Source organism: Thunnus maccoyii, chromosome 22, assembly GCF_910596095.1.
Source record: "Thunnus maccoyii chromosome 22, fThuMac1.1, whole genome shotgun sequence".
Classification (NCBI taxonomy): domain Eukaryota; kingdom Metazoa; phylum Chordata; class Actinopteri; order Scombriformes; family Scombridae; genus Thunnus; species Thunnus maccoyii.
In genome coordinates, this window is record NC_056554.1 from 14992568 (window position 1) to 15133526 (window position 140959).

The 140959-nt window shown below is 38.8% G+C and overlaps 15 protein-coding genes across 17 annotated transcripts; 5 read left to right on the forward strand and 10 right to left on the reverse strand.

Annotated features, from left to right (window-relative positions):
- Nucleotides 1–3395: 3395 nt before the first annotated feature.
- On the reverse strand, nt 3396–8747 carry mettl3 (methyltransferase like 3). The gene is made up of 11 exons (XM_042400759.1): nt 8640–8747; nt 7070–7260; nt 6506–6958; nt 6242–6417; nt 5230–5443; nt 4866–5053; nt 4442–4480; nt 4216–4324; nt 4028–4093; nt 3794–3906; nt 3396–3695 (listed from the first exon to the last, which is right to left on the reverse strand). The coding sequence occupies exons 1-11, from the start codon at nt 8740–8742 to the stop codon at nt 3581–3583; spliced, it is 1767 nt and encodes a 588-aa protein (XP_042256693.1). The 5' UTR covers nt 8743–8747; the 3' UTR covers nt 3396–3580.
- A 482-nt stretch (nt 8748–9229) lies between these two features.
- Nucleotides 9230–15213, forward strand: ttc5 (tetratricopeptide repeat domain 5). The gene is made up of 9 exons (XM_042400760.1): nt 9230–9334; nt 10517–10649; nt 10730–10941; nt 11316–11466; nt 11632–11723; nt 11833–12036; nt 13419–13633; nt 13724–13868; nt 13962–15213. The coding sequence occupies exons 1-9, from the start codon at nt 9272–9274 to the stop codon at nt 14079–14081; spliced, it is 1335 nt and encodes a 444-aa protein (XP_042256694.1). The 5' UTR covers nt 9230–9271; the 3' UTR covers nt 14082–15213.
- A 141-nt stretch (nt 15214–15354) lies between these two features.
- Nucleotides 15355–19132, reverse strand: LOC121889075 (E3 ubiquitin-protein ligase CCNB1IP1). The gene is made up of 5 exons (XM_042400761.1): nt 19030–19132; nt 17818–18122; nt 17509–17655; nt 16947–17121; nt 15355–15900 (listed from the first exon to the last, which is right to left on the reverse strand). Exons 2-5 carry the CDS (start codon nt 18112–18114, stop codon nt 15734–15736), a joined length of 786 nt encoding a protein of 261 aa, XP_042256695.1. The 5' UTR covers nt 18115–18122; nt 19030–19132; the 3' UTR covers nt 15355–15733.
- A 1342-nt stretch (nt 19133–20474) lies between these two features.
- si:ch211-212k18.5 (sal-like protein 4) lies at nt 20475–27471 on the forward strand. Its single transcript, XM_042401256.1, has 3 exons — nt 20475–20917; nt 22753–26111; nt 26261–27471. Exons 1-3 carry the CDS (start codon nt 20842–20844, stop codon nt 26495–26497), a joined length of 3672 nt encoding a protein of 1223 aa, XP_042257190.1. The 5' UTR covers nt 20475–20841; the 3' UTR covers nt 26498–27471.
- A 4754-nt stretch (nt 27472–32225) lies between these two features.
- slc7a7 (solute carrier family 7 member 7) lies at nt 32226–44488 on the forward strand. 2 transcript variants are annotated; one of them, XM_042400513.1, is made up of 11 exons: nt 32226–32512; nt 33077–33126; nt 34373–35025; nt 39078–39203; nt 39300–39444; nt 41162–41285; nt 41376–41479; nt 41616–41712; nt 41825–41974; nt 42064–42247; nt 43673–44488. In XM_042400513.1, exons 3-11 carry the CDS (start codon nt 34533–34535, stop codon nt 43744–43746), a joined length of 1497 nt encoding a protein of 498 aa, XP_042256447.1. In that variant the 5' UTR covers nt 32226–32512; nt 33077–33126; nt 34373–34532; the 3' UTR covers nt 43747–44488. The 2 variants fall into 2 exon arrangements, with proteins under 2 accessions (XP_042256447.1, XP_042256448.1); XM_042400514.1 differs by lacking the exon at nt 33077–33126.
- Nucleotides 44489–44599: 111 nt separating this feature from the next.
- oxa1l (OXA1L mitochondrial inner membrane protein) lies at nt 44600–51672 on the reverse strand. Its single transcript, XM_042400515.1, has 10 exons — nt 51522–51672; nt 50255–50389; nt 48676–48958; nt 48370–48513; nt 48178–48263; nt 47692–47856; nt 46784–46888; nt 46483–46645; nt 46280–46360; nt 44600–44879 (listed from the first exon to the last, which is right to left on the reverse strand). Exons 1-10 carry the CDS (start codon nt 51630–51632, stop codon nt 44758–44760), a joined length of 1395 nt encoding a protein of 464 aa, XP_042256449.1. The 5' UTR covers nt 51633–51672; the 3' UTR covers nt 44600–44757.
- A 953-nt stretch (nt 51673–52625) lies between these two features.
- Nucleotides 52626–66471, reverse strand: LOC121888924 (polyubiquitin-like). Its single transcript, XM_042400516.1, has 4 exons — nt 66293–66471; nt 60743–60968; nt 55775–55996; nt 52626–53817 (listed from the first exon to the last, which is right to left on the reverse strand). Exons 2-4 carry the CDS (start codon nt 60885–60887, stop codon nt 53564–53566), a joined length of 621 nt encoding a protein of 206 aa, XP_042256450.1. The 5' UTR covers nt 60888–60968; nt 66293–66471; the 3' UTR covers nt 52626–53563.
- Nucleotides 66472–70714: 4243 nt separating this feature from the next.
- LOC121888925 (polyubiquitin-like) lies at nt 70715–74943 on the reverse strand. Of its 2 annotated transcripts, none has more exons than XM_042400517.1 (3): nt 74720–74943; nt 73183–73316; nt 70715–71170 (listed from the first exon to the last, which is right to left on the reverse strand). In XM_042400517.1, the coding sequence occupies exons 2-3, from the start codon at nt 73295–73297 to the stop codon at nt 70797–70799; spliced, it is 489 nt and encodes a 162-aa protein (XP_042256451.1). In that variant the 5' UTR covers nt 73298–73316; nt 74720–74943; the 3' UTR covers nt 70715–70796. The 2 variants fall into 2 exon arrangements, with proteins under 2 accessions (XP_042256451.1, XP_042256452.1); XM_042400518.1 differs by lacking the exon at nt 74720–74943 and adding an exon at nt 74040–74707.
- A 4332-nt stretch (nt 74944–79275) lies between these two features.
- Nucleotides 79276–80985, reverse strand: LOC121889908 (probable E3 ubiquitin-protein ligase RNF144A-A). The gene is made up of 2 exons (XM_042402140.1): nt 80971–80985; nt 79276–79731 (listed from the first exon to the last, which is right to left on the reverse strand). Exons 1-2 carry the CDS (start codon nt 80983–80985, stop codon nt 79276–79278), a joined length of 471 nt encoding a protein of 156 aa, XP_042258074.1.
- A 156-nt stretch (nt 80986–81141) lies between these two features.
- LOC121889909 (E3 ubiquitin-protein ligase dbl4-like) lies at nt 81142–83174 on the reverse strand. Its single transcript, XM_042402141.1, has 4 exons — nt 83078–83174; nt 82889–82989; nt 82038–82208; nt 81142–81897 (listed from the first exon to the last, which is right to left on the reverse strand). The coding sequence occupies exons 1-4, from the start codon at nt 83172–83174 to the stop codon at nt 81442–81444; spliced, it is 825 nt and encodes a 274-aa protein (XP_042258075.1). The 3' UTR covers nt 81142–81441.
- Nucleotides 83175–85247: 2073 nt separating this feature from the next.
- LOC121889910 (ubiquitin carboxyl-terminal hydrolase 47) lies at nt 85248–90705 on the forward strand. The gene is made up of 12 exons (XM_042402142.1): nt 85248–85305; nt 85399–85495; nt 85671–85786; nt 85951–86021; nt 86981–87106; nt 87189–87284; nt 87380–87508; nt 87594–87722; nt 87842–87882; nt 88451–88485; nt 88753–88940; nt 90652–90705. The coding sequence occupies exons 1-12, from the start codon at nt 85248–85250 to the stop codon at nt 90703–90705; spliced, it is 1140 nt and encodes a 379-aa protein (XP_042258076.1).
- A 1609-nt stretch (nt 90706–92314) lies between these two features.
- On the reverse strand, nt 92315–94458 carry LOC121889506 (probable E3 ubiquitin-protein ligase ARI5). Its single transcript, XM_042401510.1, has 4 exons — nt 94314–94458; nt 93882–93982; nt 93034–93207; nt 92315–92899 (listed from the first exon to the last, which is right to left on the reverse strand). Exons 1-4 carry the CDS (start codon nt 94402–94404, stop codon nt 92444–92446), a joined length of 822 nt encoding a protein of 273 aa, XP_042257444.1. The 5' UTR covers nt 94405–94458; the 3' UTR covers nt 92315–92443.
- Nucleotides 94459–96397: 1939 nt separating this feature from the next.
- On the forward strand, nt 96398–97302 carry zgc:194655 (uncharacterized protein LOC794380 homolog). The gene is made up of 2 exons (XM_042402268.1): nt 96398–96561; nt 97056–97302. Exons 1-2 carry the CDS (start codon nt 96417–96419, stop codon nt 97193–97195), a joined length of 285 nt encoding a protein of 94 aa, XP_042258202.1. The 5' UTR covers nt 96398–96416; the 3' UTR covers nt 97196–97302.
- Nucleotides 97303–109602: 12300 nt separating this feature from the next.
- Nucleotides 109603–111955, reverse strand: LOC121889840 (putative E3 ubiquitin-protein ligase ARI6). The gene is made up of 3 exons (XM_042402053.1): nt 111874–111955; nt 110477–110626; nt 109603–110347 (listed from the first exon to the last, which is right to left on the reverse strand). Exons 1-3 carry the CDS (start codon nt 111937–111939, stop codon nt 109892–109894), a joined length of 672 nt encoding a protein of 223 aa, XP_042257987.1. The 5' UTR covers nt 111940–111955; the 3' UTR covers nt 109603–109891.
- A 4903-nt stretch (nt 111956–116858) lies between these two features.
- On the reverse strand, nt 116859–119324 carry LOC121889911 (uncharacterized protein DDB_G0292642-like). Its single transcript, XM_042402144.1, has 4 exons — nt 119165–119324; nt 118924–119024; nt 117517–117666; nt 116859–117366 (listed from the first exon to the last, which is right to left on the reverse strand). Exons 1-4 carry the CDS (start codon nt 119322–119324, stop codon nt 116908–116910), a joined length of 870 nt encoding a protein of 289 aa, XP_042258078.1. The 3' UTR covers nt 116859–116907.
- Between the last annotated feature and the right edge of the window lie 21635 nt (nt 119325–140959).

Below are 140959 nucleotides of genomic sequence, written 5' to 3' on the forward strand. Positions count from 1 at the left end.
ATGGATTCACTGTGTCTGTAAACGGGATAGGATTTCAGAGCCACACCTGTGTGAAAGAGAGAAGGAAGGTGCATTAAAGAGAAGCTAGAAGAAATGGTTTTTCTGTGTGAATTTATCCCCCCCAAAAAAGAGCCCATGAAATTAGATACAGAGAGTTTTTTTTTTCACTTACAAGTCCTCTCTGTCTTCTGTTTAACGTGCCACAGCAGATCTGCGACTGTGTGTGTGAGCTGTCACGTCTCCACCAAATTGCCTCACTGAGTCAAGCCGCATGAGGAATCAGCAGTAAACAGCGAAAGGGAAAAAAAAAAAAAAAAAAAAAAAGAGGAGAAAGATGTTAGCTGAACACTGAACTACTGTGTGTGTATGTTGCAATCACAGTTTACTATCTGACATCGGATATCCAAATCTTTCCCCTCTGTCATTAATGAACAATGGGGCTCAGTGGATTATCACACACAATTGGGTTTTCCCATCAAACAGAGGTAAGAGGTTCGTTTCAGGCACCGCAGGAAGCATGTTGGAAGTCTGCAAAGATATTTTAAAAAATCAGACTGATTGGCTGAAGGGGGTGCTGTTATGAAAATGCCACTTTTTTTTTAATTGAACTCTGATACATTGGTGTGATTTTGACACAGCTTGGAGGCCTGAAAGTTTGATCATGTCTCCTGCTTAAAAGACCATTAGAAAAGAGGTAAAGATCTCGTTGTGGAAATGCTGAAACGTTGCTGTGTGCTTTGCAGGAAATCATCCTCTGTCGTTTAGTCTCCCAAAGAGCTATTTTAGTTTTTTTAATGATGAAAAGATGCGTGAAATGCTTCAGTGTTTCGCCCTTGTTCACCCGGGAGAAGAAGAACAATAATTCTTTTACTTCTCTGCACAGTTACAATACAGGCTGCCCTCCCCCTCCACCCCTTTCCATTTAACCTGACCTATTTCTTAACCTGATTAGACTAAAATAAATACCTTTTTTTCACTCTAAGCAAACAGGTGGGGTGTGTGGCCCCCTCGGCTTTATCTTATCGTTCAGCGGTGCCACACATAAACTTACAATCCTTCGGAAAATGAGGAATTTGACCGACTTGTTGCTCTGTGAATCTGATCTACTTTCAAGAAGTTGGATCAAAGATCGGGCGTGTGTGCTCAGAACAGATTTAAGTCTCAATCTGCAGTCGGATAGTTCAAGGTTGAGCGGCGTAAAGCACATACTGTTTGTGCAGGTTGAGTGAAACCCTACGATAGCTGGCTGAAAGGGAAAAGTTAAAAAAAAAACTTTTCTTGAAATGGAAACAAAAGCTTGTCGTCGGAGTTAAGATATGCACCTGTGTCTGCCTGTTAATCAGGACCGCCATAGGTTGGATGACCTCTGTGTAATCTGTGTTTGATTGTGTGTGTGTGTCAGAAGAGGGCTTATCAATTAATCTGGCTGCCGTAGCTCATTGACGTCCTTTTCCAAGATTAGACAGCAGGAGGGAGGGTGATGATGATGATGATGGCGCTGGAGTTGCAGGCTAATTGGTTGGCTGCTGGGCCGCCGTGCCATTCAGTGATATTGTCAGATTACATTAGGCTATCATGTCAGTGAGGCGCGGGATCATAATTCCATTAAAGTGTGACCTGAGGAGAAGACAAGGAGCTGTCAGTGAGGCCTGAACACTCAGTTCTGCTGTGATAGAACAGCTTAAATGGGAAGTGAGAGCTTTGTCTCAAATGTAACCTTGAGTATTCATGTTTCTGTTCACTGTCCTCTCTACGCAGACGTTGCTGTCATGGGTGTGAAGATGCTTCAGTGTTTTCCTTTCTACAGACGCTGTAAAGAGCGCTGCAAGGGCCGGCAGTGCCCCCCAGCGGCAGGTGAGCAGCACTTACAGTCTGGCAAAATACCATTTTTTTTATTTCATGTCACACCCAATTAAATCTGACTTCCTGCTCCTATCATTCATCCTTCAGTGCCCATAGAGGAGATGAAGCCGCGCTTGGCCTCCACGACATCCTGGGGCAGTGACAGCGAAGGAGCGGGAAGCCTCAGTCGGGGCTCCCAAATCTATTTCTCCACCAAGGCCAGGCTGTCTTTTAGACACCAGCTGGACAGCAACATCAACGCAGTGGATGCCACCTACTGAAGAGGACGAGAGGCTGCACAGGAGAAAAAAAAAAATTGACTCCAGTATTTGAAGTTTTTTAGTATTCAACCAGCTGCCCATTCATGATAGATGAAATTTGAAGTTAGTTGTGCGCCGCCACAATTAGGATTTTAACATCTTCTTCCACGTTGCCCACGAAGAACTCTTGTGCTCAGACATTCATCAGTTTCAACACGGGAATGAAGCGGATAAAACGGACTAAAACAGACTTTGTTTTCGGTCTCAGTGCATTAATATCTCCTCTGGAGCGAGAATATAAGACTAAATCCTGAACAGAGTGGATCCACTGCCCAAACGCACCTTTTACTGACGAGAGAAGACTTGTTTACAGCATTCACCACCAACAAGTGCATTGTTTTCTTGTTTTTTTTACTGTTTGTTTTTCTTTCTTTCTTTCTTTTTTTTTTTTTAACTACCTATTGTGGAATAAATTTACTGATTAGGTCATGGTCCGTGTGAAATATGGGTGTTTCACAAAGTAGGACGAGTCAGTTAACAGATGGTCAGTATCTTGTGAGAGTTTACTATTATCAGTCATCATCATCATCATGTGTGAATGAATCATATTCCTAAACTTTCTGATCCTGCTCTGTGACAAAAACCCTCTACACTGACAGTGAAGCATTGCATTGTACAAAACAGAAAAACACTTTCCTCTTTTACAAAAAGCACTGACTGTAACTAAGTGCATAAGCGTCATATTGACACATTATGTACATTTACAGATCACATTTCAGCAGCTGTTTTTGCCTCTACCTAGTTCTTTTTTTTTTGGAAAAGTAAACCGAGTTGCACAATATTTTTTCTGTTTATTTCATCAATCATGTTTGACTCATTCTGGTTAATTTCTTCTTTAATATTTTTATAATTAAAAAAAACTCCTGGTTGCATTTCATGTTAAAATGCATTTATTTTTAACCGACAGAAGCAGAAGATTTTTTTTTAGGACGAACAGGGTTCTGTATGTGCATAAAACACAACAGATGTGAATGTAAGCACTGATCCAAAATGAGTGTGAAAAACCTGGTGAAAATGTCAATGTTTGTCCTTTTCATGTAAAACTAACTGTCAGTTATTCAAATCTACAGTGAGTCAAAAGACCAGCGTCTTCATCTTTACTAACAAATAATAACAAAAGTTACACTAAACACTGTCTCCTGTGTTTTTATTGATGCTGAATGTCAAGTTTTGCAGTATTTACTGTATGTTGATTACATGTACATGGAAAAAATCACTACAAAACACCAAATGTAATTCACATTATTTCCACGTGTGGTTTTATTCGCTCACAGTATCTGAACAAAGACACAGACAATGTATCATAACAATATTTATTTAAAAATTAGCTCCTTAGTATAAAAAAAAAATAAACAAAAAAACCTGTCTATAGATGATCACAGCAAACTTCTCCAGACCTGTGTCCACTGATGACGTCGTCACTGCATGTTCTTGGGTTTGGAGATGACGCCGTCTGGGTAGCGCTTCTTGAAGCGAGCCACGACTTCAGGATCCAAGAGGTGAATGCCATCGAGCTGGTTTCCGAGAGTGACCCTGGACAGGAAAGTGAAACATACAGCGCGGGCCGATCAGTACGTGTAAAATATGTAGGACAGTTAGCTGGCCTGTTAAACATGATGATGATGTGTTACCAGTTGGGCTGGACGTTGTGGGGTCGACCGAACAGCTCGATCTTCCTGGTGCCGGGTGAGAGTCTCTCTATCATGCCGTAGATCTCATCTGGTTTGTGACTGGTGGAGCGGACCTGGGAGGGAGTGAGTGGAATTAAATGAAGAGATATACTCTGTTTGATACTACAGAAGCTTTCCTTTCAGGCTGTAGGGATCATATGAGTAACTACAGCACGTCTGACAGCAGTTATTTACCTCGGCTACGATGACATCGCAGTCCAAACCTCTGTTGAATCCCTGAGGGTTTCCTTTCACACCCACCTGAACACGAATCACAAGGCACATTGTCAACATTAGTCAGACACACTTTTACAGAAACATACGACAGATTTAAATACAGTATGCAAGAAGATATACAAGAACACAGAGGCATGTAAACACACCAGGCAGTGCTCCTTCCCGTGGTTCAGCCAATGGCCCGTCCTCCCTGTGCGGATGATTCTCTGAAGCTGGTTGGTTTTTACCCAAATGATTTCATCGACACGCTCGTACCTGAGAGAAGAGGAAAATAAAGCAAGAACAAAAAAAAGGCAGAAAATACATGAATCAAATGGTGTCCTAACAAAATGATAACTTGATGGTGGTAGATGCACAGACAGAGAGACTTACCCCCAAAGACTGAGACACTCTCTGCCCAGCTCCATAGCCCTGTAAAAACCATACACTGCTGATTCAACCCATTAAGACTGATTATAGACTAAATATTGTTAGATATTATAAAGTAAGCAAAAGGAATCATATCATTCTCTAGACCACTTGATTTAATTCACAAAACTTCTGAACCAAAACATTTAGTTGTTAAATAACATAACCTTCTTGTCAAGGTATCACTTCTGAACATGTTACTGGATAAACAAGTGTATTAAAATATATTTAAATTGTGTTCCTGCAGTTTTTATAGTTGTACTAAAAAGCAAGAAGCTGAAGGAATTTTCAGTGCTTAGTTCAAGGACACGCTGACATTGTAGGACAGAGAAACCATTCACATCACTCTCATCTGTGCTGTTGAGACTGTTTGTGTTGCTGCGGTTACCTGCCGGTGACCCAGAGGAAAAGGAAGCCGTCATCCTGCAAGATGGGGATGTTGAGTTTTCTCATCTCGTCGTCAGTCAGCGTGCCATAGGGCAGCTCCATGTGGATGTCCCATGGCGGGTCGGCCATCACCACGGCGAACTTACCCAGGATGGAAACATCCAAGTAGCGGATATCACAGCAGATCCACTGTGAATAAAAACACAACAGACACTTTTATAACCTGCTAAAAAATATATATAAACACAGTTTTCAAGCCCTCTACTTAAATATCCACTTAATCTGATCATTTTTTACTCCTCCATTTAAAATATCTATCCATCTGTCTTCATTTTCTTTCTTCATCCGTTCTCTCTCTTCCTCACCTGTGAAGGGAATAGTTTGCCAACGTTGCTGTCCGCGTCCCCCTCGTGCAGGCCAAGCTCTGTGGTCCCGGCCTGGGGCCCCAGCAGGCTCCCCTCAGCTTCCGGAGGACTGTCGATCTCATAGTGGACGTATTTACAGGTGTCCATGTGGAAACAAGTGTTGAGGAAGGAGCAGTCGCCGAGGCTCTCGTCTGTGTGCTTGTTGATGATGCGACTAAAGAGAAATATATAATAAATCACAAAGTGAAGCAGCTGCATAAACATGTTTGTGTAAAGTAACACACAGAGCCTCCTCTATTTTAACACAAAAGTTATAAGTTAAAATGCAGGGAGGCTAATATAAATATGTTGACTGCACAGAAACACCCACCTTTCTTTGAGCAATGGTTCCCAATCTTTTAAATTTTGGGGATAAAACTATCTAGCACTTCACTAGAAAATTAGCAATGGTTACAGAAAACACAATATAAACACAATTCATTGTAGTAGAAAAAGTTTTTGATTCATTCATATTCTATTATTCATCTTATGAACCCTCAGATTTATCTTGCAACCCATTTAGAAAGTCCCGACCAGAGGTTAGCAACTGCTGCTCTTCTGGATGAGAAAAAGCTCCACAAATTATATATTTTGAGACAAAAAACAAATATGAAAATACACTGTTCTTCTCAATTTGATCAAAATGAAACTGATTTAGCAGTAAGGCCTTTCTGAGTTTAAAATTTGTACTTGTATTTACATGAAACCCAAGTGTTTAGCCAAAACTGTGTCAAAATGTGGTGTTTCTAATATGAATTTGGCATGTTTTTTTAACCTTAATTATAGCACCATGTAAAGGACAAACAGAATATAACTCTGAAGAACAGTGCAAAGATGCCCTATTTATTTAATTTATGTAAAAGTCAGACCTGTGCTGTCAGATTTAGCTGCTGTGAAGATTTCATCATGCCAGGTGACATAAATAAAGACAGAAAAAGTTTGAAAAAACACAAGTATGCTGATGAACACTGACCGGAAGTGTAACTTTGTGCACGGCTGAGGTGTGTCCCCAGAACGCACACACTCCTCTTTGGTCCCGTGATCGCAGAACTCCTGGACCTGAGCGCGGCCGCGAGACCGGAACTTCTCCACGATGGACTGCTCCTTGGCTGTGCTGGTGTTCAGCAGCTCCAGGATCTCTCTGCTCACCTGCACATGAATAACGTCCACATAACCCTGCATTAGTAATCACACTCGAAACTAACCTCTCCTCAACTCTCCTCCTTGACCATCCTACCTTCTTGCTCTGCTGCTCTTTTGTGGACTGCTGGTTCAGGAGGCTCTCAATCTCCATGTCCACGTGAGACGACTGGCTTTTACTGCTCCTGCCCTTCTTCTCTGCTCCGCTCCCTGACGCCGATGGCCCCGCCATCTGCAAGGACAATGCTGGCGTCAGGGAGGTGGTGGTAGAGCGCGGAGGAGAAGCAGAGCTCTGTAACGAGGGTGAGAAGCCTGGAGCTCTTTTGTGCTGTGTTTGGTCTTCAGCTTTCCTCTTGACTCCAGTCCGCTGAGCTCCAGCCCCAGACCCGATCATAGCCCATAGTTTTGTATGATCCACTGCTACGACGACTGTGGCGGAAGAAGTTGTAGAAGAAGAGGCTAAATTAGGCTGCCGGACCTCAATGAGCTCCTGAGCTGAGAATTTCAACAGAAGACTCTGGATGCATCCATGAGTGATGGTTGATTCAGACTGTGAACGAGACATGCGCATTAGAGGAAGAAGAAGAAGAAGAAGGAGTAGAAAATCTTTAATCATATTATTTGCCCCAAGTATTTATGTTTTTTGGATACAGAGACTTACACTGTTTAGCTCATTTGTGATGGCAAGGGAGTCTGTCGGCATTGAAAGACTCAGATCAGACAAATATCCCAGCAGCCTCTTCTCTAGTTCAGGATCTGGTGGTTTTTCAGTCTCCTCCTGAGCGGGTGGTGGAGCTGATGGAGCCGGGCTGTCGCTCCTAGCTGTGGAACCATCTGTGCTGCCTCCACCGTCTGACCGAGAGGAGACAAGAGAGGTTAAGTTAAGAGAAAACTTACCCCACTTAAAAAAAAAAAAAAAAAACAGAAAGAAAGGAGAAAGAATTTAAGAGCTTGGTATTGTTATGGATATTCCATAACTGACCAGGACAACAGAATGTCAAGCTGTACTCCTCTGTTCTCTCAAACAGAAGATAACACATGTTGTTTAATAAACCAGGAGCCTCACAGGCGAACCAAGGCCAGAATGCAGGTCATCATCAGACGCAACAAGACAAACCAAAGATACAGATTTAGGTCATAGGTTTATGATTCGGAACTGACGAACTAGTTTCTATGATTGGCTTAAAGGCTGGTTTTGGACTGTGTGGGGCAGACGAGTTTGGGGACACCGTACGAACAGGAGGTGTCCCTTGAGTCGCTCTCCCTTGCAAGGTTCTTCATTAAAGTTTTCCCAGAATCATCATACGAAGTTTGGTTTGGTCTTCTCTTCTTCAAACTGACAACTGCCAGTGCATCAGCTCCGAAAATCCACAACAGGTATCACCGCATATTTGGCATTTTGCTTAGAAAGTGGCTCAAGCTATGAATTAATTTAGAGCTGCAACAATTAGTCCATTAATCGATTAGTCAATTGACAGAGAATTAATTGCCAACTCTTTTTGATAACTGAATAATCATTTTTTATGAAAAAATGCCAAAATTTTCTGATTCCAGCTTCATAAATGTGAATATTTTCTGTGTTTTTTTGTCCTCTGAGACAGTAAACTGAGTATCTTTAGGTTGTGGACTGTTAGTCTGGACAAAACAAAACATCTGAGCTTGCATCATGGAAACAGTGATCGACATTTTTCACTGGAGCTGCAACAATTAGTCAACCAACAGAAAATTTGTCCCCAACTATTATGATACTCAATTAATAGTTTTGAGTCATTTTTTAAGAAAAAATGTTAAATTCTCTGGTTCCAGTGATCAATATTGTTCACAATTCTTCGACATTTTATAGACCAAACGACCAATAGAGAAAATAATCGACGGATTAATCAATAATGAAGATAATCTTTAGTTGCAGCCCTATTTTTTTAAACACTTTATAGATCAAAACGACTATAAATTGACTAAACAATGATTAATCAAGAAATAATCAACAGACCGACAGGTTCACAGTGCATGCAATTTCATACTTAAACCTGAAGCTGAAAGTTTGACTGAATTGTTGTGATTTTCCACAGTCAGTGGGAAATTTCACGATGGCCTCTTGCAATTGTAAAATGACATGTACTTTTTAGTGTATACACTACGTGGCCAACTAATTAATTGGACGAATACTACATTGAGTACTTGACATTAAAACACTCGTTAGTTTCCACCCCCGCTGTGTTGTCTGCACGTACCCGCCGACAGCTGTGTTGGGTCTTTCCGCCGCCGCTGCAGCCTCTCCCGCAGAGAGTCCAACTGCTTCTTGTGCGCCTGGATGTTGCTCCATGTATCCGACATGACGAGCCGGGCTCAGCGCCGACACAAACACAAACACAAGCCACTCTTTGGACAAAAGTTGTCCCGCCGGCCCTGCGAGGAGCAAAGAATGTATGGTACACAGCGAAAAAGTGTCGGACGAGAATCTTGACTGAAAGGTTCCGGCTAATTGCTGCTACGAGAAAAAAAAGACCCGGTTGTGAAATGATCTATAATCGTATAATTAGCCTAAACTGAAAGCCGTATTTAGGGAACAGAAACACTACACGCCACAGATGATAGTCCCCCAATTAATTTGTTTAGATGTCTTTTCCCGGAAGCATTTTGCGTACGGACAACTCCGACTTCCGGCGCCACTGAAATTAATAACCTGTTTCCTAGGTGCTAAAAGTTATCGCCTTCGTGATATTTTCCTGAAAGAAATGACTTTTTTCTGTCAGCACAGAGACACTAGAGTCTTGGGTTTAATACTCATCTCGTAACTTAGAGCATTTTGCTCCTCTACGGCGGCGTCTCAGCTCAGACTGTTGCTCCTCTAAGCGACGTAAAGATGGCGGAGGAAGAGAAGAGCAGCGAGCCTGTGAAAGACAAAAACGAACTGCACATTATGAAGGTAATTCCTCCCAGCTGATTCACACCACTACTAAAATACAACCTGTTGTGTTTATTTTCTCAGTGTTTGTTTTTCGTTGGCTTCTCATGCGGTCGGTGAGGTGTGTCGCCTCTTTAGTTTGCTCCCTTATCATCTCCTGAGCCACTCGTTACTATAACAACTGCCTGCAACTGCCATGCTTTTAATTTTATTCATTTCTATTAATCCAATTTACTAATGTGTTTGTGGCTCACACCATTTTTGTGAAGAATGGCTTCAGCGCTTTAATTTTTGCCTCATTAAACTGCCTTAAAATGGCCTTAAATGTGCACTCTTTGCTTGCATTCATCCTTCTTGCTGAGTCACCAGATTGTCAGTTAGCTTGAGGACATTTAATGCACCAGAGATGCTCTCATGTCTTTTCTGAAGCCAGTGCATGTTTCCTGCAGGTGTGTAGACGGTTTAAACCTTTCAGAAATGCCTATCATAAAGGTAAATCTGTGCATATTTGTTGCAAGTCAATTGTGATACTTTTTAAGAATCAGAATCAGATTTATAGCCAAGTAGGTTTGCACATACAAGCCTTTGTGTTGTGGTGCATAACAGCCAAAAACATGTATAATGTAAATAAAATATACACAAAATTAAAGCATCGTGAATAATAAAAAAGAAGATGGAAATTTACATGAAAATTAAAATATATTGTAAGTGTGAAGAGCTGCTAAAGGCTTAAATGTTTATTTAGCCTATGTATTGTGTTTTTGTAGTTCATCTTTCTAGTATTTAGCTCTTAGTTTCCCATATGTACTTGGCCAAACATGGAGTCTCCATCTTGATAAATGTAATATGATAAGTCCAGGACTTCATTATTATTTCTCTATTTTATAACATATCGGGATGTTATCAATAAACCAAGCCAAAGCAAACCTAAAACAACCATGACAATTTTACTGTCTCAGATTTGATAGTAGTAATTAAGTGGCTTACTTAAAACATGAATCACAAAAATGTAGATATCATCCAGTCCTAATAGTGTGCTGTTATATTGGACCATCTCTAGCGGCGCATGATGCCCTAGTTTTTCACCAACTCAGAATTGCACATCAGGCAGATTTGCCAGAGAGAAATGTGCCTTTGGTCTATTTTTAACTGCTGTTAAAATTTCAACATCTACCCTCCCTCTCTATGCCCCCTCTGTTACAGGAACTTGTGGATGAGCTGTATAATTACAGAGACTGTTACTTTGAGACTCACAGTGTGGAGGATGCCGGAAGGAAACAGCCCGATGTCGCGGAGGAGATGGAAAAGACGTTGAAGAAGCTGGAGGAGAAAGAAGGTGTCGTAATTAGACAAAGAGCATATTTATATGGCTTATTTGCGGAATATAATTTACACTGTGTTTCTGATTTCCCACAGAGCGCTTTAAACACAAAGCAGAGTTTCTGCTGCAGAAGGGCAGGTGTCTGAACGTAGCTCCTGATTTCAGCGCTGCGGCAGAAGAGTGCCTTTCCCGGGCTGTCAAGCTGGAGCCCGGCCTGGTCGAGGGCTGGAACACGTTGGGGGAGCAGTACTGGAAAAAAGGAGACTTAACTGGTGCCAAGAACTGCTTTACTGGAGCCATGCAACAGGTACATTAAGGACAGAAAGAGGGGGATATGTATTTCACTCGGTCTGTTTCCATTTGGTCCCCTTGGCTTTACACATAATCCGTAATTCAAGCATTGCGTTTCTAGATGTTCAGTTCACTCACAAGGTGTTGTTTTATATTGTGGCTCTATTAAAAAGTTTCTTTTTCACCATTTATTGTCAAGTTTTCATTGTGAAGGATTGAAAATGCAGCCTGAGCTGTTGCAAACAGGCACAATTTGTTTTCATCCTTTCAAATTGATTTTCCATTAAAAACTGTGAAATAACAAATAATCTGGGACTATGCTAATCACTGGGTTTTACTTATTGATTCACCTGTCTGTGCTTCATCTTGCTTTATCTTACTCCTCTTTAGAGCAAGAACAAAGTGTCTCTGCGCAACCTGTCCATGGTGCTGAGGCAGCTGCCAGCAGCGGACAGCGACGCACACGGCAAGCAGGTGCTGGAGAGTGTGGACATGGCCCGACAAGCCGTCCAGCTGGATGTCACGGATGGGACGTCCTGGTGTGAGTAGAGCCTCAGGGTACCTGCTTCTTTGTGGGGGCAGTGGGTAGTGTTGCTCTCTGTAATGAAGGAGCTCTTTGTTATACAGACCTAGAGTTAGATGGGAGTTGTAACGGTGATACTGCAGATTATGTTAAAATGTTTTTTTCATGTTGTTCTTTTCACAGATATTCTGGGAAATGCCTATGTGTCCCTGTTTTTCACCTGTGGACAGAATCCACAGTTGTCTCAACAAGCTCTAAGTGCCTATGCACAGTCTGTGAGTATACGCATGCTGACTTGAGCTGAACATGTTTATAAAAATCCAATAATAAAATCCCTAATTTCATTATTGTACAAATGTTTTCTCTTTCTCTCCCCTTTTGTAGGAGAAAGTCGACAGAACTGCGTCTTGTTACCCGGAGCTGCATTTTAACCGAGCCACGCTGTTCCAGTACGAGGAGATGTTCGGGTCTGCGCTCGGCGGCTACAGCCGAGCGGCCGCGCTTGACCCGAGCTGGGAGGAGCCTCCAGAGAGGGAGAGGCAGCTGCTGGAGTACCTGGGGAAAGTCACAGAACTCATACAGAACAAGGTGGGAGTTCCTTGAAACAAAACACACAACTAATGCCTCCAGTTTCTGGTCAGGATATGCACAGAAAATACAAATTCATTTGTTACCGCACTGATTCATTAAGAAAAATAGATAGAATTCATCAGTGTTTACAGAATTTTGGACAAAATGTGATAAAAAAAATGTTTTTAATAAAATTCATTTAATATAATTTTTTGGTTTTTCCCCATTTTGGGAGTAAATAAATAGAGAAATTGATAAAATCATTAGAGAGCTTCTCTAGTAGGCTAAAACTAAGGATTCTTTTCAATCTTTAGATTATTTTCTCAATTGATTGATTGTTTGGTCTAAAAAATGTCAGCAAATAGAGAAAAATGCCCATCACAAGATCCCAGAGCTCAAGGTGACGTCTTCAAATGTCTTGTTTTGTCAGACAAACAGTCCAAACTCAAAGATCTGTAGTTAACTGTGATAGAAGACAGAGAAAACTAGGAAATATTCACATTTCAGAAGCCAGAACGAGTGAATTTTTGCAGGATTAAACAATTAATCAACTATCTCATCAACTATGTTGCTGATTAATTTTCAGTCGATCAACTAAGACTTTGATTTATCAACTGATTGTTTTAGCTCGAGTAGAATCTTTATCACTTGGCAGAATAACAGCAGAACTCGAATTTAAAAAAATACACATTTCCTGAAAAATTGAAAGCTCTCCACTTTGAAACTTGTCACAACCTGACTCAAAGCTGGACAAATTAGGGGAGACCACACATGAGTTGTAAGTAAAAATAGGTTTGTTGTGCATAACTAAAATAGAAATGAAAGACCAACTAAACACAACAAAACCAAACCAACAGGGTGGAAGTCAGGGGAAAAAAGGGCAAGTGGCTAATCTCCCCGATGACCTAACTCTGCTCTCCAGGCTCCTGCAGCGAGACGCCAAAGAGTCTGTCTGGAGAGGGTCGTCACAAACTTTAAACTAAATTATGGTTACAGAAATAATGTAGTCCTTGCAGTCAAATCTGGAACAAAATTATGGGAAAATTCAATAGAGCAAATTGCATTTCAGGAAAGAGGGAACATGCAATTATATAAAGAAGATAGATTAAATGTTGTCATTATAAAAAATAGATACATTCCTGAACTCGTTTATTAAGACAGAAATATTGTGTTGTAAAAAGTGAATGTTTGTTATACGCTTTTATCATCTCCTTTTGGTTTTTGTCATTATTTTTTATGTCAATATTATAGAATTAATACATTTGTATTCATAAAAATTTAATCTCTTAGCCTTAACAATTGTCAAGGCTATAATATTCTGTTTTTCACCACAAGGTGGCAGCAAAGTCCTGCCATGTTCCTTGTTTTGCCTCTTACATCCAGTCTGTGCATCTCTGCAGGGGAAGGTGAAGGCGCGTCGGTTACGGACGATGCTCTCTAACCTCAACACGTTGGCATTGGGTCCCTGCTCTTCCCCTCAGTTTCGCGCTCCGACAGGGCGCGTGGGCAGCCTGGAGCCTCGAACTCTGTCCTCCCTCACGCACGGCCACAACGCCGGGGTGGCCGCCCTGGGCAAGGTGGTGTTCAGTCTGGCCTCTGAGGGTCGCATGGCCTTGTAAGTGCACTTATCCGCATGCTTCGGTCTTGTTGTGATAACGGAGAGCGATTTCTTGAATTTTAAAATCTTGCACTCGCTTTTCTCCAGTACGTTCGGCATGGTGGACAGCGAGGAGACGTGCATAGTGGTGATGGTTTACAACACGGCAGACAGCTGGGGCGTCCTGATAGGAGACACTGTAGTCATTCCTGAACCTCAGGTCAAACGACACAGTATAACACATAAAGATAAGGTCAGTGTTTGTGAGTCTGTAAAAATTTCATTGTCCTTCTTTAATTAGTTCATAATATAATAATGTTTTTTTTTCTATTTCTTCCTTTTCCAGTCGTTTGACTTCAAAAGTATACGAGTGGACTCTCCTCTGCTCACTATTGTCAATGGCAAGAAACAAAATATCCAAAGTCAGATCGCTGCCTCCGTCAGCTACAAGCCTCAGAGCGAATGAGCCGAGCGAGAAGCAAATAGGACCAAGTCAGATGCTGGACATGGATGAAGAGTTTGGATAATTATGGGAGTGTGAAGATTCCAAAGTTTGTGCCTGTTTTATGTTGTTTTGTACATAGTGGTCTCCCTGTTACATTGTCTTTAGAGAGACAGGTTGTTTATATTTATAAATAATTCCTTTTTTTTTTTTTGTATTCTGTTGTTATGTGAGCAAAATGAGTTCTTTTGTAAATGAATGAACCTGTGATGATGACTGTGTGATGTCAGAATAATTTAAACTTCAGTTTACCCTGGAAAAAACAAATCCTCTTATACCTCAAATGGTGCAGCGTCATAAAAGAGCAATTCTCAAAGTGAGGTTGGAGAAAAAATGTTGTTTAAATTTACTGTTTTGGTGTTAAATTCATTCAACAATAAGCAAAATGGAAGAAATGTTTAAAGACTATTTTTATCAAATATCTCTTTTCCTTAACTGATGTGAAAGATCTTGTCAGATGTTTGTAGCCTCAGATGTCAAAGCTACAACTGTTATGCTATGTTTTTAAAAACATTGTACAGTATTTATGATTTCCTGTCAGTACGCCTGTCTTAACGCAACAATTCCTGATCAGGTCCAGAGACATGAATGACTTTATAGGCCTTTTACACAGCAGACATGTTGACGTGTCATATTAGGAAAAGTGCAGGTGTTACTAATAACATTAACAACGTCTTGTTGTATTAAAGTATCTGAATGAACAATGCCAAGTAAATGGAATTCAGCCATTGTTCATTTTACTATTTACACCTGTGCTTTTCCTACTGTGGCATGTTAAAATGTCCTCTGTGAAAAAGGCCTAATGACATTGTCTGTCTGATGTTACTCTAGTTAAAAAAAAATATCTGTACAAAAGACACAATTCACATTACACAAGATATCCAATCCAGACTCCACTGGTTCTCCAATCAACAACCCAGATTGCTGCAATTCATACAAATTAACTTGTTTTCTGCTCTGTGCAACACTGCAAATCAAATTACAACCTACCCTTAGTCATCCAGTAACATTTATGTACTGTATAAGGTAAAGGAAAATGTGATTTTTTTTTATGCCGATCTGATGTGGCAATAACACCACTGACCTTTTGATGTTACACTGTATTCTCCCTCAGTTTTCTTCACTCCAGTTAGGGTTAGACTATCCATGACTAGCAAAACTTTTTTGTACATTTCAGATGTTAATCACACATGAAATTACTGACGGGAAAAACTAAGGGCTGAATTCTACAGCGATGTCTTCTCAAATGTTTTATTTCGTAAAATCTGTCTGTTTTTTGACAAGGAGCAGGTGAAGCTTACTCATTTACGGTCAATCTGACACAATTTACATGAACAGGGAAGCCTGTTCTGCGTAAACAAACAGTTTATGTTGTATTTACATTGTCTAATGCTTGAACAGAGAGCAGGACTGAAAATTCATATTGGCTTTCACTGCCAGTTGTAGCCCAGTGTTTGCTTTTTTTGGCCACATTTATGTCTCAAAATGACAAATAACACTATGAAAATGCACCCAAGCAACAACTTCAACTTAAATAATAACAGAACTTTGTTAACATATATGAATAAATGCGGTTAAGCTGATGCCCCACATCCACTGTGAAACCTGTGCCTGTCTCAGTGCTTCTTGATGAAGGCCCGGCCTTTGTCCCTGGCAGGGGAGCTGAACTGGAAGAAGGTCTTTGCTCCGTCAGCCTCCAGGCAGGAGAAGAACCGGCTGTCCCCGTCGTGGCTCACTGAGAGGAACTGAGGGCTCCTCTGGGGAGTCGCCTGCCGGGCCACCCCTGGGTGACACACGGGAGGTTGACGGATGTCCCTCATTGTTACACTGAGTAAAATTCCCTTACATAGACAATCAGCTCATTACTCCCAGTGTTCTTTCTGGATGACCACCTCTTCTTGACAAAACACCTACAGCTGTGTCGCCTTTTGTGCCACTTAACATTATCCTTGCTGTTTCCTTCCTTTACTCGTTAATCACCGTGGGCACAACTCAAATGTGACAACTGATTTTATAAAAGCATCAAATTCTACAGCAAGGGCAGAACAGCTCACATTATTATGTTATTTCATCTCAACTAAATGAAAGTGATACTTAAGCCCATATTAAAGATGACTGTTTTATTGCAACTCACCGTTATTTTCATTATCAATCAATCTGCCAATTATTTTCTCCTATTAGTGAAAATGCCAAATTTCCCAAAGGTGATTTTTTTTTTAAAGTTAATTTTGTCTGACCAGCAGCCAAAAAAACCCCAAAATATTCAATTTACTATCATAGAAGACTTAGAAAACCAGCAAATATTCACATTTGAGAGGGCGGACCCAAGTAAATGTGGACATTTTTGTTTGACTTATCAAAATTGTAGCAATTGATTTTTGCCTAATTAATTGACTAATTGTTTCAGCTATAATATTTTTATCAGAAGCTGCCATTCTAAAGCACAAGCTGGCCTGTGGATCTCCTGTTGTAACCATCAGTTTATTTATTTTCTTAAATTGTTCATACTTAAATAGATATGAAAAAAAATTGTCCTTTGATACCCTGAAAACATTAAGTTTTCTGTGTTAAGTTCTGTGACGAGTCAGTTTTGAAAAGTTTATCCCTATAACAAAATAATATATATAATAAGAAAAAACAATATTTGAAAACGGAAAAATATATTAAAATATTACAGCTCATTTCCTTATTTTACATCTTAAAAAGCTGATTCATAAACTCCTATAAAATTATGTTTTACATGAATTTAAACCTATCCAATCTACCCTTTCATGAGTGCACATTTAAACGTAGAAAGGCATTAATCTGAGATCAAATTATTGTTCTTACCAGTGTTGAAGTCGTGATGTCCTGGATGTGTCAGGGTGTCTCTGTCCCCCACACCCACCACCATATTGCGCAGCCTCAGAGAGTCGTACAGCCCCTGTAGTTTCTGGTACTGCCTGTTCCTCTCCATCAGCCTCTCAGACACCTCGCTGTACTTCCTCTTGTACTCCTCCATCACCTGATGGAAAAAAGATTTCCTTGATTTCTAAATATTTCATCTAACATTACTCTTCTGAATTTGAAGTTTTCTAAATCGAGCCCAAAGATTAAATAATATCCTGTTCCTTATCTCAATGGTCTGATGTGTTTTTAATAGATCACTGGCCAAATTCTAACTTATTTGTGGATCATAAGCAGAGATGAAGATTGAAAACATGAGGTTTACTGCTCCTATTTTTATTTCTTTATCCTCAAAAGTATCCCTTAGCAGGTCAGAGGGCCAGCTGAAGCCATTTTTATCCAAATTACAACTAAAAATTAAATTTGACAATTGATAACAGTCTTAGGGCTTCATTTCAAACATGAGATTATGAATATGCACTTGAGTTCAAGAGTTGCTGTTTACTTTCTTCAGGGAGGCAATTTCCCCTCTCATGGAAGTGAGCTCCAGTTCTCTGCTCTGGTTCTGCTGGGTCAACACCTTCTCCATCTGCTTCAGCTGTGCCTCGGACCGTGACAGACTGTACTCTTGATACAGATGCTCCTGATGGACCTGTATACAAACAAACTGATGAGCTTGGTGTTTTATAGGAAAAGAGAAGACAACCAGACTGACACAGACAAACAGATGTAACACAGATGTCAACACACCTTTATTCTAGGAGTATGTGGTGTATGAGTTTTCTAGGTTTTAACTGAAAGAAAGATATTTGACCTGATAGCTCCAGAAGGCCAGAGCGCGGGCACTGATGTCCAGAACTACATCTGGTCGCAGACCTGCCAACACCATGGCTTTGTAGTCCTCAGAGGGCGACAGTTCTGTCCTCACAATGTCCAGTTTCCCAGACAGAGCGGATGAGCAGGCCGGGCAGATGGCAGGAGAGCGGCTGAACTCACCGGATCCGTGCTGATCACAGAAAACGTGTGAGCAAGCCGTGACCCAGGCGAAGCCGCTCAACTTGGTCCGACACTTTGGGAAGTTACACAGGAGCGTATCATCGCAGAGAGACATGATCCTGACTGCAAAAAGTACAGAAACAGTTGAGTAATGAAGATGAGTGCAATAGGCACATCATAAACTGAAGATGATAAGAGGATTTTACCCATATTACAGTATGATATCGATCATAGGTAGATATCATGAATACTTTAATTTAGACTCCTTATCTTGTCAAGTAGAGAAATAAGGAATAAATACTACTTTAGCCATTCAAATTTAAAGTTGAGTCTTATTTAAATGTAACATGAAGAGCTGCAAAAAGCTGAGAAATGTCAAAGGTGTTTAGTTTTATTTTCACCTAAGGTGTTTGAAGGTTTTATTTTTACTAAAATCTACAACTTCCATGGATAATTAAGGCCCACTGGATCTATTTATCTATGAACATGTTTTCAGGAGGTGTGTTTGCTTGTTTAGCTAGTTGCAACAAACAGTAAAACTCCTGTGTTTGTACTAGCAGCTCTTCAATAATGAATAAATAAAGTGTTGCGACTGCAGAGTGAATCTGGTTGTAATGTGAAATCCTCTAAAACAGCAATTTGATATAACTTTAACTCATTTTCAATGTTTAATTTAATTTTAATCCGTTTCAAAGTATCATTTAAGAAAATACTAGATAATAAATACTTGTTAGGTTCAGTTATATATTCCAAATATCATAACTTTGTTAAATGACGTTGTTAGTTATTAACTGTCAACTGCCATTAACTGCTAACTAGCATTAGCGGGCTACTTACGTTAGCTTACAGTCTACTCATGCTAATTGTACGTTAATATCACCTCTCTTTTCTTCAACTGCTGTTTAAAAAAACGTTTTCAACAACTAAAACTATTTTTTTTCTGTTAAACTCGAAATGGACACTTTAACCATAATGGGAGAGCGAATATATGTCGTTATTAACAGTAAATTTCAGCAGCTACACAACTTACCAGTTGATTCTTCTTTCCGCAGGTGGCAGCAGGTGACGCTTAATCAGCCCTGTAATCTAATTGGCTGTTTGTAACTCCTATATAAATGTTATTATTTTTACTTCAATGATAATAAATAATAATACATTTAATTTGTACTGCACTTTTCATTCTTCAGTAAAAGTTCTGAATAGACTTTATTCAATACTGATAAGAAGATCATCAAGGAGAAATTGGGCGCTTCAAACAGCATTTTGGACTTTGACTCTGGCACCATTTTCCTATTTATTTTCCAGGTGATGCTAATGATCTGGAATGAAGTCAAACATTTCTTGAACAGCCCACATTGTAACCTTTTGTACAAATATAGGAGTCCGTAATTTCCTCCAGATCAAACAATTCCCCTATTTTCTTATACGGTCTCTAAGTGGATATATATGTACCCTATAATGTGAGACACCTACTTAAATATGGCCCCCCCTCCTCCTCCACCTCCTCCTCCACCCACTTTTTTCTCTTTCTCTCTTTTATCCATTTCTCCACGTGGTACAGGAGTAAAGGCGGGGGGTGAAAGAGGGGCATTGTGCTGTGCAGCAGTGGATCCGGGGATTCATAGTGAGAGAGGGGAGATGCTCACTCAACTGTGGCCAGCACGCCATTGTCAAAGATTCCCATCTATTCTCTGCCTTTTAAATAGAGCTCCAGTGTAAGATGCTTTTTTGGGGTGGGGTGGGGTGTGGAGGGGGGGTATTATGCGCTTGGTGATAACACACGAAATACATGCATGCATGTGGAATGGCTGTGTGGCCCCACTTGCACACAACAGCGACTCACGGGCACTGTTGTTGATAATTGGCCCTATGGAAATCAAAGGGTAGAGATATTGCCTGGTGCACCCCTCATCTGGCACAATAACCGCTGGGAAGACGGATTTTTGACTCTTACTGATGCAGACCACCTGCCACTCAATTATTACTGCTATGATTTCATTATCCACCTTGCTTAGACAGTGGTACACCAGGCGGGTCATAAACAGATGTCACCTGATTCATCAGTAACCTGTAAGACTTATTTCAGATCTATTATTGTATCTTAATTTGCCCCATGATGGTTTAATTTATCTTCCAGCAACGGTTGAAACATTTATCTTTAACAAATAGCCAACTCTAACGCCCATTTTCAATGTTTTTTAAGCAACCAACGGCTCTGACACCTCATTGTCATGTTTTATTGAAAGTTTATGGCTGCTGTGTGAGTGTGTAAAGAAAAATAAAGCTGGGGAGAAAGAGAAAGAGAGAACCAGGGAGGCTGTGTGTTACACGCCATTGAAATGCAAATATCATTGAAGAACAAGGAGTGGTTCTGTGTGTCTGTGTGTGTGTGTGTGTGTGTGTGTGTATGGTGTGTGTTTGCATGTGTGTGTGTGTGTGTGTGTTCCCTGTATGTGCATGCAGCGGGGCAGCAGTGGGAGAGGAGGGGCGCAAATTGGACAAGTTTTTTGGGGGAGAAGAGACTTTAGAAAACAGCCACACACACGCACTCACGGCAGCTTCATATGACACGGCGCAGACCTGCGGATTTCCAAAACACCACTGCCCTCCTTTTTTTGACCTTCTTCCACGAAAAAACGTCTCTTTCAACATTTAAAACTGGTTCTACGCTGTTTTGTTATTTTTAAATTCCCCTTTCATCTCAGAGCTTGCGGGATTTGCGCGACTTTTTTTAAATTGTTGATGGTTGGATGGTTTCAGGAGCGCGTCCAAGTGCGCAAAAACGTGCCTGGTGCCATTCAATCGACTGATGCCCCCCTTTCTGTCTGACTCGCCGTGAATCATGTCACGCCGGAAGCAGAAGCGACCCCAGCATCTCGTTAATGCGGATCCGGGGGGCCCAAGGCTGCTATCTCACGGTGAGAAAACATCTTTATGAGTGTGCATGGCATGCGTTTTTGTCTTTGAATTTCTTGAGTCAAAGAGAAAGATAGAGAGAGAGAGAGAGAGAGCATCCACCCTGCAACTCATAGGCAAATGGTGCTCATCATTGCATGTAGAATTTACTTTCAGAGTTTGAAAACTTAAAAAAAACACTTAACAAAAGCAAAAGTTTGGATTTAGAGGGATATGTTTCATGTGTATTGTGTGGTTTCTCTTTGATTTCTGTCATTTATCAGACGTTTATGCATGCATGGCCACATTCCATCAAACACACCTGATTTAACAGACTAAAAAAAGTTTAAGGTCTGAGTTTGTCAACTGTAGAAACCCCTCCTGCTTAGTCATTCACTGTTATGGGCCCCACTAAATGGAGGCCTTAGGCACTTTGGTCGGGGCCAATAAACTTGTCCCTGTGAAGTGAATAGAGAAGGATTAACTAACATACATCTGTGGCCATTTTCATGTGCTGTTCATCCTCTAGGAAACCAACAGGCTGCTCAGTGCTGACTGCTGGAGGTCTTTGATTAGTATAGAGCACTCTCTTATTTGTTAACAATAAGGTGCATGGGTTGGGGGGAAGGGAAAGCAGTGTTTTTGGTAAAGATTAATCTTCCACCCTTCTATTCTCTCCTTCTTTCGCTCTTCATCCATGCTATTCTTCCTTATGCTCCCCTCTTCCCCCATTTTCCACTTTCTCATTACTTCCCTCCCCTTTCTTTCTCCCTCTTTCTCACCCCCCCCCCCCCCCCCCCCCCCCCCCCCCCCCCACACACACACACACACACACACACACACCCCAGCCCTATTGACTGTATACTCCTACACAGTTGGGGGGGTTCAGATGGATGAGAAAAAAAAAAAGATTGAGGGGTGATAGAGAGATTGTTCTCACAGTTGTACTGGGTGATAGCTTCAAGTGCATGCACCTTAGAAACTCTGCAGGTAAACTTCTACATGAAAGTAAGAGTTCAGATTGGGAATTATTTATATTCTCCCTGCAGGTTCGGGTCTGTTTATAAGTCACAGAGAAGGAATTTCACTGAGGTACAGTCTTTCATTCCATCACTATATCTCTCCAGGAGGGAATAGTTAGTTTGTCTCTCCATTGTTGTTACCCTCCCCCCTTCTCTTTCTTTTTACTCTTTCTCACTCTGTGCTCAAGATTCTGAAAGAATTTGACCCCTGAGCGGCAGAGGTCAGATTAGTTGACCAATCAGAGTGTCTGGACAGTGCCCAGAACCCTTAGCATGGCCTGACCCTTGACCTCCACTGTGACGTAAGGGGGGAAGGGTGAATAGGGAGATGAAAGACGTAACTCCTGAAGGGAGGGGGTGGGTTAAGAGGGGTTATGGGTTGTCTTGGTGATGCCCATTGTCCTCTAAAATGTGTTGCCATAGCAGCAAGGTGGTCTGTAAGCTTTTTTGTGTGTGCAAGATGTTTGAGGAGTTTTGCACTGGAGAGCACAGATTGAGGCAAGACATTACAAAGACTCATAGACTGCGGAGTTTCTCCCACTTGTTTATTTGCTTGTTCAAGTCCATTTCCTAGCAGGCATTTCTTTTGAAGTTGTAACAGGATCTTTTGGCATACACACAAATTTGCAAACAAAATTGTAAACAATAACTGGAAGCAATGAAATAAAAACACTTTGTAAGTGAAGCAGAAAGTTTTAATGAATTTACATACCTGGACATTTGGGCTGATATTGGAGATTGTGTATTGCATAATAATAAACACTGCAAAGATACACACTCACTGTGACTGTTCAGTTTTAAAAAACCTCTTTCTTCTGTTTTCTCTCAATTCGCAGATGACCACCTGGGCATGAAGTCACCATCCACATCTCTTGGCTCAGAAGTGACCTCATCAGGGTCCTCCTCCTCATCCCCCACCTCTCTCCAAGACTGCCAGCCGCCTCTGGCCCCTCGCCCATCCCCCGGTGGGCTCCACGCGCCCTCCTTACCCAGCGAGAGCTCGCCTCCTCCCCACTGGCCAAGCCACATTGCCCCCTTCACCACCTCCCTCCCTAACACCCACTCTTCCCTCTCCCCAGACTTTCCTCACCCCTCGCTGTCTTCCCAGACTCACTCACCTCCTCCCCTGGGTCAAACCTCAGGCTCCCACACCCTGTCCCACCAAGGAAACTCTCACTCCACCATGACCTCCCCACCGATGGGCAGTTCGGCCACCACCACTACCTCCTCCTCCTCTTCCATCTCCTCATCTTGTGTGCCACCCCACCGTGACAGCTCCAGCCCAGGTCAGCAGCAGGCCTCCAGCTCTCCAGGGCAGCAGGGACAGATCCAGGTGCCTCCCACCCTGGCAGTACTCTTGGAGGAGCTTAGAGTTTTACAGCAGAGGCAAATCCACCAGATGCAGATAACAGAGGAAATCTGTAGGCATGTTCTAAGGCTTGGAGGGGCTGTCTTTGGCCAAGATAATAACACACAGGCTAGTGGTGCTGACAGCAGCCAGAAAACTGCAGGAGCAGTGTCTTCACCATCACCAACACACCCCTCTACTGCCACTCCAGTAACTACGGCTTCATCGCTTTTGACCGGCCTCCCCTCTTCCCTCTTTCCTCAGCCATCCGTCTCCAAATCAGGTGCTTCACATGTTAATGGCAGCAGGGCTCCATCCTCCTCCTCGTTATCGTCCTCGTCTTCCTCATCTCTTTCATCCACTATCAGCTCCTCTGTTGCCTCCCTACACCCACTGTCTTTGTCATTGGGGTTACCGCCACGCTACCTCCATGAGAAGTCATCTAACACCTCTTCATTTGGTCACAGTAATGGTATCAGTTTCCCCACTCCTCCCCTTCCTACCACCAGCCATTCCCAGGACCTCCAACCCAGCTCCTCCCTCGGCTCTGCCTCCTCATCGGGACGCCCTCAGCATGTCTGCCGTTTTTGCGGCAAGGTGCTTAGCAGTGATTCATCACTCCAGATCCATCTGAGGTCACACACAGGTGAAAGGCCCTACCAGTGTCCGGTCTGCTTGAGCCGTTTTACAACCAGAGGGAACCTCAAAGCCCATTTCCTGCGACACAGAGAGCAGAACCCAGAGCTGTCTCTCTCATTGCTGCCCCCAGCACTGTCAGAGCAGACACAGAGTGGCTCTGCTCCTGGTGCCATCCAGAGAAGGAGAAAAAGGCGAGCTGATGACGATGAGCCATTTAATGGAGTGAAAGGAAGCATTCCCGGGATGACAGAGAACATGGCTTTAGGATTCCTGTCTGGTACGTCCTCTCGCCCCTCGCCTTCCTCTCTACCTCTGCCCCCCTCAGTGGACATGGCGCTGCTGTCCACAGCCCATTCACTTCTACAGCTGAACAGAGCTTCAGCTGCAGCTGCTGCCAGTGTATCCAGCACTGTAATGCCTTCCTCTTCATCCTCATCTTCATCCTCCTCCATGGGCAGTCAGTTCAAAGGAGCAAAGCAGCAGCGATTTGATGAGAATACACCTCCTCACTCAGCCCTCCATGCAACCTCCCCATACTCCCAGCTGGCCCACCTTCCCAAGATTCTCTTCCCTGGAGGTACCTCCCCTCACCACCTTGCACTTCTCCGACCTCCAGGCCACCCATCCACTTCTCACCTCACCTCACCTCATCAGCTACCCTTCCCCTTTCCACCTTTCCCCAAACCATCAACCTCTTCTCCCTCTTCATCATCTCCCAACACCTCTACCCAGACCTCAGACACCTCCAAGTTGCAGCGCCTGGTTCAGAAGCTTGAAAAGCAACCACAGGGAGGTTCTTCTTCTGCCTCCACCTCCTCACTAACCCCTGCTGAAGCCAATGGGGACACACATGGCCATGACCTGACCACCACCTCTAGTGCCTATCGCAGGGAAATGTTGGCTGCTCTCGGCCTGAGCCCAAGTGCCAATGCTGCAGGACTAGTGACCAGCCAGGGAGTCTCAGGTTCTAGTACCACAACCACCACCACCACTACCCCTTCTCTGCCTACTGTTCAGGCTAACCAGTGTGGCGTGTGCCTGCGTGTCCTCAGTTGCCCTAGAGCTCTGCGTTTGCACCAGGCCACACATCTGGGAGAGCGGCCATTCCCTTGTAAGCTGTGCGGTCGTTCCTTCTCCACCAAGGGTAGCCTCAGGGCCCACCAAGCCACTCACCGTGCAAGACCACCCAATGCCCGTGCCTTGAACTCCTGCCCACTGTGCCCACGCAAGTTCACAAATGCCTTGGTTCTTCAGCACCACATCCGCTTGCACCTAGGAGGGCAAATACCACCTGATGAAGACATGCCACCTGAAGATGGCGCAGAAACTGAGAATGCTGTCTTTGATGATGGTGAGAATGACTCCATTGGCTCCCCATCTAAAGCCCAACAACTCCTTCCCCTGGCCTTAACTACAGGCTCCAAGTCTCCGATTGGTGTTCCTGACTCAGGGTCCACTTCTAAGCAACCCACAGCTGCTGATGCATCTTCTGTGAAGACAGAGGAATCCGAGAGCTCAACACCCAGCCCACCCCTGACCCGTAATCCCTCCTCAGCGGGAGCAGAGGACCCCCTGCGTGTGAGAGAGAACACCCTAATTGATAGTAGCCCCATGAACAGCTCCATGTACTCTGAGGAGGAGACCCACGCTGACCTGGGCAAAGCACCCATAGCTACTTTTAATTCAGCTGTAGTGAATGGAGATTCAGAGGCTGATGACACCCCTCTTTCCCTCTGTGTTTCAAAGCCTGGCGCAGAAAATGATATGCCGCATAGAGCGATTAATAATGATGCCACCTCTTCTAAAGAGAATCACGATTGCTCCACAGAAGAGCAAACTACTAGTCCTGATTCTAACCCGAAACCCCCAGGTGCAAACCCATTACCTTCCCTCACCCCTCCTGCCAGCCCCAAAGCCAGGGGAGAAGCAGAAGAGGCCTGTGGCAGTGTACCACAGGAGCCACAGGAGAGAGATGCTGCCCAAAGTAAAGGGAAGGGTGAGACCAGCACACCCAGAGAGCCTTTGCCGGCATTAGATCCAGAGAAGGACACTCCAATTGAGGAGGGTTACAGCGTGCCAGAAGAGCCTTCAGAGGACCCAGAGCCCTCTGTCCCAGCACCAGCACCACATTCCCAGCCTCCTCGCCTGGACAAACCCTACAGTTGCTCCCAGTGTGGAAAGGCATACGCCAGCCGTAGTGGACTTAAGGTAAGAATTTAAGATATTGAGGATTAACACTGCTCTTGAGTTATAGCTTGTAAGATGATGATATGTATGTGGTGATGCAATTTTATGTCAGAATTCACCCTTTTGGACTTGTGACTAAATTATTATTTTGTTGTTTCTCCCAACAACAGGGGCACATGAAAACCCACCCTGGAGTGTTGGCCAATACCCCCTCCAAGGCTCAAACCAATGACAATGACAATGACATTGTGGAGGATCACAGTTCTCATTCAGCCAATAAGAATCCAGGACAACAGGAAGAAAAGCAGGGATTGGCTAAATCCCCTGAGAAAGGTGGCAGCACAGACCCACTACCGATCAGTTTTGGTTCGGATGAGGCGGGCGAGCCTATGGACACTGCTGTGTAGAAAAAGTTAGTATTGTTGAATGGCTGCAGTCAGTTTTTAAAGGGTCCTGACAAGGGAATGTATTTTTTTAATAGAATAAGATTTGTTTTCTAGAGTTATTGATTCTAATTCATGTTTACCTTTCATATTAGGCAGATAGATCTAGTTTGTGATGTAGTAAAATTGCAAGAGATTTGTGAATGTAGAGCATGAGTCATCTTACCTATGTATTTTTGTACTTCAAAGACCACAGTGAGGCCTTATCTTACACACTTCACAGCATTGTCATGATGAGAATTAACTGTTTGCGCCTTTTTTTGCTGACATTTCTCAGCACATACTGTATAAACAACCAGTATAAGCTGATTTGAAATAGAAGACGGTCCAGAAAATGAAACTCACAAGATGAACTCCATACCAAAACAGGCCAAATTAGTAATGGCCAACGTCTGTAAATATGAGCTGCGGTTACATTTTATGCCTTTTTATTGTTACTTTCTTCTTTCCTTTTTTTAATGTGATGCTGCTGAATGCATGTTTCTGATGTGCTGAGTTGCACTATGAGTTGCACTGTGTCCTGTGCTGCTGAAACATCTGCTGAAACAAACACCACATGCTAGCAATGATGATGATGTTGATAATGATGGCGATGAATGTGTTAGATTATCAGTAACTCTGTGAACAGTCCTGTACTTATAGCTGTAAACTTTGCTAGTGGCAAATTACCGTACTCATATTGATGATTGTAAATGGTTTTCCTGATTGTCGAGGCAATCTGCAGTTTCATGTTGGACTCTTGCAGAAACCAACGACAAGGATGAGCCCCGTCCGTTAAAATTCCCCCTCCTTTATCTTTCTTTTCCCCCCCCTCTTCTCCCTACCCTCCTCTCTCAAAGCACTTGAGAGTTTTCTGCTCCTGCAGAAATTGTCTGCACTCACTGCATTCCTGCTTATCCCAGTTTAGTATTTGTATGCTTTTCTTTACCCTTTGTATCCCTTTTTTGTAGCAATGACACAAAATATGTTCCCATGGTTCCCATGTGATGTATAAAAGATAAATAAAACAATGGTGATGTGAAGGGGAGACCTGTTTGTTGCTTGTCTGTGGTTTTTCAGGGCCATGGGATTCGTATTTTTTTGTCTGGGCTCAGTTTAAGCCCGCGTCTCTGTGAATTAATTTATCTGTTTAAGCATTCTGTTTGCATGACTCTGATTCTGTGTGTGCCTGCATGCTGGTCAGTTTTCTCTTGTTTGTTCCAGCTCTCGGTGTGTCTGGATTGGGGGGTCCTTTGTCTGGGGCGCTGGGCTAGCTGTCTCCTAATTCTGCCTTTTTTTGCCCTCAATGTCTTTTAATATGTTTCAGTTCCCCAGTAGTCTCTCTCTCTCTCTCTCTCTGTATGTGTGTCTGCGTATGTGTGTGTGTGAAAAGGATAATCAGAGCCTGTATGAGTGTGATTGAGGGTGCAGCTGTAGAGGCCGCCACCGCCCCCCCCCCCCTCTCCCTCCCCCATTCTGTGTCATACTCTCTTTCATACGTACGCTCTTTCATTTTCTCTTTCATTTCTCTCCCTCACTCTTTCTGCCCCCCCCCCCCCCACACCCCCCCTCCCTCACCGCCTCACCCCCCTCACCCCTATACTCCCCCTCTGCCCCCCTCCTCCCAACCCATGTAATGAGCTGACACACAGGAAGCTCTAATCCTCACACAATGCCACCCCTCTTCCCCCCAGAGTGACTGGGAGCGGGACAGGGGGCAACAGGGACCAACCTGGCCCAGCTGTCCCCAAAATGGCCGCCTTTAATCCCTCCAGTTTTTAGCCTACAGGGGCTCCCGAAACCATGACAACCGGTAACCAAGGAAAAGAATGCCCAGGGGACAAAAGGAGTGAAAGGAGCCATGTGTGAGAAGTTTGTCTACATGCATTCGTGAGCGACAAGGGACGTGTCTCAATCAAAAAAAAAGAAAGAAAGAGAGAAAGAAAGAAAGAAAGAAAGAAAAGAAATTTATTTTAATAGTTATAGCAAAGAAGGAGAGGTGAATACAGAAGTCCACAGGTGTGATGTGGAAGGCAGCAGGCTTTGATCACATAGCCTATAACACATTTATCACTCATCAATACGCATCAATCAACACTCTGTGGACATCAATCATCTTCAGTAGGATGGACAAAAGTTTTTTCTAAGGTGTTAAAGGTCGTCTAATATGCATATTTAGCCTGCAATTAATGAAGAATCAACACCAATTTGGAAGACAAAGAGGTTGTTTACTCCACATTGGGCATCATTCATTTGCTCTTAGTAATTAAACCTGCCACTCAACATGACTCCATTTCCTCACCAGTTATAGACAAAGAGATAGTATGTTAAATACACATTTAAGCACTAATGTATATAAAAGATTTAAATGAATATATCCCAATACTACGTACGCATTTGATATTTGATAACATTTTGTTTCAGGAAGACTCTCTGAACAGTTTTTGTTTTAATTGTTAGCCACAGAAATGTATAAATAGATTCTGTTTGTTGGAGAAACTAGTGAAAAGTATTTATCTACATTCTGTACAAGCAGAATGCAAACTTTAGTTATATTTTGAAAGGAAACTGCACAAATATCTCAACAAAGGGACTTTAAAGTTGTATATATATCATTTTTTCTCAAGTCTTTCTCTGTAAAATAGATCTTGATCTCAACTCACGAATAAACCAAACTTAACCATGCAAACGCTACATGGTGAATCCAGTTTAAACAATTTATATAAATGTTATATGAGCTGAATGCTGAGAAAAGGGCCTGCTCAAGTTGGCATAAACTCCCAATTACGAGACACACTGGAAGGCCTCCAGTGTTTTTGAAAAATCCACAAGAGGGAGCTATGATCCAAAGTTTTTACATCCATCAACCAAGTAAAATCATTTGCCAACACATACATCCATATATACTTTAGAAGGATTTTTATGTTATATATAGACAGATGACATGTTTGCAAATAACACCCTATCATTTTATCTTTCCAGATAGTGATTTAAGACAGATTCATGAATGCAATATTCATCTTTTACTTTAAGTAAAAGTAACAATACTCCAAAAAAATAAAAATACAACATGATAATTAGATAGATAGATAGATAGATAGATAGATAGATAGATAGATAGATAGATAGATAGATAGATAGATAGAAAACTTTATTAATCCCGGAGGGAAATTGCATTGTCACAGCAGCCATGACAGACAACAAAAATACATGAAAACACCAGTAAGACATTAAAACACAATAAACACACAACACATACAGGCACAGAGGCTGTGGTGATTAAAAAAGCAGTTGACTGAGTGAGTGAATAAATAAATAAATATTCGTCAAAAAATTAAAGTCATTAAAGTCAGTAAAAGTCATGCATTGAAAATGTCACTTAAAGGACAGGTTCACAATTTTTCATGTGTGCTTTAAAACAACAGTCAGGTGTCCATATGGACACTGAAAGATGTTTTCCTCGCTGTAATCATCCCTCCTGTTCATACTGGATATTAAAAGATCCCATTCAATTGTGTTTTCAACATAAGTGATGGGGGCCAAAATCCACAGTGTGTCCACACAGTCATTTTGTGCAAAAATGCATTTAAAAGTTTATCTGAAGCTTATATGAAGCCTCATCAACCTGAGATAGTCATATCAAGTGGATATCTGCCACATTTACAGTCTTTTTAGCATCTAATTCCCTCTTTGTGTTTCCTTGGACAGTGTTTCCCTGTTGAGCTGCGGTTGAAGTAATAATTCAACTTTATTGGTCCCTGAGGGGCAGTTGGTTTTGCAGCATAAAATGCAACATCAAATAAATTAGTAAGAGTAACACAGACTCAGCAGCACCGCATCAATTAACAAGCATAATCATCGGAACAGCAATAATAATACTAACAGTGAAGACTATCCTGTCAACCCGCTACATAAAGTATGACCAACATAGCATAACAATCAAAATACATGAACAAATTTGTCCGGTGGCAACATCATTCTACAAGTAGACGTTCATACTCCTGATGTGCAAGTTACCTCCCTTTCTGAGAGTTGAGGAGCGTAACGGCTGTGGGGATGAATGAGTGTTTGTATCTGTTTGTCTTGACTGAGAGGAATCTGAAGCGGGTGCCAGAGGGCAGGGATTGAAAGTCCTGATGAAGAGGGTGAGTGCAGTCAGACAGGATGGAATTTGCCCTCTTCACCACCTGACTGTTATACACAACAGGCAGTCTACTCTGCTGGACACCTGTAATCTTGCTGCTTGCATTCACGAGTGTAGCCAGTGCATTCTTGGATTTGATATGTAGACTGCCATACCAGCAGATGAGGGAAAATGATTAAACTTGGCGAGTTTCTGTGGGCAGAAAAGCCGCTATTGACCTCTACTGCAAACCATTTCAGTGTTACATTCAAAAGTGTTATCAATGATTAAAGAGGGTACAGGTATTCATAGCTCACAAACGATTCCACCTCTTGACCCTCAATGATGGTGTTTTGAGTGGTAGGAGGACAGCATCTGAAGTCTATGCACGGCTTTATCTTTGATACACTGAGTTAGAGGACTTTTTGCACAAGTTTAAAAAATAATCAACCACAGGACCATGACTTGATTCATCATCATGGAAGAGACTGATTATAACTGAGTCATCTGCAAAGTTCAAGATAATATCAGTGTAGTAACAAAAAGAGGGACTTTGGCACTAAAAAGAGTGTAATGCTGAGAGATACCTACTTGATTTGACTCATTTGGACGGCTGAAGCTTCGTATCAGCTTCAGATAACGTTAAATACATTTTTGCACAGTAGGAAGCTTGTGGATTTTGGCCGCCATCCCTTACATTGTAAGTGAATTATGAAGGGATCTTGTATGAGCAGGAGGAATGATTACAGGGAAGAAAACCTCTTTCAGTGCTCATTTGGGCTCCTGACTGTTGTTTTAAGACAGACTTGAAAAATTGTGAACCTGTCCTTTAAATAAAAGTACACAGCCTGTGAGGAAAATGAACTTAATGTATCAAAAATATACTCCTAATTCAGAAAAATTGCCCCTGCAAGAGATATAATATTACCCTATAAAAACATTAGATTATTATTACTGCACGGTGGATTATTTTATTGTACTTGACCGAAGTGAAAGTAATTCTAACCACTTTCCTTTTTTTTTTTTTTTTTTTTTTTACTGTTTTATAGTTAAATCTATAAAAAAATATCATATTTTCATGTAACATTTTAATCCTAAAAGTAGCTAAAGCTGTCATATACATATATATACATACATATACATACTGTATGGAGTAAAATGTACAATATTTCCCTCTAAAATGTAGTAGAGTAGAAGTTTAAAGCTGCAGGAAATGTAAATACTCAACTACATACTTGAGTAAATATATAAAAATAAAAAATAGTTAGATTCAACTACTGTTAAATAGACCCTAATGAAAAATAAATATATAGACTTACAGTGTATATGTGCTTCTTATTTTTATTACAATAAAGTGACTCTAGTTGTATTTGCATGATAATATTCATAATCACATTGCTCTGCTGTTCTTTTCTCTGTAACATTTATCAAGCGCGCTTGATGTGCGCGATAATTAAATTAAACTCACTCAGGAGACACAATGCGAGGCAATTAAGACCCCCCCCCCCCCACACACACCACCCCTCCTCCTCCTCCTCCTCCTCCTCCTCCCCTCGTCTTACCCGTTTCCTTGGTAGTAAAGCTATAGAAACCAGAAGTGCATAAAAGCCACAAGTGCATCAGCTGAGGAGCGCAGAGTCAAAAACGAGAGGAAACAGGACGTACTGTGCTGGGGCTTCATTGCACCGGCAGAAAAACACAGAAAAATGAGACATGAGGCGATTTGGTGAGGAAAGATAACGCATTTGAAGCCGTACATTTTTTGTGATCAGTGAAGTGATCAAGATTTGCTGCTGCTTACTGCTGCTGCTGCTGCTGCGCGTTTTTCGACACCAGGAAGGAGACCCAAAACGGAGCTTGAAACGCGTCTGGAGAAGGTGAGTCCCCCCCCCCAAAAGAATAGCTGCTTGTACTTCACTGTCTTTACTCAACAAGGCTTCTCCAGTGATACAAGATAGTTACAGACTCGTTTAAAACACTGGCTGAGGTCTATTTATCATTTATTAACTTATAGTGCCTTTCCCTGTTGACTTTAAGCACTGTGTGCACAACTGCATCCTTAAGTGTGTTAGATTTAGCTCATTTATCAGTTAAAATAAGGAAAAAGTGATAAATCAGAATAAGTATTTTAAAGGTTTGGTAGAAGATGATATCTTAATGGCATCTTTCAAATCTAATTCAAAGAATTCTTCAAGATAAAAAAAGGTGATTATTGCTTTATTAATCTCTGATAAGGAACTGTATAACCTCACTATACGCCTCCAGTGGAGAGGATTTTCACGGTCCAGGATGTAACCTTGAGTAACTCATGAAGGACTATACTTATCAGCAGCTTTTGGACCTTGCACTCTCTTTCTGTACGAGTCTCGCCTCCTCAGTGTCTCCGGCACGCGTTTGATCTCACGTAGAGACACTCAATCTACTGTCCTTCTCCTTTGCAGTCACTCCTTCCTGAACCCACGTGCTGCTGATCTGCTGCCGCTGCCACAAGGTATCTGAACTTTTTTCAAGTCTCCTCAAAGGCTTCACACTCACATCTTTTGCTTCTAATCTGCATTTTCAATACCTGGTTGATCACACGGTAAAGTAGGTCCTTGCACGTGTTGATTGAGTTATCTCACTTCCTTTCTCAGCCTGTATCACTCATGCAGTGTCCTCTGTCTATTATCTTGGGATCAATTGTTGTTTCGATCTCTGCCAGTCTCCCTGAGGTCTTTTTGTGTTTCTAAGCTACATTTCATCTCAGCATGAGTCACTGTTCTTGGTTGTTTGATCAATCTCTGCTCGTGAAAAAATGCTTAAGCAGCCCAAGAAAGATTTTGGGTGATTTTAAGGTGAAAACATGCCTTTCATAGACGTCTATATGGAGCCGTAACAGCTTTACGATAAAGCTAGAGGGTAGAAAAAGTCGATAAAATGAAATATTTTTTGTATGCTCTTTATGTCTTCTCACCCTTAAATCCCCTAAAAAAAGTTTAAGATGAGAGTCTAAATTTCAATTCAGAAAATCTGCATGTTTTTGTTGAAAATCTTAATATAATGTCACTGCAAAGTTGGCCTTTATTAAGCTCATTCAACACCTCATTAAATGAGTGAGTTTGTTCAGACTGCAGCTAATTGGAGCCCATTAACACAATGACATTTACCTGTTGAAGCCTGTCATGCAGAAAGGTGAATGCTGCCCGACATGTGTCTGACTCATCATCATCTCCATACATGCTGATGATAATGAACTTTGGAAAACATGTGACCAGTCACTGTGCTGACACTCTCAAATTCTGCAAGCTAGTGTGTGTGTGTGTGTGTGTGTGTGTGTGTGTGTGTGTGTGTGTACTAGGTGGAAGGGGTGGGCGGCTAATAATCAAAATGTGTGTGTGTGTCTCAGTCGGTAATTCTTCCTCAGCTAGACGTATGGTTACTAATGAAGAGCCAGTGTTTTCAGGCATGTTTGCTCCTCTCTCTCTCTCTCTGTCAATACACTCAACCTTAAAAGGCCATTTGCTGTGCGGCCTAATGGCTCTCCAATCCGCCAAACTGCCCTCAAATCCAGCAGCGAGCACACCGGTGTGGTATTTTTACATGTTTGTTCCCACTTTAGTGCCTGTGACATATAAATATGTTTTCGTTTGACTAGATTTGGACAAGATGGAAACAACATAGGTATTTATATGTGCTATGACAAATCAGTCTCTATGGTAACAGCATCACTGACATGAGCTTCTGCGTTCCCTCCACAGATGACAGGAGATGATCAAAGATAGCTGAAGGAAAAGTTGAAGTCTTCAGTGTCACGTCAAGGCGAAAAACTATACTTTTGTGACTGAAATCTCATTCAGAAAACAGTTTCTCAGTTTTTAAAAAATTAATATATAGTAAATAGCTACAAAAACACGAACAATGGCGTCCTACAGCTCTGCCCCAACACAAGAGGTATCAAATGGCGGCCCCCCATCTGTGAAGTCTGAAGGCTCTGATGGGTCCATGAAGCTGAAGAAGGAGATCTCCCTCCTGAACGGGGTGTGCCTGATCGTGGGCAACATGATCGGCTCTGGGATCTTCGTCTCACCCAAGGGCGTCCTCATCCACAGCGCCTCCTATGGCCTGTCGCTGGTGGTGTGGACCGTCGGCGGGATCTTCTCCGTGTTCGGGGCCCTTTGCTACGCCGAGCTGGGGACCACCATCACCAAGTCGGGCGCCTCCTACGCCTACATCCTGGAGGCGTTCGGGGGTTTCCTGGCCTTCATCCGCCTGTGGACATCGCTGCTGATCATCGAGCCGACCAGCCAGGCCATCATAGCCATCACGTTCTCCAACTACATGGTGCAGCCCATCTTCCCCACCTGTATCGCTCCATACTTGGCCAACAGGCTGCTGGCAGCTGCTTGTATATGTAAGTAGCCTACAAATCTGGAGTGTGTGCGACTGTGTGTCTATTGCTTGTGTGTGACACAGACAGAATGACAGATGAGTCAGTGTAAGTGGTGAAATATGAGTCAACGAAGTTATAGCAGCATTCAATTTCACATTTGAAATGAAGCATGTGACTTGTGGTTTATAGACAGGAGAACTGAAAAATGGTGACAACACAGCTGCTGTCAGCAGAAGAACACACTCACAGCACATGAAAGAGGAACCAAGTGACCCCAAGGCTTCTGCGCCAATTAGGAAGAGTATGGGGAAAAGCCATTTTACTCAATCTCAGAGCACTGATTTAGAAATCCTGGCGTGGCGTCTTGCACATGAGGAGTCAAGTCACAGGGTTTTTGTTCTGGGAAACGGCAAGAAACTCTTCATAAATGTAGACATAGCCTTTCTGATGGATGCAGCCCAGATTGCTGAGGTAACTAGAACACAATGGCGCACAGAAAGAGTAAAGCCGACAAACTGAATTAATCAAACTAACAAGAAATTCACAAAACTGCTCGCTAAGCAACTGAGAGCAACTCTGGAGGCAATGAAATACCAACACTCTGGCAACCGCACAGTGAGACAAAAAGCCAAAGACGGACAGAGAGCTTATGTAGGCAGTAGTTCACAGATAAGCGCAAATATTAAAGATAAAAACTACACATAATGTGCTGGGGCGCAATAAATATTACTCATTCATCCGCCCACTCACCTGAACATACACTCACATAGCCTACACACTCCCGCCACGCACCGATAAGCAGCGCTCAGAGGAGGGCTTAGAGTGCTGATAGCCGTGAGGTAAAGTCCTTATTGCAGTGAGACTCTGACCTGAGCAGCTTCTGACAGCTCAGCACAGGAGTCAAGCTTTAAACCAAATTAAACATGCTTCCTGTTAGTGAAAGTCTCATTGACAAACTTTTACTCTTTGAGACTGAGAAATGGTGCGGAAATGATGCGATCAGACAGGTCGGGGCATAGAGGTTGTAGTTCCCCTATGCCCCAATTTAGTCTTATCCTGTTTCTGTTGAGATTAAGGTTTAGGTCATACCATTAATTTAACAGGTTAATTCTTATATCCTACTTCTTAATTAGTTCAAGGCAGATCTTCAGACTATTACATGCTAGCTTTAACAGAAGTTGTTCCAAATATATGGAAGCTCATTTATGCCAAGTAAAAAAAAAAAAAAAAACAGTTAGTGATTAAAAACAAAAACTAAAAAAAAAAAACAAAGTTAAAAATATAAGATAGTTTTAATTTACTAAGTTAATATTACAACTTACTGAGTTTTAGAGAATTAGATACTGAATCGAAATTTTGAATTCCTGAGTAAAATGAGTAAAAAGTTTTTTTTTTAAATTTACTTACTATCTCATAATTTTGACTCAGTAAGTCAAAAACTCAACTTAGCATCTCAGACTTTTGAATACTGGGTAGAAATTAGAATCTCATAATTATTGACTTTGTAAGTAAAACAACTATTAAAAATTTAAGAAATACTTTACATTTTTATCAGGCCAATATTTTTATGGATTTTTTTTTTCTTTTATTGGCGGAAATGAGGAAAATGTACTACGTGGAAATTTCACATGAATGCCTTTGTGGTTTAAGATGACACCTTTAATGTCACATTAGTTACACCTTTAACCACAAATTTGGAAACTTTCACTGACTTTCCCATTTCCAAAATGACAGAAAATCTAAATTTGTATCCATTAGACGTAAGAAAACATCTTTGCTTCAGAGAAAAAAAAACATAATTAACCATTTCAATTAAGAAGGAGCCAAATCTACATCAACATTTCAAAGAGCTCCGCAGTTGTCAATAACTTATTTTCCAATAAAATAACATGGAAATTTAATGCATTTTAGCTGCTTACATCCAGAGTCTGGATGTTCCACCAGCACATGAGTTCACAGTTTGCGAACAAATGAATGAGTTTTTCAAGATCTCCATTTCATCTCACATCTGGACCACATTTGACCTCCACTACCAGTCAAGCCATCCTCCTACACCCGATCTCACACCTCCCACCCTTCTAACCTTCCACTGTCAATACACCACGCCTCTACTTCTGTGTGGCAAAGTCTCCCTCGCCTCTGTCTAAAGCGTTGTGTTTTGTTGTGTTTGACTGGGCCTCGTGCTGATAATGGACTTGTTATGATCCTCTACCTGTCAATGTGGTGGAAGATGATAGTGTTATGATTCATCACTGAAGCCTCCTCTTACTGCGGCCTGAGTGGGAGGCCTTTCGATGGTCAGCGTGGAGGAGAAGGACAGTGATGTAATCCTGTTTTGGTGTCTTCTTTAAACGTCTGGCTGATGTGGAGGTTAGCGAGAGGTGATAAGAACTTGACGCAACGGTAGATAAAATATGTGCACTCAGCTGGTTTGCAGCTGAACTTGTTAAATCAGTGCTTACAAGACTTGTAGAGTCTGGAGAAATATTTAAATAACGACTATGAAACAAGAATCTCTTAAAATACCATTAATTGCTCCTTAATTTACCCCTGAAAACATACCAAACCCCTTTAATTGTTCAGTATGACTGTCAGAGATCCTTTTGAATTGAAAAGGCAAACCCAAACCCCTCTAAACACCTTAATTTGAGAAGCCCTTAAAGGTGCAATACACGACATTCAGCCCCACTAGATGTAAGCAAACAACTATTTGCTATGTAAAGATATAGTGAAGTAATGGCGTACTGAGCAGAGAAAGAAGTCACACTCCCTCTGTGTGTGTTGTAATCTGAGCCTCTCTGTTCTTTGTCTAGGTAGCTGGTCCGGCTTGTGTACATATTAGTGCATGTGGGTCCCTCTGTGTCCTCCCCACGTCCATTTCCAACATGGCAGCCATGTCACAAAGTTTCTCATATCACAGCTAAACAGTACAGTAAAATATGAAAACATTGAGGTGAGAAATAGGTTGATCTGAGTTTTGTGAGCTGCACATTTGTTTTGGTCTGAGATGCTGGTGTTCTAGTATGACATCTAGTGGGGTTGAATGTCATATATTTCACCTTTAATTTACAAATTAGGTATTATTCAAGGGCTACATAATCCCTTATTTATTAATTTGAGGAGTAATTAAGGGGTTCTTAAAGCAAAAACTAAACTCCTTAAAACACTCTAATTTGAAAACTCCCTTGATTTACACATACATTTTCTGTATACTTAATTTTCACCGTAATTTGAAAATCCGGGCGCTTTAAGGTATAACTTAGGGGTGGTTTACATGGTTTTTGGTCAATTTTAAGTTTTTAAAAATTCCATTTCCTGTTAAAAATACCTTTTAATTTTAATCCAGTAATTATCCCCTCAAAATCCAATTAAAAACACATTTGTGAACAAAAGAATAGTGCAATAAAAAAACACTTTTTAGAGCAGGAAATTAGAGTAATTTTGAGTTGTTGTTGCTTCTTAGGCAATTGACCACTGCTGGGACACAGGAGGATTCAAAATGAGCAGACATCCTGCACTTTACTATCTTAATGTTTAGAAACTGGAGGAATCATGTGCTGATAAGAGCCCAGAGAGAGATAAGTCTCAGAAAGAAAGAAGCATGAAAACATGTTTTCCAAAAACATCGATACTGCTTCAAGTGAAACTAGGGCAGTAAAGGAAAAATGAAGCAGCTGAGAAGAGTAAATGCTGAAAAATCAGAGAAAAGATCTAATTTCACAAAAGCTTTTATATTTTCTCTCATCTCTATGGCTGTACCTGTGGGCCCTTGTGTTTGTGTGTGTGTGTGTGTGTGTGTGTGTGTGTGTGTGTGTGTGTGTGCGTGTGTGAGTTTGTATGTGCTGCACTCAGCTGTTTCCTCGTCTGAAAAACAACACGGCAGTCTGCTTGAGTCAGCAGCACCGTTTCCTTAAACCTGGCAAACTCACACGGAAACAAGCGCTGAGTTTACAGAGCAAATGTCACCATTGAGACCGTTGAAGGATTTCAAGAAATCCGTTTGGATGTGTGTATCAGTAATACGTGCATGTTTATAGAGTGTTTATGAACTTACTGTGGTTATTTCCCCTCAGGTTTGCTGACCTTTGTGAACTGTGCCTATGTGAAGTATGGCACCAGGGTCCAGGACTTCTTCACCTACGCCAAAGTCATTGCTCTCATTGCGGTCATCATCACTGGGCTGGTGAAGCTCGGACAAGGTCTTTTATCTTACATTCAGAATATTAACCCAAATACTGTAACAATCATGAAATTATATTCCATTACTTACCATTTCCCTTTGTGTTGTGTTTCAGGTTACACACAGAACTTCGAGGGCATGTTCGAAGGCTCATCCCAGGACCCCGGAGGCATCGCTCTGGCTCTGTACTCGGCTCTGTTCTCCTACTCTGGATGGGACACCCTCAACTTTGTCACAGAGGAGATCAAGAACCCAGAGAGGTGAGGAGGGCGGGCAGGAGGGTGATAAAGATGATACACTTGTCGGATGATGGCATTTGATTGTGACCAGTTCAGCATTTTCTACTTCCAATCAGGTTTTGAAATACATTTCAGCGATAATTCACTTTGGTAGAACATTTATTATTATTTACCATCACTTAATACAAGCAAAATATGTTCATCCTTATTGTGGATGTACATGTTTTTGTCAACATTGAGAGCTGGAAGAGACTCCTGAAAAATGGTAAAAAAAAACCAAAACATTAAGCAACTTTGTTTTTATTTAATTCTTTTACTATTTTTTACTATGTTTCAATATACTTGTTTCCTAAATCCATGGTGCATTTACATCTATCACAGTGTTTCAGGGCAGAATCTTAAATAAGAGCTCCTCCTCTCTTCATCTACCTCTCCTAGACAGACACATAGATTAATTAATTATGTCATGATTTTAAATGAAACTTATTGCTAACACTGTGTTACCATTTTGAACATTATCTGATGCCACTAATGAATTGAAGATTGTGTATTTCGTACACTTACATTTTGTCCACACATTTATGAATTTGTTCTCATTTTCAAAGAAAAAAAATCTATCATCAGTCTAAAGGTGGAGACACAAATATCATCCAGATTTGTCTTGGACACAAACTAAAGTTAGGAGAGTGTTTGGTAACGCTTTATTTTACACGTCCCTGAATTTTATACTAATTTCCCAGAAATTTGCAGGTATTTAACGATCCATTTTTCGGACATTTTGCAAAAATTATTAGAAAATTTGAAAAAAAAGTGCCCACTCATTATACAGTATTTGTATGTAATTGTTAATTTGCAAAACCCGTTAAAAAAATTAGACTCTTATCAATTCTTCATCAGACAGAAAAAAAGTATTTTTCAGTGTGTAGTTTTGTCTTTGCGTATTAGATTGTTTCTTAAAAACACTTCTAGCAACAATTAAGATAACACTTCACAGATTTCTTACTTTTTCACTTATTTCCAAGACGTATTTTCAAAACTTCCTAAAAGTAGCTGCTGTTTAACTGATAAATGACATTTCTTTGAAAGAGTTATGTAATTTTGTAGAATATGAGAAAAGTATTAGATAAACAATTATTCAGAAAATTTCCAGGTAATTAGTATAAAAAGAACCTGTAAAATAAAGTGTTACTGAGTTTTTATTCGCATATTTTTACTATATCTAACAGAGGTTAATCAATGACCTCAAATTTACCAGAATAATTAGATTATTGTTGAACCAAAGAAAATTCTTTCTGTCCTGAGTTAAAAAAGAAGGTAAATTAGCTTTTTTTCTTTCTGAAATAAATGTCAGCCAGTAAGGAGCAAATTGCTGAGTAGTGAACAATATGTGACAGACAAAATAAAGAGTGGGTGAAACAATAGGTGTGAAAGAGTTTGTGATGATGTTTTTAAAGGAAACCGCATTGAAACCACAAATGTGTGCTTGAAATTTATTGCTGTGATTCACACTTCCAAACGCTGATCAAATGAAGCAAGGCTACACATGTGATCGGATCTCAAGCCTCTCCCCGAGTTCCCAGGCAGATTAAGTGATAAACACCCCAACCTTATCCCAATCCTCATCCTTCCCTCACCCATAGGGTCGATTGGCTCTTGTCCCGCCGACTCATGAGGAACCCTGAATCTACGTCTCATCTCTCTTTTGCTTCCCTCTGCTGTTTATTTGTGTTAATTACAGGAATCTGCCACTGGCCATCGCTATTTCCATGCCCATAGTGACAGTAATCTACATTTTGACCAACGTGGCGTACTACACCATCCTTCCCATGAATGCAATCTTAGACAGTGATGCTGTAGCAGTGGTAAGTGTCTATAATCCACAATAAATCATCTTATTTAAGCTTTGTATTCGTCATCCTTTTGTTAAAGACTCTTCTGTCTTCTCTCTCCAGACGTTTGCAGACCAGGTGTTCGGAGTGATGAACTGGACTATTCCCTTAGCTGTGGCTCTGTCCTGTTTCGGAGGGCTAAACGCCTCCATCCTGGCGTCCTCCAGGTGAGTGATTCTGCACTTTTAGGAAACGTTTTGCGCCGTCATTTCATCCGTGTGTTATCAGAACCCCACTCATTGTCACTTGTGTCCGTCGGCGTCACTCATCACCACTCTGATCCACATTTTTGTGTCTCAAAAGGCTGTTCTTCGTGGGCTCCAGAGAGGGCCACCTGCCCGACTACCTGTGCATGATCCATGTCACCCGCTACACCCCCGTCCCCGCTCTGCTCTTCAACGTCAGTCTGCCTTCATCGTCTGTTTTATCTGTTTTATTTAAAGTGTTGTATCTTTGCAAAAAAAACCCTACATCCTCACATTTCTCAATCTGACTTGCTTTATACTCTGCAGGGGCTCATGGCTCTCATTTACCTGTGCGTAGAGGACGTCTTCAGGCTGATCAACTACTACAGCTTCAGCTACTGGTTCTTTGTGGGTCTGTCCATTTTGGGACAACTGTATCTGCGCTGGAAGCAGCCGGACAGGAAGAGACCACTGAAGGTAGCTCACTCATCTAAAGTACAGCGCTTTATTTCATCAACAATTCAAGGCCACAATGTCTAATCTTTCCCTCTCTCGTCCTCCCTCAGCTCAGTCTGTTCTACCCCATCGTTTTCTGTTTGCTCACTGTCTTCCTGGTGGTGGTGCCGCTCTACAGTGACACCATCAACTCCCTCATTGGCATTGGTATCGCCCTGTCAGGAGTGCCCGTTTACTTCCTTTGCTGCTACACTCCGGCCCATAAGAGGCCGCTGCTGCTACGGAAGATGATTGGTAAGAAAGCCGCAGGATTCTCTCATTGTTTTCATATTTGAAAAATTGTCCGTTTGTTTTTAAAGCAGGGGTCTCAAAGTCAAATTACCTGGTGGTAAATGACTGGGTTGCTCTCGTTGTTCTAGGGACGTCCTTAGACACTTTTTTTAACAATAATAATAACAACAACATGCACCACAAAGCTGAGTTTCTCACCTCTCCCTCATACCGAACGTAATGCTCCACATGTTTAATAGAGTAATGCTGCTTGAGATCGTATAGAGTTGGAGTTTGCAGATGTTTGAGGTGCATCGTGGCAAATCAGACTGCTGTTGGTCATAGTTAAAGTGTTTATGTCGACAAGTAACGCATGTCGGTGCACATTCTTAAATCTTAAATGTGAAATAATGATGAAATACATTTTTATGCTCCAGTTTTGCAGCTTTGCTAGTAAATGAAATCTTTACTGTAAAAAAAAAAAGACAAGAAATGAAAAGAAATAAAAATAACAATGGGAGTTAAAAAAACAGGGGTTCAAGTAGTTTGAATCCATTTGTATCATTCAGCATTAACTGCATTTACTTAAATGCAGGCTGGATGAAATACAAGAAATTGTATTTATTTTAACCTTTCAAAGGAAACTTTTTTTTTTTTTTTTAATTTTATTTCTTAGTTTCTTTGGGCAAAAATAATAACAAAAACGTTTTTTTTGTTTTTTTTTAACTGAATGCTTTTTTTTTAAATATGAGCCTCAACCAAATGGTAGAGACGTCCACTTACATTAAAAGTAAACTCAATCTGCATGATTTAATGTACTTTTAGTATCTTTTATTTCACTTTAAGGGAGAAAAAATGTCATTCATGTAAATACTAATACTACTAATACTAATTTAGTTGAAATACCATTAGATTTTGTAGATTTTGTGTTCCAGGCAATATGACGTTTTTAATTAAAAAATTAAAATGTTAGCAATAAATTACCTTAACATAAATGGACATTTCTACCAACTGGTGTAGCATGATTTGAAGAATTATTACAAAGTTATCAGACTTTTTGGATATTAATTTACAATATACTGTTAGCTGTTTAAAGCTAAACTGATTAAATAATTAGAGAAGGCTCATTCAGGTTAAGTACAATAGAAAGAAGAAAGTCCGCACACTGTAGCTCCCTTTTTCACAAAGTGTGGATGTCCCATTAAATTGCATTTGAAGAAAAAGGGAGCTACAGTGTGCAGACTTTCTTCTTTCTTTGGACCAGCACCTGTTGTGGTTGAAGTTTTTTGGATGTGCGTGTCTACCATACACTCTTCACTCATGTTAAGTAAAACTAAATTTTAAAACCAGATATCACGGCTCAAAAGTTGCCCATTAAAGTTTTAAAAATTCAAATTGGACCCAGGACTGAACTGTTGATTTATCTTCTCCTGTTTCTTCCTCTTTCAGCTAAATCTGGCATACTCATTCAGAAGGTGTGCTTCTCCGTTCTGACTGAAATGGACATTGACAAGGAAGAGTAGAGACATTTTGGTTTTAATACCTTGCCAGAGACTGACGACGCACAAACACACACAGAGGCTCAACCTGAACTCATCCTGGCCAGTCAACTACTACTGTTAGGCCTTGATGGACTAACATTGGGCTTGAGCTGGACGCAGCTCTCTGACCTGTCAATCATCACCCCGGCGATAATGTTAACGAATGCATGCATGATGGCGCCCGGGTGCTTGTTGGCAAGATTTCATTCAAGCTGACTGCGACTTCAGAGAGACCATTTTTAATGCACTCCTGAAAAAAATCAACTACACCTGTTTTGTTTTGTTTTTTTTAGCACAGAACTGAAAGTTTTAGTAGAAAATTATTTAATTGATATGTCATGTATGACATCATATAACCCGAGAGATATCTTTTTGATTTTACTGGAAGGTTACAGATTATTATTATTATGGTTAAATTAAGTGGACAGGAGAACATTTTGAAACTAAAAGCACTGCAGACCATAGAAACAGCCTTGGTGATATTATTATTTGCACAAAGTAAAACAAACAATAAAAGATTTAAATATGTAAATCCACATTCATTCATGTGGAGAAAAAGTTCATAAAAGTTTTGTACTTTCAGGTGCAAAGTCTAGTGAAACAAAGGGCTATTTTTACTCAAATTAACTCATTTTGTCTTCAGTGTCTCTCACACACAGGCTGTTAAATGTAGAAGAGTATGAGACAGTTGAACTGCAAACATGTATTTATAATAAAATTACTTGTTGACAACATAAATGTCTTATTTCTTTCATTTTGCTACAAGGACATTACTGGTTGAGTGTATTAATATGTTGTGTAGTGAAATATAATGACAATACATGCACCAAAGTGGTTGTTTTGAGGCAGATTTTACATTTTAATTAGAATAACACATACACAATGACAACTCTTACCCACCCTGTCATCTTTTCCCTCCTTCTCCTGCATCTATAAATATGTACATAATTCATGATACTCTCAAACACTCAGCCACTCTGATTTATCTCTGATTTATCCAATAGTGTCCTTCCATGGCCTCGCTTTGCCAACGGCTGTCTTGTCTTTAGCTGATGCGGCGCCTATGGGAGGCGTCTGCTGGAGAGGATTGTGGGTAAAAGTCTGCCTCAGTGGACCTGCAGAGAGAGAAGGACTTTTAGAAATGAAAGAAACTTGCTGCAGTATTCGTTGTAAACGGTCTCAGGCGTCGAACGCTTGGCAGCAGCCAGACAATCGTGCTGACGGCTCCATCTAGTTGTCAGGATGTGGAAGTACATTTGACAAAACACTTGATTAGTGTGGCTTCAAACCTGAAGAGTGAGCTTTTGTGGCTCTTTGGTGATAACATTGGCCTGTTTTGTGAAAATGTTAAAGGGTATTAAAGTGGCACACAACAGGCAAAAAATAAATAAAAAAATTGTGACCTCATAAATTGCTTTTGTTACAGCAACAGCATCTGTAAACCTAAAATGTCCTCAATAAATGTCTGTTTTCAGATGTAAACACACGGAAAATGACACAAAAAGTGTGATTGATGTGGGGCTGCAACTAACAAATATTTTGATTTCTTGACCAATTATGTTCTTTCTTAATCATTTGGTCTATAAAAAGGCAGCAAACACAACAAAATACATATTATTGTTCCTACAGCTGATGTTTACTTTATACCAAGAAAATTAAAAAAAATATAAGAAGCTGGAACAAGTATATTTTTGCCAAACAAACAATGATCAAAATAGTTGCCAATTAACATTCTGTTGATTAATTTATCGATGTATTGACTAACTGTTTAAATACTAGTACAATAAACACAAAAAACACTCGTTAAGATGCTGTAAATTCAGCAAAAATTCACTCTGGAAAGTCTGTAAGGTTTCAGACTTGGTAAAAGTTTACATGCAAAACTCGAAATACTCATATGAGAGCCGTTTATCACCTGCTGATTTTGCTGTGAAACAAACTTTATGGCCTTGTTGATTCAACTGCGGCACAACTTGAAGTCTGCAAATCTGCAGGGCTGAATACATATAGTAGCTGTACCAGAATTTTAAGTGTGTACCTGTTCCCTAAACTGCAGTCAGTAACATTTTATTATTAGGTGGGTCGTCTGGTTGTTAGTTGAAAAACTTGTATTTTCATACAGAAGGTAATAAATGACGGTGATAATTTTTTACACTATTTTCTAGCTCTCAGTCTTGTGTAAAAGTTTCGACAGTAAAGGCAAGAAAACATCCGCAATCCCCATTAATACTCTTCTCTTTTTGCTACAATTATCTTTTTATTATTCAAGTGTCATTGCTGCTATATCTGACTATGGCCACAAGGGGGAGCACCTCCTCTATTTGTATACTAGTACAAATAATGTACAAAATTAGGACATTGTATTGGAGAGATATTTTATTTTCCTATATATTTTTACCCATCCTATATTCTCATTTAGAAACAACTCCAGCCAGCTCTTTGTTCTGATGTCACAAATTGTAAAATCAAGCCAAACCAAGATATGGAGAGAGGATCTGCGTATGTTGGGACTGACCTTTGGCAGCGAGGTCCAGATGGTTCTTGATCCTTCGTTCCCTCTCTTCCAGCTGCTGGGCCAGCTGAGCATTCTTCCAGCCTGGAAACACAACCAGAGAAATAATCAGTGCTGCAATTTTTCTGATTTATTTTTCAGTGAATCAAACAATGAATAGATGAAATGTCTTAATCTATCAGATTTAAGTAGTTTAAAACACCAACCCTTCTTCATGCTTTCAATTAAGCCTTCATTTGGAGGCAGCGCGGACTCCGGGTGTTTGATCCTATCTGGGATCCTCAGTTTCTGTCTGATGAAGGGGTGTCTGAGCAGAGCGACTTGACCCAAGGAGAAGCAGTTGGAGGTCAACCAGTATGTAAAAACAGCCTGAGGTTTGTTTGAGGAGAAACAGACTTTAGACACTGAATGCGGCAAAGAGTTTAAAATGTTTAAACTGTATTTCCTGGTACTACCTGCTTATATGTAAGATGAGGGAGAAAAGAGTAGAGTGAGAGGCAGACTCACTGTGGGGAAGTTAATGGTGAGAGGGAGGATGATGAAGGGCATGATCCTGAACACAGTCTTCATGGCTTTCAGATTGGGGTTGTCAACACCAGACTCTGCACCCAGCTGGAGGCAACAAATGTGAAGATTATTAAGGTGACAGTCAGTCCAATGATAGTCCTAATATTCTAATAATTAAGTGCTTGTGCTGATTGGTTATTCTGTCTGGCTTGATAATAACAGGAAGGAGACTGTTTTTGGCATAAGAGCACTGAAAAAACTACACATCAACAGGGTTCATATTAACATATTGGCCCGAATATAAGACGACCCCCTGTTCTCTCCTTTTCCAACGCCTGTTTTTGGGAAAAAGATTTTTTTCAGATATAACACACAGCTTGTCTATCAGTAACACTCTTGGAAGCGGTCAAGTTAGCATATTTCAGATTGTCTGTTTGACCTCTTCATCATCTGTGACAGCAGTAATTCTTGGCAGCTTTAAAGGACAGTTCGGACCCTGGTACGTTTCTGCAGTCAAGACGTTGGAAGACGCTTTTGACTTGTTTTCACTTGCCATGAATTTATTTCCTCTGTGGCAGAAAAAACACATCAAACGAGCCTTCAGAAACACCTGTTAGTTAAACTGAGCTAATGAAACACTTTTAGCGCCGACAGATGCACCACAAATGGACTTGAATATGCTCGTTAGCCTAGCGACATTAAAACTCCAAATCACCTATAATGCAGCACTCTCTGTAGGAGCTGCTGTTACACCAGTACGCTCTCTTGTGAACATGTAATATAAGAAGAACCTCACTTTTTCAAATGTAATTTCCAGAATACATCATCCTATATTCAGGCCAATGCGGTATTTTACAGTTACAATGTCCCGTTTATCTGTCTGACAAGTTGAGTAAAAGCTGGCTCACCTCCAGGATAAAGAACATAGTTCCAGTGACGGCAAAAGGCAGGATGTATAAAGGATCTGCTATCGTCAGATCTGGAAACCAGAGCACGCCACCTGTCTGCATGCTGGGCACCGGCAGGTAGGCCATCTTCCTCAGTGCGATGAAGAAGGAGATGAAGATTGGTGCCTGAGGGGAGACGGACAGATGAGCGAGTCGTCTTCATCATTAACAGATACAATGGCCAAACAGAAAAAAAACCCTACAAATCTTCAACATAGTGTCACAAACTGGCATTAAGTATGAGGTTGGTATGCAAACTTACTTAATAAATCAGATCCTGATCAGTTTTTACCTCCTTATATTGTCTCCATTATTATGATTATTTTATTTCATTCAGGTTTGTCACCACAAAAGGGCAACATATAGAAACAGACATGAAAATGAATCCCGCTTTAATCGGTTAGATGCATACTATGTTTTAAATTTGATTGGAAGAGATAAACTGACCTGCACCAAAGGAACCAGGAAGCCACGGAGAGGATTCACATCATGCTTCTTCTGGAACAAGTTCAGGTCGGAGTAGGCTTTGGCAACTGCAACATGAAAAACAGCAGCTCATTTCTGAAATTGCACACACACACACATCTGTATTGTGACTGAAAAGAGAAACGCAGTGAAGAGACAGAGGAGAAAGTTTACATTCAAATTTGTTTCCACTCTGTTTGGCCTCAGTCATCCTGGTGGTGAGTTTGGTCATCTCGGGCATGACGTTGTTTAGCTTGGCCGCCTCCCTCTGGCCCTTCACTATGACTGGAAACACAGCCATACGAGCGATCACTGTTCCTATACGATGGAGGGAAAGATTTACAGAAACAAAGAGGAACAGAAGAAGAAGATTAGAAGTGAGACAGGAAGTACATCCTTGGATACAGATATAACCTGCCTTCACTACTTTCCCAGAATGCCCGAATGTTGCTTTCTAAGTTTTTCTTGATCTGTGCTTACCGACAACGATGGCTCCCCACCAGGGTAAACCTAGATCCACATGCATGAACTCTAACAAGTTCTGGATCAGTCCCACTGGTGTGTGGGCGGCGAGTCCCAGCTCTGCTAAAGTGGGATCTGTAGCCGCAGCCTGCAGGACCTCCACCGCAGTCGGTGCAGCGTCGGCCGCCTGCTCAATGATTGGCTGCGTTATGACTGGGGTGGGGTCAGCGGGCCCCAAAACTGGAGGAGCAGCAGAGCTGTCCGATACTGGTGCTGCCACGGAAACAGTTTCGACTGGGATCTGAAAATATGAATCCAAATGGAGAAACATGATTCAGGTGAGAATGTCAGCCACCAGTTCAGTGATTGGATGTGCGATGATGGGGGTGGGGTCTGCCGGCAGGGAGACAGGTACCGACTCAATAACTGGAGGTTCATAAGAAGCTGCTATGGATCCAGCCTCAGGTGGGATCTGGCAATATCAGTATCGATTTAGCAGTTATTTGATATGAATTTGACTCTTAGCAGTGATTTAGCGCACCACAAAATCTCCAATTGTGGCCACAATTTGATTCAGTTTACTTTGAACCATTTCAATTCTTCCAAAAAGCAAAATACTTATTTTCAAGACAAAATTTAAGCAATCGTCTTAAGGGTAATATGAAGATATATACTGTGTGTTTGTGTGTGAGGATATAATCCCTTTCATATCTGTGGTTATATTAGTTCATTGTGGGTAATGTTGCAAATCAAAGCTTTATTACATTTTTACATTGTTTTTGCCTTGATTTGTCAGGTATATTTCTCTTCTGGATAATACTAAAACAGGCATTTCCATCCATCTAGTTATTTTATCTGTTTTATATTCTCAATATATTTGACAATACATATTAATATTGAAATATAAAATTACTGTGATAAAGATTTTACTTCATACTAAATGTATTTTTGAGAAAAAATTAAAGTAGGGTTCCCACACCTTCTGAAACATCAAATTCAAGTACTTTCCAGGCCCAATCCCCTCAAATTCAAGGACCCAACACAGAACAGTTTGAGACATGGATCAAAGTTAATAACTGTTACAACACAGAATACCTGGTAGGATTTACAGAAGCTCACAGACTATGTGGTCTCTTTCCTTCTTTAACGCAGCAAAACAATGTTCTATTCTTGAACAAAATATATAAATTCAAGCACTTTCATTGACCCAAGTCTATTTACGTCTACTTTCAAAAACTTTCAAGGCCTTGACTGTTTTTTCAAAATGTCAAACACAGCATTGGAACACGTTGTTACTCCAAAAACTTAAGTTACCAGTAATTTATGATCATATTAGAGATTTATTTACATTAATAATGATTGAAAAAAGGCAGTGAAACAGGCTTATATTTCCAATTCTGGTCATTTTAAAACAAAAAATGCTTTTTGTTTACCTGTAACTCAAATTCTTACAATGTATATTTGAATATAGCGTCATGTACATGATGAAAAAACACAGACAGAGCTTTAATCTAAGCAGCCATAACAGGATAATCTCACTCCTCCGCCAGTCACTGATGCTACTCAGACAACAGTTATCACTTGTGTGCCAACTCACCTGTGAGCTGTTGTGTCTGACTGCCACGGCGTTCACCCACAGCAACTTTCCATGTTGTCTCCGGCCCAGCAGAGTCCTTGTGGTCGGACTGCTGCACTCAAACACTGTGTGCAGGTGGGACCTCTGCAGCAACCGCTGTTTGTAAACCAGAGGGAACGAGCGTCAGGCAGGTGCTCACTTCACACAATAAAATACAACCTGATGACACATGTTGGTGCTGTTGCAGCCATGAAGGAAATCAGAAATACCACTGGAACAATATACAATGCACGTTTTATCATTCATAGCCTACATGCATTGAAATATTTTAGAGCTGAAACAATTAACTGATTAATTGGCTATCAGGAAATTGATCTGCAACTATTTTGATAATCAATCGTTTAAGTCACTGTTTTTTTTTCCAGAAAGGAAAAAAACTAATATTTAAAAGAGTGAAAGCAACAGTAATAAACAAGACTATAAACAACATGAATAGTCTAAAAAATATATGAGTGTATGTATGTAAAGTGCAGTATACATGTCCTACCTATGATATATGAATAAATATCTATATGTGTATAGTATATGTGTATGTGCAAATATATGTGCTTATGTCTGTGTGTGTACCATCAGGTTGGTGTATAGTGCATGTACGCATAAGTGCAATATGAAGGGATCTTCTAATGGCCAGTATGAACCGGAGGAATAATTACAGAAAGATAAACCTATGATGTCAATGTTAATTTGGGCTCCTGACTGTTTTATAACAGGCTTGAAAACAGTGACGTTACTCACATGTATACAGTGACCTCTAGGGGCATTTAGGTGATTTCTACAGGACTCTGTGTTAAACCTGAGGTTAGTTACTTAAGATTTAGACCTGTATAAACATCAGTTAAACAAAGGGCAGAGCAACAGCTGTAATATCTGCACTTTAGGAGAGATTTCTGCGGTAGATGTTGACAAGGCTGGCAGGAGCCCCAGAGATGAAGGGTAAACCTCAATAATGCCATAAAAACACTCCTAATGATCAGCAGCAAGCATTTCGTTACTTTTAACTAAATTATCTATGTTGTCGCTTATGAACCGTGGTGATTAAAACTTAAACAGTGAAATGTGTGTCTCCTGTAGAGGCTGCTGCTGTCAAAGTCACACAGAAGACATGCACATTACTACGCTGTGAGGATGCTAATCGGCTAGCGAGTTAGCCGAGAGAAAGCCGCTGTTTGTGTCTTTGTTTAAAAAGCAGCGGGAAAGTAACAGGCGGTAAATTGTAAGTGAGACCTACGTGGTTCCATGTGTCTGAAAGAGGATGGCTGCCTCGGCTCGGTTTTCCAGTTTGTCTCAGAAAACACCTCGCTAAGCAGCCCGGAGTCACCCCACTCCTGATGGCAGCCATGTTGGCAGGGAATACAACCTGCTACGGAAAGCGCGAAGAGTCAATTCACTCGGCTGTTCTCAGCATGCTTAGCCCGACGTGACGTGTTGTTTGTTTTTGTTTATTGATAGGGCGGTGTAGTGTCATTCTGTTGAAATATAATGGGATTTCTCTCTGCCCCTTCTCCACATTTCTGCCAAAACTCAAACGATTATAAATACTTGTCCACAGTAGCCTATATAATATTGTTAGGCGCCCAAATGAACATTGAAACAGGTTTTTCTTGCCATAATCACCCTTCCTATTCATACTGACCATTAGAAGATCCCTTCATAATGCACTTAAAATGTAAGTCAATCACTTTTATTTATATAGTACATCTTAAAACAACAGGAGTTCTAACATCTGCCTCAATACAGGCAGATGTGATGGGGGTCAAAATACACAGTCCTCCTCCTGTGCAAAAATGTATTCAAAACTTTATCTGAAGTTAATAATAATAGAAGTTTCAGTTGTCCAAATGAGTCAAATCAAGTAGATATCTTTCAACATTACAGTCTTTTTTAGTACCAAAATCCCTTTTTTTGTTACTATACTTCCTCCACAGCTCAACGGGGAAACACAAAGAGGGAATTTGATGCTAAAAAGACTGTAAATGTGGCAAATATCTACTTGATATGACTAACTCAGACTGCTGAAGCCTCATATAAGCTTCAAATAAACTTTTAAATGCATTTTAGCATAAAATGACTGTGTGGACAAACTGTGGAATTTGTCCCCCATCACTTATATTGAAAGCTCATTTGAAGAGGATCTTTTAACAGCCAGTATGAACAGGAGGAATGATTACAGCGAGGAAAACCTCTTTCAATGTTCATATGGACACCTGACTGTTGCTTTAAGACAGACATGTTATCCATCCAGCCCTTCTGTGTAAAGTTTATGCAGAAATGTGGCCTATAGACAAAGAATACACATCAACCACCCCCCATTTATTAATAATATGTACTTTTATTTCATCCATGTATTTATTTCAATCTCAAAAACATAATAATCTTGCATAAAACATTGGTCCAAGGCTATAATTTTATTTAATTTTTTTAGCATCAATCAAAAAATCTTATGACATAAAATAAGTTTAATGACACAACAATGTTGAATAACAAGAAAAGCCAAGAGAATAAAATGCTGAATATTAGATGTTTTCTCCATATATGTATGTGACTGAACTTCCTGCATGTTGACAGTGAAATTGTAACATTTATTCACATGCAATATAAATTTCAAAATATTAAACATTTATTTTACATGTAGCGTAGTGGAAAGGTGCTCAATTCTGCTCACGTAGGTAAAGAAGTGTAAAAATGTGCAGACCTGAAGGCCATAAGCTTTCATACTGAGTAACTTAATATAGAGTAAACTTTGCAGAGGCCCAGAAGATCTGTAGCACCATCTATAGGTCAATCCTCTAATAACACTGAACAATTATGACACTGATGACAAAAAATGGTGTAATCTCCAACAAAGTTAGAAATTTTTTTCAAAAATGGCATATTTCTAAATTTTTCTTTACATTTTAGGATAAAAACAACAGACAATGAGCTCACATAAATGCTTCAGTTTCATACTAAGGTCTGGAAAGTCAAAGCAAACAAAGCAAAGAGAATTAACAGAAGAACTGGTGCAGATTCAACTGCTTTCATCTTTTCTTCTTTTAAACATCAAATACAGGGTTATATTTTCCGTGACTAGTACCAAGTGGCTATAAATTAACCAAACAAATCTCTGTGCTTCTGTTCCAAGTAACAATGGTTAAAACACAGTGTCCCAGTCTGTCCATAGATGAGGACTTGGTGTGAACAGGTTCTCTTACACACACCTGAGCAGAACTTGAGCTACAAGCAGGGTCACTTCCGCCACTAATGGTGTGACGGTGGAATGAAAATGAGACATTAAAGTATGGCACAGTTAGATCCTGAAGGGGTTTTAAAATTTGAGAAGTTTTCCGTACTTTGATTTCTGCCCTCCTTGTCACCCATTGCACCATCCACAGTATCTGGGATGACACATCCTTTGCCCTCCTCTGGTGGAAGCCATCCCCCTCGAAGCTTGAGCGTTAAATCAATGGTATCCATGTGTTGGATTCCATAGTCAGACAGTCTGCCATGCTGCAATTTCTTTCCTCCGTAGATCAGTCTCTGCTGATCTACCATAATTACAAACACACACACACACACACAGTAAGAAAAGGCTCATTCACTATCTGCCAAGGATGAAAAAAATTAATTCCAAAGATATAATTTATGATTCTTAAAAGGTCAATTCAATTTGTCCTTCTTGGACCTGCAACCAGTGTATTAGAAGTAAACATCTTGCTGTGCAATACATTTAAAATATATTTATTCAGCTTTGAAGGTGACAAATCACAGGGGGCAGCAAAAAAATATATAGTTAAAAAGACTATTGTCTATTAAAATATTGTAAAAAAAAAAAAAACAACAGTCTGAGACAATAATAATGAGTCTGGTGATTTGCAGTTGAAAAGGCTTCAAGGTCCAGACTGAGAGAACATTTTTAGACGTCTATTTAGATCTTTGCCCAACAGCATTCAGCGACTTTATTTCAACAAATGTACATTTAAATACAGAAACTGAAATGCTGTTAAAGCACATTCAAAGTATACGCAGCCTGTTTAAAGGACTCACTTTCAAACTACATTGAGTTTGCATCTGAAATATGACATGAAACCTATGATTGTTCCATCAGTGCGACCAATCACATCATGAGTTATAGAGATAATTATCAGGCTGACTTATTCATTGATCTTGTGTGTTTAAAGCTTCATACAGACTTTTTAATTTAAACTGACATAATGTGCAACAAACATTTAAGTGCAGGAACTATTGTAATAACCTGACAGCTGCCTGATCGATGTGCACAGAGTCACAGTGTTATAACAGAAGGACATAAAGAGGTTTTATTCTGAGCTGAGGGTGAATTCACACTGTGTGATATTTGAATGTGAGGACTAAAACCGATGTTCAAATAAATGACTGACTACTGTCTAGACGCGGTAACGTTGTTAAAGATAGTCCTTGAGTAACAAACTGATCTCCAACCAGGATTTTGACTGTGACTCAGGACGAAGGGGTTTAATTGACCAAACGGGATGTTCTCACTCACTCCAGCATCATTTTGAGGAGACGGTAACTACTCATGATGCACCTTAACTGTCAAATAGAAGTCAGCTATCAATATGTTGAAATTATTAAGTAATAGTTCAAACACTTAAATTTAACCTTAAAATTCATGAATAACTAATTAACACTTTAAACTGTTACTTAATAATAGCTGGAAGGAAAACAGCTGATAAGTACTCCAATTGTTATCATTTGACTATAGATCTATAGCAGCGTCTGTCTGTCATAAGACACAATAGACAATTTAAATCAGTTAATTAATGAAAGAACATAAATGATGAAAAAGAGCAATAAAAACAGCTGCCAGCCTGCAGAATATGTTTAAATAAAATATTGCTTATTTAGTTTGTGAACGTCTGACGTCAGGCTTAAGATGATTTTATAGGAGACGCAGCTGTGCAGCGTCATATTTTCCTGAAGGACCCTAATTGTACTTGATACAGAAAAGAAGAAAGGAGAAGCCTTTTGGCTGATGAGGAAAAATAATAAAGCTACAAGAGTGTTTTTTTTATGATTGATTCACGATTCATCTGCTGTATTACAACAACAGCCCGACTGTTTACTGTCCTGTCAGATCAGCTGACCAATTAATAACCAATCAATAAACACACTCGATCAAAGGGGTGTTGCTGTCCAGTGAAACACTTCCGCAGAGGATAAACCTGCTGGTCCCTTATTCTAGAGGACTGAATGAATGAGGAAATGAAACAGTGAGTCTGGCTCATTATATATAAGTATTTTATATATATATATATATATATATATATATATATATATCTTTATATACAGTCTATGGTCTTGCTGTGTAAGAAGGAGGAGAGAAACTCAGGGTTTGCTGAAGAAAACCTGTCATCGATTACTGGATGGATGACCCTGATGAAGGCCACATGCTGAAACACGTTGATCTAACAATAAAGTTGTACAGCTGCATGTTCAAGTCATGTTTTTCTTTCAGTGAGTTACCTGTGGGGGTGCCTTCCTTATATTGCATCTTTGCCCTCAGATTGTCCACTGTCATCCCCTCATCGTAGTTGATCTTAATCATCTTCCCATTTGAATTTTTCACCAGGACCGTGCGCTCAAGCTGAAGGTCGGACATGTGTTGGATTCCACATTCAGACAGCAGGGTGGAGTCTCTCACATTCTCTCTAAGGTGCAGTCCTACGGTGAGCCTACCAAATTCATCTGCACAAAGAGAAATACACAAATCACACATACACACAGGCAGGAGTGTACTGGGAAAGAAATTCAGCCCTGAACTTATCTGCTGGGATGGTTTTGTAGCACACACTTTGTGCTACAAGCTGAAAACTGTTTACTGAAAACAGTCTTGTTATCTTCAGTTCACTGCAGGATGAATGAATAATGAAAGAATAGTAAATCGGGAGGGAGATGGTTTTATGAGGGATTTCGATTCACTTAGTTTCGTTTCGCAAGTTTCGCTAAACGAAGTTCAAGTCCCCTCTTAGGCTACATTAAACAATTCAAGGTGTGACACAAACAAAATCTCTTTGCTGACATATCTGGATCCTATTTGTCACTAGTGGCAACAGGGGAGAGACTGAGGGGGAGTCATATTATGTAAGTTTTTACACCTAGCAAAATCTGACTCCCCTCTTATATTAAAATCGCAAGATGTGACGCACGCCAAAAATCACACTGCTGACATATGTAGTGGACTGTGTACATCAACTGGTTTCCTGCATGCTGATTGGCTAATGAATAGCTGACCAATCTTTTGACCTTACACTACACTACTAACAGGGTAAACAACCCAGACCCAAGTTTTTATAAGCTGCCAAACTGAAAAACTGAGGAGAAAAGGATAACGTTACAGGGCTGTGTGCTGAGTGGTGGAAGAGACTTGACCTGAAGTGCACGGACAGCGTGCAGCTGAAAAACCTCCGTAAAAATGACACATACCTGAGCATACACATACCTCTGCCAGTCACAGAGAACACACATGAAAGTAAAAACAGAGCAGCTGTTTAATTGAAAGGTACGTAGTGTTTAGATGTTTAAATCACAGAATAACCTGCATTCAGCTGAAATGCTAACTGTAAAAAGAGCCTGAATGGGAAATTATTTCATGTCTGTGTGTGTAATTTTTAATATAATTCCATCTATGTTTACAAACTGTACTCCCATATCAGCTGTGAAAAGTGTCATGCCATCCTGTTATGTAGTTGAGTTTGCTATATAGTTGTGCTATCGCTACTGTAGACGTGATGTCAGCCCTTGCATGTAGTTAGCATATACAATGCAATGGGTTTCAGCATATAAAGCTATAAACTACCTTTTATTCTCTGGTAGACATACATGACATGATTAAACCTAATGTTTTAAGCTAGCTACAGGCATGATCTCTGTCTCTCCAGTGATTGGCCAGTAAGCCCAGCCAGCGGCGTAATGAGTCTCTGCCTGGCTCCAATGGAAGATGGTCAAGCGGGCCTGCCCATCACAATCAGACGTGACATAATGGAGTTCAGTGCAACTGTGGGATTAGAAATATTCAAAATAAAAACTCTCCAGCCGGGTTTCGATACCAGAGGCCTGTACTATGAAACAAGTTCAACATATCCTGGATATCTTTTCGTTATCTGGCTTCAGTGAACCTAACATTGGCTGTCCAGATAACCAGTACTACGAAACTAGTTATCAACCAGCTCAGTCAACCCAGGGTTTTCCTATCCAGCTACGAGTGCATTCATGTGAAAGAGGCGGGGTTGTTAATTACGAGCGACATCATCAGACCCATGAATGAAGTACTTCATGATATGAGATGAAACATTGATACCAAGTACCTGTGGAGAACTTCTGTTTAAGAGACAGCAAAAAGTCATATTCAACAAAGTGAAATGTAAATGACAGCCTGTAATCATACAACAGAATAAGAAGATGTAGAAACACTAACAACAATTTCGCCATATTAAAAGTAGGCTATGGCTTAAAATACATGTAGGAATTATTATATATTTTTATTATTATTTTTCATTTCATTTAATTTCATTTAGCAGACGCTTTTATCCAAAGAAACGTACATCTAAAACTGATACAACACAAGCAGGGATCTAGTCAGGAGACAACAACACGAGTAAGTGCCATAAAGCTGAAGATAGAGTCCGATAGGACGTAGATGCCCACAGGCAGTGCACCAAGTCAATGCATAGAGTGCATAGATTGCATAGAAGCAGGGTTTTTTCTTCTTTTTTTCTCTTTACCTCCAGTCCATCAATTGCAGAGGTGTTCGCGAAAGAGCTGAGTCTTTAGTCTTCAGTCTTAGTCTCAGATTGAGAGGGACTCTGCAGATTGAACAGAGTTAGATAACTCGCTCCACCACCAGGGAACTACAGAGGAGAAGAGTCTAGCTAGCGACTTAGGGCCCTGTTGTGGTGGTGGTACCAGGCACCTTTCGTTGGCAGAGCGTGGTGAGCAGGAGGGAGTGTACACTTGAACAATGGAGTTCAGGTAAGCAGGAGCTGTTTTAGTTGCTGTTTTGTAAGCAAGCGTCAGGGTTTTGAATTTGATGCAGGCAGCAACTGGGAGCCAGTGGAGGAATATGAATAGCAGGGTGACGACCACACGTGCCGCCACGTCCTGAATCATCTGCAGAGGTTTGTATGTGCATGTGGGGAGGCCTACCAGTAAGGAGTTGCAGTAGTCAATGCATGATATTACGAGAGCCTGTACCAGGAGTTGTGCTGCATGCTCAGACAGGTAGGATCTGATCTTCCTGAAGTTGTACAGGGCAAACCGACACGACCGAGCGATTGAGGCCACGTGAACCTTAAAGGTTAGCTGGTCATCGATCATGACACCCAAGTTCTGGGCAGACTTTGTGGGCATGAGTTGGGTTGATTTGAGCTGGATGCTGATGTTTTGTTGTATGGAGGGACTGGCTGGAATGACAAGGAGCTCAGTCTTAGAGAGGTTGAGTTGAAGGTGGTGTTCTTTCATCCATGCTGATATATCGGCAAGGCATGACAGGATCCTAGCTGAGACTGTGTGGTCTTCCGGCGGGAATGACAGGAAGAGCTGGGTGTCATCAGCATAGCAATGGTATGAGAAACCATGGGAGTGGATGATTGCACCAAGTAAGGTGATGTATAATGAGAAAAGAAGTGAACCAAACATTGACCCTTGAGGAACCCCTGTGGATAGGTTGTGCAGTTTGGACACTTCTCCACTCCAAGAAATATCTCCCTGACAGGTAGGACATGAACCAGCAGAGGGTGGATCCTGAGATACCAAGCTCAGTGAGTGTGGAGAGGAGGAGTTGGTGGTTAACTGTATCAAAGGCAGCTGACAGATCCAGTAGAAAAAGGGCTGAGGACTGACCAGCAGCTCTAACTGAGCGTAGTGATTCCATAACCAACAAGAGTGCAGCCTCGGTAGAGTAACCCTCCTTAAAGCCTGACTGATTTGGGTCATACAGATTGTTCTCAGAAAGGAATTCCGCTGTAAGTGAGGAGTTGATGGTGTGTGTGACTGCTGGGTTAAGTGTGGGGGAAATTTTCTGTAGCAAACTGGATGGTATTGGGTCCAGTGGACAGGTAGTGGGATGAGAGTCTAGCAGAATATTGGAGACTTCCTCCTCGGTCATTGGGGAGAATAAGGAGTGGCCTTGTTAGTTGGCAGCTGTAGACTAATTTGGTCAGGTTCAGAGAACTGGTTACTGATGGCAGCGACCTTATCGGTAAAAAATGAGGCAAACGTGTCTGCAGTGAGCAGAGTGGAGGACGGAGGAGGAGGCAGATTGAGGAGTGAGTTAAAAATATATAAAAAATATATGACTTAAGTACAGAGAGAGTATTTTTTGCCATTTAGTTGGATGATGAAGAAACCATTCTGAATATGTCACATAAAAAAACAAACTTAAAAGTAATGCCAGACTGTTTCTGCTACCGAAGCAAAGAGTGTAAAAGTATTTAATGACTGATGAGGTCTGTCTGACCCAAATGTTGCATTTATAATCATGGAGCCAATTAACAGTGTGGATTATTTTTCTGATAAAAGACAACATTTTGTTTTTATTTCTAGTTATCGTCACACAGTTGTCTCATGTTATTCTGAGCTGCAGTGATGGAATCAGAGTGTAAAATCATCCACACTGTAACTTGTCACTCCGGGGATAAATAAACTTTATACTAGTTGCGTAAACGATCTCTCCATTTATTAGAAGCTCTGTTTTAAAACCAAAGTGGAAATAGAAAGAATGATTGTGTAAATTTGTTAAGAAACTTATTCGTAATTAGTTTATATACTTATTTTACCACTCAGTGCACTCTCTGTGCCTCCCAAATCCAGAGCTCTTAAACTTTAAACTTGATGCAGCAGGTTTAAACATTATACTCAAGAAGTGAATTTAGGGTTTGACTCTGTCCCATAACGAAAGATAAGTGGAAATCATTGATAGATTGAATATTATCTGTGATAAATACCAATAGACTAATCAATTTTATTTTTTTGTTCAAAGTATTTTTTCATTAGTTTTTATTTATTTATTTGAAATACAGTTTGATATATTGTAACAAAATCCCATCCCACAAGTAACCCTAACCTATTGCACCATTACAAATTTACAATATGACATATCAAATCAATGGTAAGTATGATAAAAGGCTAATCAGTTTTCTAATTGGTGTTCTAATAGCTGCAGTACCAGCAGTGTTAAACGAACTTGGCAGAAAAATCAGGTGGTTAGCGAAAGGGCGGCGCTTATATCGCCAATTTAAGCCGAAACTCGGAACATAACCTGATCCGGTCCAACCGGATTTGTCCCGGTATGCCTGATGGCCAGTACACCACATACACAGGGAATTTATTATAGCTCAAACATACCCAACAGTATTTAAATGAAATGGTTTAAACTTCACCAGCTTCATTAAACAGTTGAATGTTCAAATCATGTTTTTCTTGTAATTCCTTTACCTGCGTACTCGGGAAAACTCTCTGCTATCTTCTCCTTCAGCTGCAGCACAGTCATTGTCTGCAGCTGCTCCTCTGAGTCGCACAGGTCGATCTCCTTCTTCTGCCCCATCAAACCATGAACCACAACCTGGTAGATTTTACTCATTTTGCGCTGTTTTTGTGTGCGAGCTGCTGCGCTGCTTTCAGGCTCTGCCACTTCAAGGTGTTGTTTGTTAATCTACGGGATCTGACGTCAGGGGGGAGCAAAGGGACACATTCACTTTCGCCTTAAAAAAATGTGATAATAATTACAATAATAATGATAATAAAAAATGCTTGTTTTATTCTCCTCAGCGTATAACTTACACTTATATTGAAAACTTAATAACAGCCTTGAGTCTTGTCATGAAAAAAAAGTCTCATCACTGACATATTTTTTTGGACACTGACTGTGTGTCAGTTACCGAGATAACTTATCTGTGAACCAATAACGCTCGCTGTCAGGTGTGTCTCCTCTCTCCTGCAGAGCCATTTCATCATTCATTCAGTCATTTGCAGAGGTTTATATCAGAATCAATCCTGTCCAGATATTAATTTGTTACACAAAGTTACATCAGTATCAGTCATTTCTTTGAACAGACATTTTTGCTCTCAAAAGTAACTCAAAATGATAAAGTACAGTAAATTATATATTTTTGACATGTTATACATCCAGTCCTACTGAGTCAAGTTTAAAGATTATGCTGAACTATAGTCCATAGACAAAGAATACACATCAGCTCTCCCATTTATATACATAACATTTATGTCATTCACCTATTTATTATATTCTATTCAACCATCATAACATGATCTTCCAAAAAACTTTTTAAGTTTCCATCAAAACATTGCTATGATATATATTAGATGAGCTAAATGACACTTTGTAACATGTAACATAGGTCAATTTCGCTCACGCAGGTATAGAAGTGTAAACATTTGCAGACTTGTAGGTTATAACCTTTAATACTGAAAAAAAAATCATGTTTTATCTTTTAGTTCCTTTACCTGCACACTCGGGAAGCCTCTCTAGTATTTTCTCCTTCAGCTGCTTCACAGTCATTCTCTGCATCTTCTCCTCTGAGTCGCTCAGGTCGATCTCTGTCCTCTCCCTCCTGTCATCAATCACGACTTTGTAGATTTTACTCATTTTGCGCTGTTTTTGTTTGCGAGCCTTTCAAGTTCAGCAACTTCAGTGTTATTTCTGGTTAAAATACGGGAACTGATATCAGGAAAGGGCAAAGGACACATTCACTTTTGTCTTAACTTGTCTTAACTATTTTCTTCTCCTGTTCGTATTGCGTCCACTTATTTAGTAAAAATTTATATCGAGTCTTATAATAAAAAACAACTCTCATTACTAATCAATGCTGAAACTGACTTATTTTTTCACAGCTTTTTGTTGATATTTTCCAGTCCACCTTGAAAGTGGCATTATACACCTGTAGATGATATTCAGCCATTTTCAAGCTAATTTATAAGTTCAGTAAGACAGAAAATGCCACTTTGGATTTTATTAATATTCAGGATTATGATACTCTGTGATGTTCTTTGTCATATTGGATTGTCGGTTTCTCGAGATTGTTTAATACTGAGCAGGTTGGACCACAGCAAATAGACAGAAACAGCAATAAGACTGAAAACCAGTTTACCATGAGTGAGGACGATAAGAAAAAAATGCTATAGTTAAAATGATTAAAAGATAGACATGAAAAATTCACAACCTATCCTTTAAGTACACAAATACACATCAGCCACCTATTAATTCATAACAATATAAACTTTTATTTCATTCTTGCATTTATTTCAATCTCAAAAAACATGATGATCTTCCATAAAACAGTAGTCCAAGGCTATTTTATTTTTTAAGTCTCCATCAAAAAACATTGTTATGACATAAAATAAGTTTAATGACACAATAATATTTAATAATAGGAAAAGACATGAGAATAAAATGTCTATCAGATGTTTTCTCCATACATGTAAGTGACTGAACTTCCTGTTTGTTGTACAGGATAAACATCAGTGAAATTCTAACATTCATTCACATGCAATATAAAATTCAAAGTATTAAACAGATATTTTACATGTAATGTAGCTGACAAGTGTTCAGTTTTGCTCACATAGGTAAAAAAGTGTAAAAATGTGCAGACCTGTAGGCTGTAACCTTTAATACTGAATAATGTGACAAAGAGTAAATTATGACGGTAGAGTGAAAATTAAACATTAAAGTACAGGGCCTGACTGATACTGGATTTTTGGGGCCCGTGCCAATGATGTTAGGGAGTAAAAAAAATCTGATAATCTTATATATACAGAAATATATATATATATATACAGAAATATATATACAGAAATATATATACAGAAATATATATATATATATATACAGAAATATATATATATACCGAAATATATATACCGAAATATATATATATATATACAGAAATATATATACAGAAATATATGTATATATATAAGCATTAGTGTTAGAGCAGCATGTTACTGTTGTAGCTGCTGGAGGTGGAGCTAGTTTCAACTATTTTATATACAGTTACATAATAAATCAGCATAAAACAGCTGTCAGCAGCTGTCCTGACTCCTTGTAACAAACATAAAGGTTGTTTTCCCTTTTCTACTACAGCACAACTAAACTGTTTCAGTAATAGTTTTGGTCAATGAGCCATTGTTGGATGTCTAATTTTTTCAAAATGAAAAACCAAAATGTTATTTTTTTTACCTTTCTTTTTTCCTGCTGTGCCAAAATCATGCTGAACAGTGAACTTGGTGTAGTGTGCTGTACACACCCAACAAGTAACCATAAATTAAAAAAAAACACAGAACAAAAAAGTATATGTACATATATGTTAAACTTTAAGAAAAATGATTAAATATACATAATATGCTGCCAATATATCTTTAAAAAATATATACATATATATCGGCGCATATCGGAAGACATATACCCCCATACCAATATATCTGTGATAGGCCAATATTGGCATATTGGCTGACCGATATATCGGTTGGGCTCTATTGAAGTATCCCAGTTATATCCTTAGTAGGTTTAGAGATCTGAGAGCTTGTCCATACTTCGATTTTTGCCCCCCTTGTCACCCATCCCACCATCTCCAGTCCCTCCAATGCCCCCTCTGGGCCAACCTCCACCCGCTAGACGCTCAACCATTTGAATGATGGATTCCATATTCAGACAGCTCGGTGGAGTCTCCAAACAGCTTCTTGTTTGTGAAATTCAGTCGGTATCTAAATTAGGTGCACACAGAGGAATACATACATTTGTTATAGCTTAAAAATACCCAACAGTATTTAAATTAAGTAGTTTAACTTTCACCAGCTTCAATAAACAACTGCGAGTTCAAATCGTGTTTTTCTTTTAGTTCTTTTACCTTTATACTTAGAAAGCCTGTCTGCTATCTTCTCCTTGACCCGCAGTGCAGTCATTCTCTTCTTCAGCTCCTCTTTGTTGAACAGGTGGATCGCAATCTTCTTCCCCCTCATGCCACAAACGACGACCTTGTAGATTTTACTGTTTCTGTGTGTGACTTCAGGGTGTTGTCTGGGTTAATCAATGGGATCTGACATGAGAGAGGGGTAAAGGACACTTTTACTTTTGTCTAAACAAAATCATAATGTTACTGGCCTCAGGCATGAGTTACCTGTGAACAGATGAGTCCTGTTTTATACATGAAAAGCAGAGACAGGACAAGTTAGTTGTGTTCGTTCTGCAGGCTGTTCTCTGTCTTTATTAAAACAGACTTCATCTTTCTTCTCTCTTTTAAACTTAAACCATAAGTTTATTGTTCACAATAATCTTCACATAACAAAAACCATAATTTATCTATTCTCAATACAACAATGATGAACTGTCACCGGTTACTGCAAGAATAACACAAGGCTGAAGTTGGCATCCGATTCACAGCTTCTGATTGGAATTTCCCAGTCCACCTAAAAAGTGGCATAACGCCTGTAGATGGCGGAGTCATTGAACTGAACTGAAAAACCTAACAAATAGGGGGAAGATGAAATGAGAATGAATAGTAGAATGAAATTGTATTTTTTGTTGTCCTCACTCATAGTAAACTGATTAGACCAGGTCCAGATCAAAAACCACTATACTTAGACCTGTCAAATTTGGACTAGATAACCAATGAGACCCAAGACACTCATTAAAACACAATTTCATATTTGTGAAACCTTTATTCTAATTGTGAAAACTGAAAAAGGGCAAAGAATCTTTAGCCTCTCTTAGATAATTTAGTCCATATTTGACAGGTCTACGTATAGTGGTTTTTGATCCAGACCTGGTTTAATGTGGTCTAGACCCTAAAAATAGAAATAGAATAAAGATTTCATAAATATGAAACTGTGTTTTAATGAGTGTCTGGAGTCTCCATGTTAATCTACTCCAGAAATAACAGGTCTAAGTATAGTGGTTTTTGATCTGGACCTGGTCTAATGTGGTCTCGATGGGGAAAAAAAGCAGTGAGATTGCCCTTTTTTTCAATTTTCACAAATATATAATGAAGGATTCTAGATCAATATGAAAAAATGCTACGGTAAAAATGATTAAAACTCAGGATTATGATACCCTGTGTGATGTCTCCTGTCATACTGGAGAATTAGTGTTAAGACTTTTTAATAGTGAGCAGGTAGCAAATAGGCAGAAATAGCAATAAAAGTGAAAATCAGTTTACCATGAGTGAGGACAATAAGAAAAACATACTACAGTTACAATGATTAAAATTTAGGACAATTTCATTCTACGATTCATTCTCATTTTATCTTCCCCCTATTTGTTATATTTTCAGTTAATGAATTAGCTTCAAAATGATTGAACAACGCCATCAATAAGCATTTTGCTATTTTTTAGCTAGACCAGGAAATACAGATCGGAAGCTGTGGATCGGATGCCAACTTCAGCCTCGTCACGTATGACTTCTATTGTGATCTCTACACACCAATCAGTGGTTACGTTTACCATTAATAGTTATCAAATACTGCTGTAAACTCTTTGTGTACTACAACTCACATTATTTTACTGCTGCTGTAACCAGCTTGCAAGATATACTTTACTAGAATCTTTGACGCTGTTTTCAAGGTTGTTTTGTTTAGCCTTTTCTGATGTACTGTATACACGAGCACCTCTACAAAATACAAACACTGATACATATATAATATATCAACACCCTTGGTCATTTAACATTACGAAAATATCACATTTAACCGTCCTACAACATTAACATAGTGCACTGACTCGAATGAACGACTATTAACATTTAAATAACTATACACTAAACATGAAGCTCACTCCCTTAAAATCTACAGTATTCACTTCGTTAAATTTTACATTAAAACCTTGTATAGGCAGTTGTTTTAATGCAGATGTCCAGGAGTTACAGTACTAACAAATGAAAACACGCAACACGGAAGACTGCGCGTGGTTGCACTCACGAGAGCTACAAAAACTATTTCAAAAACTAATTCAAAAAAGTTCCCAAAACAGTTTTCTACCTTAATTTGGTCCGGACCACATCAGAAAGGCTTTAAAAAGTGGTGTAACGCTCGAAGCAGACTACTCGACACTGGATCGACCCTTCGATGCAAAAGTAAGCTTACTTGTTGCTGGCTGATGTAACACAAGTCATGCGACCGTGCAAAACAAATTTACGTCACACGTGCATATTGGGGGCGTGTTGTGCTCATGTGCGTGTAGTTGACAGGCAGATTGTGCGAGTGTTTGATATAATGAGGAAGCAAGAAAAAAAGGAATTCATATGTGTGGGGGCACTTTGTCTTGATTATTCCTAAAAAGGTCAGGTGTTTGATCTGTGCTCAAGAGCTGATAGTGTAACCAAACCCTTTTAAACAGGCTAAAAGGTGCCTTAATATGCCAGCAACATCGATGATATGTGAACAGGTCTCACTGGAGAGGCAGTGACCAAGAGGACGTGCACATCAAAATCCCCCACAAGTTTTTTTTTCTTTTTTCATTACTTTCCAAGTTGCACAAGCATATCCTTAAACACTGTATTATCATTATAGCACAATCACTTTTATTCCTTTATTTCATGTCACTGCTTAAAGCCAGTTATTATATAAGTTAATGTCCCTAATTAATCAAGGAGTTTATAAAAGTAGAAAGGGATAACTATAAACCTTCTTAAAAATGACTAATTATCTCCATATATATGTGTGTACATCCATGCACTGAGACAGTTTTTGGTAAATAACCTTTATTGAACAAAATATGACAGAAAACATCAAACAGATGACAGCGGTGAGTTTAGTCGTATTTTGCCTGTTTCATGACGTCTTGTCTCGAATCTTTACATATAAAAGCAATGTCAACGTTGCCCAGCAGATGTCGCCATTTTGACTGTATCAAATGCTTCAAAACGGTGAACCATTTTCAGCACAATTGTTTCATATGATTCAGTGCTTCAGAAAGCTTAATTTCTCTCATCACTAATTGCGAGCTGCTGCGCTGCTTTCAAGTTCTGCTACTTCAGGGTGTTGTCTGGTTCATATAACCATAATAATAATGTAACTTGTACTTTTTGTAACAAATACCCAGAGACTGTCTTCATCTCTCCTTTAGAGCCATTTCCTCATTCATTCAGTCATTTGGAGAGGTTTATATCAGAATCAATCCCGGTCGGATTTTAATTTGTCACACAAAGTTACATCAGTATCAGTCATTTCTTTGAACAGACATTTTTGCCCTCAAAGTAACTCAAAACTATACTTAAATACAGTAGATTGTATCTTTGACATGTTATGCATCCAGTCCTACTGAGTCAAATTTAAAGATTATGCTGAACTATAGTCCATAGACAAAGAATACACATCAGCCCTCTCATTAATATACATAACATTTATGTCATTCACCTATTTATTATATTCTATTCAATCATTATAACATGATCTTCCAAACACTTTTTAAGTTTCCATCAAAACATTGCTATGATATATATTATATAGGCTAAATGACACCATGTAACTTGTAACATAGCTGAAATTGGTCAACTGAAGTGCAAACATTTGCAGACTTGTAGGTTATAACCTTCATACTGAACAAAACCTGATAGAGTAAATTTTGCAGAGGCCCAGGAGGAACTGTAGCATCATCTATAGATCAATCTCAAAATAACACTGAACAATAATGACACTTGTGACAAAACATTTTTTAATTTCCAACAAAGTCAGGAACATTTAACAAAAATGACATATTATTCCTTTACATTTTAGGATAAAAACAACTGACCTCTTGACCTACGGATGCACTTTTCTTTTTCCATGAGCATGAAAATGCTTCAGTCTCACACTACAAAGCAAAGAGGATTAACAGAAGAACCGGTACAGACTATGTTCACTGTGAATACTGAAACAAGTCACGTCAAACAAACTATGTTTTCACTCACATTTTTAACACAAACATCTTCAGGAGTTCAGGATTTAAGGATAACTTTTAGAGGTTTTTAAACAGCTTTAGTGTCTCTATAAACAATTCCACAGAGTGTTTGTTATTATTTACAGAAACTGGTAGGTGGAACCACCTGTTTTTAACGAGGTTAGTACAATTAATCTGTGTGTGCTGGTTCATCTGATCTGTTGCTTGGTTTGCAGCCACATCACTTAGTCAAACATCAGTTATTGTAACATAAAGGGGAAAAAAGTCATAAAACGCAATTCAACTTAGAGTCAACACCAGATCATCTTAACACTAGTTTTTATATATAAAAATCACTTATTCTCATTCTGTAGCATTTATAACTCATGTCCAGCTGATAACAGTCTCATGGAAGATTTGAGTCTCCAGACGTACATGGTGGCGCCTCACTTCTGGCATCTTTCCAGGTGATCACTGATTTGTCTGTAATGTGGAGTAGTTTCCATGATATACCCCTGATAACCCATGTTTATAAGGTAAGGAGTGGATTGATATGTCCCATGTGGTGAAACTCAGAGAACAGTGAAATCTTCTTCTTTTTCTGAACCTATTTAGTGTTTTGGTGGCTGAGTGTGTGTGAAAATGTAAGAGTTTCACAGTATGTGGTGTGTTACTGGCATGGCAGTGATTTGCACTGTATGCTATCTGTGTAAACCAGTTGAAAAGCTCACAGAGCAAAACACACCATCTACCTTAACTGTATCACTTTGATTATACTTGAAACAATAGAAACATGTACAAACATAATAATACACGTCTAATTCAATTATCAATCCATAAAAACAGGTTAATAATAGTGTAAAAAGGAGAACTATTGAATGCAGAAAAGTGAGAGAATATTTTGCTTGATATGTGCAGGTTACATATTCAGTTCACTTTTCTGCACTCAACCACTTTTGTCCTTTCTTTTTTGTCACATCAAATGCATGTAAATAATAAGCTGCTGCAAAATAATCACATAAATCTCTGTGCAAGTCAAACTGGTTAGTGTCCCAGTCTGTCCGTAGATGAGGACTTGTTGTGAACAGGTTCTTTTACACACACCTGAGCAGAGCTTGAACTACCTGCAGGGTCACTTAGGCCACTAATGGTGTGACGGTGGAGTGAAAATGAGACATTAAAGTATGTTGGGACGTGGCTACAAGTTTGGCTATCAGCAATAATTAATGATTATCAAAGATAATTGTTAATTATTAAAATCAATAAAATTATTAATAAGAATTAATAATAACGGGGCACCACCCTGGACTCAGGGAAAAACATAGCCAATTCAGTCTCAAAGTGTACTAATCTATGAATTTGGGACTTTGATTAATAATTAATTTAATAACTATAAACAAAATCACCATATCAATAGCTAGTTAAGGTTGAAGGATTTGGAGTTCTTTACAGAGCAGAGGTTGGCAAAACTCATTCTTGTGCAACATTAAAACAGACAACAGGTATATCCAAAAGCATTTATTTAACAAAAGGGTAAAAGCAACACACAATACTAATCTAGCTAAGTGTACCTATATACAAGTGTGAGTGTGTGTGTGTGTGTGTGTATAGGGAAGACAATAGCAAGATGGCTGCAGTCACCTGGTGACTGAGCACATGGCATGCCGACAATTTGGCTGATAAAGGGAACTACAGAGATAAAAGGCCAGACCATGTGGTGTCTTGAACCACATGTGCTGCCTGAACCAAAGTTCGCCAAACTAGGGTTTAACCTCTTAACTGTGGTTCTCTATTCAAGGCCAATTGGTGTATGCTAAAGGTGCCAGCTTAAAATGAGGTTAGTTGCATGCAAGGCCTAGTTACTGGATGTAACATGTGTTAAGCATGCTAAAATTAACCTAGCAGTGTGGCTATGCAGTAACCTGACTATAGGCAACAAGGACATCACAACAACAGTTCAATGTATAACCTTAACCAAATCAATACACATACAGTACGTTGTTTGAGTTAAACAGTCTTGCTTAGCCGTACTATGCTTCACTGTGTTGCTAGGCTATGCCCAGTTGTTACCAGTCCATGAAGGAAGAGGTGCTTTGTGGTGTCCTGCTTTGTAGCCGGTGAATCCGTGGGTGAGTCAGGCTGAGGAGGCTTTGGCTCTGAAGTTGAAAGATGCAGGCATTGCTGGGGAGACAGCACCCCAGTCGTGCAGAGGGCCCAGGTCACTCCTTTGTGTAGAGTTAGTGGCAAGCTGGGCTCCTGTGCTTGTTAAACTGGCCAGCAGACTTGTGTGTTAGCTGCTGGCACAAGGAAACTTAGTTTCTGAGTCTTAGGCAGGCTCTTGCGTCTTCTGCCGTAAAGAAGAAACTGTGTGTCTGCTGTGAGCAGGCCACACAAGAGAGCAGAGAGCTGCTCCAGCAGCTGCTGGAGGTGTGAAAGACCAAGGAGCTGCTCCTTGAGAAAAGCTGCTCGTGGAGAAAAGAGAGAGATAAGAGGGGAATCTCTAGTTTTGATAACCTGGATCCATGGGTGGAGCTTCACACTTTGGGTGCGAACCCCCAGGGCTCAGGTTTCTTGGAGTCTTGAAACATGTGGTAAACTGTGGTCCACATGTAGTCCCAACAAGTATCACTGTATGGCACAGTTAGATAAAGAATTAAAGTTTGTGAGGTTTTCCATACTCATATTTCTGCCCTCCTTGTCACCCATCCCACCATCTTCATCACTATCTTCCTCATCATCAACATCTTCATCATCTTCATCTTCGTCATTATCATCGTCATTATCATCGTCATTATCATCGTCAATATCATCGTCAATATCATCGTCAAAAACATCAGTCCATAAAATCTCCTCTCCTTTGCCCTCCTCCTCTGGAAACAGCCCCCCTCCTCCCCGAAGCCTGAGTATCAGGTGAATTGTATTCATGTGTCCTAATCCATAGTCAGACACACATCTATAATCTTGCAGTTCCTCTCCTCTGTGCACCAGTCTCTGCTGATCTATCACAATAACACACATCATACACAAACACACACACACACACACACACACACACACAGGGAGTAAGAAAAGGCTCATTAACTATCTGCCAAGGCTGAAAAAAATTAATTCCAAAATATATGATTTATAAGTCTTAAAAGGTCGATTCAATTCGTCCTTCTTGGACCTGCAGCCATAGTGTATTAGAAGTACACATTATGCTGTACAATATATTTAAAATACATTTATTCAGCTTTGAAGGGGACACATCACAGGGGGCAGCAACAAAATATATAGTTAAAAGGACAGTTAAAATATTGTAAAATATATATAGATAGATGGTGAGAGATAAAAATATAGGCCTATACATAGATCCAACAGAAATGACATATAACAAGAGAAAGATGATTGTAAACTCACAGTCTGAGACAATAATAATGAGTTTGGTGATTCGCAGTTGAAAAGGCTTCAAGGTCCAGACTAAGAGAACATTTTTAGACGTCTATTTAGATCTTCGCCCAACAGCATTCAGCGACTTTACTTCGACAAATGTACATTTAAATACAGTAACTGAAATGCTGTTAAAGCACATTCAAAGTATAAGTTTAAAGGACTCACTTTCAAACTACATTGAGTTTACATCTGAAATATGACATGAAACCTATGATTGTTCCATCAGTGCGACCAATCACATCATGAGTGATAGAGATCTTTTTTTTTTTTTTTTTTTTTTTAATTTAAACTAACATGATGTGCAACAAACATTTAAATGCAGGAACTACTGTAATAACCTGACAGCTGCCTGATCGATGTGCACAGAGTCACAGTGTTATAACAGAAGGACATAAAGAGGTTTTATTCTGAGCTGAGGGTGAATTCACACTGTGTAATATTTGAATGTGAGGACTAAAACCGATGTTCAAATAAATGACTGACTACTGTCTAGACGCGGTAACGTTGTTAAAGATAGTCCTTGAGTAACAAACTGATCTCCAACCAGGATTTTGACTGTGACTCAGGACGAAGGAGTTTAATTGACCAAACGGGATGTTCTCACTCACTCCAGCATCATTTTGAGGAGACGGTAACTACTCATGATGCACCTTAACTGTCAAATAGAAGTCAGCTGTCAATATGTAGAAATTATTAAGTAATAGTTCAAACACTTAAATTTAAACTAAAAATTCATGTATAACTAATGAACACTTTAAACTGTTACTTAATAATAGCTGGAAGGAAAACAGCTGATAAGTACTCCAATGTTTTATCATTTGACTATAGATCAATAGCAGCGTCTGTCTGTCATAAGACACAATAGACAATTTAAAATCAGTTAATTAATGAAAGAATATAACTGACAAAAAGGTGCAATGAAAACAGCTGCAGCCAGCAGAATATGTTTAAATAAAATATTGCTAATTTAGTTTGTGAACGTCTGACGTCAGGCTGAAACTCAGGGTTTGCTAAAGAAAACCTGCCAGTGATGGATGACCCTGATGAAGGCCACAAGCTGAAACACTTTAATCTAACAATAAAGTTGTTCTATATACTACAAGTGTTGCTGGAGTTTTGACCTCTTTAGACTTCTTTCCCTTCTCCATGCACCTTGGAAGTAGGTGAAATTGTGCCAGAAAACCCTTCTCTGCATCAGCAAGACAGTTTCTGCATTAACTCACCCAGATTTTACCTCTCTTTCTGGAACTAAAAAAAAACCAAACAGAGTTTCCTTCATCTCAGGGTTAAAACACTTTTTTAACACACAGAATTTTCACTAGACCTGCTTTTTGTGGAGAACACCCCTTCCCTGCTGTCTCATTCAAACCGTTCAAAGACACGGACATGAAGAAAAACAAAGATAGGAAGCACTATTTTAATCTGAATCCCACATTATAGCTTTTACGCTGACATGTAGCTTTGGATATCTCCGCCTGAACACTGTGCCGATAAGCATTTGAATCATGGACTTGTGTTGGATTCCATATTCACCGTAACAGCTGCACGTTCAAGTCATGTTTTTCTTTTAGTGAGTTACCTGGGGGGATGGCTTCCTTATCTTCTATCTTTACTTTCACGTTCTCCACTGTATCCGATCGTTCACATTCGATCTCAATTGTCCTCCCAGTTAACATCCTCACCCGGAGCCGCATATCTGGATCCTATTTGTCACTGGTGGCAACAGGGGAGAGAATGAGAGGGAGTCATATTATGTTAGTTTTCACACCTTTTACATTTAGATTTTTACACCACAGTAAAATCTGACTCCCCTCTTATATTAAAATTGCGAGATGTGACACACGCCAAAATCACTCTGCTGACATATGTAGTGGACTGTGTACATCAACTGGTTTCCTGCATGCTGATTGGCTAATGAATAGCTGACCAATCTTTTGACCTTACGTCGCAGTGTCTCACAATAACATTCTGAGATGTCGTCCCCCCTGCTGGTGGTTTTAAGACAAAGATAAAACCTAAAAACTTGCGTGAGGATTTTTTTTAAATCTACAATTTCTTGACATTTTCTCAGTAAATTGCTGTGAAAGTGTACTTGTTGGGACAGAAAACCGTCAGATATAGTTTACTCTAAACAGCTGAACTGAAGTGGACAACAGAGCATATAAAATCACAGTTATGTGAGTAAGTACACATTTCCTCCGAAAGTCTACAATATTCAAAATTGAAACTCTCACAAATATAGGCTAACATTATTTATTGATAGAAATAACAGTAACTGGCTGTGTTAATAAAGACGCAACAAATATAGGTTCTGTTACCCCATTTTCAAAATATATCTAGACAGTCATGAAATTTGCCTTTCACTTCTAGAATACAACATTCTACAGATAAAACTCGCTAAAAAAAATAGTTTTGAGCCTTAATGCTCTTGTTAACCTTTCCTGCTTCAGCGTCCAGACCGTGGTCGGGAAGCACAGGGGAGACTTAGTTTACTGCTCCAGGGCCGAAGTCACCGCTAACTTCGGGGTTAACTCCCTCCACTTTATCAACAGGTAGCAAGCAAGAAACGGGAACTCAGCTTCAATCTTGAGGAGTTGCAGCATTTATTCTCTGTCAGAACAGCTCGAACTGTACATACACTGTACTATTACTGTCACAGCTAACTGCTAACTTAACTCTCTCTCTCTGCTCCGGTCGCCCCTAACACAGTCACACACGCTCGCTCTCTCGCTCTCGCTCGACCACACGCATGCGTCATGCGCACTTCCTATGCACTGGGCTATTTCTTAAAGAGACTACGCCACTCGTATAACACTCTCCATAGTACCTCAGTGGTACGAGCCATGGATGTATTATACGAGCTCCTCTTAAAGTCATGGACAGCACAGCATCTCGGGGGCGAGACTTTCTTCCGCATTTCGACGGGGAAACAGTTCGAAACAACACCGGACCTGATTTGTCCCGGTATGCTTGGTGGCCAGTCCACCACACATACACACAGGGAGTTTGTTATAGCTCAATCATACCAAACAGTATTTAAATTAAGTAGTTTAAACTTCATCAGCTTCATTAAACAGTTGAAAGTTCAAATCATGTTTTTCTTTTAGTTCCTTTACCTGCGTACTCGGGAATCCTCTCTACTGTCTTCTTATTCAGCTGCCTCATAGGAATTCTCTGCACCTGCTCCTCTGAGTCGCACAGGTCGACCTCCGTCTTCTCCTTCCACCACTGTTCAACCACGACTTCGTAGATTTAACTAATTTTGCGCTGCTTTTGTTTGCGGGCCGCTGCTCATTTCAAGATCGGCTACTTCAGGGTGTTGTCTAGTTAAAATACCGGAACTGACGTCAAAGAGGAGCAAAGTACATTTTCACTTTCGTTTAAAATGTGATAATAATTACAATAATTATAAAAATGCTTGTTTTATTCCCCTCAGCGTATAACTTATATTACACTTAGTTAGTTACTTAGTATTATACACTTATATTGAAGACTGGTCGATATGTACCATGTGGTGAAATTCAACGACACAGTGAAATCTTCTTCTTTTTCTGAACCTATTTAGTGTTTTGGTGGCTGAGTGTGTGTGAAAATGTAAGAGTTTCACAGTATGTGGTGTGTTACTGGTATGGCAGGGATTTGCACTGTATGCTATCTGTGTAAACCAGTTGAAAATCTCACAGAGCAAAACACACCATCTACCTTAACTGTATCACTTTGATTATACTTGAAACAATAGAAACATGTACAAACATAATAATACATTTCTAATTCAATTATCAATCCATAAAAAATAATAAAAACAGGTTAGTAATAGTGTAAAAAGGAAGAGAACTCTTGAATGCAGAAAAGTGAGAGAATATTTTGCTTGATATGTGCAGGTTACATATTAAATTCACTTTTCTGCACTCAACCACTTTTGTCCTTTGTTCTTTGAAACATTGCAGGTAAACAGTCTGTGTGACCAAGCTGCTGCAAAATAACCACACAAATCTCTGTGCTTCTGTGCAAGACATGGTTGGTGAAAGCACAGTGTCCCATTCTGCTCATAGATGAGGACTTGGTGTAAACAGGTTCTCTTACACACACCTGAGCAGAGTTTGAGCTACCTGCAGGGACACTTAGACCACTAATGGTGTGACAGTAGAATGAAAATGAGACATTTAAGTGACCCGCCATCCCCCCTTTCTATCCCCTAGTAGCAGAGACAGTGCAGGGGCAGAGGGGTTATTTAGTTGAATATGTTAGTATAGTCTGCCTGACTCATTGATCCTTTATCTGAGGTTTGTGCAAGTTAGAATCTATGGCCTCAACCATGGCTGTGAAATATCAGTAGCCTAAATGTGCTGTGTACTGATAAATCCATGGTACTGTCTGTGGTGCTGAAGTAGCAGACAGCAATATTTGTAACTGCACCTTTTTCTCTCAGTCCCACCCTTTTGTCAGTTTCATCTAAGATCTATAATATTCTCTAAACTATATACTATAAATACTCTATTCTATAATATATTGTAGCCGATATACTCTATAGAGTAGTGTGACGTTCATGATCAAAGTGACAAGTAGCAACATGTAGTCACAGAAGAGCGAGAGGATCATAGACACACTGCTGCCTATAGTATTCCTACAATATTTCTATGATCATTTAATAGCATCTGTGGTGTTGAAAATACAACCCAAGACCAAACCACCTCTGTACCAAAATATTTTAGGGGAGACATGACTACAGAAATAGTTTTTACTATATATATGTAACCTGGGAATGGAGCAGGTAATGTGACTGAGGAAATTAACTTGCACTGACCTCACTGCGCTCAACTGCTACAGTTACATAATTTGAAGTAAAGTTTATATTGTTAAAGCTATGGTGTGTTTTGAAAAATAAGCTTTAGAAAAATGCTTGATGTCCACATTCAGTAAAAGAATAGGCCTACACAAACTATACATTTAGCCTAATAGCAGTTCTATTAAATCAAAATAATAATTGCAATTATAATATCAAGAATTACGCTAGGCCTATATGATAATCCTGCAGTCTTAATATAAAGTAACCGCACAGAAGCCAGTTTGGGTGGATGCGAGTCTCTTTCCTGTGTAGAGGTGCACAACAGCAGATGGGGGAAAGAGGAAGTGCTGTAGCAGCATGATAGAGGCTGGATCAGAAATTAACAGAGCTTGAAGCAAAAGTGCCTTTGAATACTCATGGACTTTTTCAAACAAAACAAATCTTTGTGCTGCAAATTGAGTGTTTATCTGACAATATAATGTAAACAGTTCAAGGGGGGAAAAAAATAGGCTACCCCTAAAAAAGGGGGAAAAGGAATGGGGGCGGTGGTGGTGTGTCTTCCTCAAGCTCGGGTCCTCTACCAGAGGCCTGGGAGTTTGAGGGTTCTGCGCAGTATCTTAGCTGTTCCTAGGACTGTGCTCTTCTGGACAGAGACCTCAGGCTGTACCTGGAATCTGCTGGAGCCACCCTCCCAGTTTGTGGGTCATAGCCGCCAGTGCTCCGATTACCACTGTTACCACTGTTGCCTTTACTCTCCACATCTTTTCTAGCTCCTCTCTTAGCCCTTAGTATTTTTCAAGCTTCTCGTGTTCCTTCTTCCTGATGTTGTCGCTTGGAATTGCTACGTCTATCACCACTGCCTTCTTCCTCATTAGCAAAATGACCAAAATGCATATATATATATATATATCAAAAAGAAAAGATATATTGCATAGAGATACAGACACATACAGATGACTGTAAGTTAGTAATAATGAGTTTGGTGATTTGCAGTTGAAAAGGCTTCGAGGTCCAAACTGAGTACAAAGTCAGACAGTTCCACAAGGACGTAAATTTACAGTTATTCATTGATCTTGTGTGTTTAAAGCTTCATGCAGATTTTTTTTAATTTAAACTGACATAATGTGCAACAATCATTTAAGTGCAGGAACTGCTGTGTAAGTTATGATGAAGAAAACAGACAGGTGGGACAAAGTGAAGAAGATGAAGGACAGATGAGAGTAGGTTTGAAAAAAGAGACATAAAGACACCAGAGTGGACATTGCACAATGTCAGAAAGTTTCAAACTTCATTACTGTTAGATATGAGACATCAACTGACGTCATTTTTGTTGACGTTACATGTTAGTGTGAAGAAATGAATTTCTGGTTTACTCTCCCACCAGATGATAAGTCTCAAGCCAGCTGGAGTAGAATCAAATGCTCAACATGTTTGTTTTTGGTTGTTCATTATTCTTTTATGATACTTTTGTCATAACATCCCTTTAAATTCTTTCCTAGTCTTAATAAAAGGAGGAGATGTTTCTTTTAGCACTTATTGTGAGCTACATGGGTTCAGAAATACAAACCACTACTGCTGTCAAACACAAGTAATAAAGTATAATTATACTTTATTATGAATCAACTTTGCTTCTTAATATTTGTCTTCCATTTATTAAACAATTGCATTAAATGACATAAATGCACTAGCACAGTTGCATGATTTTTGTTGTGTGTTAAATCTAAATTAAAAAGGTCACATAATTTACATTAATTAATACATTAATGCATTAATATACTATTAAATGTGATGAATTTCACATCATAAATAGGGTGCACAAAATCAAAGACATATAGGTATTTTCAAAGTGTCCGCATGGGCTTACAAGACACACAGAGGGAAACAAAACATAAGAAAGGAGATAAAACACAACAGAGAAAAAGAGAAAAGTAAAAATGAAAATTGAGTTGTTAAATGAAAATCCATGTGCTGCAACTCCTAGTTTGTGTTTTTATTTATCTAAAGGATTCTCTACTTGTTGATAGTGATGAGTGTTATGATCACCTGGTTTCTGCAGCACTTCACTGCCAATTACATAATACACAGAAATTAATGATGGCTCCTTTTAAATGGACAATTTTTGTGCCAAATAATGAAGAAGTTTTGAAAACCTTTGAAACTCAGTGTTAAAATACAGTGTTTCTTTCATTATTGAATAGTGAATTAGTTAAACGTGCAGATAAACTAAAAGTGATGATTCAGGTTTGTTTTTCTGCAGATGAGTTCAGAGAGGAACCCCAATGACAACTGAATGATATCTGATATTTATGCAAAGACCAGTACAAAATAACATATTTTCTTTCTTGTCTGCATGCAGGAGTGTGAAGTTACCTGCAGGGGACGCTGCTGCACGAGGAGAACAACTGCATCAAAGTGCTCACTGGACCAGTCTTTGACTAAAAGTACGAGGACATGCAGACACCATGTCAAACACTGTGGCGTTAAAGAAGTGGCAAACAAATCTCTTCCCCGTTAACTGGAGAGTTTCCAGACATGACATCATATGAAAATAAACTCACTGTGTAGTTTGGTAACAAATGAGGTCAATACATACAATTGGGATTCACAATGTTCTTATATCTTATATTCTAATAGTGATACCAAACCCTCTTTTTTAATTTAAAGGAGGAGGAAGAGTCGGGCCACAAGTAAAAGAGAGAGTTGCAGTAAGTGTATTTGAACAATTGTTTTGTAAATATCTATGAATATTAGAGTAAAGAGTAATATTTATGAATACCTTTAATTAAACTCCTTAATTTTGTTGTTGTTGTTGTTTCACATTACTTAGAATTTCTCTTAAATATCTAAGGCTGAATCATATATCACATAAAACCGGAGCTTTTTTTTTCATTTTTTATGCCATACAGGGATAAAGGTCTGTCTAGGAGCCACACCACCAGGACAGATTTTGTATGGTGAACCAGTTGGGTGACATATACGCTTTAGTTTCAGGCACACAAAACAGAACTCAACCTTACAGCGAGGACAGATGACGTTCTTGCAGCCCGTCTTGTCGTGCTCCACCGTCTGACCACAGGTGGGACAGGCACGGATGGAGGGACATGCGTTGACCCCTTTCACCTGAGGGAGGGCGATCATCTTGCAGTTCTTTAGAAGCTCGAGATCGAGGTTGATGCAGCCGTTGTTGTTGCAGCGGTCAGAACGAGGGCCTGGACCTTTCCACTGCTTCTGACACTGCCAGCAGAACTGGTAGGTCTTCTTCTGATCAGCTGTACATATGGTGCACTTGACACACAGGTTGGAGAGATCTTTCCTTTCCACTGTTGTTTTGCACTGGGGGCACTGATGTGGAAACAATGTAGGAACATATTGGAAAGAAGAACACCACAGTATTTGACAATCAGTGTGCCTTTTTTGAAAATGTCTATGCACTACTTATTAAACCCCTCAAGAACCTGTTCATTTGTAGTATTCAAAAGTAGCATGGTCATTACTGTAATATGGATCAATCATGGAAAATCATGTCAAAATCTAATTTCAAAACAATATATATTAAAAAAAATACAAAATTGCAAAATCATACAAATTCAACTACCTTTGCGCAGCCTCTTGAAATCAACCTGAAGCTAGTCTTATCAATTATTATTATCAATTAGTCTAAACAGAGTCATTAAACATACAATTAAAGGAGAGACTGAAGAGAAAACCACACCAGACTGTCCAGAAGTCATGTGGATTCCTGTAAATGTGCAAGAAACTGAAAAATGTATTTTGGGCGGCTCCATGTAGGGCAGGAAGGAGGCCAAGAGCTTGAAATAAGAATTACTACAGAAGTGCATTGTATTCACCAAAAGAAAAGAACATGATGTTTTCTTGTATAACGAAAAAACATAAATAAAGCATTAAAATTATTTTGATATTGTCATGAATACTTATTTGCCTAATTCTTCAGGAATATACAGTAAATATTTGCTATATGCTTCAGCACTGAGATTCAAACTTCAAACAGCACGCCCTTAAAGATGCACTTTTTTTTGATCAGCTTTAAATAAACTTTATTTATACAGCACTCTTACCATAATACATGGACAGGAGTCAGTGATCAAACCACCAAACCTATGATTAATGAATAAATGGACTGCATTCACATAGATTCATTCACCCATTCACACACATTCATATGCTGATGGCAGGGGAAAGCCACATCATGGCTGTCAGCATGTTTTACTACTTTTTGACACATCTTTTTAAGACATAGATACTGACTCATTGGGAACACTACATACATTACAGTGCATATTAGTGACATTTTACTAGGATAATTAGAAAATGACTAATCAAAAATGAAATAAAACACTATTGCCTCTATTGACCAAGGACAAGTTTAATTCAATATGCATTTTGATACAATTTACATCACTGAATACCTGAGGAAATACTGCATCTAATTTACAGTAAGTATGAACCTGACAAGACTGTAGATGCACTCTAGTTAGGGATAAAGCTATAAATTATATCAATTTATAGGGCTGCATATTTAAAGAAAGATTTATGAAAGTAACATTGATATTTGGGGATTACAGCAAAGTCATACATGTATGCAGATTACACATCTACTGTATACCAAAATGGGCAAGATTGACCAATTTGAAGCTATACAGGACTAAACACTATATACTGGACTAAATACGTGTTTAAATATAACATCTGTTTTGATAATGTAGATGGATCACTATTATTATTATCACTCATTATTTAACCTAATCATATGCAGCAAATTCAGTCACATACATGCAACAATTTGGTTAAAACATCAATTAGACATTCTGCATCCATGTAAAGTAATACCTTCTTAATTGATGCAGTTATTAATAATTTACTTTTATTCATCAGTTACCAATTCTAAAAAAGCAAACTTCAGTGACACAGAAAATACAGCATTTATCAGTGAATACAACAGATATTTTCAATTGATTGATTTACAGGTGAAAATAGACCCCTAAATCTATAACTATCTCCCAGTGATAACAGACAGGAAAAGAATATTCCCTCTTAATTTCTCCGCCACACGGGTATGGAGGTTTGTCTGGGAGCCACACCACCACTGCAGGGGATGAAGTAGGAGCTTGTCTTCAGACACACAGGAGTGAGCTTCAGACACACAAAGCAGAACTCAACCTTACAGCGAGGACAGATGACGTTCTTGCAGCCCGTCTTGTCGTGCTCCACCGTCTGACCACAGGTGGGACAGGCACGGATGGAGGGACAGGCGTTGACCCCATTCACCTGAGGGAGGGTGGTCATCTTGCAGTTCTTTAGAAGCTCGAGGTCGTGGTTGATGCAGCCGTTGTTGTTGCAGCGGTCAGAACGAGGGCGTGGACCTTTCCACTGCTTCTGACACTGCCAGCAGAACTCGTAGGTCTTCTTCTGATCAGCTGTACATATGGTGCACGTAACACACAGGTTGGAGAGATCTTTCCTTTCCACTGTTGTTTTGCACTGTGGGCACTGATGTGGAAACAATGCAGGAAAGAAGAACATCACAGTATTTGACAATCAGTGTACTTGATTTCTTTGAAAATGTCTAAATCATAAATAATCCACAGAAAAATCAACATTCAAACAATCAAAAACATTTGACCACTCACCGGTTTGATTTCACAGTATTCTGCAGCAGCCAGGCGGGCAATATTCTCTTCAAAATGCTGCATTTCTTCAACAGACAAATCAGCCAGTCTGCGCACTTCTTGGTATGACCACAGTTTATTGCACAGTCTGGTACCTTCTACCAATGCAGGACATTTGAATTTATAAATGCCCTGAAAACAACAAAGAGAAGAATCAGTTTAGGATTACAGAAAACAGGCTTTTGGTGTGAATATAGTAGTGTCTCAACAAAACTTTTCCTCTTGGGTCTGTGGGGAGGAAGAGAGGGAAATAAAAACTATTTTCAAGTGCTGAACAGAGGACAGACACATACCATCAATAAAAACTAAGGAATATCAGCAACACTGAAGTCAACATGCAACATGTTTTCAATTGAATCTGTTAAAAACAAAGTTTTTATCACTTGATCTTTGATTGAAAGATTGTCATACCATAATTACAAATGTTTTACTAAGAAATGTTCAGCATTGCTGAGATTCTTAACTTTTTAAGTTGTTGTCTTCAGTTCTTGTTTCAGAGTTACATGTCTTGAACTTGCCAGTAGGTGGCAGAATAAGCTAAATGTTGTACATTAGTGGAAGCAGCTTAGAATAATATTAGTTGCAGTTTATGGACCGAGCCCATGCCATGTCATTGAGGTTTCTGTGCCCAATGTTGTTTTGCTGATTCTTGTACAAAAGTACTCCATTAATGCCATCAAAGTCTGACTGGGGAAACACAAGCACAGTTGAGCATACAGCTGTATTTGTATGATCCCTATCTCCCTCCCAACTGGATCAGATTGCTTTAATTAAAATCTACATAGAAAACGTGTTTTTAAGACATGAGGTACCTCATCCAGCTGGCTACGACACCATTGTGTCAGAGAATCAGGAGTGACAGCGTGGCCACAGGACATCTCTGCTCTGAGACAGTCATCTTCATCATCTGAACCTGAAGTGCACAAAAGAAGTAAATTAGTGAAATGTAATTTATGAAAATGTCGGAAACAGAGAAGGAGGAGGTAATGAATGAATCTTACACAGTGGATCCAAGTCATCCTTCCTGTTGACAAACTTCAGGGTCGTGTCTCGTGGGTCGTATCTCTTCTGCACCTCTTCCTGTCCCTGAATGCTCATTTTGATGTTCCTAAGTGGAAAGAGTTACAAGTTTAAAGACTATTTACACTTTTAGTAGTGAAAAAGTTGATTTAAAGTGACACTAGATCCCAGTTTACAGACTAAATGTCATGACTATGATTAGCATCTGAGGTATTTAAGACAAACATCATGGCTGTCAACATGTTTTATATGAGCGTAACTGAGCTGATATCAAATAAACTCAGTGAACTTCCAGCTGATTCATGTTGAAGTAGATGTATTTACAGTGAAACAAACCTATGAAAAACAAAACTGTTAAACCAATGAACACTTTAAGTTACTTATTTAAGTGAATGTTACAGAACATGTTTATTTTGCGCAGCTTTTTGTAGACTATTTAAAAATAAATTAATGAAACTATTAGTAAAAACAAGTGGATTTTAATTTAGGAGAAGAGCTGAAGCCTATAGAGAAAGATAAAACCTCCTCAATCCTTAAACTGGTAAATAAAAGAAGATTTATGAGGAGAAATGTTACGTCTTACCTTGGTGGCACAGCTTGTCGCAGTTTTTAAGGACTTTCCCGTCAGTGTCGTGCTTAACAGGTAGTACGACAGCCTCACCTGAAACTGCACTCGGGAGGATTATTTCGCAAAAATTCGATACTTTAGAGTAAAGTTTCAGGGTCTGGGTCTAATTTGAAGTGTTGACCCTCCCTCTGTCTGTGTGACGCGGTATCTTCCTCCTTCAACGCTGGTATCGAAAGCGAAAGAAGAATGTAGGAAAGACGTTGGATCCAGATAAGCTGCACGGTGAGTATTCTCGTGATTTACCCTCCCATTTCACTACATGCACAAAGTCACCACACGTGTATACACACCGTAAGAGTTATAGTGTGTCTGTTTGTGGCACTTTAAGGTTTATTTTTTGTGGTTTTACTGTATTCGTGTCAATTTTTTAACTGTCTTTTGGAGTCGGTGGGTAATGGAGGATTGAGGCTGCATGGTTTCCATAACACCCGAACACAACAGCTGCGTTCACTGGTTCCTTTTTATTTAGTAAATCTGCTGCTGTGGAGTTTCTTTTGGTTAAGAAGTCTTAAAGTTTCATCCTGTAGTTTCCTTGTTAAATTATAGATCCATACGCTTTTCTGTCATTCATATAGTGTGCGTACAAATATTTTGGGTCACCTCGAAATGGTTTCTGCACTGCTGTATCTTAAAGGAGCAGCGCAGAAACCCTATTTTATCACTATTTTACACTGAGCTGCAACTATTAATCAATTAATCAATTAGTTGATCGCAAGAAAATCAATTGGGAACTATTATGATTATCAAATAATCGTTTCAAGCCAGGACAGCCATGAAATCAACAGATTTGGAGATCACTGTTACTGATTAGTTACTAATTCAGAGATTACCGACTAATTTTTGCTCAGTAACCTCTAAACACATAGATAGCTACATCTAAACATAAAAATAAAGTGTTTCTGCATTAAACCTGTACAACAGAGTAATGGTAAAAAAAAATAGGTAAACTTTAATCAAATTTTGACAATTATTGCCAGTATTATTGAAATCATAATAAATTCCATACTGTATGCGAAAAAGTATTTCAGTCATCCACCCAACAGGCTCCTTCAAGAGTTTAATGCACCAAAAATAACATTTCTTATTAGCTAACAAAGTGGTATCAAAATAAATGTAAAACCTTCTGTATCTACTCATGTTACCCAACCCAAGTTCCTAATTATCCACTTTTGTGCTTAGCACGACCCAAACACTTAAATTTCTAAATTATTTTGGTTATAAATCCACTGCAGTATAATTCTTTAATGCTTAACTCTGGCTGTTTTTACAGTGCAATGTTCTATTGACATTATTAAAGTGAATGCTACCTGCCTAGTTCATAAGCAGTGAGTGTAAAAAAAGGCCACATTTCAAAAATACCAAACTGTTGCCTTAAAGGTTGTCCTTCTGCAGGTGTTTTGTAACTTGCTTGCTGTCCTTTAACTTCTGCTGTATCACATGTGTTTTAACAGGTTCAATCCACACATCTGAAGACAAATTCAGTGATCTAAAAATGTCAACACTCTAGTTTGAAGGACCTCAGTATGAATCGTAACCGTGTTGAAAAGTTCAGAAAGAAACTAAACCACATCAGCATCTCAGGTGAGTGACATAAAATGATGAGTTTTATGATAATGTGCTTGTTTTTTATTCTTTCGACGTTAATTTTTTTCATGTTTGAACTTGTGTCTTTAGATTATTACGGCCTGAACAGTCCAGGTCTTACCTGCTATTTAAACAGCGTGCTTCAGGTGCTTTTCATGACTGAAGACTTCCGGGAGGCAATAAAACGGTTTGTAACCTCAGCTTTGTTCTGAGTGTGTTTTGATTTGATCAAATGAGAATCAAAAGAAAGAGGTTTATCTAGGTCTTTATATTAACTCAAGGCTAGAATGTGAAATCACTTGACTTTGCCTCACTGGCTTTACATCTACTAAAGTGACATTTACCTCTTGTATTTGCTACAGATGCCTCATTAAAGATCCAACAACCATTGACCAACACCTGGAAAGATTGTTTACTGATTTAAAACAGAGTACGGCCAAAACACATGGCATCACCGAAACGCTGGGGATTACAGACGGTAAGTCACGACTTTAGACACCACATTGCTGCTGTAGGTGCTTGTGGATTAAAAACCTGCAGACTCTTGAGCCTAGCACGGTCTCAGAGAGGCTGCACGCATATAAATGATACTACTCTTTTACATTAAAAGCCCTTTCATTGTCCAATCAATTCTACTTTCAGTATATAAGCAACGTGATGCTGCTGAGTATTTTGAGAAGATCCTGTGTCTGACCAATCCAGAGGCATCCAAGGTAGAGACAAATCACAGAACATGCCATTAAAAGATAAAGCTGGTGTTTTTCTGTATTTTTTTCTATTTGTCAACAAATCTCATGTGCAGAACCAAACAAACAATGAACTAATCTACTGACGAGTATGATGTGTGCATCCAGAGCCTGATTTATCTTATTCCTCTGTGCCATAGACCTGTTTTCCAAAAACTATTAAAACACATAAATAAGCCACATCATTACACTTGACTTTGTACCAAAGTTCTTTGAGAAATTTACAATGTAGTACAAAGACAAGAGGTTGCGAGATGTAGCACAACAAGCTAGTAAAGCTCCTTAAATGGAACAGCGTTCCCACACATATGTAGTGACATCTACCTTACACAGAACTCTCTGAAGACTGAAAACATGAATGTAGTCTTTGGAGCCATTTCTAATAAACCAACATGTCCATACCCTCCGGGGCAAAGGAACATGTCAGTAATTGCAAATGATATAAAAAAGAAATTTACAATAAAAAATATGTAAAACATATTCTAAGTGAGAGAAATTGCTACAAGTTTAAATGTTAAATTGAAGAGAATGGAATGAAATGTGCAAAATATTGACCAGGAATGTGCAGATGATCATAGTGTAAACAGTATATGCAGTGTGCAATGAATAATAATAATAATAATACTACAAATTGCGTTAAAGTAACGTGCCATGTTAGATCAAAAATCATAGCAGTGTGCAAATATAAGATTATGAGATTTTATGTTAATATAACATGTAATGCCCATGGGTGGGATAGAGTCCATGTCAGTGGGGGTCCCGGGCCTTGTTGATGAGCCTCAGTACTGGAGGCGAGCAGGGATGAATAATCCAAGTGGTGTTGGCCTTTTTATATTTTATACAAAAAAAAAAAAAAATATTATGTATTGCTTTAACTACCAGGCTACACAGCACTTACTGAACCTTTCCTGTATATTTGTGTCTAGATATTCAAGGGAGAGCTGAATCACAAGACCATATGCCTCAAATGCAAGGAGAGGAACGATTGCAGGAGCTTTTTCTGGACTCTGCCACTTACGGTGGAAAGTTCATTTGGTCAAATCTACAGCGTGGTAATATACTGTTAAAAATGTAATTTTTTATTAAGGGAGAAAAGAAGAACATGAAGAGTTAATCAATTTATTATGTTTACAGGAGAAAGGGTTGAAGGCATTCTTCAAGGAAGAAAAAGTCTGCGGGGACAACAAGATGTACTGCGACCGCTGCAGTAAAAAGCAAGATGCAGACTTTGTGAGTGTTAAATTTGATCTTCTGAACTCTTCAGTAAGATGGTTGACTCTGCGACTGCCTCTTATTCACACAGTTGTTTTGATTATTTGGTGCAGGAATGTGAGATAACACAAAATCCAGAGATTCTGACCCTGCTGCTGAAGAGATTCAGCTTTGACTTCAAGCGCAGGTGTTATTTCAAGCTTCACTGTGAAGTTGACGTGCCCCAAACTTTACACATAAAGGTGTGTTTTTATTTTCTCAGCAGCAAATTGTTTTAACTTAACATTTTTTAAATGTGGTGACTTTGTTTTATTTTTCTCTCTTCAGAGTTGCACGTATGACCTCTACGCTTTAGTGAACCACTTGGGTAATCTAATGGGAGGTCATTATACTGCACAAATCAAATCTTTTGAAACTGATGCATGGTATCAGTTCGATGACCACACTGTTCAAAGCGTAAGCGGGTTAATTTTTCTATCTCTTATTGTATAAGCAGTCAAATTTCACACAGTTAAACATACAACATCAAGTTTACCATCATATCAATTAATGTGATATTGTTCTCATGTCTACAGCTCCAACGACCACTCTTTGTGGCTGGAAAGAACTCTTTGAGGTAAATGTTGCCTTCATTTTAACCAGAGATGAGCATCATTTCCGGAGTGTTCATGATGTCATTCAGCAGTGAGGCAACTAGAGTTTATGTGCCTTGCTCAAATGCACTTTGATTGGTCTTTTGCTGTTTTTTGTGAATAATATTTTAAACTATTACAATAAATCAAGATGAACATACAAATCATAAATACAATTTAAAAAGCAAATTAACAAAAAAACTGAGCACATAAATTTGGCAAGCAATTTGATATTGTTAGATTAATAAGTTAATTAGATAAATTCTACATACACCCAGTCAGAAGCATTGTGTTCACAAATGGGTACATATTTGTGTACATATACAACATTAATAATATTATAAAACCTGTGCACCAACTCTATAAATACTTAATAATATGCATACACAAGGATTGGCACTGCAGTTGCCTACAACAACTAATATCACCACGTACATTTCTGGGGTCACTTGAAAACAATCCACAGACTAAGCAGTGACACTTAGTTGCAATCTATAACCTTATAAAAATGTAACATTCAATAGTGCTTTTGTTGTTTCTAATTTTTCCCAGGTCTTCCACTGCTTACCTGCTCATGTACAGGAAGGGTAAGTTCACAAATGTATAACTTCTTGGTTTATTGATTTTTGTTTGTCACTGTTCTGACTTTTCATTTCTAATTAAATGAATGTATTTGCTCTTTAAATTAGCCCAAGACTTTATTTAGATCCAATGAGAAGGACCTTTGTCAGCCAATTAAAGACAGACATTACTTCACTATTGCCTGCTTGAAATATAGTTTATTACAAGGCTAGGTCTGTACACTTCTGCTGTTTATGTATGTTAGAAATAACCTCCCTTCTCTCTCTTCGAAGTGAACAAAAATCCAGGACCAGGTGACCAGGAAGCTTATTTTGCACATTCAGATGTTGAATCTGAAGGAAGACGTGACAAAGCAGAGAGAGGAGAGGTTCCTGTTCCTCGTCATCAGCTGAAGGACAACGGAGGGAAACACTTGAGACACTCCAATGGTGATATAGTAAAGAAGAGCAACGATGACACGGTTAGGAAGAAAGCGCTGAACATTTCTGGAGAACCGAAAAAACAGACAAAACAGAGAGCAGCATGCGTGAGGTCACACAAATAGATGTTGCCTCAAACAGACTTTGTAGCAGATGGAGACCAATCTATGCAGAAAATCAAGCAACTTAAGGAGGAACAAGGAGAAAGTGCAGGATGTTATTCATGTAGATGACGGCTGCAAACTGCAGGCTGCACAAACTGTGACAAAAGGAGAAAACACTGCAAGTCTGAGAGAGAAAAGAAAAGCTAGGAAGAGTGAGGCCAAAGTCAAAAAATGTTTCTGCCTCTGAAACAGGATTAACATTGAAAAAATACTTCTGTAGCAAGACTCATGCAGACCTTTTGACATTGTTGGCTGTCTATTATGTATTTCTATCAACTGTGACACATAAACTGACTGTGATCAGGGATTTTTTTGTTTGTTTGTTTGTTTGTTTTGATTAAATGTCTTGCTTGTTATTGATAAATGTTACCATTTGGTACAGCATACAGAAATAGGAAGTGGTGGAAAAAGTACTCAGATCCTTTACTTAAGTAAAAGTAGCAATATCTCAATGTAAAAATACTCCATTATAAGTGAAAGTCCAGCATGAAAAATCCTACTTAAGTAAAAGTACAGAAGTACTATCTGCTAAATTTACTCAAAGTATTAATAGTAAAAGTACAAGGTTTGTAGAAAATCCACAGCAGTGACTGATACATTAAATATGTTTAATAAAGTACATTATTAATACTAATGAATCGGTGTGTAAGCAGTATTTTACTGGTTAGTTTCAACTACTTCATATTAGCTAGTTCAGTGGTTCCCAACCTAGGGGTGGGGCCCCTTCCAAGGGTCACTAGATAAATTTGAGGGGTCATGAGTGTCACTTCCTGCCAGGACTTTCTGTATGTGTCTCAGTCTTTTGAGTTATTCAATAAATATTCTGCTTTTGATCCTGCCTGCCATCCTTTGCATTTGGGTCCACCTGCTCCACTCACTGTGACAGTGAGATGATTAATTAGAGAGGAAAGAAGAAAAAACTAAGTTTTGCTATAAATTTGGATTCATTTTCAGACTTTTCTCTAATCTTTGATTTGGAGTTTTACTCTTTGGGCTTTGAACCATGAAACCATGTGAGAAGTCTAGAGGGAAAATGTCTCTTTGGTGGAACTGCTAACAACTCATAAATATCTTAAACATGAGCTAAAACTACATGCTGATATTATAGAGGAGCTCAAGAGACAACGTTTGGAACTAGGGGTTTAGTCTTTAACAATGCAGCATAACTTCTAAACTCATGATTTTGTGTAAAATTTTAATCTGAAAAGTAACTAGTAACTACAGCTGTCAAATGTAGTGGGGTAAAAGGTATAAAGTAGCCCAAAATGGAAATAGGCTACTCAAGTTAAGTAAGCTACAAGCATCTTAAAATTGTACTTAAATACAGTACTTAAGTAAATATACTTTGTTACATTCTATGTCTTGTGTCTGCACAAAAAAGCAGAGGAGCAACTAAAATCATTATCAAGGTTGTCTTGGATGGCTTTAGAAGTGAAGAGATGTTGATCGACCTGTGCGACACTAAGGGGCACCAGAGGAACATAACAATACACAAAAAATAAAAATACCAAAGTGTGGAAAAACTCTGAAACTATTCAGGATATATCAGTGCCTTGCACTGTCATGCTTCACACTGATGTTACACCAGTGTGGCACTCTGGTGGTCCAAGTGGCCCCACTATCTGTGCACATGAAGTCCTGAACTATGGACAGACTGGGACACTGTAACCAACCATTTTGACTCACATGAACCACAGAAATTTGCCTGGTTATTTTTCAACAGGTACTGGTCACATAAAATCAAATTAAAGCATGTAGCATGGCATTATTGTCCAAAGAGGACAGGAGGAAAGCTACTGAATGAAGAAAAGGGAGAAAATTATATATGTACAATATGTGCGCACATACACATACATCACTTGGAAGTGATATCAGACCAAGAATATGCCAAAAGTGAGGCACAACTAGCAACAGTCAAGCCATCTCCGGAAAGATTAATGCAGAGGATTTCCTACCAGACACTCAAAGAAGCCACACAGACAGACAGCAAGATGCTCTCTACATCACATTAACAAGTTTCACCTCAACAGTTCAAACAAGAAGTGACAAGCAAAATTATTGGAGTAAGTCAGGCTGCTGCTATCCGTCTCTGTCCTGTACCCTTCTTGTTTAGTTTAGAGTTATTGCCATTTGGTCGTCACTTCAGGATTCAATGGACAAAATCATACAGTCTACTTTTTTCTACTTGAGTTATGTATCAGGTTTTGGATGATACAGAATCAGGGATCTTTTAAAATAACAGTGTTGGACTCTAATAAAGTTGTATTGTGTTGTATTACTTATGATTTTTTAAAATGTCTTTGTACTTTTAAATTAACTGATGTGGCTGCAAAACAAACAAAAATCAGATTAATACTGACCAGCACACACTGATTATTTGCACTAACCTTGTTAAAAACAAGTTTTTTGACCTTGTCTTGTCCCTGTAAATGATAAACACTCTGTGGAGCTGTTTATAGCCACCATAAAGCTGGTTAAAAACCTCTGAATTGTATCCGTATTGTATCCTTAAATCCTTAACTCTTAATATGATGTAGTCTGTACCAGTTCTTATTTTAATTCTCTTTGCTTTGTAGTCACATGCAAGGCTTTCCAGACCTTAGTATTAAACTGAAGCATTTTTATGGGCTCATGCTCATGGAAAATCATGGCACTCAAAGATATTAAGAAAATTTTTAAGTGTAATTTTGTCAGTAAGTCAAGGGTCTGTTGTTTTTTCCCCAAAATGTTAAGAAATATTTTTTTAAAAAAATCTTTTTTGACAATTTTTCAGATTTTATTGGAAATTAAAGCGCTTTTTGTCATCAGTGTCATTATTGTGCAGGGTTATTTGATGATTGACCTATAGGGTGCTACTGGACCTCTGCTGCAAAATTGATTCCACAACAGGTTTTGTTTAGGATGAAAGGTCATAGGGTTGTGCAAATTTTTACACTTCTTTACCTTCTTTATGCTTCATGTAAAATATCTGTTTGGTATTTTGAATTTTATATTGCATGTGAATAAACGTTATAATTTGACTCTTGTTTATCTTGTACAACATCCAGCAAATTCAGTCCCATATTTGGAGAAAACATAGACATTCTGCTTTCATGTGGATGTAAACTTTATTAAGTGATGCAGTTATTAATGATGAACCATCATTGAGCAGACCTTAATTTGGAATTAACCTTGAGTGGCAAAAGAAAAAAATGTGAATTATACAGAATTAAGTGAATACAGCAGATATGTTGTAATAATATTTATTTAAATGAAGACTACATGTTTGGTTACTGTTGCAATGAGCATCTCCCAATGAAATCTAACAGGAAAAGTTTAGTGTGACAGAAGAAAGCTGTAAATACACATTATGAGTACAGATTGTGTGTGCATATTCCCTCTTAGTTTCTGTGCCACACGGGTATGGAGGTTTGTCTGGGAGCCACACCACCACTGCAGGGGATGAAGTAGGAACTTGTCTTCAGGCACTCAGGAGTGAGCTTCAGACACACAAAGCAGAACTCAATCTGACAGCGAGGACACAGGACATTCTTGCAGCCCGTCTTGTCGTGCTCCACCCTCTGACCACAGGTGGGACAGGCCCGGATGGAGGGACACTCGTTGACCCCTTCCACCTGAGGGAGGGCGGTCATCTTGCAATTCTTGAGCAGCTCGAGGTCATGGTTGACACAGCCATTGTTGTCACAGCGGTCAGAGCGTGGAGCTTTACCTTTCCACTGCTTCAGACACTGCCAGCAGAACTCATAGACTTTCTGCTTATCTGCTGTGCAGATTGTGCAATGCACACAGAGATTGGTGAGGTCCTCTCTCTCCACACAGGTTTTGCACCCAGGACACTGTTGGAAAGGATGTGAGAAACATTAAGTTATTTATGTGTTTTTCATGATTACTGGATGTTATAGAAAAAAACAATCTCTGCTGAACTCATAATTGACCCAGTCTGTATCTTTTTGAAGGTAGAAGCACTCACTGTTTTGAATTCACAGTATTCGGTAGCAGCCAGACGAGCGATGTTCTCTTCAAAGTACTGCATCTCTTCAGCTGTCAGCACTGCCAGCCTGCGCACCTCTTGATAAGACCACTCAGCATCACACTTGTGTAAGGTGCCATCCTTCAAAGCAGGGCACTTAAATTTGTACTGGCCCTAGAAATTAAAGAACAGATTAGGTAATATGGCCACTCCAAGATGTGGTGTACCTGTCTAGGGTTGCCATCACAGCAGCCAGTTGAATATCCCGTACATGTAGACTTGAGAGAGGTTTAATTCAGAATAATTAATCGACAACACTTTAAATGACTAAAACATTTAAACTCAGATCAGACCTGGAAAAACCGCACACTTACAAACTGAAGACATGACACTGTAGAAATGTGTCTTAGTTTCCAAGAATAAAATAAAATTTTAAAATTTGAAGATGAAAAAGATGTACAATTAGTAGTTAAAAGTCAGTGTGCCGTTGCCAATTTTAAGGAAACATGTATCAAAATAGAAAATATGGTAGCCTTTATGGTGTTGGATATCGAGCTATAGATTAATCTCTGCCATTAACACAACATTTCAACTATTTTCCTCTGTTCTTCTATGTTTTTGTGTTGTGTACTTGTTTTTGCAAGCTCTCCTGGGGGATGAAGTATTTTGAATTTAATTGAATTAATATATTGTCAAAATGCCTTTGTGGGGGCTTCAAACTGCCCTGAATGGACCCATATTACAGTAAATGGAAAGTAATTCTTAGGAGACAGATTTGGGAAACTAACTCTTATGACGGATGGAGCTAAACACACCCTGTTTAGTGTCAGTAAGGTAGTGGAAAGTACCTGATCCAGCAGACTGCGACACCACCCAGTGAGCGACTCTGGAGTGACGGCATGACCGCAGGACATCTCTGCTCGGAGACCCTGGTCTCCTTCCTCTGGGGCTGAAGAGCACAACAGCAAGACACATTATACTCAGCATCACAGTCACATATTTGCACAACTGATCCCACATACCTTCCTATAGAGAGGAAAATATAAAATAATGTTTTACATAGCCATCTTTCGTTACATGTCAACAAAGTGAAATTTATACGACAGTGCCAAAATCTCAGTTCAGCAGCAGCACCACTGGGTGCGTGAATTGACTTGATTAAGTTAACTTTATGTAAGCACCACAGTAATGAAACCATTACAAATAACAAACATGAGTTTAGGAGACCTTGCAGAGTGCCACAGTATAAATACTTTGGGTCATTTCTTCTTAGTACTTACGTAGTGGATCCAGATCATCTGGTCTGTTGACAAATTTCAGAGTCGTGTCTCTGGGGTCGTATCTTTTTTCCTCCTGATTCTGTGTAGACATTTTGTTTTAGATCAGCTTCTCTTTCCTCCGTGGACAAACTGCTTCTCTGTCTGCACTCAGTAAACACTGAGGCTGCCGGCTGTGTCGCTGTCAGTAGTACAATGATCAGTAATACACCCATGCAGGTTCATTCTCACTTTCGATTTCTTCCTGGTAGTTACAAGAAGTCACGTGAATGCAAGTTAGTAGCTCTAGATTCTGTCTATATCATTTGATTTATTTTTAAGCATTATTAAGGCTACAGGCAGCTTTGATGTATGCGCTTATTTGTGGGTAAAAGGTCTTTATTTGACTTTACTTTTACTTTAAAGGTATTTATTTACATTCTCCTATATTAATAATTATTTAGATACTGTTTATGAATATTATTTTACACTATGTTATTAATAAGTTGTTTCACAGTGTGGTGGAAGTTGACCGAATAAAGGAGACCAACAAAGAGAAATTTGTCTTTGTGTATTTAGCTTTTGCGCAAAAGGACCGAAACCTACAAAGTGACAGTCAGCGACCACCGAGGAATCAATACCGAGTGCATCGTCATCAGAGTTTTTATATGCATAAGAACAAAGAGTCAATAGTTACATTCAATGAGGGGAAACACATCAATGATTAAATTAAGGCATTCCCCTAATGAGGGCACACTCTTGTCTCAGATTAATGGGGTTTCAACCCTACATCATTAAATACATAAATGTGGTACACAGATCAGGCATTGTATACAGAAAGACAGTTCATTTATAGTATCAGGGGTACGAGCAAAGTTCAGCAGAAAGGGAGCCAGTCCTGCTTTCCACAAAACTGTAAACCACAGAGAATCACATTTAAATGCAAAGGTTATACACAAAATGATCACTTTTATTTTTTTCCTCTTCACACAGCAGCTTTTAATAAAACATCCAGAATGTGGAGACGGTGGTGAACAAGCGCTGCTGGAATATCGGGCGATTTCCAAGGGATTTTATGGCAAGACTCGATGCTGTTATGAAAAATAGGAAGAGGCAATAAAAGCACATACTGTATAGTTATAAAGGAATTGATGTGATCACATGTCATCCTGCCTGTGTGTTTCACAAAAACAGAGAAATTAGCTTTCACTTTGCATTTACAACATTTTTATCTGTACTGGACTACGGCAATGTTATCTATATGCACACCTCTGCCTCAATATCTTTCATTAGATTATTTGTTACCAGAGACACTTTCAGGACTCACCATTGTGAAATTATCAGAAAAATGGGATGGCCATCTTTGACCCTGAGAAGGAAACATCATTGTATTTTATTTATTTATGATTTATAAAGCCTTACTCAGTAAACCAGTGGTTCTCAAAGTGGGGTTTGGGGACCCCCATAGGTCATTGAGGGGGCTCCAGGGGTCCCCAGCAAAAAGGAGAATAATTTATTTTCACTATAATTCCATCCATAAGTAACACAATGACAGTATGTATTACTGTTTTCGTCATTGGTTTCATACCTTACTTATCACATGAGGGTCTTTGGTCTAATTTGTCTCAGTTTAGGGGTCCTTGACGTGAAAATGTTTGAGAACAACTACAAAAAGCCACCTGCATACATGCCCTCTGCAGTACAACCCATCGATGTACCACACTCGATGACAGGAAATCTCACTTTGAGAACACTGTGAGAAAAATGTCTTTTAGTTATCACGCCCCATAAACATGGAACAGTCTACAAAGACAAATAAAATTAGACACACTATTTCCCTTTGATCAATTTAAGCAGCTTACAGTTTTCATGTGTGTGTCAGGGCACCATTGAAAGTAAAGGTGGTTAAATAAAGGTTTGAATACATTTTAAAACAGTTCTTGACGCTGAGGAGATTAAAATATGTATTACTGTTGTTACATTTTTGTTAAGATGAAAGTGAAAGTATCCCTTGCCCCTCTCTGACGTCAGATCATTTGGTTATTTCAGTCAACACCCTGAAGAGGCATTAGCTCTCAGCGACAGAACCTGACAGGAGCAGCAGCTCGCACACAGAAGCAGCGCAGAATGGGGAAACTCTACCAGGTCGTTGTTCATGGTTTAAGGGGGGAGAAGATGGTGATTGACCTGTGCAACACAGAGGAGCAGATGCAGAGCATGACAGTGCTGCAGCTGAAGGAAAAGATAGCAGAGAGGCTTCCCGGGAGCACAGGTGGGCTAATGCAACTAAAAACAATACACTGAATAGTGAAATTGTGAATTCTCTTCTATAAATATATTGTTGTATGTTTTAAAATATAACAGGATGTCTAGAAATACAGATACATTATGTGTTCAATATAGTCAGCAGACGAGGAAGCTTTAGTTTTGTTTTCCCTGAAAAGTGGACGACCTTGATTTAGCCTATTTTGAACTTCAGCTGATTCTGACCTGCGATTTCAATCCATTACTGTTTTCAGTCACATTAAAGTCCCATAATTAAGAGAACTGTTCTATGGTTGCAGGGCTGAGAACTTTAATTTGAAGTTGAACTTGAAAGTGAACTTTTAAGGGCTGAGGAATGTTGTTTTTGGTTTTGGATGACTGACGACTGATTTTGTTTCTGTGTGTGTGTGTGTGTGTGTGTGTGTGTGTGTGTGTGTGTGTGTGTGTGTGTGTGTGTGCGTGCGTGCGTGCGTGCGTGCGTGCGTGCGTGCGTGTGTATAGGAGAGAGTTTGGACACTCTGCGGCTGATCTTCACAAACAAGAGCCTGGAGGGAGACTCCAAACTGTTGTCTGAATATGGGATCCAGCACAAGTCCGTCATCCAGATGGTGATAAGGGTTCCTGGAGGACTGGCAGCTTGATGGAGGCAGAGAGACCATCACCATCTTCATCTCCTAGTGTTCTTCCAACTCCTCGTCCTTCTGCTGGCTGTTGTTTTATGTCATATATTTGTTTACAGATTTTTAAAGATTTTACTGTATAGGATATTTTATTGCAACATTCTTGTTCAAAGTTCATGTTATTTCTAAAATGTTTGTTGTTAAATAAAAATGTCTTCACTAATGCTTCATCTTTACTTCAACATGTAGATATTAGGAGTCCTACACTAAGAACCCACATATACAAGACAGTTAACAACAATATGAAAGTCTCATCGCTATTTTCTGACGAATAAGAAAGCTAATTGTTATACAGTGTCCACCATGGCTCCCTGAAAGGGTTTTAGTGACCTACAACAATATCTAAAACTGTCAAATCTCTTTAAGTTGCATCACATTATAGAAAGTTGGATAATTACATTCTACATCAGCAATATACAAATCTTTCAAGGGAATTTAGTACAAACCCATTTGATCAAATTTATGAACAAAATCACAACACCTCTAGTGTGACTATATGGATTTTGTGATATGCAAAAGGAAAATAACTCTTACGTTTTGAATATAGAAATGATATTAGCTTCAATATATCATACACAAGTAGGCAATTTGCTATTTCTCACTTTATTACATTATATATATATATATATTTCCAGCTGCATATGCTGCATTGATGTCTTCCTGAAAAGAGATCCTACATGTTACTATTTATTTTAGGTTATACAAAACTCCTATATTGGTTGTTGAACTACGGTAGAGAAGCTTGTGGTTTATTATATGACACATTTTATGGTTATATGACACACGTAGGTCTAGGCTATGTGTTTCTTTGAATCTATTACCTTTTTTTCTCGCGAATAATATTCAGTTTCGTTGTTAGACGTGTGAGCCGTCTGTAAACAAATCCAATATTTCCGACACACTCTGAATGCAGCCTTCCAGCAGGCGTTTCCACAAGCGAAAGAAAGCTTCGGGAAGGTTATATTTAGCAGGATATAGAGATAGGACTGTTCGTGTCCATCGAGAATAAACAGAGAGGACAACTTGTTTTACAGGAATCTGGGGGAATGTCTTGAAAGTGCGAATCTTACAACTGAAGGTATTTCTGCTCAGTTTTTTTGTCATGAATTTGTATTTGTTCATAAAATAACTAGGCCTACTGATTTTCAGCAACTGAGTGTCAACTGCAAATACTTTGCACCGAGGTAAAAGAGGACTGATATCCAAAAGGAATCAAAATGAATACATTGGTGGAAAATGATCGACGGTTTCTCAACCATGGTTTTACCTCTCCAGGTAAGATATACAATATGTGCTGTTGCGTGTTTTATCATCCATAGTAATGGCATGAAGACCGTTCTGCAGTTCACATGTATTAATGTTCTCCCAGCGGCTGATATTAAGTACTATGGCTTGATGAACCAAGGAGCTACGTCTTACTTGAACAGTGTGCTGCAGGTGTTGTTCATGACCAAAGAGTTCAGAGAAGCTGTGGAAAGGTTTGTTACAAAACTTATATTGTAATATAATGTTGTCTTTATTTGAACTGAACTGAGGTTAGTGCTGTTCTGCACCACTCATGGTCTGTATTTACTTTCTGTAGGCACACCAGTGAAAATCCTGACACTGAGTGTTTTGAGCTTCATCTTAAAAACATGTTTGAAGACTTAAAGAGATATAATCCAGTTTAACATCACAAAGAAGCTGGGCATCAAGAATGGTACAGTATATTCTTTACACCTTACATGACCAAAGTTACAGTTAATTTGGGTAATTACATGTAGTAGTACAGCCTAAAATAATATCTAGTGATTTAGATATCTGCATCTTGTGTGCAGAACACTTTAACAGTTATCAGTAAATTAAGTCTCATTAATGGACAGCATATCTGATATACGGACAGTCCCAGCTCCTAGAAAATCCAGAGTTAATACAGTAAATTAGCACATGGAATAACAAAGTCTTTGAATAGGCTACATGTCAGAAGACCAAAACTTATTTGGTGGAAATTTTCTCAGTTTAAATTTAGGTTACATGAAGTGTAATATCTTGTGATTTAGATCTGCATTGTATGCACAAAAAGTTTTAACATACAGTAAATTGTATGGTAAAAAGCATCTCTCACTGCCAGTCAGTCAGCCCCCTTCCTTGTTGTATGTGCGCATGCTCACTTGCTCACACACAATCAAACAAACAAACACACACACAGGTGTTTACTAAACACTGCTAGGCTGAGTGAGCTGTGGCTGGGGAGCAACAAGCTTCGATTTTGTTGTGAGATGTGTGCTTATTACTACCTTTGGTGTACCAACGTAAAAACAAAAGGGGTAACCTATGTTCTGTTATCACTCTGGAGCTTGTTGTCTGCTCCTTTGTTGAGGAAATAATGTTATTTAGCTGTGTGTGTTAGGGAGAGGGCGACTTGTGATTGCAGGGGAGTTTTGTTGTGAAATGTGTTGTGGTCAATTTAGGCAGCTAGCTGTCTCGTTAGCTGGAGAGCTAATATCTGCAGGGTGTTTCTACTCAGATAGCACCGTTTTTGTTGTGTTGTTATGCTGGTTGTTTGTTGATGTTTTCCAAAACTTGACTCTGGCTCAACTTTCTGGCCGCAGGCCGATGCAGCGCTGCTGCGGCCAAAACGCCTGCCGGCTAAACGTACTGCCCCATTCAAATTAATGAGAGGACTGGCGTTTTCACCGCACTGCCTGATTTAGTCTGAATATGGCCTTAGTGGGAGAGAAGCAAGGCACTTGGGAGCATGCAAAAATATCACATCCACTGGGTTTTTGTGGAAAATCCGGCCTGGGTCCTCACATAAAAATCTGTCCACAGGCTGTTACAGGCAACTGAGGAAGTCGGGGAAGGTCTCATTTTTTTACGTTATATTACTACCTGTTCACTCATTGGCAATAAAAAACCATTAATATTATAATAATAATATAATAATTAATGTAAATTGCTTCATAATTTTACATATAGAACCTTTAAGCCAAATAGATTTTCTGGTGTTAGGAGATATCCCCTGTAGTAGTACAGAGTTTGTGTTTTTATTTTTTCTTTAGTTATAAGGGATACCAAAAGTTAATAGCTGAAGAAATAAACACTGATTTGTAATCTTTCTACCCTCAGTGTTTGAACAACGTGATGCTGCTGAATACTTTGAGAAGATATTAAGTCTGAGTTCTACGGCATCGCAGGTAAATACATCATTAATATCAACTCAAATAGACATGGCCTCAAGGAAAATTATCTGTAGCTGAAATTAAACATAACACTTTTATATCAATATCTGTTTGTTTTTTTTTAAATATCAATTTCAGTTTTTTTCTGTTTTCAGATTTTCCATGGAGAGTTGACACATACGATCAAATGCTCTGAATGTCGTACAGAGACAAACACTGATGGTCCATTTTGGCATCTTCCTCTTGCATTGGTTGATTCCTCCAGTGAAGACTATAGTGTGGTGAGGATCTGACAACCTGCAAACTTTTAAACATTTTCTTTTGTCAGGAGACATTTAGTAGACTAAATGCATCATTGGCAGACTAGATATTCAGTTTATCAAGTCAGCTGAGTGAAACATTTGTGATCTATCTATCTACTAAAGGAGGGAATCTCTGTATGTCTGTATGTCCTTCGTACATCTCTTGATGACACTTGGCTGGTGCATTGCTGGGGAACAAATGGATTACAATGTCGAATTTGGTGCAGTTTGGACACACGGCACGATTAATATTAATAAGCTTAAACTCTGAATAAACAAGCCATCAGCCGCTCCGCTCTGCAGCGGCAGGGCAGGGCTTCTGGGGTCTGACTTACTGAGTGGGACAATGGCACGCACCCCTCTAAGTTAAAGTGCCCAAGAGAGAAGAACGAGCATACATAGGAGAAAAAAAACAGAGGCACAGGCAGTAAAACTAGCCAATAGGAATGCAGCTTGATTTTATTGGCATCAGAATCAACCAATGGAAGGCTGTAAACTGCTTCTACGGTTCAACCTCAGTTTAGTCTCACTGGTGAAGTTTCTGTCTGGATTAAAACCATTTAATTTATTAAATCCGTATCGTTTCAATCGAGACATTTGTCAATTGACATATATATGTGGTTCTCAAGAAAAAATAAGAAATTGGCCTGTTCTGAACAGGCACATTTTCAACGGGCATTGTACTAGTATATAAAAAACTAGGAAATATTGTTATATATTATATGTTTTTGGGGTGTGTCACAGTCCATCTAAAAATCTCAGCTAGTTAAACTTAACATGGAGCTTAAGTCATCCACCAATGGACTTCATTATATAATGAAATTTGAACAGACAGTCTTACAGGTTTTGGAGACACCCACAAAGATACAACATGAGGTTTTTCAGTGCAGAGCTGATGAGATTTGAATATAATCAATGGTAAATGTCTTGTGTGAACATGGCACTGAATCATACAGGTGGGAGAATTTCTTTATTTAGATCCCCAATAGCCTCCTCAAAGTCGTTGCTAGTCTTCCTGGGGTCCACAGAGAAATGCTGCTGCACTGCCCTCTAATGCATGTGTCGAAATCTTTGAGCATGACAGCTGAATGCTCAGTGATGTCACAGCAGGTGGCTTAAAGGTTTTATATGTAGAATTATGAAACAATTTACATGTATTAATGGTTTTTTATTGTCAATTAGTGAACGGGTAGTAATATAACGTAAAAAAATGAGACCTTCCCTGACTTTCCTGGTTGCCTGTAACAGCCTATGGACTGATTTCTATGTGAGGGACCCAGGCCAGATTTTCTGCAAAAATCCAATGGAAGTGATATTTTTGTATGCTCCTTAGTGCATTGCCTCTCTCCCACTAAGGCTGTATTCAGACCAAATCAGGCGGTACAGTGAAAACGCTGGTCCTCCCATTCATTTGAATAAGGTGTTGGTACTCAGTTAGGAGTAGGTTTGGTTATTAGCAATAATTAATCATTATCGAAAATAATGATTAATTATAACAAATCAATAAAAATATTAATGTGAATGAATAATAATGAGGCACCACCCTGAGAGTCAGGGACCAGTAACCAAACAGTTACAACAGTCTCAAAAGGGTGTTGATTCGAGAATGTCAACATCCGAGAGATATTAACATTATAGGATGAACAGTGAAGGTTTGAATTTGAGCGCTGACCCTGTCAAAAAGCTGTTATCACAAGCAGTCGGACAGACACAAATCAATTTAGCAAGCAGCAAACAACAACAATACTTGACAGTATCCTCAGCAGCAGCAACCGGACTCATGGTCCATTAACCTCATAACAAACAACAGCAGTAAGGCTGAAAATAACACAGTAACCTATCTCTGCCCAGACTTAATCTTCAGTCCGTCTTTCGGGTCCGGCTCAGTTCTTCATGCTCTATCGGCGGGTTTCAAGGCAGCTGATCTTCGGTGGGGGTGTGGTGAAAACACGGAGTCGAGGCAAGTCTTCACAAGTCTTCGTGAAAAAATCCTTTTCTTTCTTCTGCAGGCAAACAGGGAGTGCTGGGTTGCAACAGCGGCTTCTTTCGGATCCGGTAATTGTGCTTGGTTGAACACAGAGGAATCTCTACTTGCCTAGCGAGGTTGAGATTGTGCGGCCTGGTTAGAGTTTAACATACGTGCCGGAGTTCATTCCTTTCATTAACTGTGCAGGCAGTTGGAAGTAAAGTTCTGACAGTGAAGTCACGGCTGGGAAGAGGAAATCCCATGCTTTTCCGGTGGGTCTTTTCCAATGAGAGCCGAGAGTTGAGCAGAGCATAATGGGAGTTTAAGTCCGTTTTGGACTCCTTTTGTTTGACATGGCGCCTTTCTTTGCTATCAGGCTTTGTGACTGTGTGCAGTCCTGCCTTTGTCTCATGCACATGGAGGTAGTGTGTTTAGCCTGTGGGCATTTTGGCTGCAGCGGCGCCACAGCGGCGCCACAGCGGCGCCACACTGGCCTGTGGCCGGAAAGTTGAGCTAGAGTCAACTTTTGGAAAACATCAACAAACAACCAGCATAACGACACAACAAAACAACAAAATAAAACAACAGTGCTATCTGAGTAGAAACACCCTGCAGATATTAGCTCTCCAGTGAATGAGACAGCTAGCTGCCTCTGTCGACCTCAACACACTTCACAACAAAACACCCCCGCAATGACAAGTCGCCTACTCCTGAGCACAGATAAACAACATTATTTCCTCAATAAAGGAGCAGACAACAAGCTCTAGAGCGATAACAGAACATAGCTTACCCCTTTTGTTTTTTCTGTTGGTAGACCAAAGGTGGTAGTAAGAAAACATTTCATAACAAAAGAGCAGTGCGTTGCTCCCCGGCCAGAGCTCACTGAGCCTACTGGTATTTAGTGAACATGGTTGGTAAAAAGAAGTTGCAGTTTGCAGGTTGGGTCAAGTTCGGGTGGTTGATTAATGCATATTTTTGCAGGTTGGGCAGTGCGGATTGGCTCTCACTTGCCAGTGGCAATGGCACAGCAGGAGCCTCTGTTTGTGTGTTTTAACTGGCAGTGAGAGATGCTTTGCTGAAACATGGTGCAAAACACAACGCTAGAGATCTTTTATGTAATTATGAGAAGTGAAAGCCAAGAAAAAGGCATCACCTGCAATAGCCTCACACGGCAAGCACACATGAGAGCAGACACGTGAGCACGAGCAACAGGATGTTGACTGCAGCTCATTTAACAGCTACAGGTGTCACTGTTGAGAGGGAAATTCTGATTCTTAGAAATAGAACCTTTAATTTGAGTGATGAAAGAGATGAAAACCTGTAATGATGCCGATTAAGGTTCATTATAAAATTCTACTTAATAAACTAGTCTTTAGGTCAAGATGATGTTGCACTCAATTTGTAGCACGCTTACCTTACAGGGAAAACTCAGACTGTTGTTGGTGATGGTGTTGAGTCGAGACTTCTTGCAATCAATAATGGGGTGCCACAGGGGTCTGGTCTAGGTCATTTACTATTTACATTATCTAAGCACTACTTTATCAATTTATATGCCGACGACAATTTTATATGGCCCTGGCTCTACTCCTAACCTCCTAACTCATCTTTAGTCTGCCTCTGAGGCATGCCAGACATCCTTTTTTAATCGTCACTTTTAAATGCATGTAAGACCAAGTACAGTGATGTTCAATATCTACCCCCAGAACACTACCTTTTTGTGAAGACTGTCTTTTAACTTTTATGTCAGTATTTGATTACAGAGTCATTCTATTCTGTCAAACTCCTAATGCATTATCAAAAGGTTCGATTAAGCAGCTTAAGGTTAATTGTTTATTGAATTATAAACATTACCTGCATAGAAATGAAGAATTAACCTGTTAAATTAATTAAACTTAATTATACAAAAAAAAAAAATTGCAGGATCCCTGATGACAAATACAAAACAGGTAACAGTAGGAAATACCCAAAATAATAAACATAAACAATCTTTTATCTTTAATCTTTGACAGATATGAAGAGAAAGAGAGCAGAGACATGGACAGTTTTGGGTCTAGACAAGTGAAAATGATGAGGGTTGAGGAGGAGGACATGTTCTCTGTAGAAACTCACACTGATCAGAATGTAGGGGATCAGAGCAATTACAGTGGAGGACTAGATGATGTTACACAGAAAATATCACAGGAACATGTGGAAGGAGATGTCAGACAGAACATACCGTATATTAGTGATTTTAAACAGGATGTCAGTGGTGGGCATGGTTATTTTAACAAACAAGATGACATGAGCAATACACAGATGACAGAAGAGGATGGAAAGACTGGAGACAGTCAGTCAGAAAAGAGAAAATCCTCCATAAAATACCTCAACAAGAATGACAAGGAGTATGAAGACAATGTTCATATATGTCAAAACATATATGAAGATCAGGAGGGTAAACAGAAACAATATTATGACCTTGGACCTGCTGGTGTGGACACACAGGGAGAAGAGGAGAGGATGGAAATAAATGTTAAAGGTAACAAGGAAAGAAAAACTGGAGATGATGAATCAGCATCAGGGAGTGTGACGCTATTATATGCGCTAAGATCAGAGGATTTTAACAATAGAAGAGATAGTGATGGTAAACAGAACATGCCAAAAGATAATCAGGGAATCAGTAACACTTTTTGTAAAAGACATCAGCAACAGAGAGAACAAAAGAGAGGAGATAATGAACAAAGGGCAGGGCCATCACAGAAACAACAGCACTTCAGTCAGGGTGTAGAGTATCCAAACAATGTAAAGCAGGAAATCAGTGTTACAACACATAAAGATGTTGGTATGGAGAAACAAGCCAAAGAGCAGAATGAAAATATTCAAAACAGGGAGGACTCTTCTTCTCGACAAGCAGGATTGGCAGGAAGGGGAAGACTGACAGAGAACCAGAGAGTTGGCAGTGACGAAAAGGCAAGACACGTGAATTCTCAGCCAAATGCAAGATCTGGATTAAAGGAAGATATGATGGACGTTAAAGATGGTACAAAGCAGAAAAAAATATATAATGTCAAGATAATTGAGGAACAATATTAAAAAAAACTGATAGTGGGATTAAAATAAGCAGTGTTACGAAGAACATAAGAATAACTGTGATGGAAACCCCAAGAGGCAGCAGTAGAGTCATGTAAGATGTAAGATTTATTAAAATAAATGCTTAAAGAAAATCTAATCCAAAAACAGAGCCACAGGACAATCTGTCAATGGGTGTGTGCAATTTGAACCTGAATGAGTCAAAGAAACACTACCAAAAGACTTATTGGAAGTGTAGAAGAAGGAGATGAGACAAACTTGCAACTGATTCAAATGCCAAAATATTGTGAGTTGTGCCTGACACACAAGCTGCTGAAATAAAACATAAAAGTAAGAAAAAAGATGTGGATGGGAAAAAAGAAGAAAAAAAGGGACAAAACAAAACTACTTTTTGTTTTTGTGCAGGCCAGATCTCAGAGTCGGAATAAAAATGAAATACAAACTTTGTCCATGATAACACAGATATTTTAGCAGTGATTCACAAGATTCTTATATTTTTTAGTTTAAATGTTGGATGGATTGGAATTTTGTTCATTTATTACCCCAGAAGATGAATCCTCCTGACTTTGGTGATTCCCTGAGTTTTCCTCAAGTGCCACCACAAGGGTGACATTTTTGGCTTTTAGTGAAAAGTTTCAACAAGTGTCGGATTGATTGTGAGATAATTTGGCATGTTCCTCCTGTGTTTACTGCTGTGTGAGTATGTAAATGTAGTGCTATGTTAATGTGAGCATAAAATGCTGAACTAAGAGGTGAACATGGTAAACATACCTGCTAAATACCAATATGTAAGGACCCATGCAAGCATTGTCATTGTGAACATGTAAGCATGCTAATGTTAGCATTTAGCTCAAAACACAGCTGTGACTAAGTACAGCCTCACAGAGCTGTTAGCATAGCTGTAGACTCTCATCCTGTTGATTGATAAGCTACTTGGTAATTTACACTGTGTCAGCAGAACTATGATATATTTTTCCTTTGCTTCTTTGTTTTTGGTTAGTGCAGTTTGAGGGTTTCTTTTGATTTTTATTCTGGTTCAGTCCATGCAGCAGATCATCTTGTTTATTTGGATTGTTTTGTGTGTGTATAGAGCAACAAATGTAAAAATGTTTAACGTCAAAAATGTCAAGGTATGAAGCAATAAGTTTTTTGTGTGTGTAAAATTCATTTCACATGTACTTGCTGAGTGATCATACTTTTTTTTGTCTTTTGTTGAACCTTTGAAGTTTTTAAAAAAAATTTACAGTCAAATGTATCGACCTATAGGCTAACATTTTATTTTCATGTTGAATTGCTCAAAGATACATGAATAGACGGCACAGAACGTAACGTATAATATGATCTATGACAAGAGATTGTTTGACGGAAATTAAATATTACATGTAAACCTATATATATATATAACCTATATATGTAAATATTTTATTTCCATTATGTGTTGTCTTATTTTAGTGTTATGTATTGTACTAAAATGAGAATTACTGAAAGAATCAAGCACTAGGCCTCCGCTCTGTCCTAAATGAAGTCATCATAAATCTAATAGACTGTGTTGTGTCACTGTGTTCTGAGATAAGAGTTTCACATTCATTTATTTAAACTTACAGTCATTTACAGGAATCCACATGAGTTCTGGACAGTCAGATGTGTTTTTCTCTTCTGTATCTCCTCTAATTGAATGTGTAAAGGTGCTGAAGCTAGACTATAATTGATTATACATAATATAGTAAAGACAATTTATTTCAAAATTTAATAACTTCATATTTTTAGAGTGAACTAAATGAAGAAAAGAAATAGTCAAAAGTCCAACTCTAATTAGTTTTACTCCTAATCTGTCCTCACATGACAACCTCACAAAGCCAGTCTGTATAACTGATTATAAGTAATATATTAAGATCATTTATTTCAAGATCCAATAGCTTCATATTTTCCAGTGAACTAAATGATGAATAGAAATAGTCAAAATTCCAAATCGTATTAGTTTCACTCCTAATCTGTCCACACATGACGACTAAAAAATCAAACAAATAAACAAAAACAACAACAACAACAACAACAAAAAACAGTACTAGGCTGCATGAGCAAAGCAAATCTTTCCAAGAGTGGTAAATTCTGGTTTAGTACCCCCTGCCCTCACATTTAGGGTCTGACATAAAAGGTTTAAAACACCTTATATTAACAACAATGGATGGGCTTGTTGCTAAAACAGCTTTGACTCACTAAAGAATATAAAACAGAGGCTTTCTGTTGATTCATCTGTAAATACCAGCTGAGGGTATGCTAATATCTCCTCCTTCTGTCCTGCATTTGGATTTCTCTTGTAATCCAGTGTATCAGTTTCTAGAAAATGTGTTGTAGTTGATGACCTATAGGCCTATATGAACTTCAAATGAAGGTGTCAAAATGAATCTCTGGGAAAATGGCCGGCATTTTTACCTCTCAAGGTAAGATAAGTGTTATATAATATCATACATATAAACATAATACATATACATATAAACATGCATTATTAAAAATCTCATCCCAGCAGACAGGTACCATAGTTTGATAAACCAGGGAGCAACAGATTATTTGAACAGTGTGCTGCAGACGCTGTTCATGACCAAATACTTCAGAGAGGCTGTGGAAAGGTTTGTTAAGTCCAGCTTTGTGCCACAATGTTTGCATTTTTAAATGTACCTCTGTGTCACTTTATGGGATAAAAAATGATGTTTTTGGTTTTGGATGACTAATCGTTGATGGTTTCATTTCTCTCTCTGTTTGTGTGTGTGTGTGTGTGTGTGTGTGTGTGTGTGTGTGTGTGTGTGTGTGTGTGTGTCTGTGTACAGGAGAGAGTTTGGAGACTGCTCTGCTCTCATTTTATTGCTACATTCCGGTGAAAATTTCATGTTTTTTGTTAAATAAAAAGGTAAAAGTCCTCTCTAATGCTTCATCTTTGCTTAAATATGCAGATATTAGGAGGCCTACGCCAAGCAAAGAAAGTCTCATTGCTATTTTCTGACAAATGAAGCACAGTAAGCTGTAATTTAGAGCATCAGGCTCTTTGATTGTTGTACAGTGTTCACCATGGCTCGCTGAAAGGGTTTTAGTGACCTACAACAATTCCTAAAACTTTCAAATCTCTTTTTAATTTGTATCACATTATAGAAAGTTTGATAATTAAATTTTACATCAGCAGTATACAAATCTTGTGTCATACAAAACTCCTATTTTGGTTGCTGAACTACAAAAGCGAAACTTAGGGTTTACTTTATGACTAGATCAGTATAGAGCTTTTTGTGCTACACAACACATGTAGATCTATTAGGCTCTGTGTTTCTTTGGCTCTATTACCTAAACCCTTCATCATCATGCGACAGGGAGACTCCACCCTGCTGTTTGAATATGGACCTCCCCTCCCCCACCCACCCCCGACATGCTTCTACTTTTATTACTCATATGTTAGATAAATAATTAGTTAATTAGCAATACAATTTCTCTATCTTCTCTCTGGCTTATTTGGGATGAAATTATATTTATAAAATTTCACTTGACATTTGTTTGCCTTTAGGGTTTCTGTGATATACAATATCAATCAATAATCAATCAATCAACAATCAGTACAGAAACTTGAATAAAATATGACTTTTCTGGTTTGATTTTCTAATCCAGGTCTAAATTACTATTTTTATGTGAAACAGAAATTATTTAGTTAAACAAATAGCATGTTTGTATCTTAACTTTTATTTAACAAGAAAAACAGTTAAATTCTACAAGGATAACATTGTCTGCTGTGGGCCTGACAGTTGTCCCACACTGAGGACAAAGGAACAAAGTAATATAGTGATAAAATAAGACAAAAAATATACAAACATTGGGTAACATTGTGGTGATTGCAAGGGCTAAATTACAATTAGCTGACATTAAAGAAGCAACACACAAAGAAAGGATAACAAATAACAAAAGGTGGTGGTGGATATGAAAGGATATGTATATGTATGTTCCAGCTAAGTTTAAAATTTCTGAATTGATAAATGCTTCACATTTCAGAGACTAGTTATGATGATTACATTTAGTTGCCAATTTCTCACCAACAAAACACAAAGATGATTATATTTGCCAGAAAGATGCCTCTATGACAGATATCAACAGAAACCAAAGCACATATGGTCTGGTGTTGTTTACATTATTTCTGCTGCCATACAGGTATAGAGGTCTGTCTAGGTGCTACACCGCTAGAACAGAGTGCGTAATACGCTCTGTTTCCCATCATGCACTCTTTAGTTAGCTTCAGACAAACAAAGCAGAACTCCTTCTTGCACTGGAGACAGACTGTGTTTTTGCATTTTGTTTTGTCATGCTGCACCAGTGCACCACAGGTGGGACAGGCACGGATGGAGGGACAGCCAGAGACCATCACTCTGTCAAAGACGATGTCTGGACAGGTTCTTAGTGTTTCTAGTAGACTGTTGCAGCAGCCATCATTTTCACAGCGGTCTGATCGTGGAAATGGACCTTTCCATTCATTTAAACACTGCCAGCAGAATTCATAGGTCTTTTGTTTATTAGCAGTGCAAAATGTGCAGCGGACACTCAGATTAGATTCATCCTTTCTCGCCACAGAAGATTTGCATCCAGGACACTGTGATATTGTAGGTGGTGAAAGAAGCGGGAAAATAGAGAAGGATATTATTATATTCCTATATTTATAATAGCACATTTTGTTTTCAAGTACAGCTATTAAATATTGTGGTTTCAATGAGACACTTACTAATTTGGCATGAAAGTTGTCCCTGATGGCATTGACAGCCATGGTCTTTTCAAAGTACTCCATTTCTTCAGGGGTCAGAAGGGCCATTTTACGAACCTCCACGTAAGACCACTCTTGACGACAACAGCCACACACAAATCTGCTTTTACCCTTTATTGAAAAATTGAAAAGTAAATTAATTCATTAGAATCGCAGGTTGGAAACAAGCCACTAACACTATGCAAAATCTTAAGACTGTACTAACAGCCATTCTCTACGGCTGCTATGAGTCAACAATGTCAGTGTCAAGAATCTGCATCCTGGAAATTTGAATGACTTTGAATTCACTTGGAGTCTTGATTTTTGGTCAAGGTCAAACTTTGACTACAAGTGTCATATTGTGAAGGGTTACTGTGTAAATAGCATTTAAACATTTGTTAATTAATTCCCTCTATCACCTAATGAAACATAATATCCTAGTCTTGGTATTTCTAGGGTTGCATCAAATATATGATTATTTCATAACTTACTGTAATCAATTTCAATGTCAAATCAATTGTTGGTCAATATTGTGACCGATGACCAAGTATTAATGGATTTTAACTTTGATTTGTTATAGTAGGAAAAACACAGGTGTTACTAATACTCTGTCTAAGTTACCCAGTGAACCAGCATCCTCAGTATCAGTGGTGGAAAGTAATTAAATACATTTATTAAAGAACTGTACTTAACTATAATTTTGTGGAACTCGTGCTATTGTTGAGTATTTTTTGCTACTTTAAAGGCTACTTCTATTTAAATATTTTAGAGGCAATTTGTGTACTTTGGGTAAAAACAACTTAAAATTGTGCAAAAACCATGAAAACCACCCCTTAATTTATACCTTTAAATGCCTTAATTTTCTAATTTAGGGGGAAACTCAGGGGTAGTTTTCCAGGGTTTTGGTCCCTTTTAAGGGGCACAAAACCCTTGATTGAAAATTAAAACACCTTACTTTAATTTATTTCAATCAAATAATTTATACATGAATTATCCCCTTAAATACTCATCAATAAATACCTTAATTCCATCATCATTAATGGGTAAATTAATTGAATAGGGCTATTTTCAGGCTTTATAGCCTACAGTAATAGATCAGTGACAGGATGCTTTTTCTGTGGACGTGTACTTTTACGTTTGATACTACTTTTAGTCTACATTTTGCTGCTAAGTACCCGTACTACTTTTAGTGTAGAGTGTTTTCTTTAAAAATTGGAGCATATTAGCCTTCTTAAAGGTAGTACTTCCTCAACTGTACAATAACAGCACCTCAAGCAGCTAAAAGGAATTCATCCTCATTACACCTGAGCTTTTGCTACGGCGACATTTCAAAATGTCTTCCGTGAAGTATTTTTGAAATGCAGGTCATAACATCCTACCTCGTCTAATAATCTGCGACACCAGTTGGTGAGAGACGTCGGAGTTACAGCATGACCACAGGACATCTGCGCTCTTCTAGACTTGAAGCCTTCATACAGAACTGAGAAAAACACACGAAAGCGTTATTAAAAGCTTGAGCATTAGGCTTGTGTTTATCTTAGCTCAAAAAATATAAACTGATTTTCAAATTACTTTTCTTTTCATGCAAATTACTTTTCTTTTCATGGATTGACCGAGGACAAATTCGGCTACTTACAATCTAAATCATCATCTCTATCGACAAATTTAAGACTGGTGTCGCGAGGGTCATAACACTTCTCCATTTTACGCTGCTGTCTGCTGTAAATAACGACAAACAGCAGTGGTAGGCGAGTCTCTATGCTACAAGACAAAACGTTTTCGGTTTCATTTCTCATTAGGTTTCACATTAATAAGTAACGTGATTTTCATAGAAAGTACCCAGGTCTACAAAGCATGGACAAAATAACAGGAACTTTTCTCGAGAAATAACATTAACTAACACAGTTACACTGTTATGATATTCTTGTCAATCTTTGCGGCATTGAATGTGCCATGTACGAGGACCCGATATACATAATAGGCCTATGATCACCAGCCATCAAAACAGTTTTCTTCAAACCACATTATGAGTTACATTCATTATATTATTTGTAACGACATAAAGTCAAAAAAGCTAAATGCAAAAAAGTGAAGTAGGTCTATGAGTTACAGATAAGTACAGACAGCTACAATATATTCTGCTTAAATACATTGATGATCATGATGAATAGAAATATCGTTAAAAAAAAAATAGGCGTGCCCTCTGTGACGTAGGTAGCATCCCGTTTATCGAGAACAACACAGTCAACCTGCTTTCCTGTTAAACCCGGTGAGCCTCACACACGAATATAGTGAATAAAATGGGTAAAATCTACCAGGTCAAGGTGTTCGGGATTACAGGTGAGATGAAAATGATCGACCTGTGCACCACAGAGGAGGAGATGAAGAGCATGACTGTGCTGATGCTGAAGAAGAAAATATCGGATAAGTTTCCTTGGGGAGAAGGTAATAGCTATACTTAAAACTGATGAATAGAAAATTACAGTGCCATGAGTGAGCTTAGCCATCTGACACACTTAAGCTAGAAAATCAAAGTATTTACTTCATACATGTCGAATGTTTTCAAATGCAATTCATTGTTGTATATTTTGAAATACAAACGTAGCTTTGAACTATTTCATAACTCACTGCCACCTGCGATATTCACTGTGTTTCCAATAGCAATAATAACATTTAATGCAGCTGAGTATTAAATCAACTTGCGATTAAATTTTAACGATCAATGATGAATTTATTTTGTTTGTTTGTGTGTGTGTGTGTGTGTGTGTGTGTGTGTGTGTGTGTGTGTGTGTGTGTGTGTGTGTGTGTGTGTGTGTAGATATACGGCTGATCTTCACAAACAAGGAGCTGGAAGGAGACGCCACCTTGCTGTCTGGATATGGAATCCAACACATGTCAGTTATCCAGTTGGTGGCGAGACTTCCTGGAGGACTGACAGCTCTGACAGCTTAGAGAGAGGCAGAGACCATCATCATCATCATCATCATCATCATCATCATCATCGTCATCGTCATCGTCATCATCTCCTCGTGCTTCTGCTGATTTATGTCATATCTTCTAAAGACCCTTGATGCTAATAGATTCCAAGGCTTTACTGCCCAGACTTTTATTACAATATGTACATCTTGTTGACAGATTTTTGAAAAATAAATTGTTGTAATAGAAAAAAAAAACAGCTTCTCTCTGATTCTCTATGTAAAGCAGACAACGTCTCCTCATCGCAGACATAGAAGGTCTAGCCAATGACCCAAAGCACATAACCTTTCTCTGGTTGATGTATAAAAAACTGTGGGCCCTGAAGCAGGTCCCCAACAACATGAGGACTGAAATAATGTTTTAAATGAATGATTAATTAAACTGTTAAAACAATAGCCTACATTTTCCATTAATTCTAGAAAAATTAAACAATTACATTTTGCAACTACATTTTTTGCTATGATGGGTTATCTATTACAAAATGACATTCATCAAATTTCGTTTGACACTTGGGGATCTATGATATATGATATATCCTAATCTGAAACGTGCAAGCCATCAAAAATTTGGATCCATCTTACGCCGCTGTCTTCTGTGAAATGACATGCTATGCAAGATAAAACTTTTCTGGTTTCATTTCTGATTAGGTTTCACATTTGTTTTCCCGTCAACTGAAACGTTAAGAAGCCAGTGTGACCTTTGCCCATGCGCGTGAGAAATATAGACTGTGGAAAGTACCCAGGTCTTCAGAGGATGGACAAAACAACAGGAACATAACACGAGAATGGCACAGTTACACATCAGGCAAGCCTTCTAAAAATGAAGACAAAAGAACAGCTGATCAGTCCGTTCAATCAACTCTGAGTATGTTCACCCTGGCTGCAGTCGAAAAGTCCCTCCTATCGTCTTTTCCTAACCATTTTTCTTTGACCTCGATGGAAAACGTCATGAGGTCAAGGAAAGATGTGAAGGTGAATTCATAAGGACTTAGGAAAGGACAATCGTCGTGCTGAGAGAATCTGACTGCATTTACACTCGAATACGTAATTATGAGACGGCGGATGTTATTGACGTGGGTCTGCCGTGGTGAAACTACAATGCTCTGAAGATAGACTACAAAAAGCGCATCTTTCATGCAAGCTACATAAACGTGGACAACACGCTGAAAAGTAACTTCATTACAATGGTCAGAATTTAATTTTTAAAAAAGGAATACAGGCTACCAGCCACAAAACTGAAACGAAATTGTCACATTGAGAATGCTTAGTCACACTCACCCTCCTGAATCCCAATTATAGTATGAAAAGTAATGTGAAATGTATCAAAGATAGGCAGAACATGTTAGACCTACAAATCTACTACTGTACACATCACTCATTCTTAAGTTTCAAACATGTTGAATTAAAAGCATCATCTGACTAAATAAATCTCATATCCCTTTTTCTTGAAAGACAGACTACTGTGTTATGGTTAATATGCCGATTATAATCTGTTAACAGCCTATAATGCATATAATAGTTTAAGAACCACCACATACAAACCCAAACACCTTGAAATGTTGACTTGTTTGTGCTTTAAAGTTGTTACGGTTGATACAAGCTGTGCGTCCGTGTACCCTCCGTCCAAAGCTGTGTTCAACTTGTATGATAACAGGATAAACAAATATACAACGCATTATTTTGTTGCCGTTTTTCGTGTAAAGTAAAACGGCGTGTCTGGAGATTTAAATAATACAAGTTACGCTGCTGTGCCTCGTGCGTAAATGTGCACAGCGTCTCTCTTAATGGGGGTGATCCCTGCAAGTATTTAATAAACTCAAGTAGATATCTTTCAACGCTACAGTCGAAATTCCTTCTTTTTGTTATAATACTTCTACTGCAGCTCGACATGGAAACACTGTACAGGGAAAGAAAAAGTGGAAAGCAGCGAAACATCATTGATTATTCAAATCTCCAGATACGCTGGCAGGACCGGTTAGGATCTAATATAAATTAAAAGTTAATAGACAGTGTTTCCTGGTTGAGCTACAGAGGAAGGATTATTAAATACCTGCAGTGATCACCCCCCTGCAGCAGAAACGATAAGTGCTTTTCCCCATTAAGACAGACGCTGTGCGCATTTACGCACGAGGCACAGCAGCGTAACTTCATTGATCATTATCTATCTATCTATCTATCTATCTATCTATCTTATAGCATGCATGGTCAGCGACAGTGTTTTTGTAGAGATTCAGTAGGGGCAGATAATACAGATATAACAATAAAAGTGAAAAACAAGTTATTTTCTGGTTTTGGTTAAATATCTATTCCAATTGCAGACGAAAACGGGAAAAGCACATGAATTTCTTTTTTTAAAATTTATTCATACGAGAAACGTAAAACGCATTGTACATTTGTTCATCATGTTATCAAACAAGCTGAACTCTTTCATTAAAGATTCTCCAGGTCTTTCTCTGGCCTTGTTGTGAGCACAATCGATCCATTGAGAAGGGGAACCCCTTGCTTGGTACTTGTCTTTAAGAATAGAGGAGCAAACTCTTTGCAGTCTGTAGAATTAGCTTAGAGGAAGACCTTCTCTCAGGAGTTTTGGATGAAAACTAAAGTGTTCCTGTCAAATTTGATGATGTTTAGGTGCATCTTCATTGGAAACTATAGGCCCTGAAATATCTATAGCAGGTCCCCAACAATATGAGGACTAGACATTATCTCATATGTTAGATAAATAATTAGTTAATTAGCAATACAATTTCTCCATCTTCTCTCTGGCTTATTTGGGACAAATTTATATTTATAAAATTTCACTTGACATTTGTTTGCCTTTAGGGTTTCTGTGATATACAATATCAATCAATAATCAATCAATCAACAATCAGTACAGAAACTTGAATAAAATATGACTTTTCTGGTTTGATTTTCTAATCCAGGTCTAAATTACTATTTTTATGTGAAACAGAAATTATTTAGTTAAACAAATAGCATGTTTGTATCTTAACTTTTATTTAACAAGAAAAACAGTTAAATTCTACAAGGATAACATTGTCTGCTGTGGGCCTGACAGTTGTCCCACAGTGAGGACAAAGGAACAAAGTAATATAGTGATAAAATAAGACAAAAAATATACAAACATTGGGTAACATTGTGGAGATTACAAGGGCTAAATTACAATTAGCTGACATTAAAGAAGCAACACACAAAGAAAGGATAACAAATAACAAAATATGGTGGTGGATATGAAAGGATATGTATATGTATGTTCCAGCTAAGTTTAAAATTTCTGAATTGATAAATGCTTCACATTTCAGAGACTAGTTATGATGATTACATTTAGTTGCCAATTTCTCATCAACAAAACACAAAGATGATTATATTTGCCAGAAAGATGCCTCTATGACAGATATCAACAGAAACCAAAGCACATATGGTCTGGTGTTGTTTACATTATTTCTGCTGCCATACAGGTATAGAGGTCTGTCTAGGTGCTACACCGCTAGAACAGAGTGCGTGATACGCTGTGTTTCCCATCATGCACTCTTTAGTTAGCTTCAGACAAACAAAGCAGAACTCCTTCTCACACCGGAGACAGACTGTGTTTTTGCATTTTGTTTTGTCATGCTGCACCAGTGCACCACAGGTGGGACAGGCACGGATGGAGGGACAGCCAGAGACCCCCTTAACGTCCTTAAAGACGATGTCTGGACAGGTTCTCAGTAATTTTAGTGTCTCGTTGCAGCAGCCATCATTTTCACAGCGGTCTGATCTTGGAGATGGACCTTTCCATTCATTTAAACACTGCCAGCAGAATTCATAGGGCTTTTGTTTATTAGCAGTGCAAAATGTGCAGCGGACACTCAGATTAGATTCATCCTTTCTCACCACAGAAGATTTGCATCCAGGACACTGTGATATTGTAGGTGGTGAAAGAAGAGGGAAAATAGAGAAGGATAGTATTATATTTCACCATTTTATTAGCATGAAGAACACATTTAAATAGCACATTTTGTTTTCAAGTACACCTATTAAATATTGTGGTTTCAATGAGACACTTACTAATTTGACATGAAAGTTGTCCCTGATGGCATTGACAGCCATGGTCTTTTCAAAGTACTCCATTTCTTCAGGGGTCAGAAGGGCCATTTTACGAACCTCCACGTAAGACCACTCTTGACTACAATGGCCACACACAAATCGGCTTTTACCCTTTATTGAAAAATTGAAAAGTAAATTAATTCATTAGAATCGCAGGTTAGAAACAAGCCACTAACACTATGCAAAATCTTAAGACTGTACTAACAGCCATTCTCTACGGCTGCTATGAGTCAACAATGTCAGTGTCAAGAATCTGCATCCTGGAAATTTGAATGACTTTGAATTCACTTGGAGTCTTGATTTTTGGTCAAGGTCAAACTTTGACTACAAGTGTCATATTGTGAAGGGTTATTGTGTAAATAGCATTTAAACATTTGTTAATTAATTCCCTCTATCACCTAATGAAACATAATATCCTAGTCTTGGTATTTCTAGGGTTGCATCAAATATATGATTATTTCATAACTTGCTGTAATCAATTTCAATGTCAAATCAATTGTTGGTCAATATTGTGACTGATGACCAAGTATTAATGGATTTTAACTTTGATTTGTTATAGTAGGAAAAACACAGGTGTTACTAATACTCTGTCTAAGTTACCCAGTGAACCAAGCATCCTCAGTATCAGTGGTGGAAAGTAATTAAATACATTTATTAAAGAACTGTACTTAACTATAATTTTGTGGAACTCGTGCTATTGTTGAGTATTTTTGCTACTTTAAAGGCTACTTCTATTTAAATATTTTAGAGACAATTTGTGTACTTTGGGTAAAAACAACTAAAAATGGTGCAAAAACCATGAAAACCACCCCTTAATTTATACCTTTAAATGCCTTAATTTTCTAATTAAGGGGGAAACTCAGGGGTAGTTTTCCAGGGTTTTGGTCCATTTTAAGGGGTACAAAATCTTTGATTGAAATTTTTTTTTTTTTCAAACACCTTACTTTAATTTATTTCAATCCAATAATTTATACATGAATTATCCCCTTAAACACTCATCAATAAATACCTTAATTCCATCATCATTAATGGGTAAATTAATTGAATAGGGCTATTTTCAGGCTTTATAGCTTACAGTAATAGATCAGTGACAGGATGCTTTTTCTGTGGACGTGTACTTTTACGTTTGATACTACTTTTAGTCTACATTTTGCTGCTAAGTACCCATACTACTTTTAGTGTAGAGTGTTTTCTTTAAAAGTTGGAGCATATTAGCCTTCTTAAAGGTAGTACTTCCTCAACTGCACAATAACAGCACCTCAGGCAGCTAAAAGGAATTCATCCTCATTACACCTGAGCTTTTGCTACGGCGACATTTCAAAATGTCTTCCGTGAAGTATTTTTGAAATGCAGGTCATAACATCCTACCTCGTCTAATAATCTGCGACACCAGTTGGTGAGAGACGTCGGAGTTACAGCATGACCACAGGACATCTGCGCTCTTCTAGACTTGAAGCCTTCACACAGAACTGAGAAAAACACACGAAAGCGTTATTAAAAGCTTGGGCATTAGGCTTATGTTTATCTTAGCTCAAAATACTTTAAAATTCGTATTCTTTTCATGCTTAGGCAAATTTAAAATTGACCGAGGACATATTCGGCTACTTACAATCTAAATCATCATCTCTATCGACAAATTTAAGACTGGTGTCGCGAGGGTCATAACACTTCTCCATTTTACGCTGCTGTCTGCTGTAAATAACGACAAACAGCAGTGGTAGGCGAGTCTCTATGCTACAAGACAAGACGTTTTCGGTTTCATTTCTCATTAGGTTTCACATTAATAAGTAACGTGATTTTCATAGAAGGTACCCAGGTCTACAAAGCATGGACAAAATAACAGGAACTTATCTCGAGAAATAACATTAACTAACACAGTTACACTGTTATGATATTCTTGTCAATCTTTGCAGCCTTGAATGTGCCATGTACGAGGACCCGATATACATAATAGGCCTATGATCACCAGCCATCAAAACAGTTTTCTTCAAACCACATTATGAGTTACATTCATTATATTATTTGTAACGACATAAAGTCAAAAAAGCTAAATGCAAAATAGAGAAGTAGGTCTATGAGTTACAGATAAGTACAGACAGCTACAATATATTCTGCTTAAATACATTGATGATCATGATTAATAGAAACATCGTTAAAAATTAAAGCTGCAAGCAGCGTTGAACAGGCCTTCGCGCCCTTGCGCACGTCAGGCCGCGGCGCAATCGAAGGGCTTCTGTGACGGGCATGTAGATGTCTTCAGACCCAGGCTGTTTTCAGACTGTGCAAGAAGTAGATAAACATCACTTCCTTTGTCCACTATTTTGCCCGCTGTTGGGGCTGATTTACTGAAATGTCGTAGGGGGCGCTATTCAGCCGGTTTGCATCACTGATGGAATATTGTCATGCACACGCGTTCAGGCCGGGAGTCTTATCAAACATGTAAAGTTTGGTGCAGATTGGAGCATTTACAATAAAGTTATAGCAACTTCCTCTGTCATGGCGAAACATCAAATCTCAATTGTGTGAGGATGAGAATTTTCTGCAGGGTGAGACATGGCTGCCTTGCTCACACCTGTGCCATAAAAATCATGCAAGTTTTGTGCCCATTCACTTGAATTTCAATTAGTAAATTGAAAACCTTTGATGAGTTTGTGTGTAAAACAAATTAATTTCCTAATTTTCATCAAGTCTATTATTAGGAATGTAAAGACTTTTAACTTGGGATGCACAACATTAGATTTTTGCCGATATCCGATATGCTGATATTTCCAACTCATTGTGGCCGATTGCCGATGTATGCACATATTTTTACCAGCTGGCTGAGGAGGCTATTATGCACGCAAGCATAGATTATACTATGATCAAGAAAGACAATATATGAAGGAAGGACTTAGGAAGACTGGAGTTCAGTAGCTCAGCATTAAAGTTCTTCCCTATAGTCTTTCTTGATCATTAATACAATATATGATTACATGTATAATAGTCTCCTCAGCCAAGTGGAAAATATATGTGTATATATCAACATCAGCAACTGGCAAAAATGACAAAAAGTGATCATGTTAAATAATCATGATCTCAATATTGAACAAAAATAATTGTGATTATGATTTTTGCCATAATCGAGCACCCCTAAAAACAACATAAATTTTGATTTACACACACACACACACACACACACACACACACACACACACACACACACACACACACACACAAAGAGTTTAAATATGTATGTGATAAATTGTAAATATGTATGTAATGAATTGTTTTCTTTTAGAAACTTGAACGTTTTTCAGTGTGCTCCTTAAGTTATATGTGTGCTCCTATCTTTTTTTATTTAGGAGCACATGTACTCCTTGAAAAAAAGTAAGGATTGAACACTGCTGTCGGATGTGTAGAAACACTAAGTAACTGGAGTGTGGCGCAGTCCAAGGGCTTCTGTCACAGGCATGTAGATGTTTTCAGACCTGGGCTATAGACTGTGGAAAGTAAATATAGACTGTGGAAAGTACCCAGGTCTTCAGAGGATGGACAAAACAACAGGAACATAACACGAGAATGACACAGTTACACATCAGGCAAGCCTTCTAAAAATGAAGACAAAAGAACAGCTGATCAGTCCGTTCAATCAACTCTGAGTATGTTCACCCTGGCTGTAGTCAAAAAGTCCCTCCTATCGTCTTTTCCTAACCATTTTTCTTTGACCTCGATGGAAAATGTCATGAGGTCAAGGAAAGATGTGAAGGTGAATTCATAAGTCCAAACTTTGAGAAATCACTAAATATAAGTGAGAGGCCTGAGGTGTAAGCTACCACTTGGGCAGAAACAACGACCGGGAGGTTCTCACCGGCAGGTGAGCAGACACACACACACACACACACACACACACACACACACACACACACACACACACACGGCCACAACATAAACAGAGAAAAACAGACAGGGGAGCACTGGAAAAAGCAGGGAAACACTAGGGAATCTTCAGGTAGCCTGCCTTTTCCACATATTGCAAAAATTAAACAATTACATTTACAACTACATTTTTTTGATACATAATATATCCTATTCTGAAACGCTCTTTCATAATGAAATAATTACACAATTACGCAATTTATACACACCTCTGTAAGGCCAGAATCACACTTGAAACTATTTTACTGATGGAAGATGAATAAAGTTGGAAAACATGTTTAATAGATGTTGAGAATGTTTTCACTATAAATGTTCAAGTTATCTAAATAAAAACAAATGATCAGTGGACTGAACTATAAGGAGGTGGAAACAGCAAATAACTTTGCTGATTCAAATTGTTTCTCACTGTCGGTGCAGCCAGATTTGATCATTTAAAGACTTTTGACCACATTTGTCTTTGTGGCAGAATCAATTTGCAAGACTGTGTTCAGGATTATTGTCATGCTCCTTCACACTGTCATCTTCCCCATAGTCAGCCTGACTCATGTTTTTCCTGTTGTTCTCCTGGTTTAACCTGATCTGAGATAATGTTATGTACACTTTGATAGAACTCTTGAACCAGGAAATATATCTAGATCTAGATACCTCTGCCAATGACTCAGAAACCTGTGAGTGAAACATCAGCTGTGAAATTCCTGCACATCGAGCCCTGCCCTGAGAGACTGTGTTGTGCCACTGTCAAAACACTTGCATTTGATTTTCACTTTCAGTCTCTTGCACATTTACAGGAATTCACTTGACTTCTGGACAGTCAGGTGTGTGTTTCTCTTCTAATCTCCTATAATTGAATGTTTACATGTCACTTTATATTGTAAGTAATCATATGTAGTAATCATGTATTCAGAGTCAAAACTCAGAATGATGCACCAGTTTACTTGTTTACTGTTTAAAATAAAAAGATTCACTGCATGGATTACTTCACAGTTAAAATGCAGCCTGATCATTTATTTCAAGATTTAATAACTTCATATTTTTATAATGAAAAAGTAGTCAAAAGTCCAAATCCAGATATTCTATGTAAACCTTAGTACACTGTATAAAATGTACTGTATTAAAATGAGAATTACTGAAAGAATCAAGCACTTGGCCTCCGCCCTGTCCTAAATAAAGCTGTCATCAATCTAATAGACTGTGTTGTGTTACTGTGCTCTGAGATTCGAGTTTCACTTTCATTTATTTACATTTACAGTCATTTACAGGAATCCACATGACCTCTGGACAGTCAGATGTGTTTTTATCTTCTGTATCTCCTTTGATTGAGTGTTTAATGGTGCTGAAGCTAGACTATGATTGATTATATGTAATATATTAAGATCATTTATTTCAAGATCTAATAGCTGCATATTTTGACAGTGAACTAAATGAAGAATAGAAATAGTCAAAATTCCAAATCTAATTAGTTAAGCAAAAAACAAAACAGTAGCCTACAAGGCAGCATGAGCAAAGCAAATCTTTTTAAGTGTGGTAAAATCTGGTTTAGTAGCCCCTGCCTTCACATTTAAGGGTCTGACATAAAAAAGAAATGACTGATGCACATAAAACCAGTAACTTTAGAAAGTCCCAAGTAAAAAACTAATATCCAACCAGGATTTTGATTCTGACATACAATTAACCTCCACTAATCAATGTGCTTCAATACACGCTTTGATATGGACTGAATGGATGAGTGTCTGGCTCTGTAAGAGGGAGGAGACATAGAGAAACTCAGGGTTTGTTGAAGAAAACCTGCAAGCGAGCAGACACAGGCTCCTGGTCTACAGAGGATGGACAAAACAGCAGGAACATGATACGAGAAATAACATTAACTAACACAGTTACACATCAGGCAAGTCTTCTAAAAATGTCGTAGAAGACATCAATGATAATAGTCTGTGCCATTTATAAGGACCCATTATGCATAATATGCCTATGATCACCAGCCATCAAAACAGTTTTCTTCAAAGCACATTATAAGTCACATCCATTATATTATTTGTAATGACATAAAGGCAAAAAATGCTAAATGCAAAGTAAAGAACCATGTGTTACAGATAAGTACAGACAACTACAAATACCGTGTAAACATAAAATATAAAATAACTCAACAGTATGAGAACATTTGGACATTAAATATTTTCTGACGATTGTATTACAGTATTACCTATGCGTATGCCTATGCGTACCACAAACGCATAGGCATATGTTTGTGGTACGCGCAGGCACATCCTGTTTGATAGGTTTTAGTATCAGTTCCTGTAGGCAGTTACAAGAAATCACATGAATGATTATTATGTCATGTCATAAAGCCATTAGTGCCGATATAGGAGGTCTAGCCAATGACCCAAAGCACATATTCTTGACTAGAGCAGTACATTCTCTGGTTGATAGGATCCTGAGGGCCCTGAAATATCTAACAAGTCCCCAACAACATGAGGACAAGAAATAACGTGTTAATAATTAATTCAACTGTCACAACAATAGCCTGCCTTTTCCACATATTGCAGAAAATTAAACAATTACATTTACAGCCACGTTTTTTTTAAATGGGCTATCTTTGACAAAATTACATTTATCAAATTTCACTTGACACTTGGGGGTCTTTGATGCTTAATATATCCTATTCTGAAACGCTCTTTCATGATGAAATAATTACACAGTTACGCAATTTACCATTTCTCACCTCTTTAAAAAATATATTGCACCTATGCATGGGCAGATGTTACTATAGTCCTCCTCTAGACTTCACTCTGTAAATTGGTCTTGTACATACATCCTAACTGATTTTGGCTGACAACAAATAATGCTTTTGGGTGTTGAACTATTTTGAAAAAACATATCAAAATGTGCAAGCACCATTGTAGGATATGTCATTATTAGCCAAATCCAACTTGCATTTCTATTTTTTATCATTTAGTTTTGAAATAGGTTCTCATAATACTATAAACCTTCCTTGTGGGTCGTGCTAAACCTGATTCTAATGCAATGTTTCCAATACCCATGAATGCAGCATTCCGGTAGGTGTGGCGTTACGCGAAATAGAAAGTATTCCGAGGTTTGTATGATACGAGTGTACATGCACGACAAACGCGAGAACAAGATCTTCAGGAGTGCCTTTGAATTGTTAATCTAACAGCTCGATGAAGATTTGGCAGTCGTGGACTGATATTTTCGACAGTTCGAAGGAATCAAAATGAAAGAAAGCAAAAAGAGTGTTATCCCTCCAGGTAAAATACACGCCTCTGCAAGTCCAGTATTTCATTCAAAACAACGTTTTGGAGATAGATGTGTAGTTTACGTGCATTACTGATTGTCGCCTTTCAACAGCCAATAGATACCATGGCTTAAAGAACCAGGGAGCTACATGTTACTTGAACAGTGTGCTGCAGGTGCTGTTCATGACCAAAGAGTTCAGAGAGGCTGTGAAAAGGTTTGTTACCAAACTTATAATGCCATGCTATTTTTGTCTTTTATTATCTATTCATGTATATTTAAGTGACGCTACAGTGTTTTTTGCATTACTCATGGCCAATATGTGTTTATTTTGTTTAGGGAACAACCTGAGACTGAGCATATTGATCTTCATCTTACAAACTTGTTTGATAATTTAACAAAGCGTACAGCTCAAACCTGTCAGATCACAGAGAATCTGGGCATCAGTAGAGGTACAGTATATGTTAGCAAGTAGACTTACATGAATGTTTAAAGACAAAATGGAAAAATCTTTCACTGATCATTTTACATTTGGTTACATGAAGCAACATCTTAAAGTAGTTCTTAACATGAAAAGCCTCAGTTAAAGTCTGCATTAAGAATACACACATTTTATAGATTTAGAGATAGTGTTTCTTCTGCCAATGCTGTCATCAGATAAAGTATAAGTTAAACAAATGACCAGTTTTCTGAAAAGTCACATGATAACTGTACCCCTTGAGTAAAGAAGCACATTTAATTTGTACTCATTACACCTCCAGTGCATGAACAACGTGATGCTGCTGAGTACTTTGAGAAGATTTTAAGTCACACCAGTCCAAAGGCTTCGCAGGTATTGACATTATCAACATGAAATCTAACAGACATTGTTGTCTTAAGTGAAGTGTTAGTGAGTAAATTCAGATGATACCACTTTAGCTTTCTCTGTATTCTTTTAGATATTTCAAGGACAGTTGACGCATAAGAACATATGCTCTAAGTGTCACACAGAGACTGACACTGATGGACCATTTTGGAGTTTACCTCTTGCATTGAAGGACTCTTACAGTGAGAACTATAGAGTGGTAAGAACAAAACTGCCAGCTTTAAAACATTTTATTTCGCCAGAAGTCATTTATTGGAATAAATATGCCATTTGCAGACTAAATTAAATGTTTTCAGACATTTAGTTCAGAACTGTGACTGAGGAAAATAAAATCTCATGGTTCAATCAAAAATTATTCACATGGGCCTTTGTGATATATCACAGGATGGGAAATATTCCATGTATCAAGTAAAACTCAGTTTCCATGAATGTATTTCAGGTGGATGGGATTAAAGAGTTTTTCAAAGCTTCAGATGTCAGTGGAGATAACCAGATGTACTGTGATGAGTGTGATGACAAAGCGGACGCTACTATGGTGAGTTATAAGTAAACACTCATTGTGTACATGAACTCTAAGAACACCAGTCAAGGCAGTAAACTGATGCTAACAGCTGATAACACCAGCGGTCCTGTTGCACTTTACACTGAGGAGCTAGATGATGTATAGTGATGTGGGTGTGATAGGAATATTTCACCTACTCTGCCTGTTATCTGAAGAGTCTTTGGACAGAACACACAGATGTTCAGTCTCTGTCATATTATACTGATAATCTGTCTGATTAGAGCAACACATTTCACATTGTATTGATTTATTGGACAAAGTGTGATACAAATAGTTTCTTCTTATTTAGGTACCAACTAATCTTCATCTCTTCTTATTGTTTTTGTGTATTTTGATTAGAAATGTGTGATGAAGCACCATCCAGAGGTTTTAGTGCTGCTGTTGAAAAGGTTCGAGTTTGACTATCGTTACATGGAATATGTAAAAATCAGCCGCTGTGTGGATGTTCCCTGCACCCTAAAGATACCAGAGGTATACTATATACAGATTATTTTCTACTTCTTAAAACATTTTTAATTAGGGCCCGAGCACCAAGCGGTGCGAAGGCCCTATTGGATCTGAAGGAATTATTATTATTCTTCCAAACCAAATGCATTTTTGAGGGCCTAAACATGCACGAAAAGTTGTTAAACTTTGCACATACATCAGAAGTGGTAAAAAAATTTAATATTTATGGGTCTCATAAAAAGGCGGGGCAAAATGTCTCGACAGCGCCCCCTAGAAAATTAAGAAAATTGAGCCCCTCGACACGGATTGTCGTAGAAGAACAAAATTTGGTATGCATATGTATCATGACCAGACGCACCAACAAGTCTCTTGGAGACATACCCTAAATCCAACAGGAAGTCAGCCATTTTGGATCAAATCTGTGATTTTGACGCCGATTTTGCCATTTCCAGGCCGCATACTTTAGCCAACTCCTCCTAGAGATTTGACCCCAGCGACTTCAAATTCAGTCAGTATCAATTACAGGCCTTGGAGATTAAAAGTTATCAAAACGGTGAGTTTTCGACATTGCCAAGGGGGCATGGCCGGGCGGTTAATTTCGATCCTTCGCCATGAAAATTGAAATGGCTATAACTCCGGCATACATGATCCTGAGAGACCCAAATCTTTTTAGCTTGGAAAGAGTCCCACCCTGAACACATTCATGTGTCAATACTGGATCTGAGTCATAGCGCCACCTACTGGCAACATGAAGCTACATGTTTTATGCTGTGACGCCCTGTGGGTAGCACGGTGATAACTTATAACTTGACTCCACATGATCTGATCTTTTCCAAATTTCATATGCTTGTTAAGAGTCCCGGTCTGAACACATGTAAAGGCCCATATTTAGTGACAGTCATAGCGCCACTCTTTTGTGAACTACTCCTAGCAGGTTAGTCAGAAACACATCAAATTTGGTCAGCCAAGGTGTAAAACCTTGATGATGATAACTCGTGAAGCTTTTGAGTTTTCATCAAAAGCCGTTGCCATGGCAACACATTGTTTGCCACAAAATACGAAGCTGTTTTTAAGGGCCAAGACATGCTTTAAAACTCAAAACTTTGCACACACATGGCAGTTCTTAAAGTCTGTAATTTCATATCACTGGCTGACATAAGTGTGGCAGAATGGCTCTACAGCAGCCCCCTACAATATTTCAACAAAGCAGCCCCCGCCCCACGTTAAACCTACATGTATGAATAACAGTACATACATGTATCATGCCAGGGCGCATAAAAAGTCTCTTGGACCCATAGCTGAAACCCAACAGGAAGTCGGCCATTTTGAATTTAGTGGTCAATTTTGGCAATTTTGCATGTCTTATATTTTAACGAACTCCTCCTACAGAATTCATCATAATGACTTAATTATCAATGTGTGTCATCTAGACTACTATGTGATCAAAAGTTATCAAAGGATTTAGTTATGGTTGAAGCGTGTGGCCGTGGCGTGGCGTTGAGTTTTGATGTTTCGCCATGACAGAGGAAATTGCTTTAACTTTAGTGTACATGGCTGGATCTGCCTGAAACTTTACATGTTTGATAAGAGTCCCGGCCTGAATACGTTTACATGTCAATATTCAGTCATTGATGAAAACTGGCTCCATAGCGCCCCCTACAACATTTCAATGCAGCAGCTCCTGCAGCAGGTAAAATAGTGGACAAAGGAAGTGACGTTTATCTCGGGCTGTCTGAACACAGCCCGGGTCTGGAGACATCTACATGTCCGTGACAGAAGCCGTTCGACTGCGCCATGCCCCGATGTGCGCAAGGGTGCGAGGGCCCGATCATCGCTGCTTGCAGCTTTAATTCAATACTTGATTTCTGTCTTTTCTGTCCTTTATTGGTTTTCAGAACAAGACATATGAACTGTATGGGTTTGTTGATCACTTTGGTGATCTGAGAGGTGGACATTACACCGCAACAATCATGTGCCAGGATGACAAGAGTTGGTATAACTTTAATGATACCATGGTTACCAGACTGGTAAGACTGATCACCTCCACTCCAGTGTTATTGTTCCCAAAGTATCAGTAGTTCATCTTGTGCAGTTATGTGACAGATGACAAAAAAAACTATTCATCATGTAACACCTTGTTATTCTTTTCATCAACAGTCATTCCAGATGAATAACACTATGAAGTAAGTTTTCATCTATTTTTCCTCAATATACATTTTGCTGAATATGAAACAGACATTTCATTCTTGTCATGTTTCTCCCGCTAGATCCAGCAGTGCTTATCTTGTGTTTTACAGGAAAAAGACTGGTAAGATAGCAACCATTTCCATTATGCTCACTGATGTGTTGTCTGAATGATTGTAGGACGTTAGTAGTTTGTCTGAATTAATTTTACTTTTATCTTTGTTTCATTTTCCAGTGAAAGCTGCAGACAAGGAGGTGTCCACCAATGCAGGCTCCCAGTCTGATTCCAGTCATACCAGAAAGAGGAAAAAGGATGAGGAAGCAGCAGGAGGGGATTGTTACACTGTGGACAAACAGGAAAATAAGAAGAGAATAGTGGATAATAGAGGGGACACTGAGATAAAGACTGGAGATGATAAGCCTGCAGTAGAGAGAGAAAATATCCTAGTGAAAAATAACCATGGTGAGGGACAAGACAATGTTGATCAAACCAGTCAGGAAAGTACAGCTGATTATCAGAACAGTGAACAGACAACAAGACACAAACAGTCTATGAGAAGTAAAGGAAGAAATCCCTCAAAACAGCACCACAACAAGGATGTCAAGCATCAGGGCGAAGAAACATTAGATAATGTTAGACAGAATAAAACTGAAGATCAGGAAGGTAAACAGGAGCAAGATTCTGTTCGTGTGGACAAACAGAGAAATGAAGAGAAGCCAGTAAAAGATGTTAAGGTAGATGAGGATATCACACCTGAAGCTAGTGAAAGAGAAAAGGCATCAGTGAGTGGAAAGGGGAACTCTGATCCCTGTCATGGGTTTCAGAAGAATGAAGGAGTTGGTGATTGTGAAGAAAACATGTCAAAGAATCAGGGAATCAGTAACACTTCACCTACCAGACATGAGCAACTGAGAGAGGAGAACAGGGATGTTAAGAAAGACAAGAAACAAATGACAATAGAGTGTAAATATGCACAAATGGGAGACACATCCATGACACACCAGGACAGTAGAAAATTAGGTGATGTTAGAGAGGAACAGAGATCAAGACAAAATTCTCTCGTGGAGAATAGAACAGCTAATGACTTTAGACAGAACAAACCAAATGATGCGCAGGAGGGCAAACAGGGAGAAAGCAGGGATAGTGACAGAGACAGACAGCAGAAGAGAGGACACAATGAATGTACACAAAGGAAAAGGACGTCAGGGAGTCACGGTAGTGAGGGTGTGGAGGACAAACCACAAGAGCAACTGGAAAAGGAAATTGGACATAAAGATGTTGGTGATGAGACAAGGATCAAGGTGGCAGAAAAATGTAATAGACATATTCAAAACAGAAAGGAGTCTTTTAGACAAACAGGATCAGCAGGAAGCAGAGATCTGACAGAGAACCAGAGAGTACACAGTGGACAGATGAGACCATGTGACCAAGAGAAGAAAAATGTGATGGAAGACAGAGGCGGGCAGTTAAGTGATGATAAAAGAAAAGGTGAAGGAGAATTTAGTCCAAAGGCTGAACATGAAAGTAAGAAAAAGCGACGCAAAAAAGGAAGAAAGAGTTGGCTGGAGCGTTTTTCATGTGGTCTTCTTCGCAAAAGAAAAAGAGACCGGCATTCAGAGTCAGAATAATATGGATAACAGGATATATGATATACCAGGATAATGCAAATTGTTATTTTACAACACTGCATGTTATCATCTTGACACATAAGATTATTTTATTGTTTAGTTTTTGATTGATGCTTTGCAGTTTTACACTCTCATTGCCAGAGATCAGTTGGCAACTTTGGCAGTGCTGTAGAATCATTTTCTTTTGATTTTTGTTTCATGTATTATGAGTTTCTGTTTGTAGTGCTCTGTTGTAAGTCTTTCATTGTCTTCTGCAGTCCATCTAACGATAGAACAGAGGAAATTCAATCTCACATGTATCTTAGATAGATATTTCATATAAATATATGCATCAGTAGATATTTCATAGATATTTTAAGTTTTTTTCAGTTTTGTTTGTTTTTTTATTTTACTGTTATACACTGTAATAAACTACTTTAATAAGGGGAAACGGCCTTTTGGTCTCAGTGAGTACACTTGTGAACCAAACCCACTGACTATTGTTGTGTAAAAAGGTTTAAATTTTGTGTGTCACTTCTATAAATTACACATCAAACATGTGGCTGCAGATATGTGTAATCTGTACTACAGGATATATTAATAATATAAAATATTAAAAAACAAATGCCTTGGACTCATCTCACATGTCATATAGTTTATAGGGCAGGAGAGATTGCCCTGCCTTATTGACTTTTATTGAACAGTTGGAGACACAAGTGTTAACTGTGTATATATATATAAATATGCAATTACATGTAGTGTTATAATCTAAAAATGAAAGTGGTAAAAGTTAAAGTGTTACCCAAATTTCTATGAACTTTTGGAACTTTTACAATGCATGTGTTGACTAAATTCACTCATTCACTAATCACATCAAATCAAGGTGTTTAGAAACTAAGGACCAGCATGCATTGTGTTTGTGTTAAAGTCACTAATTACAGGAAAGTCATTAATGAAGTTAGTTGTGTGTGATTTTATACATGTGTCTCTGATGAGTCACATGGTCTTCTCCCTGTTTATCATCTCTCTGATATGTGTCCACTGCAAACACTCCCTGCACTCTTTCTAACACACTTCAGCTACAGATTGTAAACCATGATCTATTGAACATCATGTGACTGTCACCTGTACAGAAATAGTTGTTGTTATTGGGGAGTGTTGGACATGAGGGAATCACACTTGAAACTATTTTACTGATGGAAGATGAATAAAGTTGGAAAACATGTTAAATAGATGTTGAGAATGTTTTCACTATAAATGTTCAAGTTATCTAAATAAAAACAAATGATCAGTGGACTGAACTACAAGGAGGTGGAAACAGCAAATCACTTTGCTGATTCAAATTGTTTCTCACTGTCGGTGCAGCCAGATTTGATCATTTAAAGACTTTTGACCACATTTGTCTTTGTGGCAGAATCAATTTGCAAGACTGTGTTCAGGATTATTGTCATGCTCCTTCACACTGTCATCTTCCCCATAGTCAGCCTGACTCATGTTTTTCCTGTTGTTCTCCTGGTTTAACCTGATCTGAGATAATGTTATGTACACTTTGATAGAACTCTTGAACCAGGAAATATATCTAGATCTAGATACCTCTGCCACTGACTCAGAAACCTGTGAGTGAAACATCAGCTGTGAAATTCCTGCACATTGAGCCCTGCCCTGAGAGACTGTGTTGTGCCACTGTCAAAACACTTGCATTTGATTTTCACTTTCAGTCTCTTGCACATTTACAGGAATTCACTTGACTTCTGGACAGTCAGGTGTGTGTTTCTCTTCTAATCTCCTATAATTGAATGTTTACATGTCACTTTATATTGTAAGTAATCATATGTAGTAATCATGTATTCAGAGTCAAAACTCAGAATGATGCACCAGTTTACTTGTTTACTGTTTAAAATAAAAAGATTCACTGCATGGATTACTTCACAGTTAAAATGCAGCCTGATCATTTATTTCAAGATTTAATAACTTCATATTTTTATAATGAAAAAGTAGTCAAAAGTCCAAATCCAGATATTCTATGTAAACCTTAGTACACTGTATAAAATGTACTGTATTAAAATGAGAATTACTGAAAGAATCAAGCACTTGGCCTCCGCCCTGTCCTAAATAAAGCTGTCATCAATCTAATAGACTGTGTTGTGTTACTGTGCTCTGAGATTCGAGTTTCACTTTCATTTATTTACATTTACAGTCATTTACAGGAATCCACATGACCTCTGGACAGTCAGATGTGTTTTTATCTTCTGTATCTCCTTTGATTGAGTGTTTAATGGTGCTGAAACTAGACGATGATTGATTATATGTAATATTATCATTTATTTCAAGATCTAATAGCTGCATATTTTGACAGTGAACTAAATAAAGAATAGAAATAGTCAAAATTCCAAATCTAATTAGTTAAGCAAAAAACAAAACAGTAGCGTACCAGGCAGCATGAGCAAAGCAAATCTTTTTAAGTGTGGTAAAATCTGGTTTAGTAGCCCCTGCCTTCACATTTAAGGGTCTGACATGAAAAAGCTTTAAATGCTTTATACTAACAACAATTGCTAAAATCGCTTTGACTCCATAAAGAATATAGAACCGAGGCTTTCTGTTGATTTATGTGTTAGTGTAGTCCCATCAGCACCAAGCTTTATTTGTTTTACTTTATTTATCCAACAAATCCTTCCTTGCAGAACCTTTAACTGTGTCTGTGGAAGGAAGTTAAAGGACAGTTCATAATTCCAATATTTCCGAAAACCTTGAATGCAGCATTTCAGGAGGCGCGTCATCGAGTGAAAAACAAAGTATTCTGACCTTTATTTTCAGGACAGATAGTCCGCTGTATGCCTTCCCACTAAACTGTATTAATGGTGCTGAAGGTATAGACTCTATAATGGTCTAGTTAAACTAAGGGCTTCAAATAGCTTAATTCAAGGGACTGCAACAAATTGGTGTGTGGTGTCTGAGCATCAGACAAACAGTAAACAGATGAGCTGGTAAACAAAGTCTTGTCCTGATCACAGCTGCTGGGAATATCAGGTGATTAATAATTAACATTGGCCATTAATGGGCTAATTACAAGTCACACAACCATGAGTCTTTTCCAAGAATACCACACTCAGTGACAGAAGCAACATTAGATTTCGGTCTCAACACATCTGAAATGTTTTGATATTGGAGGTGGTTGTTTAGCTGACACGTGAATGTGTTATTAATGCTTTATTTGCTCCAGTACTAATGATTACATATTCATCAAGAATTCATCTGTATCTGTCTTTTGCTATGAAAGAACTTAATGCTGCATCCCAAACCAAACTACTTGTTAGGTTGGTAGTGCTGTACAATGCTCTTTATTAACTGATGGGACAGTTAAAACTGTCAATTACGGGTAAAATATAGATTAATTCACCAGTTTACACGATTGACGATGGTGAAAACGATTCACTGGCTACTTGACTAAACTCCCCTTAACTAACAGTTGTAAGGAAACTTGGTTAGTTTTTACAAGTTTCAATAAAAATAAGCACCTTGTTGGCTGTTTTGTTTTTGGAATAAAATCAGCACATTACTTTGTTTAGAGGCAATAATCTCAGGATGGCGAGGCTCAAGGAGGCTCAATTTTATAGTAAAATGTATCCCTCTCTTTTCTCACACGTATAAAAATCTGAAACCGTGAACATCTCCAAAGGCGAAATATATCGTGTATTAAAACGTCAACATTGGTCATGTGCGTAATTATTAAAATTCCGAAAACCTGGAATGCAGCATTTCAGTGGGGGTGGTGTTCAGTGAAAAAGAAAGTGTTCCTTATTTTGAAGACAGACACATAGACGGCTGCGCGTTTGCTATTAAAAAATAGCAAACGGTAGGCTTACTTGTTTTCCAATTAAGCTATCTGTGGGAATTTTGTCAAAGTGTGACGGTTATTCCAGAAGAATTTAAGTTTACCCTTTCGTTGGTAAAATTGCAGAGCTCAGTTGCTCAGACGACGTTTAAATGGACAGGAAAGCTCAGCAAAGTAGCATCATATCATATTTATCCCGCATGTTTACCACTCCAGGTGAGAAATGCATGCTGTTTGACCGGTTTGTATTTACAATAATGATATCAAGACAGTTCTGCAATAACATGTATTTTGATGATATTTGCTTTACAATTACAGTTACAGTTTATCGTGGCTTGGTGAACCAAGGAGCTACGTCTTCCTTGAACAGTGTGCTGCGGGTGTTGTTCATGACCAAAGAGTTCAGAGAAGCTGTGGAAAGGTTTGTTACAAAACTTATATTGTAATATAATGTTGTCTTTATTTGAACTGAACTGAGGTTAGTGCTGTTCTGCACCACTCATGGTCTGCATTTACTTTCTGTAGGCACACCAGTGAAAATCCTGACACTGAGTGTTTTGAGCTTCATCTTAAAAACTTGTTTGAGGACTTAAAGAGATGTAATCCAGTTTACACCTTTAACATCACAAAGAAGCTGGGCATCAACAATGGTACAGTATATTCTTTACACCTTACATGACCAGGTTACAGTTACTTTGGAAAACTGCATGTAGTATTACAGCCTAAAATAATATCTAGTGATTTAGATATCTGCATCTTGTGTGCAGAACACATTAGCAGTTATCAGTAAATTAAGCCTCATTAATAGACAGCATATCTGATATAAGGACAGTCCCAGCTCCTAGAAAATCCAGAGTTGGTGTTTGTATTTTTCTTTTCTTTCTGCTATAATTTCTTAGTTGGCCAAAATGGTCAATATGGTTATTTTGCCCTCTATAGAAAGACAAACACATTTGATTTTTAATCTTCCCACCCTCAGTGTCTGAACATCGGGATGCTGCGGAGTACTTTGAGAAGATTCTGACCAGTCTGACTAGTCCTGAGGCGTCACAGGTATCAACATAATATTACATCAACCAGGCATCACTGGAACTGAAGAATCTGTAAGTTTAAAAAATAAGAACAATGCTAGCAGTCTGTGTTCTTGTTCTTTAAGATATTTCAGGGACAGCTGACACACCAGAACAAATGCTCTAAGTGTGACACAGAGACTGACACTCATGGACCATTTTGGAGTCAACCTCTTGAGTTGGTCGTTTCTGACAAGAAAGGCTATAGTGTGGTAAGGACACATCTTTTAAGCTGCCATTTTTAATACATGAGTGAGCATGCGATAGGGAGGGGAATGACAGAGGGTTTGAGACATAAAACTACAGATGTGAGCATGCAAAAGATAGTCTTCCTGACTGAACTTTTGCTAGAGCTCCATGAAACTGCTTCATGGATTCAGCTTTAAAGTGTTTGGAAAAACCCACAAAAATAACAAATGGATGTTTTATATTATTATATTATTGTTTTATATTATTTTATGATTCAGATTTGAATTGGATTGATGAAAAATGGCTCATGTGAATGCTGGCATGAAGTGTATTTCAGCACTGTACTGAATTACAAAGTCAGAATATTTTTTGTTTTAGTTCTTGTTGCTTGTCAACAACTTTTTCATTGTAAACTAGCAATGACACAGTTGTTGGTATTTCAGAGGAATGTTTCTTCACTGCCCTCTACTGTATGTGTTCAAACTGTCAACCATGCTGCACCCCAGTGCTCACTGATGTCACAGCAAATGTTTTGCCTTCAACTAGTGAAGAAAACACCTGCTGTGACATAATTGTTTGCAGTGAGAGAAATCTGCTTGAAAGTTTTCTCCTCGTGTATATATAGATGAGAGTGTACAAACAACCTGTTCAGTTTATTGGTTAACAAATTTCAGGGGCAAGAAACATATCTGCATTTTTCAGGTGGACGGCATTGACAAGTATTTCAGAGGGTTGGATGTCAGTGGAGCCAACCAGATGTACTGTGATCACTGTGATGCCAAATCTGATGCAACTATTGTAAGTGATGGAAAATGATGCTTTATGGTTTGTGTGAAATCAACTCTGATTTAGGGGTCGCATTATGAGTTTATATGTTAAAAAGGTCATGATGTCATGTAAAGTTTGTCACATTACGTCATCTTATAATCACTGTTTCTATTGCATCACATTTAATTTAATTTAATTTCATTGTTTTTGTGTTTCAATTAGAAATGTGTGATGAAGCATCATCCAGAAGTTTTGACGCTGCTGTTAAAGAGGTTTAAGTTCGACGACATTCACATGCATTATGGCAAAGTCAGATGTAGTGTGGATGTTCCCTGCACCCTACAGATACCAGAGGTATATACTGTATATTTTACAATTTTATAACATAATCTTTATATTCCTGGTCCTGATTTCTGACACTTTTTCTACTGGTTTCCAGGACGAGACATATGAACTGTATGGGTTTGTTGATCACTTTGGTGATCTGAGAGGTGGACATTACACCGCAACAATCAAGTGCCAGGATGACGAGAGATGGTATAAGTTTGATGATACCATAGTTACCAGACTGGTAAGACCGATCACCTCCACTCCAGTGTTAATGTTCCCAAAGTATCAGTAGTTCATCTTGTGAGGTTATGTGACAGATGACAAAAAAAACTATTCATCATGTAACACCTTGTTATTCGTATCATCAACAGCCTGATAACCAGCCAATACAGATGGATAACATGATGAAGTAAGTTTTCATCTATTTTTCCTCAACATACATTTTGCTGAATATGAAACAGACATTTCATTCTTGTCATATTTTTCCTGCTAGATCCAGCAGTGCTTATCTTGTGTTTTACAGGAAAAAGACTGGTAAGATAGCAACCATTTCCATTATGCTCACTGATGTGTTGTCTGAATGATTGTAGGACATTAGTAGTTTGTCTGAATTAATTTTACCTTCATCTTTGTTTCACTTTCCAGCGAAAGTTACAGACATTTCTCAAGACATCAAGGAGGGGTCCGCCAATGGAGGCTCCCAGTCTGATACCAGACATAGTAAAGAGCAATGTGATGTAGAAACCAGAAAGAGAAAGGAGGATGAGGAAGCAGCCGAAGAGCATCATAACACTGTGGAGAAACAGGAAAATAAAAAGAAGAGACGACTAGATGATCAGGAAGGTAAACAGGAGCAAGATTCTGTTTGTTTGAACAAACAGAGAAATGAGAAGCTGGTAAAAGATGTTAAGGTAGAAAAGAAAAGCACAGATGGAGCTGATGAAAGAGAAAAGGCATTAATTTACAATAATGATATTTAGACAGTTCTGCAATAACATGCATTTTGATGATATTTGCTTTACAGTTTATCGTGGCTTGATGAACCAAGGTGCTACGTGTTACTTGAACAGTGTGCTGCAGGTGTTGTTCATGACCAAAGAGTTCAGAGAAGCTGTGGAAAGGTTTGTTACAAAACTTATATTGTAATATAATGTTGTCTTTATTTGAACTGAACTGAGGTTAGTGCTGTTCTGCACCACTCATGGTCTGTATTTACTTTCTGTAGGCACACCAGTGAAAATCCTGACACTGAGTGTTTTGAGCTTCATCTTAAAAACTTGTTTGAGGACTTAAAGAGATGTAATCCAGTTTACACCTTTAACATCACAAAGAAGCTGGGCATCAACAATGGTACAGTATATTCTTTACACCTTACATGACCAAAGTTACTCTTACTTTGGAAAACTGCATGTAGTATTACAGCCTAAAATAATATCTAGTGATTTAGATATCTGCATCTTGTGTGCAGAACACATTAACAGTTATCAACAAATTAAAGCTATAATATGTAATTATTCCGCATTAAAATGTCTAAAAACAACTAGACATATGTTATATATGTTGTTGAGTTGTGTACTTACATTATCCCAAATGTTTCCAACAATTTTCAAATCCAGAGAAATCTGTAATCTTAATCAAAGAAACGGACCGTTTCATTTGGTCGCATATCAACGGCGTCATACCCCTCTACCAAAGAGTATAGTGCACAAGATGCCTGCATCGGCGCTGTGTTTGTCTGCTACAATGGTGTCTACCAAAGAGTAACTTACACACATACAAGATAATACATTGGTGTTGTGGTTGTTTGACAGAAACTGTTATAAATTGACTTTTATTCAGTTTTAAACCACATTTTCTTGATAAATTTTTCATCATTTTTAACTATATATTTTAGCCGGATAAAGGATTTTAGTCATTGGACGTCTGGATCTTAAGTTATCAGAGAAATAAACTGGGCAAACGTTAGCAGTAGTTCAACTAACAGCTCCCCAGGAAGTCCGGTGGTCACCAAACACCGTCAGAGAAACACTGATTTTTTAGGTGAAACAGCTTTAATTAGATTTTTAACGATTTTAATCTGCGTGTATGTTTGTTTTTGGAGAGGAGGAGACCTCTGTGGATAATTCGGCTCCCGGGAGAAACCGGCCGAACGTCTGGATCTAAAGTTATAAGAGAAATAAACAGAGCATATGTTAGCAGCAGCTCGGCTAACAGCCCGTACCGGATGTCCGGTGCTCGCCGAACATTGTCGGAGAAACACTGATTTTTTAGGTGAAACTGCTTTATTCAGTGTTTTTACCTGTAATCTCCGGTTCCGTTTGTTTTGGAGAAGAGGAGACCTCTGCGGGTAATTCGGCTCTCGGTAAAAACATCCCAAACGATTAATACTGGAGCAATTCTATCCCGGTGAAGCTGGTTGTTTAACAACGAAGACAACAACTCCCATGATCCCTTGCTACTTCACACTGTCATCACACTCCATCTTTTGTTATTGTTTTGATTGAGAGACCCCTAGCGGCTGAAATTACATATTGTGCGTTTAAGCCTCATTAATAGACAGCATATCTGATATAAGGACAGTCCCAGCTCCTAGAAAATCCAGAGTTGGTGTTTGTATTTTTCTTTTCTTTCTGCTATAATTTCTTAGTTGGCCAAAATGGTCAATATGGTTATTTTGCCCTCTATAGAAAGACAAACACATTTGATTTTTAATCTTCCCACCCTCAGTGTCTGAACATCGGGATGCTGCGGAGTACTTTGAGAAGATTCTGACCAGTCTGACTAGTCCTGAGGCATCACAGGTATCAACATAATATTACATCAATCAGGCATCACTGAAACTGAAGGATCTGTAAGTTTAAAAAATAAAAACAATGCTAGCAGTCTGTGTTCTTGTTCTTTAAGATATTTCAGGGACAGCTGACACACCAGAACAAATGCTCTAAGTGTGACACAGAGACTGACACTCATGGACCATTTTGGAGTCTACCTCTTGAGTTGGTCGTTTCTGACAAGAAAGGCTATAGTGTGGTAAGGACACATATCTTTTAAGCTGCCATTTTTAATATATTAAATATTTGCCAGGACAAATGATTTAGACTAAATATACTATATCCAGACTAGATACAGGTCAGCACACATTTGGTAAGAGCTCTCATCCGTTGAGTGAAACACCATTCACATGAGCTTTTGTGATATTTCAAATAATGAGAAATATTTTATGTATTGAGTGAGACTTGCAGTATATGTTGATGTAACACATGGATTGATGTAGAGTTTGTGAAAAAATGTGTAAATGCTGTCAATCCAAAAAAAAGTAAACTTCTTCATGGATTCAGCTTTAAAATGTTTGGAAAAACCCACTAAAATTGCAAATGGATGTTTTATAATACAGATTTGAATTGGATTGATGCAAAAAAAAACTGTCAACCATGCTGCACCCCAGTGCTCACTGATGTCACAGCAAATGTTTTGCCTTCAACTAGTGAAGAAAACACCTGCTGTGACATAATTGTTTGCAGTGAGAGAAATCTGCTTGAAAGTTTTCTCCTTGTGTATATATAGATGAGAGTGTACAAACAACCTGTTCAGTTTATTGGTTAACAAATTTCAGGAGCAAGAAACATATCTGCATTTTTCAGGTGGACGGCATTGACAAGTATTTCAGAGCGTTGGATGTCAGTGGAGCCAACCAGATGTACTGTGATCACTGTGATGCCAAATCTGATGCAACTATTGTAAGTGATGGAAAATGATGCTCTATGGTTTGTGTGAAATCAACTCTGATTTAGGGGTCGCATTATGAGTTTATATGTTAAAAAGGTCATGATGTCATGTAAAGTTTGTCACATTACGTCATCTTATAATCACTGTTTCTATTGCATCACATTTAATTTCATTTCATGTCATTGTTTTTGTGTTTCAATTAGAAATGTGTGATGAAGCATCATCCAGAAGTTTTGACGCTGCTGTTAAAGAGGTTTAAGTTCGACGACATTCACATGCATTATGGCAAAGTCAGATGTAGTGTGGATGTTCCCTGCACCCTACAGATACCAGAGGTATATACTGTATACTTTACAATTTTATAATGTAATCTTTATATTCCTGGTCCTGATTTCTGACACTTTTTCTACTGGTTTCCAGGACGAGACATATGAACTGTATGGGTTTGTTGATCACTTTGGTGATCTGAGAGGTGGACATTACACCGCAACAATCAAGGATGACAAGAGTTGGTATAACTTTAATGATACCATAGTTACCAGACTGGTAAGACCGATCACCTCCACTCCAGTGTTATTGTTCCCAAAGTATCAGTAGTTCATCTTGTGCAGTTATGTGACAGATGACAAAAAAAACTATTCATCATGTAACACCTTGTT

Bases quoted from the DNA above. Each gene is read 5' to 3' on its own strand.
- LOC121889506 (XM_042401510.1), bottom strand. From the start codon at position 94,404: ATGTCTACACAGAATCAGGAGGAAAAAAGATACGACCCCAGAGACACG. The intron at 93,208-93,881 runs GTACTTTCCACT...TTTAATTTCTAG, and splicing joins GTCGCAGTCTGCTGGATCAG to GGCCAGTACAAATTTAAGTG. The intron at 92,900-93,033 runs GTGAGTGCTTCT...CCTTTCCAACAG, and splicing joins AATACTGTGAATTCAAAACA to TGTCCTGGGTGCAAAACCTG.
- LOC121889910 (XM_042402142.1), top strand. From the start codon at position 85,248: ATGAATCGTAACCGTGTTGAAAAGTTCAGAAAGAAACTAAACCACATC. The intron at 87,107-87,188 runs GTAATATACTGT...TTATGTTTACAG, and splicing joins TTGGTCAAATCTACAGCGTG to GAGAAAGGGTTGAAGGCATT. The intron at 87,509-87,593 runs GTGTGTTTTTAT...TTCTCTCTTCAG, and splicing joins CCCAAACTTTACACATAAAG to AGTTGCACGTATGACCTCTA.
- LOC121889909 (XM_042402141.1), bottom strand. From the start codon at position 83,174: ATGAGCATTCAGGGACAGGAAGAGGTGCAGAAGAGATACGACCCACGA. The intron at 82,990-83,077 runs GTAAGATTCATT...TGTGCACTTCAG, and splicing joins GGATGACTTGGATCCACTGT to GTTCAGATGATGAAGATGAC. The intron at 82,209-82,888 runs GTACCTCATGTC...TGTTGTTTTCAG, and splicing joins GTCGTAGCCAGCTGGATGAG to GGCATTTATAAATTCAAATG.
- LOC121889840 (XM_042402053.1), bottom strand. From the start codon at position 111,939: ATGTCCTGTGGTCATGCTGTAACTCCGACGTCTCTCACCAACTGGTGT. The intron at 110,627-111,873 runs GTAGGATGTTAT...TTTTCAATAAAG, and splicing joins GTCGCAGATTATTAGACGAG to GGTAAAAGCAGATTTGTGTG. The intron at 110,348-110,476 runs GTAAGTGTCTCA...ACAATATCACAG, and splicing joins ACAACTTTCATGCCAAATTA to TGTCCTGGATGCAAATCTTC.
- LOC121889075 (XM_042400761.1), bottom strand. From the start codon at position 18,114: ATGTCTCTCTGCGATGATACGCTCCTGTGTAACTTCCCAAAGTGTCGG. The intron at 17,656-17,817 runs GTCAAATATCTT...GTTTGTATACAG, and splicing joins TGGCCTTCTGGAGCTATCAG to GTCCATCAGGAGCATCTGTA. The intron at 17,122-17,508 runs GTAAACAGCAAC...TTTTTCCATCAG, and splicing joins AAATTGCCTCCCTGAAGAAA to GTGATGGAGGAGTACAAGAG.
- slc7a7 (XM_042400513.1), top strand. From the start codon at position 34,533: ATGGCGTCCTACAGCTCTGCCCCAACACAAGAGGTATCAAATGGCGGC. The intron at 41,286-41,375 runs GTAAGTGTCTAT...TTCTCTCTCCAG, and splicing joins ACAGTGATGCTGTAGCAGTG to ACGTTTGCAGACCAGGTGTT. The intron at 41,975-42,063 runs GTAGCTCACTCA...GTCCTCCCTCAG, and splicing joins ACAGGAAGAGACCACTGAAG to CTCAGTCTGTTCTACCCCAT.
- ttc5 (XM_042400760.1), top strand. From the start codon at position 9,272: ATGGCGGAGGAAGAGAAGAGCAGCGAGCCTGTGAAAGACAAAAACGAA. The intron at 10,650-10,729 runs GTGTCGTAATTA...GATTTCCCACAG, and splicing joins GAAGCTGGAGGAGAAAGAAG to AGCGCTTTAAACACAAAGCA. The intron at 12,037-13,418 runs GTGGGAGTTCCT...GCATCTCTGCAG, and splicing joins CAGAACTCATACAGAACAAG to GGGAAGGTGAAGGCGCGTCG.
- oxa1l (XM_042400515.1), bottom strand. From the start codon at position 51,632: ATGGCTGCCATCAGGAGTGGGGTGACTCCGGGCTGCTTAGCGAGGTGT. The intron at 48,959-50,254 runs GTGAGTTGGCAC...TCATATTTTCAG, and splicing joins TCAGACACAACAGCTCACAG to ATCCCAGTCGAAACTGTTTC. The intron at 46,889-47,691 runs GTGAGCCAGCTT...TGTTGCCTCCAG, and splicing joins CTATGTTCTTTATCCTGGAG to CTGGGTGCAGAGTCTGGTGT.
- zgc:194655 (XM_042402268.1), top strand. From the start codon at position 96,417: ATGGGGAAACTCTACCAGGTCGTTGTTCATGGTTTAAGGGGGGAGAAG. The intron at 96,562-97,055 runs GTGGGCTAATGC...GCGTGTGTATAG, and splicing joins GAGGCTTCCCGGGAGCACAG to GAGAGAGTTTGGACACTCTG.
- si:ch211-212k18.5 (XM_042401256.1), top strand. From the start codon at position 20,842: ATGTCACGCCGGAAGCAGAAGCGACCCCAGCATCTCGTTAATGCGGAT. The intron at 20,918-22,752 runs GTGAGAAAACAT...CTCAATTCGCAG, and splicing joins CCCAAGGCTGCTATCTCACG to ATGACCACCTGGGCATGAAG. The intron at 26,112-26,260 runs GTAAGAATTTAA...TCCCAACAACAG, and splicing joins CCAGCCGTAGTGGACTTAAG to GGGCACATGAAAACCCACCC.
- mettl3 (XM_042400759.1), bottom strand. From the start codon at position 8,742: ATGTCGGATACATGGAGCAACATCCAGGCGCACAAGAAGCAGTTGGAC. The intron at 3,907-4,027 runs GTAAATAACTGC...ACTCCCTCCCAG, and splicing joins GCGATGTCATCGTAGCCGAG to GTCCGCTCCACCAGTCACAA. The intron at 3,696-3,793 runs GTAACACATCAT...TTTCCTGTCCAG, and splicing joins CACAACGTCCAGCCCAACTG to GGTCACTCTCGGAAACCAGC.
- LOC121888924 (XM_042400516.1), bottom strand. From the start codon at position 60,887: ATGAGTAAAATCTACCAGGTTGTGGTTCATGGTTTGATGGGGCAGAAG. The intron at 55,997-60,742 runs GTAAAGGAATTA...CTCTTTGTGCAG, and splicing joins GAGTTTTCCCGAGTACGCAG to ATGAATTTGGTAGGCTCACC. The intron at 53,818-55,774 runs GTAACTCACTGA...TAATTATGGTAG, and splicing joins TAAGGAAGGCACCCCCACAG to ATCAGCAGAGACTGATCTAC.
- LOC121889911 (XM_042402144.1), bottom strand. From the start codon at position 119,324: ATGAGAAATGAAACCGAAAACGTCTTGTCTTGTAGCATAGAGACTCGC. The intron at 117,667-118,923 runs GTAGGATGTTAT...TTTTCAATAAAG, and splicing joins GTCGCAGATTATTAGACGAG to GGTAAAAGCCGATTTGTGTG. The intron at 117,367-117,516 runs GTAAGTGTCTCA...ACAATATCACAG, and splicing joins ACAACTTTCATGTCAAATTA to TGTCCTGGATGCAAATCTTC.
- LOC121888925 (XM_042400517.1), bottom strand. From the start codon at position 73,297: ATGCGGCTCCGGGTGAGGATGTTAACTGGGAGGACAATTGAGATCGAA. The intron at 71,171-73,182 runs GTAACTCACTAA...TTATTGTGATAG, and splicing joins TAAGGAAGCCATCCCCCCAG to ATCAGCAGAGACTGGTGCAC.